Below are 144,179 nucleotides of genomic sequence, written 5' to 3' on the forward strand. Positions count from 1 at the left end.
ACTGTGTGGATCACAATAAACTGTGGAAAATTCTGAAGGAGATGGGAATACCAGACCACCTGACAGGCCTCTTGAGAAATCTATATGCAGGTCAGGAAGCAACAGTTAGAACTGGACATGGAACAACAGACTGGTTCCAAATAGGAAAAGGAGTATGTCAAGGCTGTATCTTGTCACCCTGCTTATTTAACTTATGTGCAGAGTACATCATGAGAAACGCTGGGCTGGAAGCACAAGCTAAAATCAAGATTCCCGGGAGAAATATCAATAACTTCAGATATGCAGATGACACTACCCTTATGGCAGAAAGTGAAGAGGAACTAAAAAGCCTCTTGATGAAAGTGAAAGAGGAGACTGAAAAAGTTGGCTTAAAGCTCAACATTCAGAAAACTAAGATCATGGCATCTGGTCCCATCACTTCATGGCAAATAGATGGGGAGACAGTGGAAACAGTGTGAGACTTTATTTTTTGGGGCTCCAAAATCACTGCAGATGGTGATTGCAGCCATGAAATTAAAAGAGGCTTACTCCTTGAAAGCAAAGTTATGACCAACCTAGATAGCATATTAAAAAGCAGAGAAATTACTTTGCCAACAAAGGTCCGTCTAGTCAAGGCTATGGTTTGTCCAGTGGTCATGTATGGATATGAGAGTTGAACTATGAAGAAAGCTGAGTGCCGAGAAATTGATGCTTTTGAACTGTGGTGTTGGAGAAGACTCTTGAGAGTCCCTTGGACTGCAAACAGATCCAACCAGTCCATCCTAAAGGAGATCAGTCCTGGGTGTTCATTGGAAGGACTGATGCTGAAGCTGAAACTCCAATACTTTGGCCACCTCATGGGAAGACTCGACTCATTGGAAAAGACCCTGATGCTGGGAGGGATTGGGGACAGGAGGAGAAGGGGAGGACAGAGGATGAGATGGCTGGATGGCATCATTGACTCGATGAACATGAGTTTGAGTAAACTCTGGGAGTGTGATGGACAGGGAGGTCTGGCGTGCTGTGATTCATGGGGTCGCAAAGAGTCAGACATGACTGAGCGACTGAACTGACGGACTGATAGTCTGGTAACTATAACTTTTAAATATTTGAAATGCATAAGATTTTATCTTAAATGGTTAGACATACTCAGTTCCTTCCACCATTACACATGTGGGCATTGTTTTCCCAGTTCCTCTACTCTTCTGTTGGTGCTTTTTGGTCAGAGTTTCCCTGAGAGTGTTGTGCCCAGAAGTGCACACACTGACCTGGACATGGCCTAACAGAAATCAATGTCAGGCTAAAGAGATTATTTTATATAAACTGCTACAAAGCAAGGTCTCTAATCTCCATTCCTCAAAACATACAAGCATCTTTAGTACATGCTTATGGTAAACAGTCCAAACAGTACAGAAAGGTGTGAGGTCTCTTGATTCACACCTCAGAGGTGGTCACTCAGCTTCTTTCCAGAAACTCTGTGGCCATAAAACATAAATATGCTCTTCACAAACACAAACTGCTTTACTTTACGTAATTTTCTGATTTCCACTTTTGTTACAGACATTGTTCTATACTGGTGTATAAAGACACTGATTTGAATTAATGCACCTTATTTAAACTTCCCCACACCCACTGAGAATTTTAGCCATTAAGTTTTGACCTGTCATGAACAAATCCAGGATGCACTGAGGCTAATCTGCAAAGTACTTCCAGTTCTCAAATGTAACCCTACTAGCCTTCAGCCTCCAGCCTTTTCCACTCTTTGGTTAACACTCTGCCTATGAACTATTCTAGTTAGCTACTTGTCAAAATCATGAAAAACAATGCAAAATAAAAATAAGCAGCTCACAATGCCAATAAAATATTTTTATGTAGATGCAGATGTACTAATTAGTAATTCAGCACTCTTCTAAGGGACTGAGTTGCTAAGCTAGAACTTTTCTAATATGCCCATCATTCTCTGGGGAAACTCTGACATACTCAAAGCTCATCACAGTGTTCACTTATTGTTGTAGCTAAGAAAAGGAGTGAAGAATCATGGAATTGAGAAGTATTCCAGGAAGAAATGGTCAGCAAAGTCCTCAAGGAGGAGCTATGAGGAAAATTATATTGTTGGCTTTGCTTAAGGAGTGAATGATGGGCAACAAAACAAGTGAACTGTATAGTCCATTTGAGAAGTTAAAAATGAGGTTGCAAGAAAACACTACTGAATCAAGAAAAGAACTTCTATAATTTTGGAAAGCAAAAGTAGGAAGTCAAGAAATACCTGGAGTAACAGGCAACTTTGGCCTTGGAGTACAGAATGAAGTAGGGCAAAGGCTAAGAGAGTTTTGCCAAGAGAACGCCCTGGTCATAGCAAACACCCTCTTCCAACAACACAAGAGAAGACTCTACACATGGACATCACCAGGTGGTCAATAACAAAATCAGATTGATTATATTCTTTGTAGCCAAAGATGGAGACGCTCTATACAGTCAGCAAAAGACTGTATAGGAGCCAACTGTGGCTCAGATCATGCACTCCTTATTGCCAAATTCAGACTTAAATTGAAGAAAGTAGAGAAAACCACTAGACCATTCAGGTATGACCTAAATCATATACCTTACGATTATACAGTGCAAGTGACAAATAGGTTCAAGAGATTAGATCTGATAGAGTGCCTGAAGAACTATGGACAGAGGTTTGTGACATTGTACAGGAGTCAGGATAAAGACCATCCCCAAGGAAAAGAAATGCAAAAAGGCAAAACGGTTGTCTGAGGAGGCCTTACAAATAGCTGTGAAAAGAAGAGAAGTGAAAGGCAAAGGAGAAAAGGAAAGATATACCCATTTGAATGCAGAGCTCCAAAGAATAGCAAGGAGATAAGAAAGCCTTCCTCAGCGATCAATGCAAAGAAATAGAAGAAAACAATAGAATGGGAAAGATAGAGATCTCTTCAAGAAAATTAGAGATACCAAGGGAACATTTCATGCAAAGACGGGCTCAATAAAGGACAGAAATGGTAGGGACCTAACAGAAGCAGAAGATATTAAGAAGACGTGGCAAGAATACACAGAAGACCTATACAAAAAAGATCTTCATGACCCAAATAATCACAATGGTGTGATCACTCACCTAGAGCCAGACATCCTGGAATGTGAAGTCAAGTGGGCCTTAGGAAGCATCACTACAAACAAAGCTAGTGGAGGTGGTGGAATTCCAGCTGAGCTATTTCAAATCCTAAAAGATGATGCTGTGAAAGTGTGAAAGTGCTACACTCAATATGCCAGCAAATTTGGAAAACTCAGCAGTGGCCACAGGACTGGAAAAGGTCAGTTTTCATTCCAATCTCAAAGAAAGGCAATACCAAAGAATGCTCAAACTACCACACAATTGTACTCATCTCACACACTAGCAAAGTAATGCTGAAAATTCTCCAAGCCAGGCTTCAATAGTACATGAACCATGAACTTCCAGATGTTCAAGCTGGATTTAGAAAAGTCAGAGGAACCAGATATCAAACTGCCAACATCCATTGGATCATCGAAAAAGCTAGAGAGTTCCAGAAATACTTATGCTTTTTGATGATGCCAAAGCCTTTGACTGTGTGGATCACAATAAACTATTGAGAATTCTGAAAGAGATGGGAATACCAGACCACTTGACCTGCCTCCTGAGAAATTTTATGCATGTCAAGAAGCAAGTTAGAACTGGACATGGAACAACAGACTGGTTCCAAATCAGGAAAGGAGTATGTCAAGGCTGTATATCATCACCCTGCTTATTTAACTTATATGCACAGTACATCATGAGAAATGCTGGACTGGATGAAGCACAAGTTGGAGTTAATATTGCTGGGAGAAATATCAACAACCTCGCATATGCAGATGACACCACCCTAATGGCAGAAAGCAAAGAACTGAAGAGCCTGTTGATGAAAGTGAAAGGGGAGAGTGAAAAATAAGTGTAAATTAAGTGAGGCCTGGTTTGAAACTTGGGTCTGGTAACTGCATTTTCTTGGATAATCCTATGACACTTTTTTTTTTCATGTTTTAACTATGATGTTAAAACCTACTTTCTTTCAATCTTTTGACTGGATTTTAAAAACAGTATTTCATAAAAAAAGTCATTCAGTACTTTCTGAATGACTCCATCTGTCTTCATGTACACATAGTCAATTGTTCATCAAAATGTCATTTATCTCCCCAACTTCCCCATTTACCTTTGACAACCTTCTTCCTAGGAATTAATCAGATCTGATTCATTGTCTATTCTATCACTGCAGGTATCTGTCCATCTCTCTGAAAATATAAGTAATCAATCACTCATCAAAAGGTGGTTATATACCAACCTTGTTCATTTCATTTATCACTGATGAGCAAGATCCTAAATATTTAATTAAGAGCAAAGCTTATTTCTCCCCTTTACAAAAACATATCCTTCAAAAGACAAACTAAAGGGGAATACAGCAAAAAAAAAAAAAAAGGCAGTTTTATCTGCTGCCAAATGTGTTCTATATGATTTAGTACAAGCGTTAAAAAACTGTTTCTCTACCAGATTGAGGACAAGATGGTTGGACGGCATCACCAACTCAACAGACATGAGTTTGAGCAAACTCTGAGAGATGGTGCAGGACAAGGAAGCCTGGCATGCTACAGGCCATGGGGTCACACAGAGTCAGACACGACTGAGTGACTCAACAACTAGCAGACTGAAGAAGAAAGATGAGTATGTGCAGTTATTGTAGATAAATCATAATTTCTCAGCCTCTCACATGCTTTATGAACACAGCCCTAATAAATAATCCCAAATGGAAAGTGGGATCTGCCTGTGGGTGGCTGTGAGCCTGGAGTCCCACTCCCTGTTAACTGTTCAATTCATGATAAGGAAAAGTCCACATTTTCCAAGAGAAGGAATGAATATACAGATCTTATGTTGGTGCCTAAATTAACATTAACAGAGTCCTTTTACCCATTCTCTCCTATTTTTCCCAACTAATGCCCCCTTGTTATCTTAGGGAGGTAGGGAATAATCAGAGTATAGTAGAGCTGAAAAATACTTCAGATGTAAAATTAGGAATTTTGGGTTTCGAATTTTTAGTTGGCAAAAAAAATCATGTAACATTTATTCTGTTGCTTTGGTGATTATTTGTATCTTTGGGGGGTTGTTCATCTTGTCATGTAGTACGTCTTCCCAAGGACACTGTTGTTGTTGTTGTTCAGTTGCTCAGTCGTATCTGACTCTTCGTGACCCCATGGACTGCAGCACATCAGGCTTTCCTGTCCTTCACCAACCCCGGGAGTTTGCTCAAATTCATGTCCATTAAGTCAGTGATGCCATCCAACCATCACATCCTCTGTTGCCCCCGTCTCCTCCTGCCCTCAATCTGTACCAGCATCAGAATCTTTTCCAATGAGTTGGCTCTTTGCATTAGGTGGTCAAAGTATTGGAGCTTCAGCTTCAGCATCAGTCGTTCCAATGCATATTCAGGATTGATTTCCTTTAGGATTGACTGGTTTGATTTCCGTGCTGTCCAAGGGACTCTCAAGAGTCTTTTCTAGCACCACAATTAGAAGGCATCAATTCTTCAGCACTCAGCCTTCTTTATGGACCAACTCTTACATCCATACACGACCTAGAAAAACCATAGCTTGACTAGATGCACCTTTGTCAGCAAAGCAATGTCTCTGCTTCTTAATATGCTGTCTAGGTTTGTCATAGCTTTTCTTCTAAGAAGCAAACATTTTTTAATTTCCTGGCTGCAGTCACCATTCACAGTGATTTTGAAGCTCAAGAAAACAAAATCTGCACACTGTAGCCTTCTATAAATTGTGGAGTGATTTAGTTACCACTCTCAAAAGCCTGGCGCATGCTTATACTTAATGAGCAACCAACAGACTGTTATTGGTTTTACCTCAATCAGTTGTTTAAACTGAACAACTAATCAATCAATAAGATACCGAAAAAGCGATTTCTAAAAAAGAACAAACCTTAAAACACAAAAGTATTTTAGAATTCAGCATATAACTGAAAAAGGGACATGGGCTTGATTTCATAGACATTTTATTGCAGAGCACATTTCTTCACCATGAAAAAAAAAAGCATTTGATGATTTCACTTAGGGAAATTGTCAGTATTTGCAAACCATGCCCTTAGTGTCATAGATGACTCAAATTTAGAAAGTCTACACATCAGAATGAGATTTGCACTCATTAATACTCTTTTTGACCTCACTTTAGTTTACAAATTCCACTCCCCCATAAGAATCAAGATTACCAGGCCTAAGTGGTAAGTAATATGAAAGCCAATTCCAAATATATGCAAAACTAAAAAAAAAAAAAGTAATGAATCTTATCCATCACCCATCTTCAAGAATTAAGATCTCATAGCCACAGCCACTTTGTTTCTTCTATACTCCCAGCCACTACTCTCCTCCCATGCTTTTTTGAAGCATTTCACGTATATCATACATCATATCACATATATCACATTATGGTGTTGGAGAAGACTCTTGAGAGTCCCTTGGACAGCAAGGAAGTCAAACCAGTTAATCCTAAAGGAAATCGTCCCTGAATATTCACTGGAAGGACTGATGCTAAAGCTGAAGCTCCAATACTTTGGCCACCTGATGCAAAGAGCCAACTCACTGGAAAAGGTCCTGATGCTGGGAAAGATTGAAGGCAGAAGGAGAAGGGGATGACGGAGGACTAGATTGCTGGATGGCATCACCGACTCAATGGACATGGCATCACCAACTCAATGGATATGAGTTTGAGCAAGCTCCAGGAGATGGTGAAGGACAGAGAAAGCTGGCATGCTGCAGCCCATGGGGTTACAAAATGTTAGACACAACAGAGCAACAACAACAACATATATCATATAATTTTACTGATGAATTTCAAATGACCATATCTCAATGTTACTTCTAAAGAATAAGTATTTTTAAGATAGCCAAAACACCATTAGTAGACATAAAAATAAAGTTCCTTAATGTCAAATATGCCCCAAATATTCAAAAGTTCAAATGTTTCATAAATGTCACTTTTTAAAACTTAAAATTATTTTTAATTGAAGGATAATTGCCTTACAATATTGTGTTGGTTTCAGCCATACAGCAACATGAATCAGCCACAGGTATACATATGTCCCCTCTCTCTTGAACCTCCCTACCGGGATCCCACCCACCCCAAAATGCCACATTTTTTTTTTTTTACACAAATTGTTTATTTGAATCAGGAAGCAGTTGAAGTCCACATGCTGCAATCAACTGATATGTATTTTCTTTTTCTTTTAATCTCTGTGCTCACTTGCCCTCTCTTGCTGGTTCTTCTACTCTCTCTTTCTCCCCTTCTCCATCTTTCATATGCACTCTTTCTCCTTACATTTTATTTGAAGAAACATAGTTGTTTGTCCTTGAGAACTTTATATAACCCAGATTTCTGTAAGTGCATCCCCATAGCATAGTTTAATCTAATCCTCTATCCTATGTACTTCCTCTAAATTGCTAAGCTGAATCTAGACAGATTTTTTTTCCAAAGCTACTTCACAGGAGGTAGCATGTTCTTCCATCAAGGGGCACATAATGTCTCATCTGTCTTGGATTTAACAGCAATCAGTTTTTAATGCCTCTATCCATCAATTTAATATGAGTTTCCCCCAAAGTGATATTCTAATTCACTGTCACCTCCATTTAAATACATGAAAAGTCATATGGCAGCCTTCCTGTTTTAATTAAGATCAAAACCATCTTAATTTACACCGAAAGAGTATTTCATAACATTTAAGTCATTCATGACAAACAGTAAGTTTAGTAAGCAAGAAATCAAATTTTCTTAGAATTTAAGAATGCATCAGATATATACCATAAAAATGCACTGGATAAACAATTAGGAACAAAGTTATAGGGAAAGATGACAAAAGAAGACGAAACTCTCCCCCGACATATTGGGAAGATTAAAAGAAAAAAAAAACTAAATAGTACCGAAGGTAATTTGCAATACAGTCAACAAAATTAGAAACTCAGAAGAAAGTTATATAGATAAGAGTTGGAGACATCATTGGCGAGCTAGATTATGAACTAAAGGAGAAACCCAGATGTACAGAGAAAGAGATGGAAGATAAGATAGAGAGCTTGAAACATAAAGTGCAGCAGAAGTTCTAACATAGATCTTAGTTAAAAGAATGTTTTTTTCCAGAAAGAAGAAATAAAGGGAGTGGGTGGTGTGGCTCTAATGAGGAACTCATCAGATTCACTTACTAGAGAAACTAGTGAAAATTACTTTAAAACAACCAGTTAAAATCCCTGGATATGGTTCAAGTACATACAGTAACTATAGAAACACACAGTTAAGAAACTTTTCTGCAATTTGTTTAGAATATTGAGAATCTGTGGTATTTGAACTGAGATCTGCTTCCTCTTCCTCCGTCCTAACTCAACAAGATGGAAATTTTACTCCAGACTGGTAGCCAAGAACACAGGGATCCAGCTTCCAGTTTGAGAGCTATAGTTGCAGACAAGTGGTATGTTAGTATTCCTCCCCCACCTATCTATTCAGTTCAGTTCAGTTACTAAGTCGTTTCTGACTCTTTGCGAGCCCATGGACTGCAGCACACCAGGCTTCCCTGTCATCACCAACTCCCAGAGCCTACTCAAACTCAGGTGTGTCGAGTCGGTGATGCCATCCAGCCATCTCAGCCTCTGTTGTCCCCTTCTCTTCTTGCCCCCAGTCCCTCCCAGCATCAGGGTCTTTTCCAATGAGTCAACTCTTCCCATGAGGTGGCCAAAGTATTGGAGTTTCAGCTTCAGCATCAGTCCTTCCAATGAACACCCAGGACTGATCTCCTTTAGGATGGACTGGTTGGATCTCCTTGCAGTCCAAGAGACTCTCAAGAGTCTTCTCCAACACCACAGTTCAAAAGCATCAATTCTTTGGCGCTCAGCCTTCTTCATAGTCCAACTCTCACATCCATACATGACCACTGGACAAACCATAGCCTTGACTAGACGGACCTTTGTTGGCAATATAATGTCTCTGCTTTTTATTATGCTGTCTAGGTTGGTCATAACTTTCCTTCCAAGGAGTAAGCCTCTTTTAATTTCATGGCTGCAATCACCATCTGCAGTGATTTTGGAGCCCAAAAGAATAAAGTCTCACACTGTTTCCACTGTCTTCCCATCTATTTCCCATGAAGTGATGAGACCAGATGCCATGATCTTAGTTTTCTGAATGTTGAGCTTTAAGCCAACTTTTTCACTCTCCTCTTTCACTTTCATCAAGAGGCTTTTTAGTTCTTCTTCACTTTCTGCCATAAGGGTGGTGTCATCTGCATATCTGAGGTTATTGATATCTCTCCCGGCAACCTTGAGTCCAGCTTGTGCTTCTTCCAGCCCAGCATTTTGCATGATGTACTCTGCACATAAGTTAAATAAGCAGGGTGACAAGATACAGCCTTGACGTACTCCTTTTCCTATTTGGAACCAGTCTGTTGTTCCATGTCCAGTTCTAACTGTTGCTTCCTGACCTGCATATAGATTTCTCAAGAGGCAGGTCAGGTGGTCTGGTATTCCCATCTCCTTCAGAATTTTCCACAGTTTATTGTGATCCACACAGTCAAAGGCTTTGGCACAGTCAATAAAGCAGAAATAGATGTTTTTCTGAAACTCCCTTGCTTTTTCAATGATCCAGCGGATGTTGGCATTTTGATCTCTGGTTCCTCTGCCTTTTCTAAATCCAGCTTGAACATGTGGAAGTTCACAGTTCATGTATTGCTGAAGCCTAGCTTGGAGAATTTTGAGCACTATTTTACTAGCGTGTGAGATGAGTGCAATTAGTTTGGTTTTCAGTTCAGTTCAGTTCAGTCACTCCGTTGTGTCCGACTCTTTGCGACCCAATGAATCGCAGCACACCAGGCCTCCCTGTCCATCACCAACTCCCGAAGTTTACTCAAACTTATGTCCATCGAGTAGGTGCTGCAAAAAATCAAATATCACAATAAAGCAAGTCGCAAGAATTTTTTGGTCCCCCATTACATACAAAAGTTATATTTACCCTATACTGTACTCCATTAAATGTGAAATGGCTTTATGTCTGAAAAAACAACGTACAACCTTAATTTTAAAATACTTTGTTGCCCACAACACTGTAAGTAAACTATAATCCACTAAAAATTTTTTAATTAAAAAAAAAAACACTTTATTGCTGAAAATATACTAACCACCATCTGAGCCTTCAACAAGTTATAGCAGTAACATCAAACAAAGGTCACTGATTTTAGATCACCATAAGAAATTCACTAATGAAAAAGTCTGAAATATTGCAAACATAACCAAAGTGTGACAGAGACATGAAGTGAGAAAATGCTGTTGGAAAAATGGATCCAAGAGATTTGCTAAACACAGGGTTACCATAAAGCTTCAATTTGTAAAAACCACGATATCTATGAAGTGCAAAAAAGTGAGGCACAATAAAACCACATATGGCTATACATCAATAATCATGTTAAATGTAACTACATTAAATAATTCAAAGGCAGACACTGTCAGTCTGAATTACAAACAACAAAATCCAACTATACGCTATCTACAGAAGATATTTTATATTCAAAATACAAACAAATTCAAAGTAAAGGGATGCTAAAAGATATATTATGCAAACAGTAACCACAAGAAACCTCGAGTGGCTATACTAATGTCAGAAAAAAACAGACATTAAAAAAGTGTTGCTAGACAAAAAGAGTGGCATTTTACAATGATTAAAGAGTCAACCCATGAGGAAGACCTAACAATTATAAGCATATGTGCACCTAATAGAACATAAAAATATATGAAGCAAAACTGAATAATGAAGGGAGAAATAGGTAAGTCAACATAATAGTTTAAGATTTCAACACTCTACTTTAAAAAAAAAAAAGAACAGTTAACTAGAAGATCAACAACAAAATAAAAGATTTGGACAACACTATACACCAACCATTTATTTATACAACATTCACAGACCACCCCACAAAATAGGAACAGAATATACATTCTTTCCAAGTGTACATGGCCAACCTCTGAGACAGACCATAGACAGACTAAGACAGAAAACCATAAAACAAACCACAGTGAATGTACAGAAAATAGAAATGGTTAAAAGATTAAGAGGATAGACATGATACAAAACTATGCTTTCCAACACTAGAAATCAGTAACAATAAAATGTGGAAAATTCAGAAACATATGGGAATTAAACTATACACTCCTAAATCATCAGTGGGTCAAAGAAATAAAAAAGGAACTTAAGAAGTATGTTGAAATGAGTAAAAATGAAGACATATACCAAAACTTAAAGGATACAGCAAAAAGCAGTGCTCACAAAGGCATTTATAGCAATAAGTACTTATTTTATGGAAAAAGTAAGATCTCCAATCAGTAACCTAACCTTCTACTTTAAGACATTGGAAAAAGACGAGCAAAATAAACCTAAAGCAAGGACTTCCCTGGAGGCACAGTGGATAAGAATCTGGCTGCCAACGTAGGGGATCCAGGAGATTCCACAAGCAACTAAATCCGTGCAGCACAAGAATTGAGCCTGAGCTCCAGAGACTGCAGGCCACCACTACTGCGTCCCGTACGCCTAGAGCCCATGTTCTAGGCACAATAAAACCACGTGTGCCGATACATCAATACAACAGTGAGGAACCCGCACGCTGCAACTAAGAGTAGCCCCTGCTCACCACAACTAGACAAAGTCCTTACAAAGCAATGAAGACCCAATGCAGCCAAAAATAAATAAATAATTAATTAAAAGAAAAAAAAACACCTAAAGTGAAAAGAAATGGTAGATTAGAATGGAAATTAATGAAATAGAGAATAGAAAAATTTAAAAAAATCAATTAAACAGAAAGCTGATTCTCTAAAAAAAGAAAGAAAGAAAGAAAATGAATAAAACTAGCTTTAGTAATCAAGGCAAAAAAGATGGGACTCACACTGCTAGAATTAGAAATGAAAGCAGGTACAGTCCTACTGATCTTATGGAAATAAAAGGACCATCAAAAAATACTATAAAAACTGTATGCTAACAAATTTGACAACTAGATAAAAGGGGGAAAGTCCTAGAAACACACAATTTCTAAAATTAACTCAAAAAGAAAAAGACAATCTGAATAGACCTACAACAAAGATATTAAACTGGCAACCAAAACACTACCCAGAATGATCATTTAAACAGATGCAGAAGCAACTTTGACAATATTCAATAACCTCTTATGATGAAATTCTCAACAAATTAGAAATAGAAAGAAATTATCTTAACATAATAAAGACCATACACAAAAACCCACAATTAACATCATACTGAACAACCTGAAAGCTTTCTCTGAAACTAAAAGATGAGGAATAAGGCAAGATGCCCATTCTTGCCACCTCTATACAACTCTGTCCTATGAGTCCTAGCCACAGCAATTACATGGGGGTGGAGGACAGGAGCAACCAAATTGGAGAGAAAGAAGTCAAGTTATTTCTGTTTGTAGATGAGACAATCTGATATAGAAAACCTTAAAGACTAAAAGGTACACACACATCAAAAACCGCAAAAAAATCTGCTAGAACAAATGAATTCAGAAAAGTTGTAGATACAAAATAAACATTAGAAAATCAATTGTATTTCTATATGCTAAACAGCAAACTACCCAAAAAATAAAATCTCATTTGTAATAGCATTAAAAAGAATAAATGACTTAGAAGTAAACTCAACTAATGAGGTGAAAGACACTTATACTGGAATCTTCAAACACTGATGAATGACATTAAAGAAGACACAAATTAATGAAAAGGTTTCCTGAGCTCACAGATGGGAAGAATTAATACTGTTAAGATATTCTTATTACCAGAAGTGATCTACCACTTTTGAGAAATGCTTATCAAAATCTTGATTTTTTTCATACTTAGAAAAAATATCCTAAAGTTCATATGAAACCACAAAGAACACAGAATGGCCAAAACAATCTTGAGAAAAAAAGAACAAAGCTGGAGGCATCACACTTCCTGAATTTAAATATATTATAGAGCTATAGTAATTAAAACAGCGTGTTACTGAAGACAGATCAACCAACCAACCAAAATTGAGAGCCCAGAAATAAACTCACACATATACAGTGAACTCATCTTCAATAGAGGTATCAAGAATTTTGTTATTGCTGTTGCTCAGTCACTAGGTTATGTCCGACTCTTTGTGACTCCATAGACTGCAGCACACGAGGCTCCCCATCCTTCACTATCTCCAAGAGTGTGTTCAGATTCATGTCCATTGAGTCAGTGATGCTATCCAACCATCTCCTCCTCTGCCTTCTCCTTTTGCCTTCAATCTTTCCCAGCATTAGGGTCTTTTCTAATGAGTTGGCTCTTCATACCAGGTAGCTAAAGTACTGGAGCTTCAGCTTCAGCATTAGTCATTCCAATGAATATTAGGGACTGATTTCCTTTATGACTGACTGGTTTGATCTCCTTGCAGTCCAAAGGACTCTTAAAGAGTCTTCTCCAACACCACAGTTCAAAAGCATCAATTCTTCAGAGTTCAGCTTTCTTTATGGGGCAACTCTCACATCCACACATGACTACTGGAAAAACTATAGCTTTGATGGACCTTTGTTGGCAAAGTAATGTCTCTGCTTCTTAATATGCTGTCTAGGTTTGTTATCACTTTCCTTCCAAGGAGCAAGCGTTTTCTAATTTCATGACTATAGTCACCATCTGTAGTGATTTTTTGGAGGCCAAGAAAATATAATCTGTCACTGCTTCCACTTTTTCCCCTTCTGTTTGCCGTGAAGTGGTGGGACTGGATGCCATGATCTTAGTGCTTAATGTTGAGTTCAAACCAGCTTATTCACTCTCCTCTTTCACCCTCATCAAGAGGCTCTTTAGTTCCTCTTCACTTCCTGCCATTAGAGGGATATCATCTGCATATCTGAGGCTGTTGATATTTCCCCTGCCAATCTTGATTCTAGCTTGTGATACATCCAGCTTGGCATTTCACATTATGTATTCTGTATATATGTTAAATAAGCAGGGTGACAACATACAGTCTTCCCTACTCCCTTCCCAATTTGGAACCAGTCAGTTGCTCCATGTCTGGATCTAACTGTTGCTTCTTGACCTGCATACAGGTTTCTCAGAAGACAAGTTAAAGTGGGCTGGTACTCCCCTCTCTTTAAGAATTTTCCACAGCTTGTTGTGATCCACACAGTCAACATCTTTCACATAGTCAGTAAATCAGAAGTAGATGTTTATCTGGAACTCTCTTGCTTTTTCTAAGATCCAACAGATGTTGGCAATTTGTTCTCTGGTTCCTCTGCCTTTTTCAATTCCAGCTTATACATCTGGAAGTTATTAGTTCATGTACTGCTGAAGCCTAGCTTGAAGGATTTTGAGTATACCTTTGCTAGCATATAAAATGAGCACAACTGTATGGTAGTTTGAACATTCTTTGGCATTGCCCTTCTTTGGGATTGGAATGAAAACTAACCTTTTCCAGTCCTATGGCCACTACTGAATCTTGGAGGACAAGGAAAGCAGGGCAAAGGCTAGTAGTTTTGTCAAGATAACACACTGGTCATAAACAAACACCCTTTTCCAACAACCCAAAAGATGACTGCACACATGGACGTCACCAGATAGTCAACGCAGAAATCAGATTATGTTCTTTGCAGCTGAAGATGAAGAAGCTCTATACAGTTAGCAAAAACAAGACCTGGAGCTAACAGTGGCTCAGATCATGAGCTCCTTATTGCAAAATTCAAGCTACAAATGAAGAAAGGGAAAACCACTAGGCCATTCAGGTATGACCTGGAGTGACAAATATATTCAAGGGATTAGATCTGATAGAGTGCCTGAAGAACTATGGATAGAAATTCGTAACATTGTACAGGAGGCAGAGACCAAAACCATTCCAAAGAAAAAGAAATGCAAGAAGACAAAGTGGTTGTCTGAAGAGAATTTATAAATAGCTGAAGAAAGAAGAGAAGTGAAAAGCAAAGGAGAAAGGGAAAGATATACCCAACTGAATGCAGAGTTCCAGAGAACAGCAAGGAAAGATAAGAAGGCCTGCTTCAATGAACAATGCAAAAGAAGTAGAGGAAAACAAAAGGGAAAGACTAGAGATCTCTTCAAGATAACTGGAGATACCAAGGGAGCATTTCATGTGAAGATGGGCATGATAAAAGACAAAAATGGTAAGGACCTAATAGAAGCAGAAGAGAATAAGAAGAGGTGGCAAGAATACATAGAAGAACTCTACAAAAAAAAAAGTCTTAATGACCTGGATAACCACAATGGTGTGGTCACTCACTTAGAGCCAGACATCCTGGAGTGTGAAGTCAAGAGGGACTTAGGAAGCATTACTAAAAACAAAGTCAGTGGAGGTGATGGAATTCCAGCTGAGTTACTTAAAATCCTAAAGGATGATGCTGTTAAAGTGCTGCACTCCATAAGTTCAGTTCGGTTCAGTCTCTCCGTTGTGTCCAACTCTTTGCGACCCCATGGACTGCAGCACACCAGGCTTCCCTGTCCATCACCAGCTCCCAGAGCTTGCTCAAACTCATGTCCATCCTGTTGGTAATGCCATCCAACCATCTCAGCCTCTGTCGTCCCCTTCTCCTCCTGCCTTCAATCTTTCCCAGCGTCAGGGTCTTCTCCACAGTGAGTCAGTTCTTCACATCAGGTGGCCAAAGGATTGGAGTTTCAGCTTTAGCATCAGAACTTCCAACGAACTCCATATGTTAGCACTCCATATGTCAGCAAATTTGGAAAACTCAGCATTGGCCACAGGACCAGAAAAGGTCAGCTTTCATTCCAATCACAAATAAGGGCAATGCCAAAGAATATTCAAACTATAACCAACAACATGACAATACAAATTGAATTAGTTTTTAAAATGGTGGAGAGGACTGCCCTGGGGGTCCAGTGGTTAAGAATCCACCTGAAAATGCAGGGGATACGGGTTTGATCCCTGGTCTGGCGAGATTCCACTTGCCTCAGGGAAACTAAGCCTGTGTGCCATCAATCTACTGAGCCCTTGCTCTAAAGAAGCCCCCGTTTGCCACAACTAGAGAAAGCTGGTGCACAGGAACCAAGACCCAGAGCAGCTAAAACTAAATACATAAAATTTTTTTAATTGTAGAGATGGGGAGAGCAAAGGAAAATGAGCTAATTATACTAATTTTAAGAGTTTCTCTCTGTACTATGGTCAAGATCCATATTTGATCTTGAGATTTTTTTTAGCTGCCAGGAATAGTAAAAACAAAAGTATGACAAGTGTTACAGTGCTCATTACCAGAAATGAGGCAACATGTTAAGTTCACAATAAATCCCTAAGTAAAGTGTATAAGAAATCACTGTCAGTCTGGATTCTTACATGCAAGAAACAGATGTCATCTCCAGCTAAGTCATTGAACAGAGAGTGGGACAGCTCACAGAATCTACTATGAAGAACTTATATACAGACTCAATATGAAACCACAACACGGAAAATGAATGCAAGCACGTTTCAGAATTGATATGGAGATAAAACTGCTCCAGCCAGTGCCACTGGGCACTGCCACTTCCACCTGCACGGCTAGTGCGGTTGTGCAGTGTATCTGGCGGCATCTGATTGGTAGAGCCGAGGTCACATATCTGTGCTCCAGATGCAAAAGAGAAAGGGAAAGTAAGCATCTGGCACTGTTCGCTCCTATAGCACACTCTACCCTATGAATCAAATAATCTGGGGGTTAGGAATTCCACCAAAATAGATGATATATTTCCTGGCAATAACCCTAGCTGTCTTATGAATTTGCTCTATAATAAATGAAGTCCACCCTGGGAGGGGCTTAACAAAGAGACAGCTAATTGTTCCTTGTTCCATACTGACTTACTGATCTAACTATTCTCAATCCAATGATGGATTATAATCCTGCATTTATTTACTGTTTTCAGTGGAGGCACTTAATACATACACGCTTGTAGTTTTAGTGAATCAATTTAACTTGATCAAAATGTAGAACCCAGAATGCCTGCAGGAGTGGCTACACTGGCAATCCTTTTTCTTATCTCAAAGGGCTCTTAATAAAACTGAATCCATCAGTTAAAACAGCAAATGATTAGGTTAAGAACAAAAGTATCAACATATAATAAACACTTGTTTACCTTAAAATGAAATTAGCCATTATCCAAATAGAAACTGAAATTCCCACCAAAATATAAATTTCAAAAGTGACAGAGATACATATAAAGAATTGAAAATTGAAGTAATAAAAAGCTACTGGGGAGAAGATTAATTCAACTACACGCTCGACCATCTCAAAAGACAAAGTGAGCTCTGCTGTCTTCTTCCTGAGTAGTGACTGAGTCCATAATGGCCTGTTTCTCTCCATGGCGCTGAGTGGAGCCTGCTTTGCTGCTGCTGCTGCTAAGTCGCTTCAGTCATGTCCGACTGTGTGACCCCATATGGCGGCCCACCAGGCTCCTCTGTCCCTGGGATTCTCCAGGCAAGGATACTGGAGTGGGTTGCCATTTCCTTCTCCAATGCATGCATGCACGCTAAATCTCTTCAGTCGTATCTGACTCTGTATGACCCCATGGACAGCAGCCCACCAGGCTCCTCTGTTCACAGAATTCTCTAGGCCAAGAGTACTGCTTTGCTAGATGACTTCAAATGCAGGCTACTTCAAAAGGGGGGTTCAAGAACAGCATGTTTTTTAGAGTATGAGTGCCAGTGGGCATGGGTGAGGCATGCTTAGGCTTGCTGCAGGATGATGATCCTTGGATTATACGGACAAATTAGCCTGAAACAAGTAACCTAAGACTGTCTCTCAAAAATCTCAAGGTCCAACTCTGAACCAGAATTTAAAATGTCCTCTACTGATAATATGTGGAAGTAGAAGGAAATGTTCCTGGAAAGAGAAGAGATGGAAGATATGAAGCTGAGTTTCTGGGAGAAGAAAGCCTTTTTCTGCTCGCAGAGCTGCTGTCTATTCCAGGGGCAGTTGGCCTTCTCTCTGTACCTTCATCAAAACTGCTTCTCTACTGCTCTTGCTTAACAAACCTAAATGCTGTGAGTCACTTTTACCAGCAATGTAGACAGGTCTTGGTAGCTGCTGAACATCCTGAGCAAACAATCCTGACTCACCAAAAAGAAAAAAATATATACATTAAACATCATAGTAAGGATGAAGCAGAGAAAAAAAATTCAGGGCACAAAGAGAATTATCTGCTAATGCATGAGATTGTTTTGGTTGATACTGTTGATTAATAAGGATTTATTTTTAATGCCAAATTTTCAACATACAATTTTCTCATTTCACTTAAAACAATGCTGGGTTTAGTACTATTCAGAGGTTGTTATTTAACTGGAAATGGAAAATCGCTTAGAGCCAATATGAAATTTTGATTTACTTATTATTTCTTAGTTAATAGAAACCAAAGTTAAAGTCAACATACCTTCAAAAAAAGTATTGGTTTAGGCTGCTATTTTTTCTCCAAATTTTCTGTTAGTATTCCTGATTATAATACACACACACACACACACACACACACACACACACTGCCTTTTCCAAGAATATGGAAGACTAAGTAAAAGATGTGAAAATTTTTTACCACAGAAAGTTAGAAATGCTGACAAAGGTAGCACTCTGTTGAGTGCATAGATGAGATGTCAATACAGTGAAAGAATTTCCAAGGGACCCAAAAAAGAAGGAACAGAAAAACAAAGCAGTAATAGAACGGGGAGGGGGAGTTTCTGACATTAGCAATCAAGATTTGGGTTTTTGTAATAGCCACTCACTGATGGAGATAAGACTTTGAGACTAAGAAAGCAAGACACTGGAATTGAAATTCTCACACAGAACTGGATCTCTTAACAGCTATAAACTGATGGCCAAAAGGTCCTAGGATATATATTTGAGAATGCATAAGATTGTGCCATTCGCTGCCATTAGTGGCTCTGAGTCGAAAGAAACATCTTGTGACGAAGTCTGCCTTCAAGTTGGTTTGGTACTTACTTAGTTGTGTGGTCTGGGTACCTCCATAAAAAGAAATTAACTAATTACAGACTAATCATTTTTGTGAGACCTGATAAAAACAGACAGAAGTTAGGAATTCCCTTGAGGTCCAGTGGTTGGGACTCCACACTTCCATTGCAGGGGGCATGTGAGTCAGGGAACTAGGATCCCACAGGTCACACAGCATGGCCAAAAGAATTCTTTTTAATAAATAAAAAGAAAGAAGCAACATGCTTTGGAAAGATTCACCTAAAACTCAGGCTCTGTAGGATTTTTATGGATAAAGCCCCATTTAAAATGAACTCATTATCCAAAATACAAAGCTTAAAAGGGAACAATATTCCATGAAGAAATGTCAGTAAAGAGAAGTGAAAGTCATCCAATCCTGTCCAACTCTTTGTGACCCCATGGACTGTATAGTCCATGGAATTCTCCAGGCCAGAATACGGGAGTGGGTAGCCTTTCCCTTCTCCAGGGGGTCTTCCCAACCCAGGGATCAAACCAAGGTTTCCCTCATTGCAGGAGGATTCTTTACCAGCTGAGCCACAAGGGAAGCCCAAGAATATTGGAGTGGGTAGCCTATCCCTTCTCCAGAGGATCTTCCTGACCCAGGAATAGAACCAGAGTCTTCTGTGTTGCAGGTGGATTCTTCACCAACTGAGCTATCAGGGAGGAAGAGAGCCAGATCATATTCCTAAGAATGTGAGATAATGGAGAACTTAATTACATAAATCCTATTATAAAAATATTTTTGAACATAATATAAAATATGCTAATGTATAAATATATAGAGAGAAAGAAAAAATTTTCTGGAGTTAAATTGTAAAGAAACTAGTTATATAGATCCAATTGCATAAAGGACTTTGAATAACAAAAAGAGCTGTATAACCAACAGTGGTTGGGCAGAAAATAAAGACTAGTGATGGAAAACAGATCAGTGAATTGCCAGGGGTTAGAAGTGAGGGAGAAGGCAATGGCACCCCACTCCAGTACTCTTGCCTGGAAAATCCCATGGATGGAGGAGCCTGGTAGGCTGCAATCCATAGGGTCGCTAAGAGTCGGACACAACTGAGCGACTTCACTTTCACTTTTCACTTTCATGCATTGGAGAAGGAAATGGCAACCCACTCCAGTGTTCTTGCCTGGAGAATCCCAGGAATGGGGGAGCCTGGTGGCCTGCCGTCTATGGGGTTGCACAGGGTCGGACACAACTGAAGCGACTTAGCAGCAGCAGAAGTGAGGGAAAGGTGTAACTACAAAGCAAGGTTTTGGGAGTGAAGGAATTGTTTTGTATCCTGATTGTGGTTGTCATACACCTGAATCTGTAGAAGTGAATGCACTGTGCACCCACAAAAAAATCAATTTTTCTGTATGATAATTTACAAATAAAAGATAAAGAAGAGTTTGAGGGTTCCCTGGTGGTTTGGTTGTAAAGAATTTACTTGCCAATGCAGGAGGCAAGGGTTTGATCCCTGGTCCAGGAAGATCCCACATGCCTTGGAGCAACTAAGCCTGTGCACCACAGCTACTGAACCTGTGCTCTAGAGCCCAGGAGCTGCAACTACTGAGCCCAGGTGCCACAACTAATGAAGCTCATGCGCCCTAGAGCCCGTGCTCCACAGCAAGTGAAGCCACTGCAATTGGAAGCCTGCATACTGCAACTAGAGAGTCGCCCCTGCTCTCAGCAACTAGAGAAAAGTCCTTGCAGCAGTGAAGACCCAGCACAGCCAAAAATAAATAAATAAATAAAGTAATCTTTAATTATTGAAAAAGAATTGTTTTAAAATATACTTTAGAAAAGTAGAATTTTTTTATATTTCTAAAATATACTTTAGAAAAATAGAAATGAAGGCTATAAAGATATAGTTATTAAAAATGAAAATCACTGGAAGGATTAAACAGCAGGTAAACACAATAGAAGAGAGTTGGTCAACTGTAAGACAGACTTAAAGAAATCACCAGAATGAGAGAAAGACAGTGAGCAAAAGAGCAAGAGAATGAATATGCAAGAGATGTTAAGAGTCCAGGAAGACTAACATAAAATCTAATAGAAGTCTAGGTGGAAAGAACAGAGAAAATGAGAGAATAGAGGACAGGCAATATCTGAGAAAGACAGAAAAGACTGAAATGTTGACCAAAATTATGGAGAAACATGAATATTTAGATTTAGGAAACAAGTTCCAAGATGGAGAAATTAAATTCATACTTAGACAAACAGTGGTGAAAATGTTGAAAAATTTTAAAAGCAATTAAAAGATTGCCTACATAAGAACACTCATCTGTATACTAGCATATCTGTGATCATCTGCAATATGTCAGAAATCAGTGGAAAAAAATTACCAGAATATACACTAAACTATGCCCTATGATTTAGAAAGTAAATTCTTTTTGAGAAGGAAAAAAGGTGAGTCATCTCTTTTCCTGTCAAAGATTGCTTAACAGTAATTCTGTAAATCAGAAGAAAAGCCTGGCAATTGAAAACTGAACCCAGCAATTGAAACAAATGTTAAATCAAAAGTATTTTCCACTAATTAAGGCTATGAAGGAATGTGGTTGGGTTAATGGACAAGTGGAAAAACTGAAGAAACAGCATATGATATCCAAGTACAATGCCAGACGCTGGGGTCAACTATCCTAGATTTTGACTATTTAGACAAGAGACGCAACAATGGTCAGCAGTGTTTAATTCACATAAGGTTCTAATGTACTGACTTGTAGAGGCTGTCAATAATCTTAATGCTTAATAGTTTGCATATAATAAAACAAAGCTATCAATGTATTTCAAATGGTTTGATTAAATTTTCAGGACTGCACACTTAAATTTTAAATTTTCTCATCAATGACAGTTTTTTTTAAACTACAAAAGTAAATTCTCTGTGCTGCAGAAAATTTTAAAGATATAAGCTGCAAGAAAAAACATTTGTATTTCCTTTCATCTTACCAAAGAAGACATTTATCAGTTTTTTAGAATATTTCAAGTATACCTTTATTTTATTATTTTTTAATTAAATTTTTTATTTTATCTTCTGTTTTTCAGCTCTTGTGGGTCTTCCTTGTTCTGTGGGCTTTTCTCTAGTTGCAGTGCACGGGATCCTCATCACAGTGGCTTCACTTGTTGCAGGGCACACAACACATGGGCTTTGGGAGTTGTGGTACCCGAGCTCAGTATTGTGGCTCCGGGGCTCAAGAGCACAAGCTTGCCAGTTGCACTGCAGGGGCCTAGTTGCTCCTCAGTATCTGGATCTTCCCTGATCAGGGGTAGAACCTGCATTGCCAGGCAGATTCTTTACCACTGAGACACCAAGGAAGCCCTAATTAAAATTTTCCTTTTAAGAGACTTATAGATTCACATGCAACTCTAGAAAATAATGCAGACAGATACTGAGAACCTTCCATCCAGTTTCCCCAAACATTAACATCTTGCAAAACTATAATACAATATCATAGCTAGGATATTTACATTAATACAGTCAAAACACAAACGTTTCCTTCACCACAAGAATCCTTCATATGGCCCTTTCAAGATGATTAAACCTCAATATTCCCAAGTTTTATACTTAATAGGAAAACCATCATAGAGTACCTCACTATAACATAAGCTTAATTCTACTATGGATTATTTTCAATCTCTCACACTCTCTCTAAACTGTGGACATCTCACTTATTCCTCAACATCAACAATATAAAAGGCTTCTTCTATACTTGTGAATAACTGATCAGTCTTCTCCCTTGTTACAAGGGGCAGAAGAATCTATAATAAGCATAAAAATACTAAGTGATAAGGATAAAAATAGCTAACATTCATTCTACCGTTTCCATGTGCCAGACAATATGCTATTCATTTAACAAGTATTAAATACTTTGATTCTTACAACACATCCATGAGGCAGATACTATTAAATTCCCCATTATGTACATGAGGAAACTAAGGCTCAAGGATATTGGGTAATTTGACCAAGTCACACATAGTTTAACAGTGGCATAACCAGGATCAAACCCATAAGGTCTATCTATAGATTCTGAAAGTGGAAGTACTAGACAAAAAGAAAAACTAGTGTTGGCTCAGCAGAGAAGGGTGAAGGTTGTAAACAATATTAAATAGAACAGTCAGCATACGGAAATGACATCTGATGATAAGAGAATTAGTCTCTGGGGAAGAGAAGCACAGAGAGAAGAGTTCTAAGACCCTAAATTGGGGAGGGCCTGGCATATTTGAAGAACGGCAAGGAGGCTGGTGCAGCTGAAGCAAAACGATCCAGTGGAACAATAGCAGTAGATAAGGTAAAAGAGACAGACATAGGAATGGAAATCACTAAAAAGTTCGGGGATTTTTTTTGAGGGATGGTGGTATCTTTGTGGGTTTTTTCTTTGTTTTTAGTAACAACTTTATTATATTACAATTCACATACCTTGAAGTTCACACTAATAAATTGTACAAGTCAGTGGTTAAATAACACATTCAGAACTGTGCTACCATCACCACAATCCAACTCCAGAGGATTTTCATCATCCCCTAAAGAATCCCCATATCCCAGCAGCTGTTTCTCATTCCACCTTTCCCCTTGCCTCTGGAAACCACTAATTCACTTCCTGTCTCTAAGGAATTGCCTATTCTGGACATTTCATATAAAAAGAATCATACGATATATGACCTTCTGTGCCTGGATTCTTCTGTTTGGCATAATAGTTTCAAGGTTCAGCCACACTGTAAGCATACATGTATCAGTACTTTGTTACATTTTAGGGTTGGATGATACCACATTTTGGTGTATCAATTTGGCACTGGGCTACACAAATGACAAATGTGTTTGCTGATATGTTATAAAGGATACAACTCAGGAATAACCAAGTGGAAAAGATGCATAGGGAAAGGTATTGACAGGTGGTGGTGGTAAATGAGGGTTTGCTGAAGTGTTGCATAAAGTTTCCACACCCTCTCCAGGCACACCACCTCCCAGGACCTCAATATGTTCACCAATTGAGCTCTCTGAACCCCACTGATTAGGAGTTTGTATGGAGGTTTCTTTGCATAGACACGATTAGTTCAATTATTGGCCACTGGTGAGTGAATTCAATCTATAGTTCCCCTCTCCTCTGAGGTGGGGACAGGGGACTGAAAGATCCAACCCTCTTATTCTGGCTTGATCTTTTCTAGCCCTGAATCTGAAGCTATGTAGGAGCCTCAGTCAAGAGTCATCTCATTAGCATACAAAAGACACTCTTCTCTCAGGAGATTCCTAGGGTTTTAGCAGCTCTGTGCCAAGAAGGAAGTGGGGCCAGCAAGGACCCAATATATTTCCTATTATACCACAATGTACAGTGCTGTGCTAAGTCACTTCAGTCACGTCCGACTCTTTGCAGCCCCATGGGCTACTGCCCGCCAAGTTCCTCTGTCCATGGGATTCTCCAGGCAAGAATACTGGAGTGGGTTGCCATCTTCTTATCCAGGGATCTTCCCAACCCAGTGATCCAACCAGCATCTCTTAAGTCTCCTGCACTGGCAAGTGTGTTCTTTACCACTAGCACCACCTGGGAACTAAAATTTTACAATGTACTAATTATGCAGCTAAATTCTGATATTTTTCCCTCTGATTTTGTCTAGTATTTTAATCCACCCTCATTTCTGAAACATCTACACAATACCTGCCACCCCACTCCAGCTGGGAAGAGACACCTATTTTTAAAAAACCAAGAAACACCTCAGAGATTGTCATTCTCCTGTATTATCTTGTCATTTTGTTGTTGTTCGGTCGCTCAGTCGTGTCCAACTTTTTGCGACCCCACGGACTGTAGCATGCCAGGCTTCCCTGTCCATTACCAACTCCCAGAGCTTGCTCAAACTCATGTTCATCGAGTTGGTGGTGCCATCCAACCATCTCATCCTTTGTCGTCCCCTTCTCCTTCTGCCTTCAATCTTTCCCAGCACCAGGGTCTTTTCCAATGAGTCAGTTCTTCGAATCAGGTGGCCAAAGGATTGCAGTTTCAGCTTCAGCATCAATCCTTCCAATGAATGCTCAGGACTGATTTCCTTTAGGATTGACTGGTTTGATCTCTTTGCTGTCCAAGGGACTCTCAAGAGTTTTCTCCAGCACCACAATTTGAAAGCACCAATTCTTTGGCACTCAGTCTTCTTTATATCACTGAGAACTAAGAGTATTTCCTGCCATATCAGTAAACAAGGATGTCATAATCATCAGCAATTCTGATCTGCCAAATGTGAATTTCTGAGCCCCAAGGGAACCCAGGAAGTACAGTACCTGCTATCTGGGCAGCTCCTTGATGTGAGCACTGAAGAAAAAACTGGTCCCAGATAGTTGAGATGCACATGAAAAGAATGATTTCAGTGAGCCCATATCCTTGCATCTTCTCACACACAGAAAAGCACTAAATTCCTTAATTTGAGATATCTGGTTTTCTTTAATTCACAAAGATACTTCTGATGTTTAGATTACTTGCCCTTTGTTGCAAATGTCTATATATCCTGACTCTTCCCCACACCTCCTCGGAGCAGTTCTCTCAGTTACTTGAGATACTGTCTCCCGGGCTTGAAGTCCTAAAAAATCCCCACCGAATAAAACCTAACTCTCAACTTCTGCGTTGTGACTATTTTTTTTTTAGTGGACATCACCAGGGCATTGTCTGCCCCAAGTTGCATAATGGTGCATCCTTGGCTAATTTCAAGATAGCACTAGCTATTGTTAGTACCATTTGAAAAAGAGCAAGTTCCCTACATCTGGGGCTAAAAATAATGGTAGGCTATCTAGCTCTTAATGTTCTAAAATCTTGACTAGAAGATAAACATGCCCAAATGTAGGAGTATGGCCAAGACACCATGTAATGGCTACAACAAATTAAAATGTGACAACAACTGCCTTGAAATCTAAAAGTATCTGAGGCAACTGCTGCTAAAAGATAATAAGATTTTGAAGACCACAGGGTTGTCAATAAAAAATTCAAATCAGCTAGAAAAAAGTCAATAAAACAGTCATCAAAGCAGACAAAAGCAAGAAATAGGACTCAAAAAGAAGCCAAGTGTCATTTAGGAAGCAATTATCTGATAACACAAAACTCAGAGTCCTTTTGGACCTAACCTTCATGTACATATTAAATATCAGTTAACTGATAAGGTTTGGTGGATTATATTTGCCAAAGGTTATTTGTATTTCAAAAAGGAATTAACTTCTAAAACAATGGACTGCTTTAATTCACTCAACAAATATTTGCTGAGCACCTACTCTGGGATATGATGGTGAGCACAACAGAAACTTTTCCTGGAGTCAGTTTTGGAGCAAGCGGTAAAGCCAAATACCAACCAAACAACACTAACATTTGCACAATTGCAAACTGAGGTAAATAAGTGTTCCAAAAAGAAAAATCATTCTGGGAGCGCTTATACCAAAGACCCTAATCAAGGAAGTAATCTGGAGGAAATAACCATTTAACTGAGATCTGAAGGATGAGCTGGATTGAATGGTCTGAGCCTTAAAGTGAAACAAGATTTTTACCAGAGAGTTGGTGTGTTAACTTGCTAGGGTTGCCATAACAAAGTATCACAAACTAGATGGCATAAACAACAGGAATGTATTGGCTCACAGTTCTAAAAAGCTAGAAGTCAAGGTGTCTGGAAAATTGGTTCCTTCTGAGAGTGATGAGGGAGGCTCTGTTCCATTCTTCTCCCCTAGATTATGGCAGTTTGCTGGCAATCTTTGGTGTCCCTTGGCTTGGTTTCTGCTTCATTTTCATATGGCATTCTCCTTGTGTTCATATCTGTGCCTAAATTTCCCTTTTTTATAAGGACATCAGTCATACTAAATTAGGGCTTCACCCTAATCCTCATCTTAATTAATTATATCTGCAATGACCCTATTTCCAAACAAGGTCACATTTTGAGGTACCAGAGGCTAGGACTTCAACATATGTATTTTTGCAGGTATAAAATTCAATCCACAACAGTTGGGAAAGAGACAATGTGAACAAAGAGGGGTCTCAAATTTACCTCCTGACTTCAAATGGGTTGCTAATGAGAATAAAAATTTTCATATCAGAGACCTTCAGGAAATTCCATGTCCTCAAGAGAGAGTTGGATTACATTTATGCTCTTCAAGAAGGAAGCAGAAACTAAGAAGAAATTGAGATTACATAGCATTAGCTGATTACAGAGTAGGAATACTAGGAACACAATGGAAAGCTTGGGAGGTGGGAGAGGTTTGGGTTAAGGACAAGGGATTATAGAGCATTATAAGCATGAAGGACAGAGAGAGGAAACTGGTCAGGAATGCTTACTTATACTGAGGTTTCTGACTGACGAAAACAGAAATAAGAAGCAAAGGTGGCTTTAATCCCAAATGCCTTTTTGAGAAAGGCCTAAAGACCTCCCAGTGTAGAGCAATATCAGGCTCAATGAGCATAGTCCATGTTCTCCTGGACAGAACTAGGATCAAATTCTGGCTCTACCATTCACTGGATATATATGGTTGGGCCAGGGTCAGCACCTCTTTGCTTCCTCATTTATAATATGGGGCTTCTCTCATGACTCAGTGGTAAAGAATCTGCCTGCCAATGCAAGAGACAGGAGACGCAAGTTCAATCCCTGAGTAAGATGCCCTGGAGAAGGAAACGGCAACCCACTCCAGAATTCCTGCCTGGGAAATCCCCATGGACAGAGGAGCCTGGTGGGCTACAGTCCATGGGGTCACAAAAAAGTTGGAAAAATTGAATGACTGAGCATACATGCATATATATATATATGTATGTATATATATACATACATGCAATACATATATATGTATACACATACATATATATATAACATCAGAACATCTAAATATATAAAGCAAACATTGAGAGTTTGAAGGGAGAGATAAGCAATACAAGACAAGATAATAACAGTAAAAGACTCTGCTCTCAATAATGGAGAGAACATTCAGACAGAAGATCAAAAAGGAAACAGAGAACTTGAACAAAACTATAGACTAAATGGACCTAAGAGACATATAAAGAACATTCCATACCATGTCAATAGAATACACATTCTTCTCAAGTGCACATGGAACATTCTCCAGGAAGCTCATATTTAGGTCACAAAACATGTCTTAACAAGTTTAAGAAGACTGAAATTATACCAAGTATATTTTCTGCCCATAATGGAATGAAACTAGCAGTCAACAGTAGATGATAAATGGGAAAATTAACAAATGTGGAAATTAAGCAATAATAATCCTCAACAACAAGGTTTAAAGGAAATTGGAATATACCTTGTGATAAACAAAAACACAACATATCAAAATACATGAGGTATGACAAAATATTCAGAAAATCAGTCCTGAATATTCATTGGAAGGACTGATGTTGAAGCTGAAGCTCCAACACTTTGGCCACCTGATGGAAAGAGTCGACTCATTGGAAAAGACTCTGATGCTGGGAAAAATTGAAGGCAGGAGGAGAAGGAGATGACAGAGGATGAGATGGCTGGATGGCATCACCAACTCAATGCACATGAGTTTGAGCAAGCTCCAGGAGTTGGTGATGGACAGGGAGGCCTGGTGTGCTACAGTACGTGGGGTCGCAAAGAGTCAGATGACTGAGCGACTGAACTGACTGACAATAAAAGCAGACCAAAGAGGGAAGTTTGTTGACATAAATGCTTATATTAAAAAAGAAAAAAATTCAAACAACCTAATTTTATACCCCAGGAAGCTATAAAAAGTAGAACAAATTAAGCTTAAAGTTATCAAAATGATGGGGGGAAAAAGATTAAAACATAAGTAAGTGAAATAGAGAATAGATTAACAATGTGAAAAAACCAACAAAACTAAGAGGTGATATCATGAAAAGATAAACAAAATTGACAAACTCTTAGACGACTTAGAAAAAAAAAAGAGATGACAAAATAAAAACATGAATGCCAATCTGTCTCAAACTCTTCCCAAAACTCAAAGAGAAGTATACATATCCAAATTCATTCACAAGGTCAGCGCCACCCTGATACCAAAGCCAGGTACCAGAATTACCCTGATAACAAACAAGAAAAGAAAACTACAGACCAATATCCCAGATGAATACAGATACAAAAATCCTAAACAAAATACCAGCAAACCAAATTCAACAGCTCTTTAAAAGGATCATAGATCATGACCAAGTGGGATTTATCCCTGGGATGCAAGGATGGTTCAACATATATAAATCAATGTGTCACACCATAAGGCCAGAATATAGAATAAAAATTATAGAATCATCTCAATAGATACACAAAAAGCATTTGACAAAATTCAAATATCCTTTCAGGATAAAAAAATCTCAGTATAAGAAAATTGCCTCAACATAACAGAAGCCATATATGATAAGCACACAGATAACATCACACTAAATGGTAAAAAAATTGAAAGCTTTTCCTCTAATATCCGTAACAGATAAAGATGACTGCTATGCTACTTCTATTTAGCATAGTACTAGAAGTTAGAGAGGTAGAGCACTTTAGGCAAGAAAAAGAAATAAAAGGCATCCAAATTGGAAAATAAGATATAAAATTATCCATGTTTGCAAATGACATGATCTTATATATATAGAAAATACTAAAGACTCCAGGTGTTATAACTAATAAATTTGGTAAAGTTGCAGGATACAAAATCAACATACAAAAATCAGTTGCATTTCTATATACTAACAGTGAACTATCTGAAAAGAAAATTAAAGAAACAATCTCATTCACAATAGCATGAAAACATATTTAGGAATTTAGGAATATAAATATACATATTTAGTATATTCAGGAATAAACTTAAACAAGGAGGTAAAAGACTTGTACACCAAAAACTACAAGACACTGATAAAGACACAAACAAATGGAAAGATATCCATGTCCATGAACTGAAGAATTAATATTGTTAAAATGTCCATACAACTCAAAGTGGTCTACAGATTCTATGTAACCACTACCAAAATTCTAGTGGTATTTTTCACAGAAGTAGAAAAAACAATCCTAAAACTCATATGGAAACACTGAAGGACATGAATAGAAAAAGCAATCCTGCAAAGCTGAAAACACCCCACTTCCTGATTTCAAAATATATTACAGAGCTACAGAAGTTAAAACAGTACTGTGCCTGCTTAAAGACAAACAGCTAACCAATGGAACAGATTAAAGAGCCCAGAAATAAACATATGCATATATGGTCAACCTGATCTTTAATGAAAGTGCCAAGAATACACAATAGGGCAAGGACAATTTCCCCAACAAATTGTGTTAAGAAAACTGGATACCCACATGCAAAAGAATGAAACCTTACCCTTATTTTATGCCATATACACAAATCAACTCAAAATGGATTAACATTTAAAGAAGAGATAAGAAAGTATAAAACTCCTAAAAGAAAATGTAGGGAAAAAGCTTTGTGACACTGGTCTTGACAATGACATTTTTTGTATATGACAATAATACCTCAGGCAAGAAAAGCAAAACAGTTAACTGGAACTATGTCAAACTAAAAAGCCTCTCTATAGCAACAGAAACAAAAAGTGAAAAGGTAATTTGTGAACTCAGAGAAAACATTTGCAAACTATATAACTGATTTTTATATATGTATATATATATATATATATATACACATACACACACAGAACTCCTAAAAGATGATGCTGCAAAAGTGCTGCACTCAATATGCCAGCAAATTTGGAAAACTCAGCAGTGGCCACAGGATTGGAAAAGGTCAGTTTTCATTCCAATCCCAAAGAAAGGCAATGCCAAAGAATGCTCAAACTACCACACAATTGCACTCATCTCACATGCTAGCAAAGTAATGCTCAAAGTTCTCCAAGCCAGGCTTCAATAGTATGTGAACTGTGAACTTCCAGATGTTCAAGCTGGATTTAGAAAAGGCAGAAGAACCAGAGATCAAATTGCAAACATCCACTGGATCATAGAAAAAGCAAGAGAATTCCAGAAAAACATCTACTTCTGCTTCACTGACCACGCTAAAGTCTTTGACTGTGCGGATCACAACAAACTGTGGAAAATTCTTAAAAGAGATGGGAATACCAGACCACCCTATCTGCCTCCTAAGAAATCTGTATGCAGGTCAAGAAGCAACAGTTAGAACCAGACATGGAACAATGGACTGGTTGCAAATTGGGAAATTTGAGTGTATCCAAAATTTGACTGGTTCCAAATTGAGTGTATCAAGGCTGTATATTGTCACCCTGCTTGTTTAGTTTATAAGCAGAGTACATCATGAGAAACGCTGGAGTGCATGAAGCACAAGCTGGAATCAAGATAGCCGGGAGAAATATCAATAACCTCAGATATGCAGATGGTACCACCCTTATGGCAAAAAGTGAAGAGGAACTAAAGTCCCTTGATGAAAGTGAAAGAGAAGAGTGAAAAAGCTGGCTTAAAACTCAACATTCAAAGAACTAAGATCATGGCATCTGGTCCTATCACTTCATGGCAAACAGATGGGGAAACATTAGAAATAGTGACTGACTTTATTTTCCTGGGCTTCAAAATCACTGCAAATGGTGACTGTAGCCCTGAAATTAAAAGATGCTTGCTCCTTGGGAAAAAAGCTATGACCAACCTACATAGCGTATTAAAAAGCAGAGACATTACTTGGCTGACAAAGGTCCATCTAGTCAAAGATATGGTTTTTCCAGTAGTCATGATGTGAGAGTTGGACCATTAAGAAAGCTGAGCACTGAAGAATTGATGCTCTTCAACTGTGATGTTGGAGAAGACTCTTGAGAGTCCCTTGGACTGCAAAGAGATCCAACCAGTCAATCCAAAGTGAAATGAATAGTCAGTCCTGAATATTCATTGGAAGTACTGATGCTGAAGCCAAAGCTCCAAACCTTTGGCCACCTGATGTGAAGAACTGACTCACTGGAAAAGATCCTGATGCTGGGAAAGACTGAAGGCAGGAGGAGAAGGGGATGACAGAGGATGAGATGGTTGGATGGCATCATTGGCTCGATGGAGATGAGCTTGAGCAAGCTCCAGGAGTTGGTGATGGACAGGGTAGCCTGGTGTGCTATAGTCCATGGGGTCACGAAGAATCAGACATGACTGAGCAACTGAACTGAACTGAGAACTCAATAGCCAAATACCAAAATCTGATTTTAAAATGAGCTAAGGACCTGAATAGGCATTTATCCAAAGAAGACATAAATGTCTATCAGGTACATGAAAAAATGTTCCACAGTCTATAAATGTAAAGGAAATACAAATCAAAGCCACAATGAAATATCATCTCATACCTGTAAGGATGGTTATTATTTAAAAAAAAAAAGATCACAAAAGTTGGTGAGGATGTAGAAAAATTGGAATCTTTGTGCACTATTGGTAGAAATGCAAAACAGTACAGCCACTATGGTAAACTGTATAGAGGTTCTTCAAAAAATTAAAAATAGAACTACCATATGACCAAGCAATCCCACTTTTAGGTATTTATCCAAAAGAACTGAAACCAAGATCTCAAAGAAATATTAGCACTTCCATGTTCATTACACCACCATTCACGATAGCCAAGATGTGAAAACAACATAAATGTCTATCAACAGATGAATGAAGAAACAATGCCATACACATACAATGGATTATTATTTAGCCTTTAAAAAGAAGGAAACTCTGCAATATGCAACAACATGGATGAACTTTGAAGATTTTATGCCAAGTGAAATAAACCAGTCACAGAAAGACAAATATTACATGACTTCACTTATATACGGTATCTAAAATAGTCAAAATCATAGAATCAAAATGTGCAATGGTGGTTGCCAAGGGGCAGAGGGGTGGTATGAATTATTAATCAACAGGCATAAAGTTTTAGTTAAACAAGATGAATAAGTTCTAAAGATCTGTTATATAATATACTGTTATCCTATGGTTAACAATACTGTATTGGACACTTAAAAATTATTAAGAGGGTAAATCTCATGCTAAGTGTTCATTCTAAAAATTAAATTTTAAAAAAGAACTCTGAAATGGGTCTGACTGGGTTAAATCAATTCATTTTTGAGGCTCTGAGGGATAATTTGTTTCTTACCTTTTCTACTCTCTAGAGGCTACCCACATTCCTAGGCTTACTTGCCCTCTTTATTTCATCTTTAGAGCCATCAACATCAGACTAAGACTCCCACTGCTAACTCTCTGGCTCTTTGCTATGCCTCTCTCTCCCATTTATAGAATTACATTGGGACCATCTGGATAATCTCCCTATACATGGGAAAGTGACTAACGTCCTCCGAAGATATCCAAGTCTGAATTCCTGGAACCTATGATTACTGCCATATAAGCAAAGAGGGACTTCTGTATATGTAATTAAATTAAGGATTTTGAAATAGGGAAATTATCCTAGATTATCTGGGTGAACTGCAATTACAAGTGTCCTTATCAGAGGGAGATTGAAGGAGATTTTATGAGAGAGATATGACCGAAGCAGAGATTAGAGAGATTTATGCTTCCAAGATAGAGGAAGGGGCCCCTAACCAAGGAATACAAGTGTCCACTAGAAGACAAGAAAAGGGACTTTCCATTCAGAGACTCCAGAAAAAATTAGCCCTACAAACATTTTTATTTTAGCCCAGTGAAACTGATTTTGGCCTTCTGAAATCCAAAACTGTAAGAAATTAAAAGTGTATTGTTTTAAGCTACTAAATTTTAGTAACAATAGGAAATTAATACACCATCTCAAGGTCTGCTGATGACCAAGCTTAATTCCACCTGAAACCTTCATTTCATTTGCCTTGTAACTTAATATACTCAGTTTCCAGGGATTAGGACATGGACATCCTGGGGGAAGGGCATTATACTGCCTATACCACAATTTCACATAAAGGGAAAATAAAGTACAGGTCAACAAAATAAGTAAATGTCAAGTATTAACAGCAAATGTAGGAGAATGAATTCACAATCTCGGGTGTGTCAAAGGTCTTAAGACAACAATATTGTTAAGACTACTTTTTAAAAAACTGATACATTTATTTCCATTAAAGTTTTAAAACTCTGTAATCTAAGTTACATAAAGCAAAAGTACAAGCAACAAGCTTGCAGAAAATATTTGCAGCATATATAACCAAGAATAGGACTTCCCTGGTGGCTCAGATGGTAAAAGCGTCTGCCTACAATGCAGGAGACCCGGGTTCAATCCCTGGGTCGGGAAGATCCCCCGGGAGAAGAAAATGGCAACCCACTTGAGTATTCTTGCCTTGAAAATCCCATGGACAGAGGAGCCTAGTAGGCTACAGTCCACGGAGTCACAAAGAGTTGGTCCAGAGTCGGATATGACTGAGCGACTTCACTTTCACTTGAACCAAGGATTAGTAGCCCATTTTATACTAGTAAGAATAGAAAATGACTTAAGTGTCTATCAGTAAGGGAATGATTAAATGGTGTACTTACCCATACAATAGAAAGTTAGTTGCACAGTCCGTCCAACTCTTTGTGATTCCATGGACTGCAGCCTGTCCCACTCCTCTGTCCAGGGTATTCTCCAGGCACAAGTACTGGAGTGGGTTGTCATTTCCTTCTTCAGGGGATCTGCCTGACCCGGGGATCGAATCCAAGTCTCCCATATTGCAGGCAGATTCTTTACCAGCTGGGCCACAGGGGAAGCATACAATAGGCTACCTACAACAATTTAAAAGAATAAGCAAGAATTTTTCTGATTCTTTGCAAAAATCTCAAAGACATTGATATTTTAGATAGTAACAGAACAGTATGTACTGTATAATGCTATTTTTAGGGGGGAAACAATATGCACCAAACAAAATCGTAAATCATGAAGCACTGTCCTCACTTTTATGAAGATATCAGCAGTTACCTTTGGGCAGAAGAGCAGCAGCAAAGAGAAACATTAATTTTGTTCTATATTATTTGAAGGCAGACACACTCATGTATAAACTGCATAATATTTTTTAAAGCACAATTCTGTCTTGTTCATCACTGTATCCAAGCAGCCAGCACAGTTTTTGACTGGTAATGTTTGTTTAGTGGATGAAATCCAAGGGGATGAGATTTACTGCTAATGATAAATCCTGTGCTGGTAAGAATATGCCTGAGTTATGCTTAAACTCTTTCTGCTTCAAGCCCAGCTTGGTCTTCATTTGGAAACTGCTTTGGGGAAATTGGAAGTCTGAGCCAAAAGTGAGTGAGTGAATATGTGTGTGCATGTGCTTTAGTATGTATAATAATTTATATTCTTTATGCTTCCAGACAACAACTCTGCAAAATAGTCATCCTCATACCCATTTTACAAATAAGGAAACTAAGGCTTAGATAAGAGGCTAACTGAAATGACTTACCCTAAGATTTTCTTTGTTCTCTTCCTGTAAATGCAATTTTGACAGTAACAGAAATCTTATAAAACAGAATGTGGTGAGTTCAACAGAAATACTTCCTTCTACCAGTACTTGATTTACTTCACTAGGTGTTTGTTTTACTTGTATTAGATAGTTCATACCCTTGTTTTTTAAACTGGCAGTAAACTGTTTGTACTGAAACAGTATTCAGTACAAAGTAAATCTCCCTCCACATAGCCTGTAGTCATCTACCTCCCTCCCTTGAGACAACAGTCAGCAACTTTTTCTGTGTCTTTTCAGAAATATTCCATGTATATACAAGCACACATACAAATATACCTAAAATCTAATTTGAAGTATTTTACACACATAGTCCTGTACTTTTCTTATTTCACTCAACAATGTACCTTGGAAATCATTTCATATTTGCTAGATCTGCTACATTCTGGTTAATAGCTGTACATTACTAATTTTAGGGAAAACTCATAATTTAAATAATCCCTCATTTATGGCGACTGCAGTTGTTTAATATCTTCTGTTATTACAAAGCTACAGTGGGTATTATTATACATAGGCCATTTTGCACACATGTAAATGTATCTGCAGAGTAATTTTTAGAGGAGCAATTGCTGAATACAAAAGATGTCCCTTAAATATTTCATGGATACTGGTAATTTTCCTCTGTAGATGTTATATAATTTTACTGCCCCCCCCAATGTTTATTTATACTCCTCTGCCAACACTTGGTAATATTTTCTTTTTTTGAAATTAATTTATTTTTTAATTGAAGAAAACTTGCTTTACAGAATTTTGTTGTTTTCTGTCAAACATAGTGTTTTCTTATACAAGGAAAAGAAAGAAAAAATTTATTTTATTTGCATTTGGCACTGAAAGGTAGCTCTTTCAACCTTTCCCAGGGGAAAGCTGCAGTTCCATCAACCCTCCATTTCCCACAATGGTACTACTTATCAACTAAAACTGTGAAACCTATTTCCCTCTCTTTTACTTTAAACATGATTGATCTACTTCATATAGGGCTGGGCATGGAAATTACTAATTCTGCTCTTCCATTTGAAAGATAACTCTCCTTTCAGGGTGATCAACCCCTCACTACCCTGGGTCACTTGCTGATTGAACTCTCCAGAAACATCCACATTTGGTTCTAGTGTGGACCCACTGCCCCTGCCTGGCAAGTATTTACATCAGGTACTGTTTCTGGCAAAAAAGAAACACACTGTTGCCATCTCCCTCCTCCTTCCTTTCATCAATCTCATCTCAATGGTCCTTAGGAAAACACTTTATTTCATTATTATTTCCTTTCAGTTCACTTCAGTCATTCAGTCCTGTCCAACTCTTTGCAACCCCATGAACCGCAGCAGGCCAGGCCTCCCTGTCCATCACCAACTCCCAGAGTTTACTCAAACTCATGTCCATTGAGTCAGTGATGTCATCCAACCATCTCATCCTCTGTCGTCCTCTTCTCCTGCCCTCAATCTTTCCCAGCATCAGAGTCTTTTCAAATGAGCCAGCTCTTCGCATCAGGTGGCCAAAGTATTGGAGCTTCAGCTTCAACGTCAGTCCTTCCAATGAACACCTAGGACTGATCTCCTTTAGGATGGACTGGTTGGATCTCCTTGCAGTCCAAGGGACTCTCAAGAGTCTTCTCCAACACCACAGTTCAAAAGCATCAATTCTTAGTCGCTCAGCTTTCTTTATAGTCCAACTCTCACATCCATACACGACCACTGGAAAAACCATAGCCTTGACTAGTCGGACCTTTGCTGGCAAAGTAATGTCTCCGCTTTTTAATATGCTGGACTTCCCTGGTAATATGCCGTCTAGGTTGGTCATAACTTTCCTTCAAAGGAGTAAGCGTCTTTTAATTTCAAGGCTGGAATCACCATCTGCAGTGATTTTGGAGCCCACAGAAATAAAGTCAGGCACTGTTTCCACTGTTTCCCCATCTATTTGCCATAAAGTGATAGGACTGGATGCCATGATCTTAGTTTTCTGAATGTTGAGCTTAAAGCCCACTTTTTCACTTTCCTCTTTTACTTTCATCAAGAGGCTCTTTAGTTCTTTTTTGCTTTCTGCCTTAAGGGTGGTGTCATCTGCATATCTGAGGTTATTGATATTTCTCCCAGCAATCTTGATTCCAGCTTGTGCTTCATCCAGCCCAGCATCTCTCATGATGTACTCTGCATATAAGTTAAACAAGCAGGGTGACAAGATACAGCCTTGACGTACTCCTTTTCCTATTTGGAACCAGTCAGTTGTTCCATGTCCAGTTCTAACTGTTGCTTCCTGAGCTGCATACAGGTTTCTCAAGAAGCAGGTCAGGTGGTCTGGTATTCCCATCTCCTTCAGAATTTTCCAATTTATTGTGATCCACACAGTCAAAAGCTTTGGCATAGTCAATAAAGCAGAAATAGATGTTTTTCTGAAACTCTCTTTTTCGATGATCCAGTGGATGTTGGCAATTTGATCTCTGGTTCCTCTGCCTTTTCTAAATCCAGCTTGAACATCTGGAAGTTCATGGTTCACATATTGCTGAAGCTTGGCTTGGAGAATTTTGAGCATTACTTTACTAGCATGTGAGATGAGTGTAACTGTGTGGTAGTTTGGGCATTCTTTGGCATTGCCTTTCTTTGGGATTGGAATGAAAACTTACCTTTCCCAGTCCTGTGGCCACTGCTGAGTTTTCCAAATTTGCTGGCATATTGACTGCATCACTTTCACAGGATCATCTCTTAGGATTTGAAAGAGCTCAACTGGAATTCCATCACCTCCACTAGCTTTGTTCATAGTGATGCTTCCTAAGGCCCACTTGACTTCACATTCCAGGATGTCTGGCTCTAGATGAGTGTGAGTGATCACACCATCGTGATTATCTGGGTCGTGAAGATCTTTTTTGTACAGTTCTTCTGTGTATTCTTGCCACCTCTTCTTAATATCTTCTGCTTCTGTTAGGTCCATACCATTTCTGTTTTATTGAGCCCATCTTTGTATGAAATGTTCCCTTGGTATCTCTCATTTTGTTGATAAGATCTCTAGTCTTTCCCATTCTATTGTTTTCCTCTATTTCTTTGCATTGATCATTGAGGAAGGTTTTCTTATCTCTTCTTGCTATTCTTTGGGACTCTGCATTCAAATGGGTATATCTTTCCTTTTCTCCTTTGCTTTTCCCTTCTCTTCCTTTCACAGCTATTTGTAAGGCCTCCTCAGACAGCCATTGTGCTTTTTTGGGTTTCCTTTTCTTGGGGATGGTCTTGATTCCTGTCTCCTGTACAACGTCACAAACCTCCGTCCATAGTTCATCAGGTACGCTGTCTATCAGATCTAGTCCCTTAAATTGATTTCTCACTTCCACTGTACAGTCATTATTATTTAGCTTTGTGCAAACTAGTTTCCCCAGTTCCCCACCCACAAAGATAGACTCCTTGATTTCTAAGGCCAAATTTATTTCTTCTTACTATTGGGCCATTAAAACTAGTTTACCCAGTTCCCCACCTACAAAGATAGACTCCTTGATTTCCAAGGCCAAATTTATTTCTTCTTACAACTGGGCCAATAGAAAATCTATTTATTCTTTCCTATACAAAGTTTGTGGAGAAGGAAATGGCAACCCACTCCAGTATTCTTGCCTGGAAAACCCTTTGAACAAAGGAGTTTGGTGGGCTACAGTCCACAGGGTCACGAAGAGTCGGACACGACTTAGCCTGTACACTCGCACAAAGTTTGTAAATATGGAAACTAAGAAAATCTTTTTATATGTTAAAATAGCTTTAAAAGTATATAGCACGTAATGGTGACTTAGACATTAGCAAGTAGAAGGATCCTGAGATTTGCTTCCTAGATTGCTAACTTCAAATTTCATCTGCAATAACAGTTTTCTCACTTGAGTTATTTACAATAAGAAGAATCATTTCATTATATGATTTATAATGAGGGTAGCACTATTTCTCTCTCTCTCCTCCAATAAAGAAATAATACTATCAGTAGCTTCTTCTGGGTAGAGTTAACATGTTGATTTGTTCTCTTATTCACTTAAAAAAACACCAAAACTTTGGGGCAATCTTTACCGAATCAAGGCTATTCGACTTGATTGGAAACAGTTACGATTTCAGTCTGTTAAGAAGTTTGTATAACAGGAAAGATTTTCTCAGAAGGTAGCCAGAACAGAATATTGGAAGACTTATGATCAACACCAGTACTTTGTTTTGTTTTTATCTGTCCTTAGAGATGGTGAGTCCTATATTCCCATGGCTTGGCACAGTGCCTGACATACAAAAGGTACTCAATAATTATTTCTTGCATAAATTAATGAAAGAGAAGACTACTTACAGAGGCAGAACTCCTCACATTCTTCCCCCTCAAATCTCACATCTTTTTTTTTTTTTCCAGTAAACTGGTAGGATCTGGCGCAGCTACATTGTCCACCTGAATGGAAGCAGAGTTTAGGGAATGATTATTCTGTTTGCTCAGAAATACCTTAAAGATATAAATAAACAGAGGAGATAAGTAATTTCAGGTGGCTGTACATGGGCAGAAAACATAAATGCAGACTTGTTCCTCGACTGTGATGCCTCAATAGAAACAATTCTCTGAGACCAAGCCGTCTACAGACAGAACTGGGGCAACTCCATTTAGTCAGCTATTTAGAGGAAAAGACTACTGAGAATTCAGAAAACGGTCTAAATTATGGTAAAACAATTCAAATAGAAAAAAACAGGAAAACTACATATATATATATGTGTGTGTGTGTGTATGTATGTATGTATGTACGTTTTGTTTATTGCTTGACCATTATTGCTTAAATTCCCCACGTGAGTTCTGCAGGAAGGTGTTGCTTGCTCCTTGGAAGTAAAGTTATGACCAACCTAGACAGAATATTAAAAAGCAGAGACATTACTTTGCCAACAAAGGTCCTACTAGTCAAAGCTATGGTTTTACCAGTAGTCATGTATGGATGTGAGAGTTGGCCTATAAAGAAAGCCGAGAGCTGAATAATTGACGCTTTTGAACTGTGGAGTTGGAGAGGATTCCTGAGAGTCCCTTGAACTGCAAAATCCAACCAGTCTATCCTAAAGGAGATCATTCCTGGGTGTTCATTGGAAGGACTGATGCTGAAGCTGAAACTCCAATCCTTTGGCCACCTGATACAAAGAACTGACTCATTTGAAAAGACCCTGATGCTGGGAAAGACTGATGGTAGGAGGAGAAGGGGACGACAGAGGATGAGATGGTTGGATGGCATCACCGACTCAGTGGACATGAGGCCGAGTAAACTCCAGGACGTGGCGATGGACAGGGAGGCCTGGCGTGCAGCAGTCCACAGGGTCGCCAACAGTCGGACACGACTGAACTGAGCTGAACTGGGCCCTCCCACCGGCCGCCAGGGCCATGCAGGCACCTGAGAGACGAGGCCGAACCCACGGCGCTCTGCTCTCCGGAAGCCTGGGGCTCCAGGTTCCCCGCACCCTGCGCGTTCCCCACTGACGCTAGAATATGCCTCAGTCGGGCAGTACCTTTTTTTCTTTTCTCCACAGCCTGTTGACTCCGAAGTTTCGTCCGTTATTACGGGGAAATCCCCAGCCGGCGTCCGAGCCGAGCGGCGGTCCCGCAGACCCCAGCCAGCCTCCGGGAGGGGGCCCGCCGTCTAGTTGAAAACCTCTCCCTTTCCTCTTCCTCGCTTCCTTTCTCTCACCTTCCTTCTCGCTCTCTTTCTTTTGTTTGTTTGTTTTTTAAATCTGAGCAAGCCGCCGATTTTTCCGGGCCGCTCGGAGGAGGCCGCCGCCCAGCCCCGCGTTTCACTTCCCAGTGGCGCTGGCGGCGCTGGCTGCCGGGCGGCGCTGTGAGCGCCCGGGAGACGCGCACGTGCACGCTCCGCTCCGCTCGGCCCGCGCGGGTTCCGTAAAGGGCCCCGGACCGGCTCGCGTTGGCCCGAGCCGCTTCGGGGCCTTGAGCGCGGTCGCTCCCAGCCTGCTGGGAATCGTGGAGAGAACAGGCTGTGCGTGCGTGTCTGTGTGTGTGTGTGTGTGTGTCTGTGAGACAGAGCGTTGAGGAAAGAAGAGCCTCCTTTTACAGTGCAAAAAAGAGGAAGGAGAGCTGGTGGAGAAAATTTTGGAAGGGGCTAACTGAATGTTCCTGGTGTAGGAAATGGCAACCCACTCCAGGATTCTTGCCTGGAAAATTCCATCGACAGATGAACCTGGCGGGCTACAGTCCATGGAGTCGCAAAGGGTGGGACACGACTGAGCTCGCAGATACAGCTGAGTGTTAGAGCTAAACGGGGCTTCAGAGACGTGGTGAGGGACAGAAAGTAGGAAGGTGGGGCAGGGAAGACTGAGTCCCAGTCACATAGGATGTGTAGAGAACGGAACCTGGCACATCAGAGTCATTTTGCCATTCGGCTGGAAAGCAAAACAAACAAACAAAAAAGAAGACAGAAGGGCTATCAGTGGAAATGGCAGAATAGGAAGCTCTATGGGCCGTCCCTACACAGAAACACCAAAATGGTGTCAGAAATGACTTTATGGGAGATCTGAGAAATAGCTGATCATTTGCAGCATTCAAGTGAATCCTCAATCAAGAAAAAGATGATTTAAACACAGCATAATGGAGACATTACCAGCGATTTTAAGGTAATAGAAAAGATTATAAGAGAAAACTATGAACAATGTATACTAACAAATTAGGTAACCTAGATAAAATGGACAAATTACTAGAAACATATAGACCATCAAAACTGATTCGAGAAAAAAAAAATCTGAACAGCCTTAATAACCAGAGATTGAATCAGCAGTTTAAAAAAAAACACACACACCACCACCACCACCTTCTGATGAAGAAAAGTCCAGGACCAGATCAGTGGTTCACTAGTGAATTGTACGAACTGCTAAGAACAATTAACACCAATCCTTTTCAAACTCTTCTAAGAATAGAAAAACAGTCAACACTTCTTAACTCATTTGATGGGACCAATATTATGTGATACCAAAACTAGAGACATCACAAAAGAAAAAAACTACAGACCAATATCCCCTATGAATATAGATGCAAAAAATTCTGAATAAAATCCTTGCAAACTGAATCCAGCAGAATGTTAAAATAATTACACACCATGACCAGGTGATATTTATCTCACAAGGGGTTCAACAAATAAGAACCAATCAATTATAATATACCATATTAAAAGAATGAAAGAAAATATAATAATCTTCAATTGATGCAGAAAAAACATTTTACAAAATCCAACACTTTTTTATGATAAAAACATTAAACAAGCTAGGAATAAAGAGAACTTCCTCAATCTGATTAAGAGCGTTTGTGGAAACAAACAAACCCTACAACTGACATCAATAGTGAAAGACTGAAAGAGTTACCCCTAAGATCAGGAACAACAACAATGCCTGCTTTCACTGCTTCTATTCAAAATTGTATAAGAAACATTGTCCTGTAAGTTACAACTTGAGCAATATGTCAAGAAAAAGGAAATAAGAGACATCCAAATTGGAAAGAAACAAGTAAAACTATCCCTCTTTGCAGATGACATGATTGTATATGGAAAATAAAGAATACACACACACACACACACACACACACACAAAAGAAAACTATTAGAGCTAATAAATTCAGTTGTATTTCTAAACACTAGCAATGAACAATCCAGATAAGGAATTAAAAAATTCAATTTTTAGTAGCATCAAAAAGAATAAACTATTTAGAAATAAATTTAACCAAATAGGTGCAATTAAAGAAGATGTAAATGAATGGAAAGACACCCTGTGTTCATAAATTAGAAGACTTAATAGTGTCAAGATGGCAGTAGTACCTAAGGTAATCTACATATCCAGTGTATGGATAAATCTACATATCCAGTGGGATGAAAATCCCATGTGCATCTTTCTTTTTTTGGTAAAAATGAAAAAGCTGATCCTGAAACATACATGGAATTGCAAGGGACCCCAGATACAAACTTGAAACAGATCAAGATACTTTTGAAAAGAAGAACAGAAATAGAATACTTACTGCTCAATTTCAAAACATACTGCAAAGCTAAAGTAATAAAAACAGTGTGGAGCAGATATTAAAAATACATATATATCTCAGTGGAATATAATTGAGAATCCAGAAATAAACCAATACACCTATACTCAGTTGATTTTTTAAATTTACTTAAAAATTTTTTTTATTGAACTGGGTCATCATTGTTGTGCACAGGCCTTCTCTAGTTGTGGTAAGCAGAGGCTTCTCTTCATTGCAGTGTGAAGTGTGAAGTGTGAAGACACCACTTCTTCAAAGTGGTGGAGAATGTTGCAGAGCACAAGTTCTAGGGGTACAGGCTTCAGTAGTTGCAGTCAATTGATTTTTGACAAGAATCCCAGACCATTCAATTGACAAATAACAGTCTCATTAACAAATGGTGTCAGACAATTGGATATCCGCTTGGAAGGGAAGATAGAATCCTACATTACATCACATGCCAAAAACAAACCACAGCAAAATGCATCAAAGACTTAAGTAAGAGATAGAAAACTCTAATAGTCATAGAAGAAAGTATAGAGGTAAGTCTTCAATAAGGACCTACTGTATAGTAAAGGGAACTCTGCTCAATATTATGCAGTAATCTAAATGGGAGAAGACTTTGAAAAAGAATAGATTTGTGTATATGTATAACTAAATCACTTTGGTGTACACCTGAAACTAATACAACACTGTAATCAACTATACTTCAATATGAAATAAAAAGTAAAAAAGAAAACATAGAGGTAAATCTTTGTGACCTTGGATTTGGTAATGGAATCTTAGATATGACACCAAAAGCATAAACAGCAAACATAAAGCAAAATTAATTAGACCTCATCAAAACTGTTTTGTGCATGGGAACACTATTAAGAAAGTCATATGACCGCAGATAGAATGAAAGAAAATTTTTATAAATCACATATTTGATAAGAATCTAGGATCTATAATATAGAGTTCTTACAACTTCACAGCAAAAAGAAAAGTAACCCAATTTTAAAATGGGCAAAGGACTTGAAAAGACATTTCTCCTTTGAAAACATACAAGTAATCAATAAACACATGAAAAGATACTCAACATCTGCACTCATTAAGGAAATATAAATCAAACACACAATGAGTAATACTTAATGCCCAATAGGATGCCTTCTTAAAACATACACAGACACACAGAGAGAGAAAATAAGGAGGATGTGGAGATGTTGGAATTCTTGTATATTGCTGGTAGGAATATTTAGTGGTGCAGCTGCAGATAACAGTTTGGCAGTTCCACAAAAGGTTAAGTGGTATAATTATAACCTAACAATTCCACTCCTAGGCATATACCCCAAAGAATTGAAAACAAGTATTCAAAGCAAATACTTGTATACAAATGATCACAGCACTATTCACAAAAGCCAAAAGGTGGAAACAACCCAAATGTTCATTACCATAGGACCAGATAAACAATGGACTATTATTCAACCATGAAAAGGAGTGAAGTACTGACACTTGCGGCAACTTGGATGAACCTCAAAAGCATTATGCTAAGTCAAAGACAGACACAAAGGATAGCATATTGTATGACCTCACTTATCACCAAGTGTCCAGAATAGGTAAATCCACAAAGACAACAAGAGGTTAGTGGTTGCTAGAGTCTGGGAACAGGGAGAGTCTAGGAACAGGGAGGGTCTAGTGAACTTGCTTATTGGGTATGGGGGTCTCCTATGGAGATGATGAAAATGTTTTGGAACTGGATAAATGGTGATGTTGCACAACATTATGAGTGCACTAATACTATGTTAGTGGATTATAAAATTTATAATTGTTGATCTATGTGAATTGCACCTCAATAAAAAATGAATAAGCCAGGGAGGCCAAGGCAGCCCTAGCTGAAGTTGGAGCCACGTTCCTGCAGCACCCTTGCTCTGGCACAGAATGCCGAGCCGGTTTTGGCTTGGGTGGCGCTCAGGGCAACAGATTCACGCCCCAGCCCCGCCAATCCCAGAGCACTGGGCGGGCCCTGAGGGCCCTCTCACGCAGGTCCCCAGCGCGCTGTGAGTCACCTTCCGCTGGCTTCTCCACCTATTGGCTGTAACACTTTGTGCAAAATATCCAAAACCTTACCGGCCTCGGATTCCGGGGCCGGGTAAGTAAGGGAAATCTCGATCTGAGGTCTCCCCTGGAGTTTCCATTTATCAATTTTTAACCCCATTTCATTAACCTAAATTTGCCGCTTTGGCGATTTCGTCATCTGAAATCCGGATTTCTTATTGATCTATGGTATCATGGCAACCCAATCCAGTATTCGGTGCCAGGAAAAATGCTACGGACAGAGGAGTCCATGGGGTGGCCAAGGGTCCGACTCGACTGAAGGGCCTGAGCGGTGCACACACACGTACACACTCACTATTAACTGCAGCGGTGCGTGAAACAATGGTGAGTGTCGGAAACAATGCTGTATCTACGATTCAATGAAATAGGCCTTAAAATTTCTAGTTATGTGTTGTGTGCTTATTATTTGATGTCTGTCTCGCCTCCCTTCCTATCTATACGCCTGGCAAGGTGCCATAACAGGTGCTTAATAAATGTTGACTGAACGGAAAGAACATATTTGTTTTTATTTTTTTTATCCTTGGCTCCACCCCTCACAGGCAGTTTGACACAAGTGGAGTCATGTAATCCATTTAAGCTTCGTTGTCCTAGTTCACAAAATGGCCGTAATAAACCTGGCCGGTGCGAGGTTTGAAAGAGGAAGTGTCATTTTTAGACGTATTCCCAGTGCACGAGTACTCGCTCCATAAAACTCCAACCCGATGAAAAGACAAGAACGGTGTCAATTTTTTTTTTAAAGAAAACTTTTATAGCAAAATGTATATGGGAAATTTAAGGGAAGGGAAAGGAAAATCGAAGCTGTTCCAATTTTTTTTTTTTTAAAAAAGCTTTATTTGATGCATGCCTGCTAAGTCGCTTCAGTCTTGTCCGACACTTTTCGACCCCATGGACCATACCCCGCGAGGCTACTCTGTCCATGGGGATTCTCTAGGCAAGCAAGGATACTGGAGTGGACTGCAATGCCCTCTTCCAGGGGATCTTCCCAACCGAGGGAACTGGCATTAAGACAGCTGGGAAGAATTGGGTGTGGGTGATTTCTTTCTCTTATTCCAATGATTTCAATGATTCTTTAGGTCCGAGCGAGCTGTCTGTAGATGGCAGAGAGAGAAAGAGAGAGAAAAGACATTAGAAAACGGAAGTCAAAGACTGTAACACCTCCCTCCTCCTCTCTGCCCCCACTCCCCACCCCCGGCAATGCTGACGCCTTATCCAACCCTCAGTACAGGGCCTGTCTAGGGCGTTTGGACGGGCCCAGCCGCCGCGGCACTCACTAGCCTCCGGAATTTCGCAGCGCGTCCGCTGCCAGGCTGGGCTGCTCCGGGCTCCCCAGCCGCTCCAGACGCGCCCCACGAGGGCAGGGAGACAGCGGTGGAACAGCCCGCGGGGCTGAGAGAACAAAGAGGGTCTACTACCAGTGCCAAGTTGTTTACCACTCCTAACTCCAGGCGACTGGAGGCGAAAGTGTCGCCGCCTTGCCCTTCGAACGTCCCTAGGTATCTCTTGTATCTAACTCAGAGCGATTCAGCCAACTGGCGTAACCAGAGAGGTCAGGGATTCTCGGGCTCAGGGGTGCTCCGCAGTATGAGAAACTTCGGTTCCAGTCCCATTGTCTTTTTTTCCCCAGACACCCCTTTCCCTAAGCGGCTAATCGCTTCCTAACGTTTCTAGAATAAAATCTGTGTGTGTGTGTGTTTTAATATTTATTTGGTGCCCAGGGTCTTAGCTGTGACGTGTGGGATCTTTCATCTTCACTGTGGCATGCGAACTCAGTTGTGGCATATGGAATATAGTTCCCTGACCAGGGATGGATCAAACTCTGGTGTCTTGCATTGGGAGTACGGAGTCTCAGCCAATGGAAGGCCAGGTTGATCTAATAACCTTTTTTGGACTTACTGGGCCACTACCTTATCTGGTCTCTACCCTTCTCTTTGATCTCTGTGTGCTTTCCCCACCTGGCCTTTCCATCTTCTTAACCAGCCACGTTCCTTTTGGAGTAAGTCTTCGCACTTGAGAGTTTCTCTGCCTCCAGTGGCTAATCTCTTCTCATAAGTCTGGTTCTCTGACCACTCTTAAGATAGCCTCGCCTCCTATTCACACTTCTCTCTTATCCACCACATGGGTTTTACAAACTCACTGTTCGAAATACCCTGTTAGGTTGCTTGAAAGTCTAGTTCCCCGGAATATAAGCTCAATGAGGGCAAGACTCTTGTTCATTTCTGTGTCCGACCTAGAATGGGGCTGATCACACAGTAGGAACTTTGAAAAAGAAAAGAAAGAAGGCTGGGAAGAAGGGGTCGTGGAAGGGAGAGAGGAAGGAAGGATCATCCGAACTTGGGTTAAATATCTTAGGTTTGATTATTCATTTGCCTGTGGCCAAATTTGATCGTCTAAACCCTTCTCCTCTTCAGCTCCTTCCAGTTCTTGCTCCGCCCAACAGCCCTCTGATTGACTCCTGATCCTATGCCTTCCCTGGACTTCCCTGGTGGCTCAGACGGTAAAGCGTCTGCCTACAATGCTGGAGACCCGGGTTCAATCCTCCAGATCTCCTGGAGAAGGAAATGGCAATCCACTTCCTGTTCTTGCTTGGAATGGAAATCCCATGAGCGGAGGAGCCTGGTAGGCTACAGTCCATGGGGTCGCAAAGAGTCAGACAAGACTGAGCGACTTCACTTTCTTTTCACTTTTCCTATGCCACCGCCTTCCGCAAGCTTCAACTCCAGGAGAGAGGGTGGCAGGCTAAAGATATGCGTGCCTCTCATACCCAAGGTGCAGCGCTCAAGACATCTCCCCCAAATCCAGAGCTAGACTCTCCACTCTGTCCTCCTAAGCTCCCCTAGTGCACGAGGAGCCTAGTACCCCAGTTCTGAGCCAGAACAGGATAGGTTTCGGTCTCTTTGAAGTTACGGTTTACCTTAAATTTTCGTGTAATTTCGTATTGGTATATGCTTTAGATAGATAAAACTATTCTGTCTTCAGAAAACTAAGAGTAAAGTTGATATTTTAGGCAGGTAGGAATGAGGCGGGGGAAAGGGGGCCAAGGGAAAAGAAGTTCTTGTGGTTGTAGAAAAAGGCAAGGAGGACCACATTCCCATCATAACAGAATGCTCAAGGGAGGGAAACGCTTAAGAGAGTGTTTCTCATAGAGTGCAGCAAATCCCAGTGTGCAGACTGCGAGAGTTGGGGAGGTCTCCGCTCCAGTTGCCCTGAGAACCCACTGGGGGAGCTCTGGAAAACTCCACCGCATTTTGCAACAGAGTCGGGAAGGACAGGTCTCTGCCAGATGATGCCACGCGAAGCTGACTTTGGAAATCCCAGGGTGGTTCAACCATCTTGGTAAACTAACGGGAAAACAGAGCCACTGAATGGATGCGGCTGCAGCTCATTTGCAGGAAGAGGGGCCACTAGACCTGTAGCCTCCGGAGTGTTCAGTTCTACTCAATCTAGTCTAGTTTTGCAGTGAGTGTTTAGGGGAAGGGAGGCACGGTTTCTGCGATGGGCGATGGGCTTTAACGTGCGGAAATCCATCTTGAGATATCCCCGTCCGCAACCCTAACGTGGTGGCGCGATCGGAGACTGGGGTTGTCCCACGGGTTGGCAGGGTGAGCTAACAACAAATAGCCTACTCTCCTGAGTCCAACTTTCTCTTCTGAAAAGTGAATACTCTGGGATGCGGAAGTTCTCTGAGTTCAAACTCGTGGATCCACCACCTCACCTGCCGGACCTTCCGCGGGGTCTGCGCGGGCCTAACTACCGCCTTCCGTGCCCTCTGCAGCCGCGCGCAGGTACCCGGCGACGTCGCGGTGGCCCCGCTCTTCGGCCAGGTCCACTGGCAGGCGGCCCCACGCATCGCGCACATCCAGCCGCCCCCCGGCTCGGTGCAGGGCCACCAGCGTGTCCAGGAAGCCCTCCCTGGCGGCGTCGTGCACCGGTCGGGTGAGCGTGGCGGGGTCCGCGCAGTTGGGGTCCGCGCCGTGGAGCAGCAGCAGCTCGGCTACGCGGGCGCTGCCCATCATCATCACCTGCCGGAGAGAGCAGAGTGGTCAGGACAGGTGGGGTCAGGGGCAGGATTAAAGAAACTACTTGTACAACCCCTACTTCCTGCAGATGCGCTTACAATCCGCAACTATATAGTTACTACTTTTTTTTCAGTTACCGACTCGCTTAGCCAGTTCTCCTACCTATTCCTTTTTTTTTTTTCCTTTTCTGTACACACTGTTATATTCTTCAACATTTTGCGGGGTTCCAGCCACGAACAGAACACTACCAGAGTCATCAGTTCAGTTCAGTACAGTCGCTCAGTTGTGTCCGACTCTTTGGGACCCCATGAACCTCAGCAGGCCAGGCCTCCCTGTCCATCACCAACTCCGGGAGTTTACTCAAACTCATGTCCATCGAGTCGGTGATGCCATCCAGCCATCTCATCCTCTGTCGTCCCCTTCTCCTCCTGCCCCCAATCCCTCCCAGCATCAGGGTCTTTTCCAATGAGTCAACTCTTCGCATGAGGTGGCCAGCAAAAGGGTGAGGAACAAACTGACTTCTACTACAGCCTAACCTCCTGTATTTTCTTATTTTGATATGAAATTATGCCAGGCCCAGAGACTGTATGGTTCACTGCTGTATGTCCAAGCCCAGAACGTGGTAATTGTTTAAAAGCAAAAATGAAAAAAACAAACACAAAAACAATTCTAGTAAAACTTTAAGCTACCCTTGATTTCCCTGAACGTTAAACTTCAATTTCTTGAAGAATAAAATGAGAAAATTTGTCTAACCAGTCCTAAAATTCCTTCTTCTGGTAAGCTAAATAATGTCCCCCAAAGATGTCCACTTCCTGATACTCAAAAGCTGTTAGCATATCACCTTTTATGAATAAAGGGACTTTGCAGATGTGATTAAATTAAGGATTTTGAGGGCAATTACCCTGTATTGTCAGGGTGGGCACAATTTAATTACAAGTTTCCTTATAAAAAGATCACAGTCAGAGAGAAGATATAAGAATGGAAGAGGAGGTTAGAGAGAAAATGCCAGGGCCAAGAGCCAAGGAATGTTGACTGTCACTAAATGTTGGGAGAGGCAAGGAAATGGATTCTTTCTTAGAACTCCCAAAGGGAATGCAACCCTGTGGACCCATTTTAGAATTCTGATTTACAGAACCATAAGATAATAAATTTATGTTGATACTAAATTTGTAGTAATTTGTTATAGCAGAAATAGGAAGACACTTTCCAAGATCACACTCTGAGACTTCATTAAAGAGGAACCTCATTTGGTTCCTAAATAATCTTTGATGATACAAGACCATTACCAAAGAGGAATTTTGAAATACTGTTCACAATCACAGCAACTTTACAATTTGAGTGTTATACAGTGGGTGGCGGTGATAGACCATTCTTTTTAGGGTAACCATTATTTGGTTACATTAGCTACACCATAATGAGGAATTATTTATTTTCAGTTGAATTCTGTATTAAACTCAAATTAATTTGTCCAAACCAAGGTATCTTAACAAGTTATACTATGCTTGTTGAGTTCTGTCCTGGAGAAAGTGAAACTGATTTAATTTTCATAAAAACAGAGAAAATTTAAGTGAACCAACTTGCAGCTACAAAAAGAAAGAAAAACTAACATAGTGCATTAGAAGAAAGAATTGTTTTAAAAGAAAAACTGGGGAAATTTACACTATTAGATTTCTAATGGATTATGAATTAATTTCCAAAACAAAGGGGCCACACCCAAGGATACCATAATCTTTTGGAAGCTCTACTACAAGTGCCAGAGCTCATAGTATGTCTACTTCCATGCTTGTATATAACACAGGTGAAAATATATTAGATGAGTTGGATAAATGAAGTCCTTGGTCTTAGTCATAAAATTGGTTAAAGGTTTTATTATATGCTACAGTATTAAAGTATGAAAAGTAACATAATATTTAAATATTTAAATCATAGTAGCAATCCAAAGCAAAAAGAAAATTAATCATTCAAATGAATATTTCTAGGGTACTTAAGTCAAATTGAAGATATAAATTTAATTTAGTAATTAAAATTTTTCTATAAGCTAAGTATTTTTAAACACAAATTTGCTTAGGGTTCAAAACTAAAATCACATCCCTTTTGTCGATGCCCTTATTCTATTTAAAAATAATTTAAAATTAATTCTCTAATTTTCTTTTTGTATTTAAATAAGGTCTACTATAACATCTTCCAGAACTAGAAGGCTGTAATGCCCAGTCTGCAAACTGCTGGCAAAACTTTAGAGATATCAAATTATGAATCATGCATGCATTTTTTTAAAAATAGAACTCATGCTTCTCTTCTACAACCATTCAACCTTTTTATCTCCAAATTTCTCCACATTTCAAAACCCAAATAATTTCAAATTTGAGGATATTTTATTTTTATTTTTGTATCTAAAAGTATATAAAATATATCTATTCTATGTAGCATAGTTTGAGGAAAGGACGATTCACTCGTGAAACTTATGAAGTTCCAAGTTGAGTTACTTTTCCTTTGTCTTTTTATGCTGGAGTTTTTGCAGTGTGCATTTCATATAAATTTTATTTTTCAGGATCAGAAATCATTGTCGAAACCTGGAATAAAACTGGAGTGACAGCCAGGAAGAAGTCATTTTTAGCCTCAGATTTAGGAAGTTAGTGAAGGCAAAAACAAAAAAACAACAGAAAAACGATCTCACAACGCATCCTCACACATAGAAAACTGGAGTGGGGAGAGGAGAAATGACATTTTTAAACTATGAGGAATTGAAAGCTCCCCAATAAATTAATCTATACCAAGTAAGTTTAAAATATCCCCAAAGGTAAGAGACACTCAAGTGGTAAGTAAATTGGCAGCATTATTTCAGGCATAACTGCACTAATTTTTTCCCCCATATATGTCTATTTCCTAAACAATCATATATGTTCCTTACTCGGTTAAAAAAATAATAAACACGATATGTAGTTGCTTCTGAATAATTTCAATAGACCTTTATTCCAATTTACACAGCAGTAGATTTCCACTGAAATCTCCCTCCCCACACCGCCGCCCCCCCCAACAAAGAATTGCATTCACAATTCTTTAAGTTCGGGGGTAAGAGGTCCAGCAAGTCTTACATGTCTTTATACTCGTAGTCCAGACGTTCGTCGATTTCTCATCTCGGTCTATATTAACACACATAGGTTCTCCCCTCTGGATCTTCACACCATTTTAGAGATCTGAACCCCACGCGCCTTCTCAGCCAACTCCGGGGGGGCTTAGTCCCCTGAGAGGTCTCCGATCCCGAACTCGGTCTGACAAGTCTCCCCTTTACCAAGAAACCCTTACCTGGTTCCGACTCACTGGCGGACCTCGTCCTCCAAAGCCTCTAGCCATCCACCGCCACCGCCCCCCCCCCACCGGCCCACCTTTCCGCCGCAGACCTGCTGACCCACCTGAATCGCGCTTCGACCGTAACGGTTCGGCGCGTTGGCCGACGCCCCCGCCTCGAGCAGCGCCCGCACCTCGTCAGCCCGGCCCCGCGCGGCGGCGGTGGCCAGCGAGTCGGCCAGCGAGTCGGCCGAGGTCTCCATGCTGCTCCCCAACGCGCGCCCCTCGCTCCCTCCCTTCCTCCCGCCTGCGTCGAGCGCGGGCGGCCCGCCCAGGCAGCTCGTGAGCAGCCCGCCCCTCCTCTCTCCTCCTCCCGGGCTGGCGGAAGCGGCCCCCAGACTCGGCCCCTCGACTCCTCCCGAAGAGTCTTTCCACCCAGGGAGCGCCCTCCACGCGCTCTTCCAGGAGGCGCCCTTTGCTCCCAACGAATGAGACATCTCTGAAGTCGCCCCGCGCCGGGCCTCCTCGGTCACCGGTCCGCCGCCCACGCGACCCGAGGCACCGGCCGGAAGCTGTCCGCTCCGGGAGCGTGGCGGGACCGCGAAAGGAGGGCGCCCTGGGCCCTCCTCCCTGCCCCCTCCCCGCGTCCTCGCGGCGGGTCTCCGCACGCAGCGGGCCCCGACTCCCATCAGAGGCGCACGCGCGGCTCCGAGCGAGTTCACTCCAGCCAAGTGAAAATTCCTCGCGTATACACCCTGCGTGGCAGGAGACAACTGCACAGGACTCCTAACTGCCAAGTTCGAACCACTGTGTTTGGTGTCATAGGCGAAGTGTTGCTTCCTCTTTTAATCAGAAGCAGCAGCCAGCTTGTCCTGGCGCTGAGAGCCCAGGATAGGTATCAGCCATTCCACCATGAGGCTTTCCTTCTCGGAGAGGACACATTTCCCCCTCCAATGCTCAGCACCTGGTTTTCGAGCGCGGGCTCAATTGTGCCAGAAATTCTAGCTCAAACGTCCCTTCTGGAGGGCTGGCTCACACGCCAGCCTGTGCCTCCCTCCCTCCACGCACATGTAAAACGGATGTCGGGGGAGAGCGTTTCCTAGGCTTGCACAATGCCTGGTACTAGTGCCCAGTATACGGGCTGGCTCCGAGCAGATGAGGTCAATTTAAAAGGGATGGTAGAGATTTCCACCTAAAAACAGATAGGAAAGTGGCAAGGGTGTCCCTGGGCTTAATAGGCTCTGTTCTCAATAATTCCTCCTACACCAGAAAACATGCTCATTGCGCTAGGGACAGGGCTTCATTCAGAGATGATTCAGAAAGCAGGCTCACACACTGTCTTGGTGCCGCTTCTGTCCACCTTTGCTTCCTATTAGAAAAACCTTACACTTTTATTAGTTATAAAATGGGGGGGGGGTAAGAGTCGTCCCTACTTCCTAGGACTGTTTTGAGTTTTAAATGAATTGATACACACATAAGCATTTAGAACAGTATCATACATCCTAAGTTAATGCCTGTTAGCTCTTAAATTATTCATTTTGGAGATTTTCTTGCAATCTAGGAGACAGAGAAGGAAATGGTTTGGGTAGAATTATCAATATTACATATAAAAGGACAGACAAGAAAACCTTAATCACTGGAACAATGATGGACATCTTCCAACAACTGACATATTTAATGAAAAGTTAATGCTTAATCTGTCTGCTAGATAACCCAGCTGTTTTAAAAGTTATATTTCAATTCCTACTTGACTCCTCTTGAAGATCCAGAATAATTGACTATACTTTCAGTGGCTGTTAGCTTAGGCAACACAAGGTTTTCAATAATACCAATTAAAACACTTATGGGATGTCAAATCCATTATAAAATCCACAATGCATCACTGTGTTATTTATATTTTCCTCCAGGCACCTCTCAATTACTAGAGCAACAATGATGTGGAAAATTCAAACTGTGGTAGAACATAATGTAAACGTCTTCTAATGTAGCTTAAGGTATTGTATGATGGGGGAGGGGAAAACAGCGGTTGTGGTAATGAGATGGAGGGGACAGATTTCCCCTGTAACATGTCTGGCTTTTTAGACTAATATCAAAATTAGTTCTCATCATTAAAATAGTGGTTCTTAATCTTAGGGCAGGGAGAATAGGCCCTTTGGAGAACCTGTTGAAAGCTATATACCCTCTCCTCCAAAAATAAAATATGCAAATTTATTTAAAAAGTGTGTTCACTGGGACATATAACTTTTAGGGAATTCAGAAATTCCTCTAAAATTCAACTATAGATTCCTACATCAGGAACTCTGTAAACTCTCATGCAATATATCGGACTGTTGATGAAGGAAATGGGCGATAGAACAGTATAAAAAACATCCACTGGATGCATTATATATAGACATAGAAGTTGATTTTCTTCAAGAGCAGGTTGTAGACATGGATGCACTAGCTTCAACACTTACAGTAGAGTTTGCTAAAGACTATGGCATCCTTGAGTGTGGCCCCTTTGTTCTAGAAATCCACCCCACACTCAGTCAGAAATCTTGTATAAATTGCTTAATCGTTTCCGGCTCTTTGCAACCCCATGGACTGTACCTACCAGGCTCCTCCAGCCATGGAATTCTCCAGGCAAGAATACTGGAGTGGGTTGCCATTTCCTTCTCCAGGAGATCTTCTTGACTCAGGGATCGAACCCGGGTCTCCCGCACTGCAGGCAAAGGCTTTAACTGCTGAGCCACCAGGGAAGCCCATAATAGTATGAAAGATTGCCTAATTTTTCTTTTAAAGAACCACCAAACTCTTAGTTTACTCATGTATATTAGATCAGACCTGAGGGGAAAAATCTCAGAAGAAATAAATATAAAACCCAGGGTCCTGGTGCTGGTTATGCTAGTCTCAGATTCCCCATGTGTAAAATGGAGTCATATTTTATGGATTGATAAAATAAGATGATACATGTCAAAGAGCTTTAGAAATTCTAAAGTTTGTTGGTTACTGTTATTACCCTTCTCAAACTTCCTTCTCTTCCCTAAGAATGACATGGCTTTCTTTAGGTTTGTGCTGTTGGCAGTTTTGAAAATCTACACTATGAAATAAAAATCTGTCTCAATTCTGATCATTTTTTTTTCTTCACGATTACTCATCTCTAAAAATGAATGCTCATTCAACAAGCTCAGAGGTTAAGGGTAGAGCAGTGAGTGTGGCAGGAGGGGGAAAGTTGTTAAATGTATGGGGCTTGAGTTAGAATACCTGGGTTCAAACCTAGACTTTTCACTTAATCGCTCTATAACAAAGTAACTTAATGTACTCGGAGCTCAGTTTTTTCATCTGTATAACTGGGATAATAGTACTTGCCTCAAACAGTTGTAGGGATTAAATGAGGTATTATATGTAATATGTGTAGAAGAGCAAAGAGAAGCAGAGGATGACACAAGAAAATGAAAACGGAACCAAGCTCATTCTGTGGCTTAGGCAAAGTCTCCATGGATGCTGAAAGCTCATCTTAGTCTTAAAACATGTGAGTATAAAGATATAAAAGTATAAAGATGTTCCAGGCAGAAGTGAATGCAAAGAGGTTTGGGAAAACTGAAAGTAATTTACTGGGGTGCATGTGGGAAGCTGGAAAAATAAACTCCTGAAAGAAAAGCCTGCAAAGGAAGTCTGCTAAGTGCTGCTTACAGGGATCAGAAGGAAAACCAAGAGTGAACGGGGTGTCAAGGAAGTGGGGACACTGTGTGTAGGCTACTCTGTCACAGGTTAGCTGCGAGAGTTCCAGGCAACATGTGGTAAGATGAGTCAGAAGGAAGGTGGGAAGAGACCTGTGCACAGGAAGAGGGCCAGGTGACAGGAAGAAGTGTTAGGAGAGGGGAAAAAGAGAGAGAGAGAGAACTTGAGGACACAGGCAAGACAGGGTATTTCTGAGGACCCGAGGCACCTAAAAAGTCAGGCAGAAATGGAGAACGAGGCACAGGGAGTGGTCATAAATTTGATGCAGGAGATTCAGCTAGATGTGGAAAGGGAGAAAAGGTCAGGGCAGGGAGGAAGTTGAAACACTTCCTTCTGTGAACAAAGAAGCCTGGCTTGTTTACAGTGGTGATAAGATGGTGGGTTAGGAAGTGAGAGTGGTGAAGATTTAGGATATCTGTTAGGAAGAAAAGAGGGATGGGCTAAGACAGACTTAGAAACTGAGAAGCCTTTCCTTCAGCCTGGAGAACCCAGCTGAGGGTAGGTGACACTCCTAGAGGAGTACGTGACTCTTTTAATTAAAGGAAGCCTTGTGATGATGGTGCTCCTGTGACCCTACAAATCAAAGAATAGTAATTCTAGATGTGAATATTAATTCCACACATCACCAGAAAGAGAAAGAAAGACATTTGAGAAGGTGTTAATAGTATTCTGAAATTAGGTTCTGGTTCTTACAAGCCACTGCAAGATTCACAGGGTATGATATGCATGATATGCAAACTCATCATTTGAAATCATTATTTTATCAGGAAAATAGAGGGTACTGGATACATAACTCTGACTTGGTGACAGGACTGTCTGACAACTGACAGTCTTGATTTCACTATCTGACATGTTTTTAAAAATTATTTTTAATTGGGGGATAATTGCTTTATAATATTGTATTGGTTTTTGCCATTTAACAACATGAATCAGCCATAGGTATACATATGTCCCCTCCCTCTTGAACTTACTCCCCACCTCCCACCCCAACCCACCCCTCTAGGTCGCAGAGCACCTGATCTGAGCTCCCTGTATCATATAGCAAATTTTCACTGGCTACCTAATTTTACATATGGTAATCTATGTTTCAATGCTCCTCTCTCAATTCATCCGACCGTCTCCTTCCCCTACTGTGTCCACAAGTCTGTTCTCTATGTCTGCGTAATAACATGCTTTTCCACTGTGAAATCTTTTGAAACTACTCTTGGCTTCAATGTCCACATCTTTAAAATGGACTCTATCTTGCTCTACCTTTCTATCTCATGAGATTGTTATATCAAGTGAGGCAATATACATGAAAGCATACATCTCTTTACTGTATTTAATATTAGTATTGTTATAAAAGAACCATTCAATATATAGCTTGAGGTTAAAAATTAAAAATATATAGAATGCCTTTGGACAGAAACAAAGAAGCCTGTTAACTGTGGGGAGAAGAAAAGGGGTATGAGGATAGGCATGTGATTTTCTTTTCATATTCTATGACTTATACTGTTGGAATTTTGTACTATATGCATATATTAACCATCTAATTGAGTAAACAGTATATTTTATTAGACAAATAAAAGTTGTTTTTCTGAAAGCCATCACTCATAATGTTATTTGACAAAGATTAACTGAGTTCATACTATATGCCAGGCACTTGGCTTTAAATTGTAGATACAAAAAAGAGAAGGGTCCTTAGTCAAGAGGGCAAATTGGTAACAACCATCAACATGTTTGATTCTCTGGAGGAGAAAGGTGGTCTGGAATTGGGATGTACCCTTTAAAGGAGCCTACATTAACAGTATAGAAGGAAGACGCACTCTGATCTGTGCACGTCGGGGTGCACACTTTAGCGTGGTAATACACTTCAGACCTGTGTCATCAGGAAAAAGACGTTGTGTTTCAGGGTCTGGAGAGGTTCCAGTAATTAAGGTGATCTCCTTAGGAAACAGCTTATCAGAGCAGGTATGCTCAGTTAACAGTGCTTCTAGACATATCTGGGTTGAGCCTGAATAAATGGGCTCTAGGGTTGAATGAATGCAGATGGTGACTGCAGCCATGAAACTAAAAGATGCTTACTCCTTGGAAGGAAAGTTATGACCAAACTAGACAGCATAGTAAAAAGCAAAGACATTACTTTGCCAACAAAGGTCCGTCTAGTCAAGGCTATAGTTTTTCCAGTAGTCATGTATGGATGTGAGAATTGGACTATAAAGAAAGCTGAGCACCAAAGAATTGATGCTTTTGAACTGTGGTATTGGAGAAGACTCTTGAGAGACCCTTGGAATGCATGGAAATCCAACTAGTCCATCCTAAAGGAGATCAGTCCTGAGTGTTCATTGGAACGACTAATGCTGAAGTTGAAACTCCAATACTTTGGCCACCTGATGCGAATAACTGACTCACTTGAAAAGACCCTGATGCTGGGAAAGATTGAAGGTAGGAGGAGAAGGGGACAACAGAGGATGAGATGGTTGGATGGCATCACCGACTCAATGGACATGAGTTTGAGTAAACTCCAGGAGTTGGTGATGGACAGGGAGGCCTGGCATGCTGCGATTCATGGGCTCACAAAGAGTCGGACACGGCTGAGTGACTGAACTGAACTGAACTGAAAGCAATGGAAGAATACTTTCAGGCACCCCTTTAAATATAGAAAGAGATCGTAAAGTAAAGAAGAGTCCAGGCCTAGCTCCACCACCAACTTTATCACCTTGAGAAGGTAATACTTTATTCTGGCTTCAATATCTTCAAAGTGGGCACAGTAACAGCTGTACCTCAAGAGACTTGTTCAGCCAAGAAAACTGCCCCTCAAAGTGCCCCTGAGTAAGAATTCTAAGAGCTTAGTGCCCAAGGTTGGCATTTTAAATGGGAAAGAAGAACTTTCTTGGGTAAAAAATGACAAAGAACACAAGGTTTTCCTTTAATTATTTATTTATTTTCCCACAGGGATAAAAGGTAACTTTAGTAGAAGGGGCAATCTCTGAGAAACAAAGCGGATCTCTGTAACAGGTTATTTAAAAAAGGGGACTGTGCCCCCAGAAATTATATCTTTGAAAAATTCAAGATGGAGGCATGTTTTCTCCCCCACCCCCGTTTTTTTAAACTATTCTCTAATTAAATTCAATACAGCACAATTACTGAGTATCTGTTATGAATAGGGCACTCTTTCAGGGACTCTATGATTTTTCACTTGCACCCCGAATTATTGTAAAATTTATCTTCCTGCTCAAACAGGATGTGGGCAAAGAGCACAAAACAAATTCTTTTTAACTTATTATAAACCCGATGCATAATTATAGATAAGTCCCAATTTCTCAGTCTTGGTTTTCAAAGTTTTAATTGGGTGTAGAATCTGCAGTACCTATCATCATCTTCCCAAGATGATTTTGAGGATAACTTGTAAGTATATGTTATACAGCAGCTGTTTTTTCCAAAGTGTGTGCAAAACATATGTGATTTAAAATCTATGTAAGGAGTTTACTATTAAAACTATTTCGAGTGGACTCTTGTGAAATGAGGACTCTATAAATCATGAAAATGATTAATCTCTAAATTGTTTTGTAAATGTCTGTTTTTGTTTGCTGATAAGTTTCTTTTGTTGAATTACTTATGCTTATCTGTGGCTACTTAGCAAGTTGAAAAAACTAAAAAGTAGCACTGTATGTGTGTGTATGTGTCTCTCTCTTTATATATATAGTATGTGTATATATAAATATGTAATATGTATTTGTGTGCATACATGAATAATTTGTTTATATGCACAGAATATGGAGAATTAGAATTAGCCTCATCCTGAGGGACAAAATAAGTAAAGCATATAATTAGAAGACAGAGAAAGACAGAAGGAAATAGAAACAAGAGAAAATTTGTTCCGAGTTGCCAAGAAAATCATAATGGCTACCATTATTGAACCCCAACTATGTGATAAGCATTAAGCATCTTTAGACACGTCATTTCTAATCCCACCACTATCCTGTGGGACAGAAAGTATTATCCTTCCTTCATAAATCAGAAAAAAATAAACCCAGAGTGCTTAAGTGACAATACACAAGGAGATGCAGTTCAAGCTCACAGTTCCCAGTCCCGTCTGAGAGGTGCACACTCTCCCCACTAGGTCTCCCTGCTGACTGATTTGTACCGGATGGAGAGGACAGCTCAGCAGAGTGTTTTCTCTTCTTTGAGAACTGTGCCATCAGGCAGGTTGTGAATTCTGGACCAAGGTGACAGGATCTCCACTTTTGGGAATTACCATGCTTCTGTGTGATTATTCCTGGCTAATAATACACATGGTGACAGAAATTTGAATCTTGAAGTCCCCTCAAAGTCACTTAACCCAGTCCTCTCATTTTTGAATGACTTTTTCACATATGCAAAAAAAGTAAGAAATGAGCCTTATAAAGAAAATGAAAAATTATACTACATAGAAACAAGAACACCATTTTGAAATATTTCCTTCCTGTCTTTTATTCTTGCTCAGTTCTTGTGGATATAACACAGTTTTGAAATGAGCTTTTCCTCTTACTCATCGTTAGAGCATTTTCCCAAATTCTCCAAAATCACTTTATAAACACTACTTTTAATTTGCTGCAACATACTCTACTTGGGGGGAAAATGTTTACCTACTGATGCCCCTGTTGTCAGATATTTAAGGTGTTTCAAATTTTTGCAATAAACAGTATTGCAGGTTTTCAAAAAGTATAAGTCTTGTGACACATATTAAAAAATTGTTTTTCAAAAAGTTACCCCTTTGATTTATAAGTGGAGGGGTAGTGCATTGCCATGGTTACTCAGCAAGCAAATGTTTCCTGCAGATCTTAAACCCAATCCTCCTTCATGTTCTTTCTTGGGCCACAGTAACTTACTCTGACCGTGACAAATGTGGTTGGTGAAGATGTGAACCACACCCTTAAATAATGATTTTGGAGAAGACACAAATGCAACATGGGTAATGGGACAATCTTAGTCTTTATACTCAGGTAGCTGTCATCTCTCATTGACCAGTTCTGTGGACTTGAATAAATGACATAAACTTTCTGAGCCTCTATTTCCTTACCTCCCAAAGTGGGGAATAAAACATATCTCATAGGGTTATTATAAAGAATATATAATGTCAGATATAGAAAAATCCAGGTACATAGTAGGTTCTCAAAAAATGGAACTTTTTTTTTTTTAAAAAAAGGATACATTTACTATCATCTTATTCATTTAGGCCATCTGTCATTTTTTTTTCTCATTACTGTACATTCTGGCAGGTATCTGGATTGAACAAGCAAACTCCTTTCCAAAAGGTGTGATTAATTCTGTCCTCTTTGAATTCTAATCCCATGAAAACAGAGCTTCTTTGTAATCATGTTGGCTGTATTATAACAAAAGTACTTCCACAAAATCTTTCATTAAATCATGGGAAGTAACACAGGAGTGTGTCACTATGTTCATTCAATGTTTTCTCTGCATTCATTGCCACCCACCACCATTCCTTGAATTGCGTTCAAGTAGAAAGTACAATGGACAAACTATAGGCAAAATTGTAAAGTTTACCTTCTCTAAGCTTCTATTCCCAACCTCCCTCTTTTTCCTCCTTAATGGGATAGATTTTCTCCTTTCAAACATGTGTTGCTGTCTTAATTGCTAACTTGAAGACATATAGTAGCTGATGCCTGTATGTGCTAGTATCAACTTGAGAAAGTGAAACTCACAGAGAAGTAACATTGTGTTTAGTTTTTACTCTTGGTGGAAGTTGAGTGTTCATGGTTGATTAATAGGGTTTAACGATGATTTAGGATACTCTAATTTCCGGTAGCCTAATACTCGAGTATTCTAATATATCTATATTGAAGCTTTCCTCTTCAAAGGGAGACCTAGTTACCACCCTCCACACAACTATCCTTTAAGAGCAGACTCTCTTCTTGGGGCTCTAGAGTCTAACTGTTATCTTCATTTTTTTTTTCCCCTTTGCTGGACTTCTGAAAATTCTGAAGCCAAACTATCCGCTGATATTGTAAAAGATCATAAGAAAATTTTCGGTGTTGGATCACTCTTCCTGGAGTCACATTCTTTACTGACTATGGGATTAAACTCCTCTGGAAGGAATCAACTTCATGATCACACACATCAATTCCGAATAAATCATAAAATGCTTTCTATTCATGTTTTAGCACCTTTAACTTACAGATTTAACATTCCCACTTATGTTTTTCCCTTGAGACTCTAGATTGAAGATATACTTTTATAGTTCTCTATCTTATGGTTAAGATGATAACTCTCAGACTTCATTTTTCAAAAAAATGATAACAGAATATTTTTTAAGTTTACTCTGCACTAATTTTATATACCTACATCAATTTTGCCCAAGGAAGTATATTCAATATATTTTGTCTCTTTGATATCCTACTAAATGTGAATAAGAATAGTTGGAGGTTATCTTCCAAGGCAGACATTTTGAAGGTTTTGAGGATGGCTTTAATGCTTCTTCCCCACTTTCCATCTAGCACACACACAACGCTCCCCCCCCACACTCACACACACAGACATGCTCAAATACACACATGCACTCACACACACAACCCTATGCATGCACATTTTTTACCAAAGAACTTCTAGAAAAATCTGTGCAAAAACTATTGATTCAGATACACTGCAGCAACCTTTCCGAAGGAATCAAGAACCTATTATGTGTGTTCCCTCCAAAAATTATTATTTGGGGTTATTAAATTTTTTGATAAGTTAAAGGCAAGTTATTAACTTTTTTCAATTTTCTAAAACCAATTTAATTTCTTATTTTAGAAAAAATAATTATGAATACTAGAAAAGTTTGGGATCACACTACAAAGGTCATCATGTAGGGCTTCTGTAAAACTTTATACTGATTTTCTGCACAAACTTACCTGACACCTTGGAATACATCAGGGATTTGAATAAATAAATATATGTTTATTATGATATGCATATTCTTTAAAATGGAGTTCAGGAATCCCTATCTACTCTAAATACTTATAGTTAAGAAGGCATTTACTGTAGAAGTAAACTAATGTGCTTTTAAGGATGTAGTTTAATTAGGCACTTTAATAATAACTGACAAATGTATGTGATGGACTGAAAGTTTACAATGCCTCTTTACAGATGCTGTGTGTGTATGTACTAGTTCTTACTAGATGGCTACTAGAAGGTACCACCTCAGGGTTACAGGTGAGAAAATGGAAGCACTGAGAGCTTTAAGTATTTAGTTCTAATACCACACAGCTAGTAAGTAAAAGAAATGGAAACTAATCACAGACCACATATTCCAAGAAAGTGACATTTCTACTTTGTGCTTCAAGTGATCCCTATGCTGTGTGCATAGGTTTCCTATTTATTGATCTTACACTGAAGTGTAAGTGAGTAATTTAATTTATAAGGAAGTTTTGAGTTAGTTTTATTCTGGGCAAGACACACATTTCTAAAACAAGTTAATCTTTTTGTTTTACTATGAGATTCAATGGCTTTTAGAGCCTAGAAGGGACTTCAGTTATTAAACTGCCTTATTTTTCAGAGCTTTTTCATTCACCTAATCAATATATATTTGCTAGAATATATGCAGCTGATGCTGAATAAAATGTAGATCCAAGAGAGTTAAGCAATTTACAAAATAACAACTAACTATAAGAGATGGAACTGAAACTATATGTATACATTTATATATAATTATAATATATAATTACATGTATTACAGTACTACATGTATTATATTACATGCATTACATGTATTACATTATAATTACATGTATTTTCTATATATATAATACATAATTATGTATAATACATATATATAGTTATATATAACATGTACATATACATAAAACATGTATTCACTAGTTACAAAGGGCTAAGTTAGGGCATTTGGGGCTAGAAGTACACCTAGTTGAATTTGGTATGTTACTAATCAATGACTTTTGACAGACCATTTGCAACCCAGTCTATGAAATGAGAGAATAAAACCCCCAAAACAAAAGGAAAATGTGACAATTAAATGAAATAATATAAGTTGATGTGCTCTATTACTGTTAATAATCTCCTTATAATTATTTTGAGGGAAAAGGGAAAGCAAACTTGACCATATACTTTTAGAAGAAAGTTTCAACAAGTTTCTTTTCAAAAATTACGATACATAATATAAATTCAGTTTCAACTATTCAGTATGTAAATTGAATGGAGTAAAATTCAAAGAGTCCATGTTGCATGTACATGTAGCAATTATTTCAGAGTTAAAATATACTGCCAGTTCCATAGGTTGGTAAAGATTTGCAACTGGGGGGATACACTGTTTTGGGATAGTTGCTGTTTCTTTAAATTGGGTGAAAGAGTTGTACAATTGCTGAGTCAGATGATCTGGCAGCCTGAGAGATTCAGAGCAAGAAAATGGTGGCACTCAAAAAAAGAAAGTAAAACGTAAGTTTCCCCCCCACCCCAATAAACCAGCAAACTAATAGGTGTAACATTAGAAAAATGTAGTTTAAAAGCAGAAAAATTATGACTACAATTGGGAAAGCATAATATTGTAGTTTTACTTATAATTGCTAATTCTTTTTAAGCTTATATTATTTATAAATATATTTTCTCCTCACCAATGTGTTTTTACAGACACAAAGACCCACCATTTTATCTATAAGTGCTTTATTCTGTTATGGGTACATTATACTGTAATTTGCCTTGATCATAAATAAATATAATTTAAACCTGTAAAATACTTCTATGTTTTCTTTTCCTTCTCTTACATAATTTTAGTGTGTTATGTTTACTGCTTGGTTTCTGATTTGGAAAATAAAATAAAATGAAAAAAAATCCCTTATTACTTATTACTCTATCTAGCACTATCCAACCTATGTAAACAACAGTAATGTATATAGTGCTTCAAAAAGATATCATTAATGTCTTTGGTGGAAATTTTCTGTCTGGTGGGTGCTACAAACTTTAATGCACAAGTATATCCTATTACATCCTTTGCCCTCAAATGTGTTCTGATTGTAGAAACCTGGCATCTAAGAGCAGATCTTTCCCAAGTCATATGAAGAATCACATAATACTAATAAAGGGTCCCCTTCATGTGGTGAAATAGCTCCTCCAATGATTTATTCAGATTCTCAGTGTCCTACCTGGGACCCAAAGTGTGATTCTAAAGTTTTAAATCTTATCTAAAAGCCTGAATCTCAATTTAAAAGTAAATAATAAAAAATAAGTTAAAAAAAAATGTTGGCCATATTTGTCCCAAGGAGCCATCTTTTAACAGAATCCCCTCTAAACAGTTTAAAATGCAGGTTCTTGGGACTCCACAGCAAATCTGCTCAGTTAGACATTCTGAGAGTGAGCTCCAGAAATATGTATTTTAAAGAGCAGTCCAGGTAATGATGCTGCTGATAACCTTTGCCTTACTTCTTTAACTTCTCTGATTATTCTCATGCTTAATTTAAGAAAAGGCATATTTATTTACACCACTCTGATGGCATAGCTTTGTTAGTTTCAATTTGTTTAAGAGATTACATATCTTCGTTCATACAGTTCTGAACCTCTACAATCTACAAAACTTTTCTTCGTTGAGAAAAAAACACCTACTGGCTTTGCAACCATTTAAATAAATTCTGAGATTTTCTTTTTAAAGGTAAAGGGGGAAACTGAGAGCTAGTTGAAGAAGAATTAAAAAGTCATTTGTAATAAAAAATTTTAAATCAACTTATTCTTTTCCAAAGGACCTCTGAGGCACTGTAATTTTAAATCTTGTAGTTGACACTTTAATTCTTCCCTTCTATTACTTCTTTCTGATTATGTAGTCCTGCCCAACTGCAATGATCACTCAGGTTTTATGAAATATAAAACTGCACTGAGAGGCAGAGATTATCTTCAATCCTTCTTTCTTTAAAAAGCAAATGTTATTGACATATAGTTAAATCCAACAATTGTCAATGCACATGGGATTGCTGAGCAAACATTGAAAGACCATGAATTAGGATTCGGAACCTCTGTAGAGGCCCCCAGTTGGTGGACATTTTCTAAGGTGGAGTAGTCTTTAAAAAGAACTCCCTTAAAAAAAAAAAAAAAAGAACTCCCTTTTCCTACTAAACAAAATATTTATTACTAAGGCTGTCTCCATCAGTTGGCTTGCTGACATAGAAGTTGACCTTATTTTCAAACTTACTTTTTTTTCATTCTGATAAATGATATCTTTCTAATGTTTTAACTGAAGGAGAAAAGTTTTCAAATATGAGGAAAACTTCAGTAGAAGAAGAAACCTATTGCGAGACCGTATCACTAGAAGAATATTACGGACCGTTCTTTATACTACCTTGCATCCCAGACAGAGAAACAAAGAAATCGAGGCCTGTCAACACCCTGGTCGCCCCCTAGCCTGGAAGGTAAAGGAGTCGTCGCCAAAACTTGGAAGCGCACCTCGGAGGGAACCTGTCCCACCCCGCTCCCACTCTCGGCGGTGGGGGGAGGCCTAGTCAGTTTCCAGCTGGAGAGGTGACCCAGAGATGTCCCGTGTCATACGTTCACCCCTCTGAAAGCCAGGCAGCCCACTCAGACGCCACCTGCCCCCCGCCTCTCTCACCCTTGTCAGCCCGCGTCCTGCTCTGCGTTTAACCCTTGCGCTGCTCTGTTTGATGAAATATCACCTGCGGAAATAGCTGCGGCGAGGAGAGCGAGGCCCAGGGAAGGCTGAAAGTAGAAAGGGTGCGTTCGCGGAGCTGGGTGATAAATGGGTCAGCGTCTAGCTCTGGCTGGAGGGTCCTACCCCAGCGGCCAATAAAACCTCCGGGCATCCGAAACATCTCTAAGAATTGATTCGGTGGGGATATGAGTCAAGGAGGGTGACTGGGGTTGAGAAGTGAAGGGGCCGGTTCAGAGTCTCACTTCCTTCTAGACCTCACCTTGAGATCCTGGCGACAACCGTGGCGACCCCAGCCCAGCTTTAGGAAGTGGCAAACCCCACCTTGAAGTCGTCTAGACAGGACTTGGGAGAAGGGATCCCGAGAAGGGGGCAAGTGCTAGAACCGGAGAGGCCTAACACCCAGGCGCCTTGAAAACAGGTAGAGCCACCCATTTGTCAATTATTTTAAAACGAACTACGCTGTGAACAGGGATAGCGTGCCCTAGAGTCAGAACCCTTGCAGACTCTCCCCAGACCTTAAAGTCACGTTCTTATATAGAATATTTGTGCAATTTCCTCATCCTTTCTAAGCAAGGTCTTAGTCCACTATACTGTAGGAAAATAAGGTTTTTTTTAATCTTTTTTTTCTTTTTTAACTGGTGATGGTCATAGCACTTTGGAAAACTCAAAAGTATAACGAAAAAATAAAAGACCACCAACCATCTTGAGGAAGCCACTATAAATATTTTGTTACTGGGTGTGTGTGTGTGTGTGTGTGTGTAGAGAGAGAGAAGCAAGAATAAGAATTGTTTACTGTTACTACTTTAAATCTTGCTTTTAAAAAATCACTTAACTTTATAATATAACAATTTTACATTCTATTAAATATTCTTCAAAAACATGATTGCCTATAATGATCCAGATATGAAATATTTCGGACCTAATTCCAGAGTGTAATTCAAAATAATTGAACAATGTGATTGCTAGAATTTTAGGCAATTTTCAATTTCTTGCTACTATTTATTTGTATCAATTTTTGTCATAATTTTTCTTTCCTTAAGATGATGCCTACTTATAGAAAAGCTAAATAGGAGTGTATGGATATTTAGAAGCTCTTGATATACAATGTAAAAAATGTTCTTGCCAGTGAGGTGTTTAGGAAAGTGCATTAATCTTCAGACAGTAAACAGACACAGTAGTAGTCATCAGGTATGTGAAAATCAGAATCTAGAGAGCTGTAGGGGTTTTTTTTTTTTAAGCTATTAAATATTAGAATTTTATGTTTAGAAAATGAAACTATACCCATATTTTACATAATTTAAACTACAGAAAGAAAACACCACTAAAACTTTTTATCAGGCTGGATTTTGGAGCAGAGAGGATTCTCTGGCCTAGAGTGTTTTATGATGGAGTAGGGCAAGTGAGGTTGTTATGCTTTTCAAAAAGGACTAACGGTTTTAGAAGCAAAAACACTGGGCCAAATGTTCAGCCTTCCTTTAAGAAAGTATTTTTTGAGATGATATAGATCACTTTATTATCAGGAGTCACTCACATGTTGGGAAAATGGTTTAACTTAACTCTATCATGGTAGTTACTAGTGATAAACTAATGCGTAATTAGCAGACCTGTAAAATATTGTGGACGCAGACAGCAATAGGCTGGGTTGAGAATGGACGTTTGAAAATTCGAGTCCCCAAAGAAGTAAATGAATATCGTCTTATTTCTGATAGCTAGAGATCATGTACACATTGGGAATAAAGGTTTAAGCTAACTGTATAGTGCTTACCGTGAGAGAACACTATGCCGTTAAAGGAGGGGAAAACCTCTAAGAGTTCCCAGATAGCAGTAAACAAATAAATATTTAATTTCAGAAAAGTATGACTATTTTATAAATACACCAAGGAAGAGGTAGCAAGGCAATTAGTGTAATTCATCAGGCATGTGTGGATAAGAAACTAGTAACATGAAATTTTATTATATACAATTTCCAGTCATATAAAAAAGTCATAATGAATATATTTGCAAAACTATAAAACTATGTTAAACTAACAACACCATACAGGTCAGCATTAATGTTAAATAATTCATACAAGTTATATTTTTAGCACTGTGGCTCTCAAGGAATTGTATGAGTCCCAACATAATTACCATCCACATATATTCTTAAATTAGCACAACCATAGACATAATATATATAATTGTGAAATATAGAATTACATGCCATTTATAATGAATACTTCCAGATGTTTATATATGTGTAAAATTTCATATATGAAGTTGGAGAATTGCACATATTTTCAAAATATTCTATTCTATCTAAGCCACGTGTTCTGACATCAGATATTTGCTGAAAATTGGGCTTTTCATATGATCAATGCATTTTTAAATAGCTTTCATTCCTGAAAATTGACTTATACCTAAATAGCAAGAAATAAATGGCTATTTTCAATGAACCTATCATTTTTATATTTTAACACTTTATACAACAAATATGTTATAAAATGAATATTTCTCTAACTTAAAATAATCACAATATTATCCTATATACTCCTAAAATAGAAATCAAGTAATTACAGTATTTACATAGGTTAAAAATTTCTACTTCATTACTATAGGTTTTGGATGCAACTTAATAATTTAAATAAAATAGCTTTATATAGAGAATAATGTTAAAAATGAAGATATTAAAAGACATATCATAGTGGCTAAATGCTTGCTGGTAGAGATAAAGCATCGTTTCAAAAATGGGATCCTGTTAGTGTTTTAAAATGAACTGAAATCAAATCCAGCAACACCCCTTGAAATTTTTTACAAGCTACTTCTACTAGTACTCAAAAATAACTGAACTTTAATAAAAATATGAAAAAGAAAATGTGTACTTTCCCTATCAATTGTTTGTAGATTTTCGCCAATAGAATTGAGGCACCTAATTAAACACGGATAGTGTTAACAGTTTTATATTTACATGTAAAAAAATATACTAACGTTAAAATAAAAAAATAATTCCCCCCTATGCTGGCCTTTGCTTTTTTCAAAACACATATTCCCAGGGAAATAACGCCACAAGGAAGGCCACAAAAATGAAGCCTCATTAAATTGTTTTTGGATTTTTCATCCTGGTTCTAATTAGGACTCTATATATTGTAACTATATATATATATTTCAACTATTCTGGTCATAGGAAATTACATCGACTGTGTAAAGAATTATCTGATGTGAGGACACAACTACCTAGATTTCTGTTTTTCAAGAAGTAGGCCTCATTTGGGGCCTTTTAGTTGGGGCCTGATGATTAAAATATGATCGGTGCCATCCTTGGGCTCCGCACTGCAGTTCTGGCTTCTTCTAAACGTATGGGCATTGTCCCGACTCCTTTAGATAACATCAGGCCGCTAAAGAAGAAATCTCCATCTCACTACGAAAGTCAATCTCTCCTTTGACTTGAAAAAGCAAGTGATTGCTCCTCTTAGAAGTTACTGATCCTGCGATCAATATTACTATTTCGAGAGTAATAGTAATATTTGAGGATGCGAGCCCCCACCCTCAAACCTCCTCCACTACCGCAAGGAGAGAGGGTTGACCCGGCAGGAAGAAAAAAAGGCGGCCTCTAGAAATCTAAGACCGTTAGTAATACTTTCCTTCAGGGCACAATAAAGTGCTTTTGAAATACACCTTGTGTGTGGATGTGTGTGTTTGTTTACTGATTCCCGGTAAGGAAATTCAGGAGTGACTGACTCTTAGAGTGGGTTTAGAATCTCCCGGTTTCCCCCAGAGTTTCAGGAACTTAAGGAGCTGTGTGAAGGGGGCTCCGGACTCAACAGGTTGGGAGAACTGCACCTCGGAGAAACTGTAAACCGTATGGGGTGAAAGTGGAAGGAGCCTCCAACCCCCGTAACAGCCTCCTCCAACCTCGTCCGGAGGTGACTTATCTGTGCACTAGATTACATCAAACAAAAATCACCCAAGGGCCGACTGCGCCCGGGGTTTTCGAGGCCTTTCCTACCTGGTCTAGGATGCGGTCGCTGCGCTCTGCGCTGTCTCCTCACTAGCATCAGCACGAGGGCCGCAGCGGCCCGCACACTCGGCGTTGCCCATTCACCCGCTGGCCGCACGATGTGCATCACGAAAGCCCTGACTCGCGGTGGGCCGTCCGCACGCCGAATCCTCACTGTAATCAAGAGCCGGCGCACCATGTTCTCGCTGCCTCGGAGCTCGGCGACCGCTGCGCCGCCTTTTGACTTCAGAGGTAGGCAGCTCGGCGCCCGCCCCCCGAGGATCACAAACGGAGACCCACGCGCAGCCGCCCGCCCATCCCCGCCCCGCAGGCGCGCCCCCGCCCGGGCCGGCGCGCGCTCGCTCGCCCCCAACCTCCTGGGAGCCCAGAACCGTTCTGCGCTCAGCGCGCGCGGGAAAGGCGGGCTGAGGCGCCCGGCGGCGCGCGCGCGGGAGGCTTAGCTTCCTAGGTTCCTCTCTCGCCCGCGCACCTCTCCTTTCCCGCCTTGTCCACGCTGCCCCCCTCCCCTGCCCCGCCACCTTCCCACACAGCGCGCGGGAGCGCCACGCGGTGACAGCTCCGGGTCCTGACGCCACAACGCATCTCCAGGCAGCCCGCCCCCCTCGCAACATCCGTCACCTGACCCGGCCATATCAGGAACCGCCACCGTCCGGCTCGCGTCCCTGCTTCCCTGTCCCCCTCCCTTTATTCCTCGCGCCCCTCGCTGGCGAGGGGGGTCCTCCCATTCTTCAAACCGGATTATTTAAAAAACAAAAAGAAAGGGGGGTAAAAAAACGCAAAGTCATCTCCTGGCTCTATCCGCCATTCAGGAGGCTGGATGTCAGTTTTTGAAAGAAATGGCGCTACGCTCCACTTCTAGATTTGGGAAAGGAGCGGAATTAAAGGAAACTGCTGCGACATCTGGACACTGCGTGGCGCTGGCGCCGCTGGAGCGGCGGGCCCCGCGCCGGACCAGGTAGGCGGAGCCGAACCCCAACTCCCGCTGGGTCGGGGCGCCCCTTCCCCTCCCAGCTCCACGCGCTGCGGAGGGTTCTGGGCTAGGCCAAGAGTCCATTCACCAGGCGATTTTTATTTTCGGTTTTGACATCCCGCTCAGCGAAGCATCTGAACGCTTCTTCCTCTTTCCTCCTCCCGCCGTGCTCCCCTCCCCCACGGCTGCTCCCCGCTCTCCGGGTGTCCCTGCGTCCTCTGGCCCGTCCTCCCGCAGCCTTACCCCCCTCCTCCTCCGGCCCCACGCTGGACGCGCTTCCCTCTCGCTGCCCGACTCCGCAGCATGGTCCCTCTTCTCTCTCCTCGCCTCCCTCCCTACCTCCCCCCTCTTTTCTTCCACATCGCTGATCCTTTCTTTCTGGACACCCCTACCCACTCCCTGTGCTGCTCTGGTCCACCCGGCACAGGAAAGCGGGGGAAGGAAAGGGAAGAGCCGCATAAAGGAGGTGGGGGGGGAGGTTGAGTCGAGGACACCGAGGCGGCCTGAGGACACTCAAGAGCCGGGTTCCGGAGCGCAGTCGGACTGGTCCCCGCTCCCAGGCTGGAAAGAGCTTTGACGCGGGCTCGCCGGCTCCCCGAAGGCGAGTGGTCCAGCCCAGGACGCCGCTTGCAGGCGGGCGGCGCTGACCCGATGTCCCCAGCTCCTCGGCTCCGAAGTCGGTCTCGATCGGCCCAGAGCCTTGCGGGCTGGAGGCGCGGCCTGGCCGCTCGGCGTGGAAGAGAGGGTGTGGGACTAGGCCCAGCCTTCGGAGCCTGAAAGGTGGACCACATTGAAGTGGCTTCTTTTGCTTGAGCCCGAGCCTAGTGGCCGAGCTGCAGAAGTGGATCCCTAGCGAGACAGCCGACAGGTCCTCTGGAGCGGACGCTGAGCTCCTCACTATCTGGAGGAGGCAAGTGGGACTCGGATGGTGCGAGCCACCGCGCTGTAACGGTGAGGCCAGGTCCAGCTGCACTCGGGCGGCTTCCACTCCCCATCCCTCACTTCCGCACAGGACTCAGCCTCCTGACTGGCCAGTTGAAGTAAGACTCAGGGGCCAGGCTTAAATGTTTTTGTTTAGTTGCTAAGTCCCCTCTGACACTTTGCTTGGACTGGTGTCTGCCAAGCTCTTCTGTCCATGGGATTTACGAGGCAAGAATACTGTAGAGGGTTACCATTTCCTTCTCCAGGGGATCTTCCCAACGCAGGGATCCAACCGGTGTCTCCTGCGTCTCCTGCATTGGCAGGAGGACTCTTTAGGATTGAGCCACCAGGGAAGCCCCAGGCTCGAATAGCCACTGTAAATAAATTACAAATGCACCTCTCCTCTCTCCTGTAGGACTCCCTCAGACTTTCCTGACCATCCAGGCTCCATGCTGAGGCTGCTTGCCACTCTTGTGTGACAGAATGAATGCGCTTTCTCGCTCTTCACAAGGTTAGCTCGTTCTTCTTCAGGTCTCTTGTCAGGTATCCGCCCTCAGAGACTTCTCTAGGCACTGTATTTCCACCCCCCCCCCCAACCCCTAAAGCGCTTACCCTGCAGAAGTTACTGTAAGTAATTATTTGTCTCTCAGTAGTTAGTATGTAACCTCCATGGAAGACGGATCTTGCTCTGGTTTGCGCCATGCCCATGATCCCCTCCTTCACCTCTCTCCTCCCCCACCCCACCCCCCAAAAAAACTTCATAGGAGAGATGGGCTTGTAAAAACTTACGATTATAATGAGGGAATTTCGTTTTCTGGCAAACAGAGGAAAGGTGTTTTAGGAGATGGGGGATAAGGGAAAGAATCCTGGATGAGAAATACTGCCCAATTGCAGCTTAGTATCATTTAAGCACCCTGGAGAAGTGGAAGAGTGAACCCAGGCAGTGTTATTCGCTGTGGCAGTAAACTATGATGGGTGAGGATGAGAAGACCTGTATTATACATTTCTGTATTATCATTTCTTGAAATTATTAGTCAGGGTTCTCTAGAGAGACAGAACCAAATGTGTGTGTTTCTATGATTTATTTTAAGGAATTGGCTTACCCCAGTTTTGGGGGCTGGCAAAACCTGAAGTCCGCATGACAAATAGGCAGGCTTGAGACCGAGAGAAGAGTTGATGTTGCAATTTTGAGTCAGAAGGCAGCAGCCTGGAGACTGAATTCTTTCTTCTTTGGGCAACCTCTCTTTCACCTAAGGCCTTCAACTAACTGGATGAGGCCCACACACATTATGGAGGATAATCTGCTTTACTTAAAGTCTGTGGATTTAAATGTTAATTATATATTAAAAATAGCTTTATAGCAATATCTTAACTGGTGTTTGACAAAACATTTGGATATCATAGCCTTGCCAAGCTGACATATAAAATTAAACCTCACATTATCCTATTATTCCTAAAAGGTCTGCTGAGCTTCAGTTTCCCAAATGAAGTTTTAAACTTCAGATCCCAAGTTTAAATTCGGGGATCTGTCTGTATTGATTTGGCCTGCATAGCTTCACCTGTAACCATTTCCTCTCCACCTAAACTTGTTCTGGGGATAAAGGGAGTTACCCACTTCAGAAGAATGCCATTTGAATGACAGCACAGAATAAAACGACTATGCAATAAGCTGTATATAGTAGTGGATGAACAGTTCAATGAATATAAAATTAAAGACTCGAACTTAAATTCCATCTTGGTTTTCCCTTGCTGCCCAGCACCTGTGTTTTTTTAGTTGTGGTATACAGGGGAATTCTATCTAATTTTAATATTAGACTAAGCAAAATATAATTATGAAGATGAATCTTTACCAACACAACTAACTTGTGGCATTCCAAAGCTGTTTGGAGTTTCACATGACTTGGGCTATGTGTTCTTCAAAAACAGTATGACCAAGAGCTGGGCAGTGTTATTTGTATGCACTTTGGCTTCTCTTACTTATTTTATCCTCACTGTGATAAAAGGGGGGATATTTTATCCCCCCTTTGAATTTGGGATTACTACCCTGTCTTACAGGTGAGAAGACTGAGGCCTAGACGGACTAAAATCTTGGATACTTTATGACCTGCAAGTGCCAAGGCTGGAATCATTAAGAAAGTCTTTGGATTAAAATCCTTGTGCCCTTTCTGTTGTTCTACAGGCTAGAGTCAACAGGAAGTGAGCTTTTGATGGGTCATTTTTGGCCTAAAAATGAACTTCGTAGATTTGAGTGTTTGAATGGAGGAAAATGATTTTTTATTTTTAAAAATGATTTCTATTTAGGATCAGCAAATTCATTCCACAGGCAGAGATAGGAGTGGGCATTTTACTAATGATTTGTCTGTACCATCCAACTCTACTACCCCCAGCCATGATGTCCTAGAGACAGCTAGCTTTTTCCGTCAGGTATCTCTTGATTATCAAAATTCTGTGAGAAATTTTCCTAATATCGCACATGCTCAAACTAAAAACCCCAAAGGTGTAAGATACAGGATACTATAAGCAAGATTTTAAAACTATTATTTGAACATATATACAAAAGATTAACTCTTAGAATATATGAATACATAAGTGAGTTAGAAAAATAACCCAGTAGGAATGGTAGCAAATAATATAATGGGCAGTTTAGAAGATATTGAAATAGTCAAATGGTAAAAAACTATGAAAATATATTCAACTTTACTGATTAGTAAAGAAATGTAACAAAAACACTGACATATACCTATAGGTATGGCAGAAATAAAAAGAGTGATAATATTGGGAAAGTTGTCAGAAAACAATCATCCTTACATACTATTTTAACTTGGTACATTCATTTTGGAAAGCAACTTTATAGTCTCTATTAAAACTGCATACATATACATACCCTTTGACAGCAATCCCACTGAGTTTATGTATGCACGTATACACATACATAAATATAGGTATGGAAATATTTATACTATTTGTGTAGAGTTTATATGTGTATGAAAGAAATGCATATTACATATATATGTATACATGTACTACCCTTTGACTTTGCAATTCTACTCCTATAACTCATCTAAGTATGAGAAGTATATATGTATATATATGTGTATATATTATTGAAGATATACACATACACATACACACATATATACAAACATAAGTATGGAAAGATTTTATACACACATATGTGCAGACATATACTGTATGCATGTGTGTGTGTGTGAGAGGAAAGAGATGTACCCTTAACCTTAGCAATATCACTTCTATAAATTGCTACAGATTGCTCATATAGGGATGAAAAAAAAGGTTCTTTATAGCATCATATGTAGTAGCAAAAAAAAAGGAAACAGTTTACATGTTTCTCAAATAAGAAACTGATTTAAAAAAATTTGGGTTTATCCATAAAATATAAACTATGCAACTATACAAAAAACGAAGTGCATCTTTATTTCCTAATGCAGGTTGTCAAAGATCTACTACCAAAGAAAACAAGTTGCAGAATGGTTTTCTAAATGTGTGTATTGGGAAGGGGTGTTTACAATTATATGTACTTATAGTTCTGGAAAGTTGATTAATTTAAAAAAAAAAGTAGTTACTCCTGAATAGTGAGAATGGTGGGTAGGGAAGTTTCAGGAGGTATTTACTTAATTTTGTTTATTTTCTGTACTGTTTGAAAGTTTACTATGAACCAGAATTTTAAAATAACAACTACAGAAATTTTCATCTTCAGAACTAGAGATTCTAATTTTGTAGTCCTGAAGTGGTCAGTGACTTCAAAATTTGAAACACAAATGATTGAGAGCCAGGGTTGAGAGTCACTTCCCTACATGTTGGTCTCAAATGACTGGTGGGGAAAGCACCATCATTTATACAGATGTAATAAATACCTGGGGCACATATAAAATGAAATGTCATGTAACTTTTCCCTAGAAAGGGGATGGCATATTCTTCTGTTCAAGATGGAATTTAAACAGATCAAAAGGCTCCTGAAGCTCTGAAATAGATCCATGTATAATATCTGTAACTATCAAAGGCAGTCCAGAGATTAGAGAGTAATAGAGAATGACAAAATATTTTAGGCAAGGTTATAGCTTATAATTCTAAATTGGCATGTTGGAAGCAGATACAGAAGACTGTACAGGGTGCTTACTTTTGTGTCCTAGGAAAGGTGATAGAGTTTAGTAACTCATAACCCACAGACAGAATGAGAAGCCAATTTCCCAGAATTCACAGAAGAAAACTGTGTGTTATTGATAATCTGTTGACCTACCTGTGGCTTTGTTAATAGAAAAAGTGCTTACTATTTTGTTTATATGTTATCTCTTATAAACATATTATTAAATATGTAATGACACATACTAAAATTATTTACAGCTTAATCTGATAAAGAAAACAAAATGCAATTATGTATATTAAGAGATGAGTGAAAACTGAAGAGCAGTGAATAATTTTTACCTATCTGGTTTAGGGCTATTTTGAAAACCACTCAAACAGACACTCATGACTGGTTCTGACTCCCACTCTTAGCCACACCTATTATCTTGTCAGAAGAAAGTGGAATTCTCAGTGAAATGCAGTTTTCAACTAAAGCAAAGGGATGAAGAAATTTGTGATGAGATAGGGAAGTGGAGTGGAGTTTGGTTGAAATGAAATGGAGACCCAGAAGTCACACAAGAAAAGAGTTCAAAGGCAGTAGCTCCAATCCTGCCAGAATATAGAGTATTCCAAAGAGAAAACAGATTCTGCATTTTGGGAGAAGGCCAAATTTGAAATGGAAACAAGACATGTTTTAATTACTGTAATTGGTCTTAAAGTTTTCACCTTAACTCTGTGATAAAACATTTTATGTGCCAGCACTGACTGTATAGATCTACTGGAGGTCTAATGTCAGGGGCTTCTGAATGGGAAGGGGATTAACAGGTGTTTGGGGTTCTTTGTAAACTTCAAAGAAAATGTAGATATCTGTGAGACGGTCATTGTATCATCTTCGTACTTCTCTCTCCGTTTTTTTTACCCCCAGAAAAACATTTGGTTTATATTGATTTAAAACTTCGAATTAGAAAATCAGAATTGGGTGCTCAGTTGGGAAATACATAATTTATATTACTGTGCTTAATATGTAATCCATGCCAGTTATGTGTTATTTCGTCAGTAGTACTGGCTTCAAAGCAAAAATTTTCTATATTACATAATTAACAAAGGGATGATACATACAAGTTATTTCCATAGAGTAAAAAGGACTCCTACCCTGGTGGCTTAGATGGTAAAGAATCCATCTACCAATGCAGGAGACCTGGGTTTGATTCCTGTGTCGGAAAGATATGCTGAAGAACGAAATGGCAACCCACTCCTTGGAGTGAGGAGCCTGGCAGGCTACAGCCCATGGGGTTGCAAGGAGTTGGACATGACTGAGGGACTAACACACGCGCACATACCATTTGTAAAAGCTGATCCTGAGAAAAGCTTTATAGAAAATCCAGACAGTAGGGAATGAGCAGACTCCCATTATTTTAGGCCTGGAGATATTTCACAAACCCTACCAGCATGTAGATCATATACAGTTTGTTTTGGTTTGATTTGATTAATTCTGTTGAGCTACTCACTGATCCATCTTCCACAAAACACATGCCTCTCCTCCTTCTATTCCTTTCTTTTCATCTCATTCTCCACCCTCCTGAAATGGCTGACTCATACATATTCAAAACTAAGATCATGGCATCTGGTCCCATCACTTCATGGCAAATAGATGGGAAAACAATGGAAACAGTGACAGACTTTATTTTCTTGGGGTCCAAAATGACTGCAGATGGTGACTGCAGCCATGAAATTAAAAGACGCTTGCTCCTTGGAAGAAAAGCTATGACCAACCTAGACAGCACATTAAAAAGCAGAGACATTACTTTGATGACAAAGGTCCGTCTAGTCAAAGTTATCATTTTTTCAGTAGTTATGTATGGATGTGAGAGTTGGACCACAAAGCAAGCTGAGCTCCTAAGAATGCTTTTGAACTGTGGTGTTGGAGAAGACTCTTGAGAGTCCGTTGGACTGCAAGGAGATCCAACCAGTCAATCCTAAAGGAGATCAGTCCTGAATATTCATTGGAAGGATTGATGCTGAAGCTCCAATACTTTGGCCACCTGATGTGAAGAACTGACTCACTGGCAAAGACCCTGATGCTGGGAAAGATTAAAGGCAGGAGGAGAAGGGGACAGAGGGTGGATATGAGTTTGAGCAAGCTCTGGGAGTTGGTGATGGACAGGGAAGCCTGGTGTGCTGCAGTCCATGAGGTCGAAAAGAGTGGGACAGGACTGAATGACGGAATGAACTGTCCTTATTCAGGTGATACTAAGCTCTTCCCTGACCAGCTGGTTCCTACTATCACCTAACACTTAGGGACCTAAAACTTCATAATCCAATGGAAACAAATGAGAAAGTGCAGACCTTTAGAAATGGGTCCTTAAAATCCATGACAGCTATTTACAGAGTTATTCATCTTCTAATGACATTTCTACATATTTTAGCATTCTCATGCTTCGCACTTTCTATTCCTTCCTTATACCAACTCCTTTTAGGTCAGAATCACTTGTAATAAGCGTACTTAAAAAACATCATTCCTTTCAGAGCATTTGGTTGGTAGATACCTACTTCAGCATTATTTTAATAAATTTATTGGGTTTACCTGCTTATCTTACTTAAAGAACTGAGTTCTGAGTGACATGAGATAAATGCAAAATGCGACAACAAAAAATCAGGTAAGATGGAGTAAGAAAGAGCTTAAAATTTATTTATTTATTTTACATATTTATTTTACAAAGCATCTTTTTTGTGCTAGTTCCCACAAACTTGTCTCTAACTTTTCAGTTAACTGGTAGAGGTGGTACTTATAAAGACCCCCCATTCCCCAGGGCTCCAGAGTTTTAAAATGTATCTCTTCTCTCTCTTCCTTTATATAGCTTTTCTTGGCTCAGAGAGACCATGGCAAAATAATTACTAATAAAATATAAGACCCCATTACAGTCATGTATATGACAAACTTATAAAGGGATAAAATGTTAGTGATAGTTGGGAGCTTAAAAATAATCTAGTACCACTCCCATTTTTTATAGATGAGGAAATTGGGGCGAATTATGTCATTTGATTGAGTAGATCATATATTGAATTAATTGAAGAACCAACACCAAATTCCAGGTCTCCTACCTTCCATTCAAGTCCTAATTTCTCTTTCCTTCATTCCCTCGTTCTTTCCTGGAATTTTAAATAGAACAGGAAAAGATGTTGAAAGTATTGTGATTTAACTCTTGTTGCTCTCTTCAAGTAATTTAAAAAATTAAAATGTTCTTATTTTCTTAGGAATTTACCCCTCCCCTCCCCATCTTTTTAAACCTGGTAATTGAATGCAATGAAATTACACCAACCTAGGTTTTCACAAGTAATGGGATAGTTTGTTAATAGTGAAACCCTAGTACTCATATCAGATTTTGGTTATGATTAGCTGCTGACATGATTATGTTATGATTATAATGGTTATGATTAGCTGTCGTCTGATACTGTAGATGACACCAGCTTTTCCATTTGTTTCAGAAAGTAGTCCACAAGAGTGTTTCTAAGGTTTTAGAATCACTAATTCTAATTGCTTTTTTTTTTTTGGCAGAGTGCCAACATCTTGAACTTTGGAAAAGAAAAGCATGTCTTGGTTTTTAAAATAATTGATAATTACGGAGGTAGTAAAAAAAAAATCCCTATTGACTATTACATATTAGCACACAAGTAATTTGTTTTTTAACATTTCCCATAAAGGAAGGGCAATATAGAATCTCAATGTGATTGGTGTAAGTTAAATTAGTTTTATTTATTTGCTGAAGGTCAGTTACCTAGCTTTATAAAATGAACTTATTTGGTCCTGGACACCATATTCATATTGTTTTTGTCATAACACAGAAATAAAATATTAATTTGATTCATTCCTATGAACACACTTTCCCAAAGCCGTTAGGAGCTGTATGGATCTTGAGCTCTCAGAATTTATTTCATACCTTATATTTGAAATTACTAATTTTAGCCATTAGAACATAGGAAATTTTAAATAGATTTTGCTTTCATAGTAAATCATCCTCATTTTCTCATCCATTCACTCAGCTGAAAAAAGAAATATAAAAATGAGGCCAAATGAATACATTATTGAATTATAAATTTATTTTACTTCCAGATCTTGCAGTGAAGGTCAGGTGATAAGATTTTTACAAACCTTGGTAATATTTTAGATTTAGATACAGAAATTAACATGTATATTTTTCTGTAATTGTAAAATGGAGCCAGACGCAGGGCTCATGTATATAGAGCTATGTTTATTTGCATGTATCCTTCAAAGTAAAATCTTAAACAGATTTAACATATGTATTTCTTGTGCAGCTGATAAAACACATTGGCCTTACCTGCCTACCAGGTGGATTTGAAATCTGAATTTACTTTTACATGCATCATAAATATTTCAGTGCAACCAGGTGGTACTTGATATCCCAATAATGTATGATATTTTGGCATATATATATATGTATATATATATATGAATCTCACAGTACACTGTAGTACCCAACCATATATTCTTGATTTACTTTCCATTAATATAAGGTTGTCACCAGATTCCACAACTCCCTTAAATTAGGAATGGAATTCACATGTTTTAAGCCAAAACCTTGATGTCCAATCTCAACTTTTCTTTTTAACATTAAAACAGTGACATATCAGTTATTCCAATGCTGTAATGAATCAAGCAACATTGGAAATTAAATCCCCAAACAGTACACCTTTAGTTTGTTCAGCAGATATTAAGACATTTCACGAGCCATCATTACGTAGTTTCAACAGTTTCACACAGTCTACTCTTTCAGCAACCCTTTGGGAGGTATCCTGAGATCATTTACTGGGTAAGTGCATGCATCTTCTAAAAAACGTTTGTAATATTTCATAGTTTGACCCTGGAGACACTCCAGTAAAGGAAACAAACTTTAACAAAGAAATAAATAGGTTAAGGACTGAAGTAACCTGGGAGGTGGCACGGTGCCATAGCTTCGCATAAAAGCTGTAGTTCTTCCTCACTTCCTTCCCAAGGGCCGCGAGTTACTTTGTTATTTAAAGTCTCCGAATTAAGACTGCTACTGAAGAACAACCCAGAAGTACAAAATATCACGAAATCTTTTCAAGTGGCAATTTACAGGGGGCTTTCTGAATCCTACCGTATAGAGATCAAACAAATCGTTACAGTTAACGGCCTACCTACAATCGCTCTCGCTACAACCCAGACCTGTCTGTCCGAGGACGGAACACCGCAGGAATCTCGCCGTAGCAACAGCAAATGAGCGCCCCTTTCGGAGAGCCGTTCAGCATCACCTGGACCTGGGGACTTTAGAATTAGCGGGCAAATCGAGGTGACTTCCGGGTCCTCTCTTCCCCATCGCTATCTGATGGGACTGGACAAGAGGCCCCAAGGCTTCCAGTCGGTAGCTTTTTGCTCGCGACCTGCCCCGCTCCGCAAGCCTGTAAAGAAAGCGTTGGTCGCCTACTGAGCCCATGTCGATCTTCGTCCTCGTCATTGTCTGGTCCTCCATCTCCAGATTTTCCCTCAGGGCCCGACGCCTGTCGTGGGGACTTACGGGGTGGTCCTTCAAGGTCAGTGGGGCTATCGTTATCACCCGCCTCCCACCTGAAGGCTAGTGGCCGCCGCCTCCCACTCCGCCCCAGCACCTTCTGTGTGAAGATTCACAGCACTTGGGTTTGTTCATGGACTTGCTCACATGCCGGTTTTCACCAGAAAACCCTGAAAAACAAACCTGGGAGTTCCACATTCGGCTCCTACTGGAAATCCATGTGCCCCACCTCTCTTCGTTTTGCTTCACGGTGAGTGCCCAGGGCGGTATCCAGAGGGGGTGGGGGGGGGCGGAGAAAAAATTATTTCCAGTCAGCTCCTCCTTCGATGCCGGGAATCCAGTCGCCCAGGAAGACTTCCGCTATTCTAGGTTTGCAGCCCTCTTTGAACTAAGTTGGGGTGGCGAACTGGAGAGAAAAAAAGTCGTTGTGGGCGGCTATGTACGCGCGCCCTCAGTCTCCCGCGGCCGCGCGCAGGTACCCGGCGACGTCGCGGTGGCCCCGCTCCTCGGCCAGGTCCACGGGCAGGCGGCCCCACGCATCGCGCACATCCAGCCGCCCCCCGGCTCGGTGCAGGGCCACCAGCGTGTCCAGGAAGCCCTCCCTGGCGGCGTCGTGCACCGGTCGGGTGAGCGTGGCGGGGTCCGCGCAGTTGGGGTCCGCGCCGTGGAGCAGCAGCAGCTCGGCTACGCGGGCGCTGCCCATCATCATCACCTGCCGGAGAGAGCAGAGTGGTCAGGACTGCTGGGGGCAAGTAGAGTCTTTTCAAAAACAGACATATTCATGATCCCCAGGCCCTTTCAAGCCTCGGAAGTCTAGTTAAGCTTAATTTACTGACGGAAATCCCCCCTCCCGCCCCCCACCCCACGGCTCCCCAACACCTAGCAGCCCCAGTTTATACTCTACTCAGACCTAATTAGTTCAGTTTTATTCTCCAAACGTGGGAAGACAAGGAAAGAGCTGATAACAAAGTGCTTATCGCCGTTGTGGGAAAAATTTTTAAAAATTTCCATTGAAACGGGAATCTATGTTGTTAAATGATGTTAAGTTTAAGGACTTAAAGGACTTAAGTTTAAGGCAGAGTTAAGTTTAAGGACTTTTACAGTCTTAAATTTATTTCCCTTGCTCTCCCCTCACCCGCAGCCATAATCCCCATCTAAAAAATTTACTAGGCAGTCAGCTGATATATTTATTTTAGACATTAGAGTAATGCTTTAGGAGAGAAAATAAGAAACAACTAAGTTTAAAACAAGGTTTACTTTGTTTATTTCTTGTAGTAAATCCCCTGTGGGAAGGCTTTTACTTTTCACTGTTATATGTCTCTGCTCATAAAGGGCGTATATATAGTCCCATAATTTGAGCCACAGTGGGAGATAGAGGGGGGGAAAGTAAAGTCGTGCATAGTTTTATAAGACGATGAAAACAAACTATTTGTTTTCAATCAATGATTCACCACTTTTAATATTTAACATTATAGATAAGGGCTAAAGTTTAGAGGATAATATACTTGATGTAACATAAAATAGACACTATATTTGCATTGTACAGGATTTTATAATGTGCTAGGATTTTATATTGTTAAAAGTAAACATTTTGCTATCTAAAAAGGAGCTTGGATTTTAGCAGTCAAATCAGAGCAATGCATAACTTAGAAAAACGATGTTTTGAAGCAGTAATCCTACAGTATCCCTTTGTGTACATGTACATTATGCCAGCGTTTACTTTCTTATTTTAACAATTTTTGATAATTAAATATTCAAAATGAAATTATATGTTCTTGTGAGTTTATGCTTTAATATGTACCATGGAATCAAAATATAGTATGCTAATATTTTTCGTTGTTCCATGGTTATTGAAAACATCCATCTCCTCCCTTAAAAACCATGATGTATTTTCTATTAGTGATGTAAAGTGCATTTCATATATAGAGGAGAAAAAGTGGCTCTTAATATCTCAGAATATGGTGAATTAAAATGACAAAAGCCCCCTTTTACAGTTACTAATATAATTTGAAGTCTTTAAGGACTACTTTAAAATATTTTTGCTGCTTTAAATAATCCCTCACTTATTCCAACATTTTCTATGAATTCAAAATGAATGAATACATATTTAAAAACTGCACGATTAACAAGATTTCTTACTAATGACTTGGTTCTGGAAGATGATTGTGAGGTGAATACTAATTTTTAGTACTTAATACTAATGACTACATGATCAACAGTAAAACACAAAGTACTACCTTAGATTTTAAAGAAATTAAAAAAATATATCAGCACTAATTAAAGTGGGATTAATAGTTAAACATATCGAATAAGTTAATTTTAACAATGAAGAGGCTAATTATTCATAAAGACCCTTTGCCATTTAACAAAGCTGCAGGGATGTTTATGTAATCCAAGCATTCAGTATGATAAAAATCTATAGAAGCATATTTTCTCTTATGTAACACTCAAGAAACACTGCTAACGTAAAATAAAAGGAATTAAGTACTGTGGCTGAGGAATCCTGACTTATTACTTTGTATTCAATTCGCCTTTGTATTCATTCAATTCAATGAGGAAAGAATATAACATTTCATATCACAGCTTAAAAATTCAGGATGATTTTTATGTGCTGTGATGTAGAATTCCTTAAATCCAATCCAAATTGCGTAACTTGTGATCTAATTATCTCTATCGTTGAAAGCTGATCGCTATTTGTTGAAAGACAAACAGATAAGACAAAGCAGTTCTCCCCAAATAGCCTCTCCTTTTTCCCTTTCCTGCCCAGTTGAATCTATCCCTTGCATCTCTTATGAGATGGGACAGGGAATACTGGCCTTCCCCCCCCCCCCCCCCCCCCCCGCCCATTAAAAAGAAAAGCAAACTGAAGTAGCGGGGTTTCCAGTCCCTTTCTTTAGAATTTCTGATGAGTGAAAACCTGCTTGACACCTGAGCTCCATACTCCAGCAGAGAGACACAGGTCTGTTGGTGGAGATCTCAGTTCCAGCCGCGTCCACGGAGGCGGCGGCCCCGTGTTCGTGCGCCCCCTGCCGGCGAGGCCCGGGGCCCCCAGCTACCTGGATCGGGCGTCTCCCGAAGCGGTTGAGTCTGTTGGGATCCACACCGGCTTCGAGGAGCTGCCGCACGGCCTCCACTTGGCCCCGCGCCGCGGCGTTGGCCAGGTCTGCATCACCGCCACCACCACTGAGCATGCCCTTGTCCTCTTCGCTGACTTCGCAGCCCCCAGGCGCAAACTGTCCCGAATAATCCACCGCTGGCCGTGAACTTCGCAACACCCTACCCTCCCTTCTCACCTCGCCCTGGAGGGCTCTCCCCACTCGGGAAGAGCTCAGCTCAGCTTCAGCCCCCCTTTGCCGTCCTTCTGCGGCTAGAGGGGTCGGTACAATGGCCGAACGGCCCGTAGTTAAAGCCGGGATTTCCCCGGATGGTTCCCAGGAAAATGCGCCTCGCGCAGCAGCAACCTTGCGCGAACCCGCTCTGGTTGCACTGTGCGGGCGCTTCACAGAGCCCGCACCGCAGAGCTTCCCTCCGGCAGAGCGGAGAGCCGGCCGGGACTGAACCCGTTCCCAGCTGGGCTGTTGGGAGGCGCTCTCCCACCTCCTTAGGCTCCGCCCGCTGCGGGTCCGGGCACGTCCCACCGTGTTGGCGCGGAGGCCAGGCCCGCGGCTGACGTTACAGCCTAAGAGGGTAGGGGCGGGGGAGAGAAGCCCAGAGGGTGCCCGGCCGCATGCGCCGGACAGCGCCGAGCGGAACCCGCTGTGCTGCTGCCTGTGGGGTATCCAGCAATTCTAGGTTAAGTTTTTTGGAGCAACTGAAGCAGTGTACTCAGCTCCTGATCTCCTCCTTCCAGCAGGCGGAGCAGAGGATTTCTAGTTCTTCAGTCCCCGCTCAGCCGCTCTCACTTGGAGATGTTAGTCGCTCCCTATGTGATCAAAAGCCCGGGCATTTGAAATAACCTTGTCTCAAGATGTCTTAAAGGGACAGCTCTGCCCCTTTCCGGCAGGTTAAATTCATCCCCAGGCTGTACTTGAATTTCACTTGCTTCACATCTTCCATCATATTTAGCAGTTGGGAAGGGGGTGTCTATTTGACTCAGCCAAAAATGGGTCTGACTGAAAAATCCCGCGAATCGTATTTTGAATGTGTTTTTTATTCTTTTCATCTTTAAATTATGGATGCAATACTACAAAGTAAAAACAACCCACAAAAACAAACAAAAAACTTAGCCAGCTGCCCCCCCCCACCCCCAACACACCTAGTTTGAGAGTTGCAGAGCTTGGTACGTCGGACGCTTAAAAAATATTAATATACATTTTAAGAACTTGAGATCTCAGTTTCATGATATTTGAACTGTCTATTTTTGTTTGCACTCTTACCTATTTAAACCCACCTCAGCAAGTATTTGATTTCCATTTATCATGGGTAGTAAAGGAAATTATGCAGTAATAATGAAACATAATAAAACGGGTGTGGTTCTGGGCCTGTCATTAAACAGGCTGAACCTGTCATTAAACCCGCTTCTGAAGATTTAAAGGCCAAGTGCTTTGCTTTTCTTCCTAATCTTCGTGAGTTTGTATTAACAGATGCATTGCTTTAAAGGTTAAAAAAACTACAGCTGATGCGCTATTGAAATAAGAGAACCACAAGTTATGTATTTGTATTTCCTCACAGAAAACTTTGGTGAGGAGCTTCATTATAATAGCCCTAACATTTACAGTTCTTATCTTGAGCATCCTTTTTGGTTTAGAGTACTGAGAAACACAAAGGGAGGACAATTGAAGTAAGAAACTTCACATGTTTCCTCTATAGTGTACCTTATTTTGGACTCTCTTGGTTCCAATCCACTCTAGAATAAAGAAGAGCTCTTTATGGACAGGGTGGGGTGGCCTGGAAGTGTGGTGGTTAGGGCTATAGATTTGCTGACTGAGTCTCAACAGGGTTGAAATTCACCTGGATGGGGAAGGGAAGGGGGCAACATCATAACATTTTTTTTTCTCTCTCACCACACCTTCATTTCTTAGTTTTCATAGTTTTAATTCCTCTTTCACTCTTATTTGAACCTCTACTCTTATCTAGGGGAAAAAAAAACCCACCTTGTCCTTTTATTTGTTGGTGATGATTCTATTCCTAGTCTGGCCAGAAGAACAGAAGTCTGCTGCTGGATGAAAAACACGAATAACTCTTTTTGTCTTAGAGGCCAGTTCTAATGCACAGTGTATTTGAGATTACAGGTGTGCAGGTTGAATGGGAGAAGGAAGAGAAAAGATGAACAGTAGGAAGCCAGAGACTTTGAAATGAATGGCATTGGGTCTCTCCAAGTTACCCTGAGGAGCTGAATCACTAGACTATTGGCAGATATGGTGGCAAATGGGCTCAGACAAATATATCTTCATTAGAGCAGCCTGATTACTCTGAAATTTAGTGCACAGCCAGATGCAACAAGGCATTAGAGGGAAGATTCTTGCATCTTCCCTCTAATGAATTCAGCAATTAAATTTAGTTCAAGAATACTTAGTTCAGCATATGTTATACTACATTTCACAGTTGAACAAGATATTGGTCCTAGATTTTAAACCAACAAATAGAGAGTTTGAGAATCAATGAAATCCCTTTCAAAATCCCAATGGCATTTTTCAAAGAAATAGAACAAATAATACTAAAATTTATATGGAGCCACAAAAATTCCAAATAGCCAAAGCCATCTTGAGAAAGAACAGCAAAGCAAGAGGCATCACACTTTCCTGATTTCAAACTACATGACAAAGCTACAGTTATTAAAATAGAATGGCATTGGCATAAATAAGGAAATAAAGATCAATGAGATAGAATTGGAAGCCCAGAAATAAATCCATAGTTATTTGGTCAATTAATTTATGACAAGGGAGCCAAGACTATACAATGTGGAAAACAAAGTTTCTTCAAAAAATGCTGTGCGGAAAACTGGAAAGCCACATGCATAATAATGAACCTTGACAGCTATCTTACACCATACCCCAAAATTGACTCAAGATAATTAAAGTCTTGAATGTAAGACCTTAAACCATAAAACTCCTAGAAGTGGTAAGAAGTGGTAAAACACATAAGTAGTAAGCTCCTTGACGTAGGACTTGGCAATGATTTTTTGACTCTGACAATGAAAGCAAAGACAACTAAGTGGGACTACATCATACTAAAAAACTTCTTCACAGAAAAGTAAATCATCAACAAAATGATAGGCACCCTATGATTGGGAGACAATATTTCTAAACTATATATCTGATAAGGGACTAACATCCAAAATATATAAAGATCTCATACAACTCAATAGCAAAACCCCAAGCAATCCAATTAGAAAATGGGCAGAAAGTCTGAATAGACATTTTCCCAAAGAAGACATACAGATGGCCAACAGGTACATGAAATGATGTATAACATCACTAATCGCCAGGAAAATGCAAATCAAAACCACAGTGAGATATCATCTCAAACTTGTTAAAATCACTATTATCAGAAAGACAAGAAATAACAAGTGTTGGCGAGGATGTGGAGAAAAGGCAACCCCAGTACACAGTCCATGGGATATAAGTTGATGCAGCCACTGTGAAAAACAGTATGGAGCTTCCTCAAAAAAGTGAAAATAGAACCACCATATGATCCAGCAATTCTACTTCTGTATATTTATCTGAAGAAAATGAAAATACTAACTCAAAAAGATACATAAATCCCCATGTTCACTGCAGGATTATTTACAACAGTCAAGATATGGAAACAACCTGTGTGTCCACTGACGGATATATGGATAAGCAACTTATCAAATATATATTTTAGCTACAAGGAGATTTAAATCTTGCCATTTGTGATAATATAAATGGAACTTGAGGGCATTATGGTAAGTGAAATAAGTCAGACAAAGACAAATACCATATGATCTCTTTTATATGTAGAGTCTAAAATGAAACAAAATCCCTCCCTCAAAAAACAAAATAAAAATAAACTCATTAATACAGAAGACAGATTGTTGGTTGCAAGAGACAGGTAGTGTGGGCTGTGTGAAAAATGGGTGAACTTTTTTTTTTTTTAGCTTGAATAAATTGTTTAAATAAATGTAAACATGTATTCCCACTTTTATTGTAACAGCAGTCTCATCTTTGTCAGCTCTACAATTTCTCCTTTGGCATAGTCTCTTGTTTGAAGTCTTGGTCACCCCTATAGCAAGTTAGAATACTTGTGAAGTTAGGGGGACGAAATCCAGCCCTTCTTGCTGCAGCTGTTTGCCCAGCCACTACTAATAATCCTTGTCTCCCTCTTCAAGTACCCATTCTAGATTCCCTCCCTCTTAGCACCTCTGGTGATCTAGGTGTCTAACTTAGCAAGTCAGGTAGACCCCCCATTCCTGAGAGCTGTGACCAGTCTGCATGCTCTTTTCAGATCATGGTTGGTATATTTGTATATTTACTGTCACAACTGGGCAGATAAATATCAAGAGATATTCCAATGGATCATCTGAATATCAAATGCTTTTTTCCTTTTCTTAGATTCAGAGGTCCCATCTTCTCCTGATAAACATGATCAATTATCCCCTGTAGTAAAGATAACTCCTTTACATCCTAACTGGTCTCTTAGCATGCAGGGTCTGAAGTGATTGGGCAGCATCTAGAGCTTAAATGGGACTCATCCAACATCTCATGGTGAAATTGTTCTCTCTCTATGAACCTAGATTTCCAGGCCACAGGTATTAGAATTGTAAGGGTGGAAAATATAAATTTCTCATGTGGGTTACAAAATGTGATAAGCCACTCCTGGCAATGGTCAAAGAGGTAGCAATGTCTAGGTTTCAGAGGAGGGCCATCCAGGATGAAATAGAATCCTAGTTCATGAATAGAACAATAGAGGAAACCAATGCAAAGTTTTGGGGTTCCCAATGAAAATGAGTTCAGGATAGAATTTATTCTTATGAGAGCTTGTCTTATGACACAGAACTGTGCAAGAAGCATTGGGATTGAGGAATTGAAGGAAATGCTACTAGTGATGGATATGATTATTCAGGTACTCAAGAACTCAGATGTAGAACAACAGATTGCTTGCAGATTTCCTTTTTGAAAAGGTAGATGTAGGGATGGATGAAAATAGTGCTTGAATATACTACTATGACTATCACTACTATTGTATAAGTATACAATTTTAACTCTATTCTAAAATGAATGCTAGTATGATTGCATGAAAACATGGTGCAAAATTACAAACCCAGGTGACCATGATAGCTAAGTTCATAAATTTTCCTTAAACTGGATAAACTTTCTTAGTCTAGTCTTCTGAAATTGCATGCTTCATCAGCATAGGTAGATATGACATGTGGAGAAGAGAGGAAGAGTGAAGTGGGTACAAGATGGCCAGAGCTTAAAAAAATTTAAAAAGGCTCCTAGATTTTAAGAAACTCTTTCTAATGACACTCAAAACTAACAAAGAGTTTCCATTTAATGTGATAACTTTACTGAGAGATGCATCTATAAGGTACCCTGGGAGTTAGGAATAGGGGAACTTAAGAAGTACAGGCAATTTTCTTAGAGATGTTGCAGCTGAAGAGAGTCTTTAAAAATGCATTGGAAGTTGATTGTTTCCTGCATTCTTGCTTCAAGCCTTGGATTTCTCTAAAACTTAACAAAAGGTTAGTAAAATATGGCCTGAGCCAATTTTTGAGCTATCTTCTTAAATGGTAAGGCACGGTCAAAGTGTCTAAAAAATAAAAACTATTTGAAGTTGATAAGATGGAAGAGAATTGTTGTTGTTGTTGAAGGAGATGTAGATAAAGAATGTTAAGACAGAAAAAGTCCAAAGGGCAGAATGACTGATAATCTTTTGATAAGCAGATATGTGCACTAAACAAATTGACTGGAAAAGAACTTTGGACAGGGAAGATATTGCCAGGGTTATGCGTGGTTACTAGCACCATGGACAGCACTTCTCTATTCAGCAAAATCTGGGTGGTCCTAACCCACTCCAGACTAAGAATTCCTGACGAAGCTGCAAACTTGGTTTTCCAAGTTTTCAAACTTGCTCCCCTGAAATTTAAAGGAAACCAATGGAAGCTCAATGGGCGTCTTTTACAAAACCAACCTGCTCAGCCTGGTTTCCAAGTATTATTGGATAATCTACACAGAGAATTCTAAGTAGACGATATTAAATATCCTCTATACTTGAGAGATGAGAGGAGAAATTACACTTATTGTGTACTATGTTGCAAATGTTTTATGAGTATTATTTTATTCAATCCTCATAAAATTCCTATGCAACATGCACTTGTATCTCACTTTTACAGGCAAGACAAAAGAGAAGTTAAGTCACTTGCATACTAGCTAATCATTGGAGGTATGGTCTAACCTGTGTGGCTTCAGAGCCTCTACCATTTACACTGCATAGGGTTTTTTGCAGCTGTCATGATAGGCTTAACTGGGAAGAAAGCACAACAAACTGGTTTATAATTATTTTTCAGTCTACACTGTGTTTTCCAGATGGCTCACCTCATAACACATCCTTAATAGACTTCAAAGATGATATTTCACACATAATACAGTAGCACATTTGTCTTGGGCAATAGAGGGAGATAATGAAACATTTTACCTCTTCCTGAAACCCAGCTGTCTCTAGGATGAAATATAACCTGTTGTTAATGCTTTGAACACATTTAAAGAGATAAAACGGATGGGAACAGAGTGGGCAACTGAAATTGGGAATTGAAATAGCTCTGCCTTTTAATAGAGTGGGTTATTCACAAGTGAGAAGGGAGAGAAAGTAAACAGTAAATTGGCATAGAATTTGGGAGGTAAATAGAAGGGAACATGTAGAATAGGAAGAGAGAGAAAGTAAATAGTAAATTGGCATAGAATTTTGGAAGTTAATAGAAGGGAAGGAGTAGAATCAGTTCCAATATTATAAATAATTCAGATCCCTAGTGAAGATGTTTGTATTCTAGTTTGTGAAACTACAGGGCTTCGCAGGTGGAGCTAGTGGTAAATTACCCGCCTCCAGTGCAAGTTAGACATAAGAGATGCAGGTTCGATCCCTGGGTGATAAGATCCTCTGGAGGAGGGCATGGCAACTCACTCCAGTATTCTTGCCTGGAGAATCCCACGGACAAAGGAGCCAGGCAGGCTGCAGTCCACAGGGTCCCACAGAGTTGGACATGACTGAAGCAACACTATATATGAACTCACTTTAGAAGTAGGAATAAAATCAGTTGAGTGACCAAGAGAAGCAGTGACATAATCATGCCCTCATGACTGTCTCTTTCTTTTTTTAATCTAAGACAGTGGTTCTAAGTTGGGAGAGAAAGAAATTCACAATCATATTCATGGCTTTTTCAAGCTACTGTGTATATGACCCACGTCTCACCAGGAGACTTAGTTCTCTGCATGTCACCAGTTGAGATTTATTGCCTTAGGATCCACAGTACAGCTCCTTCTATATCCCCATATATGGTTATAAGTTTAATTGAATGATGGATATATATATATATATATCATTTCAGCATCAGTATTAGTTTTCTGGGGCTGTGTGTGCATTCTAAGTTGCTTCAGTGGTGTCTGACTCTCTGTGACTCTATGGACTTACAGCCCACCAGGCTCCTCTGTCCATGGGATTCTCCAGGCAAGAATACAGAAATGGGCCGCCATGCCCTCCTCCAGGGGATATTCCTAACTCAGGGATCGAACCTGCATCTCTTATGTTTCCTGCATTGACAGACAAGTTCTTTACTGCTAGCACCACCACAGACAAGGTAGCTTTAACAACAGGATTTTAGTTTTTTAGTTTTGGTTCCCTCTTCTTGCCTTACAGATGGTCTCTTTCCTACTACTGCTTTACATAGTCACCCTGTGTGCATGCAAGTTCCTGGTATCTCTTGTGTGTGTCCAAAAAATCCTCTCCTTATAAAGATACTAGTCAGATTGGATTATAGCCCACCCCAGGAGCCTGGTTTTAACTTAATCACCTTAATGCCTAGCTGCTGCTATCTTCAAATACAGTCATTCTGAAATATTAGGGGTTAGAGATTTAACATATGAACAATTCAGTTCATATGGAGTCTCTTCCAAGTTTTACACATATCACTTTTCATTGCTTTTTAAAAAACTGTTGTCAGTAATTTATTTATTTGAATAAGGATGAAAATAAAATCAACACATTGAAATTGGTTGACGTTTTTACTAGTCTCTTTTGTCTCTTCTAATTTATCAGCTTCCCTCTTTCTTTCTTTCTTCTTTCTTTCCTCTTTCAATTTATTTATTGCAGGAATTGGGTTGCTAATTTTGTAGTTTTCTGAAGTCTGGACTTTGCAGAATGCTTCTTCATGATGACATTTAACATTTTTCTCTGTCACTTGTATTTATTATCATTTGTTATTGAGATCCAGAGTTTGGGTGTCATTCAGGCTTGATACTTTGGCAAAAATACGTCATAAGTAGAATTATAAACTTCCACCAAGAGGCAAATAATCTGATTGTCTCTTTTTCTACAACTTCGACAGTCATTAATAATTATTTCTTAGATCTGTCATTTCCTTAGGGGTTGCAAAATGGTGATCTTTTAATCCCTTCAATACTTCTTCATCTACTAGCTGGGCTACTTTTATAAAGAGACTTTTTTCTTTATTATCTACTTGGTTGCCCTCAGGTACATATAAGAGACAGAATGAATACTTTATTTGCAAGTTTTCAAAATGATGAGTTGAGTCCCTAACCTCTTTCAAAGGTGATTACTGATTTTTAAATTATTGTAGATGTAGGCATTTAAACATAATTGGTATGTTTCAGTTTATTATAATTATCATTCCTACTGATGCTCAAGCCCTATCTTTGGCTAATGGGAACTGAGAGTTGGCTCCTGAGTCTTTCTAACATGACTTCAGTAGTCTTTGACAGAATCCTTTATTTCTGGCATGATAATATATTCCACTTTTATCTTGTATGTTTCCCTCACTATACATGGTATCAACTATTTCTCAAAGGGGCACTGATTATTTTTTAGGGTAAATGGAATTTTAAAATCACAGTTTGAATGCTGGGGATTTTATTGCTACCCAGACAGTGATTATATTTTTAGGCCTTTGTGTTTATACATTAAACATAGTTTAATCAGAATATTTACATACATTTTCACCAACATGAATTTACAGAGGACTTACTGCCCAAGTTAGACATGATGAATAATACAGCAGTATAGGAGTCAGTAATTATTTGTGACATGAAGTTCTCTCTTTTTTTGGTATTGACTGTCTAGTTTTAATGTTAGTATCTAGTGAATTTCACAGCTCTTACTATTGTAGATGGAATATCAGGAAAGGGAATGAAAGGTTGAGTTACCCAAAAAACATTTTCTCAAAGTAGAGATAGTTGCTAAATTTCTTGAAATATGCTAAAAAAAAAAAATCAATGAACTGAGAATTTTACTTTATCTGCATTTTCTCTTGAATGTTGTTGTTTAGCATAAATTACATATTTAACTTTTTTTTCTCAGAAATGTGTTATTTCTGAGCTATGTGTAGTACTAATTTCATTAGGGATAATTATACATTTCTGATAAAGTGTATTTTTTCTTTATATATATTCGGCAGGTATATATAAAGGACTCTTTATAATGTAAAGGCATAAAACTTTATAGTGATTTTTTAAATCTTAAAATGTAGTGATTTTTTAGAACTTAAAAAAATTACAAAGCTTATTTGATTAAAAAATGCAAGTGCATATAAAAGCACATGTACACATATCTTAGCAGAATGAATTGGCTTGAAGATTTTATTAATCTGATATGTGCTGGATCCAGCTCTACATTCAAGTCTCCATCTTTATGAGTTATTGTAAAATGAAAAGTGGATCATCTTCTCATCTACAAGAGCAAGAAAATGTTGCTCTTGTAGATCTAGTACAGACACAGTCAAATCATTACACTTTACATTGCTAGATAAGCTACTTATTCAGAATGTAAGATCTTTGGAAGGGGAATGTTATTTCTCTTTCAATTCACTCTCAATCTTCTGCAATCTGGCTTTCATTCAGAATCTAGGTAACCATTTATGAAAGTAATCAATGATTTTCTTGTCACTTAATTCAATAATCTGACCATAATTTCTTATAATCTTCATTTGACTATACTTTCTTCCTACAGCGTTGTATCCAGATTAACTCTCTTTTCTTGTGGCTTTTAAATTTCTTGCCTCTCACAAAACCATCCTCTCATATATTTACAATATGTCATGTGTGTGATTAAATAATACCAACATGTTCACATCTTTCTACAAAATATATACACATATATTTTTGTTTGTTTGTGCCTTGTGGCATGTGGGATCTTAGGTCCCTGACAAGGGATCGAACATGGTCCCTGCATTGAGAGCATGGGGTCTTAACCATTGGACTGCTGGGGAAGTCCCCTAAAATATATTCTTATTTTATATTTAATCCACCCATATTTTTAGTGACAACGCCAAAATGAAATCTTGAATTTTTAGCTATCTGTAAAATATCTACTTATCCATTAAGAAATTTTATATTAAGTCCCTACTAAATATCAGATACTATGGGCTTGGTATAATTGATGAGCAAATCAGAGAGTATTAACTGCAAAACTTGGTAACTGTCATTATGTAAAAGTCCTGGATGCCATCTGAATGCATAATGAGGGAATTGATCTGGTCTGGTGGTCAAGAAAATTAAGGGATATTTGGGTTGAGATCTGTAGGATAATGTTGGTATTAATTAATCAAAGGAATGGAGCAGTAGTTGCAAGGAGGAACATTCCAGGCTGAAAGAACTGCATATGGCAAGCTCTGAGGTGAGGGTAAGTATGGACATACTGAATGAGTATGGTTAAGCACATAAGCATAGCATCATTAACTCAATAGACATAAATTTGAGCAAACTCCGGGGGATTGTAAAGGACTGTGTGCTGCAGTCCTTGGGGTCGCAGAGAAGGAGATGATTTAGCAACTAAACAATAACAATAGTTAAGCGTAGGGATGGAGGAGGAGAATATGGCTAACTGTGGTTGGAAAATTAAGTACAGCAAAATCTTGTAAGGGCAGTATAGACCATGTTAAGAATTTTTTCTTTATATTAAGAAAAGGAGAAACCATTGATGTGTTTAAGCAGAGAAGTGATGTGATCAGATTTTCAGTTAAATAAAAGAAGAAAAAAATTAGGTTCACAGTGGAGAATGGTTTGGAGAAGAAGCAAGAGTGGGTACCTGTGGGCTGGCAGTTCAGCAGATAGATTATGGTAGCTTGAACTAAAGTGTTGGTACCCAACATGGAAAGAAATGGAATGCTGTAAGGTATATTTAATATTTAAGGATTAACTTCAACAGAGTTTAGCAATAAATTTGAGATAGCAGATAAGAGAGAGGAGGATGTTATGCAGATTTGTACAACTGAAGAAGTTGGTAATCATGGTCATAGGAACACTGGAGGAGGATGCAGTTTGAGCTAAAGATCACAAGTTTGCATTCAGAGAGCTTGAACTTGAGACATGGTGATGTATCCAGAGTGAAGATGTCCAATATTAGAAAGATGGGTCTGGAGCTCAGAGAGGAGTGCAAATTTTAAATGCAAACTAATTTATACTGACAAATGTAGAAATGAAATTTTATGTCACAATTTTATCATGGAAGGTTTATTTTTCAGAAAAAAATAGGAAAAGTTACAGCAAATAATTCTGAAACATTTCCAGCAAAAAAGTTGATAAAATACATTGAAACTACCTCTTCCAACTTTAAATTTGCTGGATCATTCTGAAGACATTTTTTATAGTTCTTTACATTGATAATGTTTTTTGTTTATTTTTACAAATTTAGGCTTAACTTTTTTTTGATTGTTTGTATATAAGGACTAGTTCCCAAGATATGAATGCACAGGCATACTTTGGAAATGTCAGTTCAGTTCCAGACCATGGCAATAAAACAAATATCACAATAAAGCATTTGCACAATTTTTTTTGTTTCCTAGTGCATATAAAAGTTGTATTTATGCTATAGTCTGTGTGTGCATGCATGCTCAGTCTCTCGGTTGTGTCCTACTCTTTGCAACCCCATAGACTCTAATCCATCAGCTTCTCTGTCCATAGAATTTTCCAAGTAAGAATACTGGAGTGGGCTGCCATTTCCTACTCCTGGGGATCTTCCCTGACCCAGGGACCGAACTCATGTCTCCTGCATCTTCTGCATTGGCAGGAGGATTCTCTACTATTGTGCCACCTGGAAATCATACTTAGTCTGAAAGTGAAGTGAAAGTGTTAGTTGCTCAGTTGTGTCTGACCTTTGCGACCCTGTGTACTGTAGCCTGCTAGGCTCCTCTGTCCCTGAAATTATCCAGGCAAGAATACTAGAGTGGGCCGCCATTCCCTTCTCCAGGGGATCTTCCCTGACCTAGGGATTGAGCCCGGGTCTTCTGCATTGGAGGCAGGTTCTTTACCATCTGAGCCACCAGGGAAGCCCCATACTGTAGTCTATTAAGTGCTAAATTGCCTTACGTCTTAAAAAAAAAAAACAAAACAAAGTGCATACCTTAATTAAAAATATTTTATTACTAAAAAATGCTGAACATTGTCTGATTCTTCAACAAGTCATAATCTTTTTGCTCATGGAAGGTCTTAGCTCCATGTTGATGGCTTTTGACTAATCAGGGTGGTGGTTTCTGAAGATTGGTGAGAGTGTGGCGATTCTGTAAAATAAGATAAAATGAAGTTTGCTGCATTCATTAACTCTTCCTTTCATGGAAGATCTTTCTGTAGATGCAGTGCAGTTTGATAACATTTTACCCACTATAGAATTTTTTTTTTCAAAATTGGAGTCAATCCTCTCAAATCCTCATGCTGCTTTATTAACTGCTGCTGCTGCTAAGTCACTTCAGTCGTGTCCGACTCTGTGCGACCCCATAGACGGCAGCCCATCAGGCTTTATTAACTAAGTTTATATAATACTCCAAATTCTTTGTTGTCTTTTTAACAGTGTTCACAGCATCTTCATCAGGAGTAGATTCCATTTCAAGAAACTGTTTCTTTGCTCATCCATAAAAAGTGACTCCTCATTTGTTAAAGCTTTATCATGAGACTGCAGCAATTCAGTTACATCTTCAGGCTGCACTTCTAATTCTAATTCTCTTGCTCTTTCTACCACATCTGCAGTTACTTCCATCACTGAAGTCTCAAATCCCTCAAAGTCATCTATGAGGATTGAAATCAATTTCTTTCAAACTCTTGTTAATGTTGATATTTTGCCCTCTTTCATAAACCATGGATGCTCTTAATGGCATCTAGAATACTGAATCCTTTCCAGAAGATTTTCAGTTGACTTTGCCCTGAAGAATGACTATCTATGGTAGCTGTAGCCTTATGAAATGTATTTCTTAAATAATAAGACTTGAAAGTCAAAATTACTCCTTGATGCATGAGCTGCAGAATAAATGTTGTGTTAGCAGGCATGAAAACAATATTAATCACATTGTACATCTCTATCAGAGCTCTTGGGTGACCAGGTGCATTGTCAGTGAGCAGCCATATTTTGACACGAATCTTTTTTTTTCCCCCTGAGCAGTAGGTCTCAGTAACAGGCTTAAAATATTTAGTAAACCATGTGTAGACAGATGTACTGTCATACAGATTCTGTTGTTTCATTTATATAGCTGAGACAGAGTAGATGTAGCATGATTTTTAAGGCCATGCCGTATGGGGCCACCCAAGACGGACCAGTCATGGTGGAGAGGTCTGGCAGAATGTGATCCACTGGAGAAGAGAATGACAAACCACTTCAATATTCTTGCCTTGAGAACTGCATGAACAGTATGAAAAGGCAAAAAGATAGGACACCAAAAGATGAACTCCCCAGGTTGGTAGGTGCCCAATATGCTACTGGAGATCAGTGGAGAAATAATTCCAGAGAGAATGAAGGGATGGAGCCAAAGCAAAAACAACACCCAGTTGTGGATGGGACTGGTGATAGAAGCAAGGTTCGATGCTGTAAAGAGCAATATTGCATAGGATCCTGGAATGTTAGGTCCATGAATCAAGGCAAATTGGAAGTGGTCAAACAGGAGACGACAAGAGTGAACATCGACATTTTAGGAATCGGTGAACTAAGATGGACTGGAATGGGTGAATTTAACTCAGATGACTTGTATATCTACTACTGTGGGCAGGAATCCCTTAGAAGAAATGGAGTAGCCATCATAGTCAACAAAAGAGTCTGAAATGCAGTACTTGGATGCAATCTCAAAAATGACAGAATGATCTCTGTTCATTTCCAAAGCAAACCATTCAATATCATGGTAATTCAAGTCTATGCCCCGACCAGTAACGCCAAAGAAGCTGAAGTTGAACAGTTCTATGAAGATGTACAAGACCTTCAGAATTAACACCCAAAAAGGATGTCCTTCTCATTTTAGGGGACTGGAATGCAAAAGTAGGAAGTCAAGAAACACCTGGAGTAACAGGCAAATTTGGCCTTGGAGTACAGAATGAAGCAGGGCAAAGGCTAATAGAGTTCTGCCAAGAGAATGCACTGATCATAGCAAACACCCTGTTCCAACAACACGAGAGAAGACTCTACACACGGACATCACCAGATGGTTGACACCGAAATCAGATTGACTGTATTCTTTGCAGCCAAAGATGGAGAAGCTCTATACAGTCAGCAAAAATAAGACCGGGAGCTGACTGTGGCTCAGATCATGAACTCCTTATTGCCAAATTCAGACTGAAATTGAAGAAAGTAGAGAAAACCACTAGACCATTCAGGTATGACCTAAATCAAATCCCTTATGATTATACAGTGGAAGTGAGAAATAGGTTTAAGGGGCTGGATATGATAGAGTGCCTGATGAACTATGGACGGAGGTTTGTGACATTGTACAGGAGATAGGAATCAAGACCATCCCCGTGAAAAAGAAATGCAAAAAAGCAAAATGGCTGTCTGAGGAGGTCTTACAAATAGCTGTGAAAAGAAGGGAAGTGAAAGGCAAAGGAGAATAGGAAAGATACACCCATTTGAATGCAGAGCTCCAAAGAATAGCAAGGAGAGATAAGAAAGCCTTCCTCAGTGATCAATGCAAAGAAATAGAGGAAAACAATAGAATGGGAAAGACTAGAGATCTCTTCAAGAAAATTAGTGATATCAAGGGAACATTTCATGCAAAGATGGGATCGATAAAGGACAGAAATTGTATGGACCTAACAGAAGCAGAAGATATTAAGAAGAGGTGGCAAGAATACACAGAAGAACTGTACAAAAAAGATCTTCATGACCCAGGTAATCACGATGGTGTGATCGCTCACCTAGAGCCAGATGTCCTGGAATGTGAAGTCAAGTGGGCCTTAGGAAGCATCACTATGAACAAAGCTAGTGGAGGTGATGGAATCCTAGTTGAGCTATTTCAAATCCTAAAAGACAATGCTGTGAAAGTGCTGCACTCAATATGCCAGCAAATTTGGAAAAGTCAGCAGTGGCCACAGGACTGGAAAAGGTCAGTTTTCATTCCAATCCCAAAGAAAGGAATGCCAAAGAATGCTCAAACTACCACACAATTGCACTCATCTCACATGCTAGTAAAGTAATGCTCAAAATTCTCCAAGCCAGGCTTCAGCAATCTGTGAACCGTGAACTTCCAGATGTTCAAGCTGGATTGAGAAAAGGCAGAGGAACCAGAGATCAAATTGCCAACATCTGCTGGATCATCGAAAAAGCAAGAGAGTTCCCAAGAAACATCTATTTCTGCTTTATTGACTATGCCAAAGACTTTGACTGTGTGGATCACAATAAACTGTGGAAAATTCTTCAAGGGATGGGAATACAGACCACCTGACCTGCCTTTTGAGAAACCTGTATGCAGGTAAAGAAGCAACAGTTAGAACTGGACATGGACCAACAGACTGGTTCCAAATAGAAAAGGAGTACATCAAGGCTGTATATTGTCACCCTGCTTATTTAACTTATATGCAGAATACATCATGAGAAATGCTGGGCTGGATGAAGCACAAGCTGGAATCAAGATTGCCGGGAGAAATATCAATAACCTCAGATATGCAGATGACACCATCCTTATGGCAGAAAGTGACGAGGAACTAAAAAGCCTCTTGATGAAAGTAAAAGAGGAGAGTGAAAAAGTTGGCTTAAAGCTCAGCATTCAGAAAACTAAGATCATGGCATCCGGTCCCATCACTTCATGGCAAATAGATGGGGAAACAGTGGGAACAGTGGCTGACTTTATTTTTCTGGGCTCCAAAGTCACTGCAGATGGTGATTGCAGCAATTAAATTAAAAGACGCTTACTCCTTGGAAGGAAAGTTATGACCAACCTAGACAGCATAATAAAAAGCAGAGACATTACTTTGTCAACAAAGGTCTGTCTAGTCAAGGCTATGATTTTTCCGGTAGTCATGTACAGATGTGAGAGTTGGACTATAAAGAAAGCTGAGCACTGAAGAATTGATGCTTTTGAACTGTGATGTTGGAGACAACTCTTGAGAGTCCCTTGGACTGCAAGGAGACTCAACCAGTCCATCCTGAAGGAGATCAGTCCTGGGTGTTCATTGGAAGTACTGATGTTGAAGCTGAAACTCCAATACTTTGGCCACCTGATGTGAAGTCATTGGAAAAGACCCTGATGCTGGGAAAGATTGAGGCAGGAGGAGAAGGGGACGACAGAGGATGAGATGGTTGGATGGCATCACCTACTAGATGGACATGAGTTTGGGTAAACTCCGGGAGTTGGTGATGGATAGGGAGGCCTGGCGTGCTGCGATTCATGTGGTCGCAAAAAGTCAGACATGACTGAGCGACTGAGCTGTCTGAACTGAAGATTTCTGGAATGGTGATGAGCACTGGACTCAATTTAAAAGTCATCACTGCATTAGCCCCAGGCTTTGAATTTTGACTTCTGCTCTCTAGCTGTGAAAGTCCAGGATGGTATCTTGGTATCTTCTTCTAATACAAGGCTTTATGTATAAATGAAAATCTGCACTTAATAGAGTCATCTTTGTTAATTATCTTAGCCAGATCTCTGGATATCTGGCTGTAGCTCCCACATCAGTACTTGATGCTTCATCTTGCACTTTTACGTTACGGAGACGTAAACCTCATGAACCAACTTCTGCTACCTTCAAGGTTTTTTCCTCACCTCTCTCAGCCACAAAATTGCAGACAGTTAGGGCTTTCTTTTGGTTAGGCGTCTTAAGGGAATGTTGTACTTGGTTTGATCTTACATTCAGACCGCTGAAACTTTCCATATGAGCAATGAGCCTCTTTTACTTTCTTATCACTCATGTGTTCAGTGGAGTAGCAATTTTAATTTCAAGAACTTTCCCTTTTCATCCAAAAATTAACTGTTTGTTGCACAAGGCTTCCCTGGTGGCTCAGATGGTAAAGAATCTGCCTGCAATGTGGGAGACCCAGGTTTGATCCCTGTGTTGGGAAGATCTCCTGGAGAAGGGAATGGCTACCCATTCCAGTATTCTTGCCTGGAGAATCCCATGGACAGAGGAGCCTGGTGGGCTGCCATCCATACGGTTGCAAAGAGTAGGACATGACTGAACGATTTCATTTTTTTTCTTTTGGTGGGGAAGGCCTAACTTTTGACCTATCCAGGCTTTCAATGTACCTTCCTCGCTAAGCTTAATCGTTTCTGGCTTTGATTTAAAGTGAGAGACCTGCAACTCTTCCTTCCACTTGAATGCTCAGAGGCTATTGTAAAGTGATTAATTGGCCTAGTTTTAATTTGTCTTATCTCAGTGAATAGGAAGGCCTGAGGAGAGGGAGAGAGACAGGAAAAGGCAGGTCAGAGGAGAAGTCATACACATCCATTAAGTCTGCCATCTTTATGTTGTTACAGTTCGTGGTGGCCTCAAACAATTACAACAGTAATATCAGAGATCACTGATCACATATCATCATAACAAATATAATAATAACCCCAAAGTTTGAAATATCATGAGAATGATTAAAATATGACACACAGACATGAAAGGAATAAATGCTGTTGGAAAAATAGTGTAGATTTGCTTGCTGCAGGGTTGCCAAAAATCTTCAGTCTGTAAAAAGCACAAGATCTGTGAAGCACAATTAAATGAAGTGCAGTGAAACAAGGTATGCCTGTAATTCAAATTGGAATAATCTATTGAATTCAACCTTGGAATAATCCATTGAAACAAATCAGAGAACGACATAAAAAACACTCAGAAACAATGCCAGGAGAAGGCATTTACCACATAATATCCCTGATAAGAGTTTCTTCTGAAGTTTCTCTTTATACGTGCATTCTTACTAAGTGAAAAAAAAAGGAAGCAAGACAATAGCATTAGAAAATTATCTAAAAGTAAGGCCCTTTCTGAATGAGGAATACTTTTCTTCATGGTTGCTCATTTCTTTGTGTGTCTGTTTTGATTATTCAGTTCCTCTAATAGTCACTCAACAAATATTTAATGAGTGTCTGATATGTGACAGGCACTCTTTTAAGTTCTCTAGATGTATTGGTGACAAAATAGTAAAAGATTCCCATCCTCATGGCTTTTATATTCTAGGGAGAGTAGCAACTTTTGTTGTAAAGTTAATCATATTATAGAAATAACATGTAAAAGAAGTTATTTTAAAATTGAATATATTTCGTATTTTATACTACACCCTCAAACATACAAGGTTTGTTGTTCAGTCGCTCAGTTGTGTCCAACTCTCCTGCAACCCCATGGAGTATAGCCTGCCAGGCTCCTCTGTCCATTGGATTCTCTAGGCAAGAATACTGGAGTGGGTTGCCATTTCCTTCTCCAAACACAAGATTTAGCTTATGATAAATCAATACCCCATCATATAAAGACTTCTAAAAAAATTTTTGTTACATTAATGAGTCAATAATAGGACTGTTTCCTCAAAAATAGTAAACAATGCAGAGTTATTTTCATCTTAAAGAAAGGTTGGTAGATTTAAAGTGAAAGTTTCAAGAAACAGACCTAGACACCAGAATAAGGCAAGTCAGGTTTGGGTTACTAATTTTGCTATTCCCATACTAAATGAGTACCCCTAATTCAGAGCTGAAGAACTAGATGTGGTTATACACCAAGGCATAGTTGAAATGAAAGTTTTATAAAAGTATCATAAGCAAAATTCGGTATCGTTATGATGGCAGTTTTAGGATTTTATTTTTGACACTCTAGTCTCAAATTGTGTTTGATGTGGTTATAACCAAGGCAGTATTGAAGTGAAAGTTTCAAAACAAATTCAAAGAGTTATCAGAAATATAATCAATATAAAGGCAATGTTAGGATTTTAAAATTTGGCACCTAATCTTCAATTAGCACTTGAAATTTTACAGTGAAGTATTAGACATGCTTATAAAACAGTGTTACTGATTTTGATGTATACTTTGTGAGTATGGTTTGAGGTTCATCTACGTGGAGTTCCTGATGGAACCTTTGATATGAATCCAGTCATAGAGGGGATGGTCTCACCAATTCAGATTGTTGGATATTCTCCAGGAATACTGGCCAGGACTCTTTAAAGGATCCAGAGAAGAGAGAATGTAGGTGGCCACCCTCAGATGGCGCCTCCCATTTGGTCTCTGACCCAACCCACAAGACTGCGGTAGTCAGGGTGATGTGTGCCCACGAGGCACACCTGTACTGCTGTTCGGGGTCATCTTCCAGGGCTATGTTGGAAGAGAAGACTAATGGGAAGACATTTCTTCTAAGTTTAATCTGAACATTCTTAGAGAATATCACAATGGCTTGCTTTCAGAATTTTAAAAATAATTTTCCATTTTCATGTATTCTGACTTTGTATATTTACAAGTTAATTTTATCTTGTTTGTAGTTACTAGGGTCTGAATCTTGTGGTATTAATACTCCATGATTCAAATGAGCAAAAACTTGCTTCCTGTTACAAAATGGGGAATGAATAATATAGAAAAGTAGTATCTTCCTCATAGGACCATTCCATTTTGTACAATCTCCTGAATTCTAATTCCCACTGGTTCATGGGCTATAACTTTAGTAATATTTTCTCAAAGTAGATTTTGCAAGTCTATTTTTCTTGATCTAAAGACATAAAGCTCAAAGTTCTTCTTGGAAAGAGAATTAAAAACATTTTAGTTACCCTTATCACTTAGAAAATCAGATGTCAGTCAAAACTTACATGTCATACTGAAAAAGCAAAACTCAGATGCTGTCTGCTCTTGAGGAGAGATTTCTTTGCAGTTACACAACCCACCAGGTATTTGGAGCCCATGAGTAATGTGCTTCTTCTTTGTTTGTAGAGTTGTTCTTGGTTGGAAGTACATGCAGAGGAAGTGGTGAGTGGTAACATCCCTGCCTGGAAGGAGCCCTAAGAAGTGCCTAAACTGCTTTTCTGTTTGCTCCTCTTCCCTTCGGAGTAAGTGGGGCGAAAGAGTTTGGGCCAGGAAGCAATTGCTTCTTTTATTCTGCTTAATGTGTATGTCCTGTCTGGGGATTTGGCAAAAAAAAAAAAAGACTCATTCTCTAACCTTGTTTTGAATCCCCCGGTGTTGATATATTTTCCCACATTCCAGAGAAAGAACATTAGAATGCTAAAAAGTAAAAGTGTAAGAAGTCAAAAAAGATGAGGTGTGGGCATACAAAGTGGCGGTCCAGTCCTCTAAAACATTACTGGCAGAAGTAGACTTAAAACAGGGTTTAAAGTTAGATAGACCTGAGTTTAAATTCTACTTGTCAATGTATGGCAAAACCACTACAGTATTATAAAGTAATTAGCCTCCAATTAAAAAAAATAAATTCTACTTGTCTTATTATTTTGCTGAGTTACTTTGGCCAAGTTATTTAACCTCTTTAATGTTCTGTTTTCTCATTCAAATGAATGATAATATTAATACATCCTTCCTCAAGGATAAATATTAGTTGAAATTGTATATGCACATTTTAACATAGTGAGCTCCTAATAAGTGGAAGTTATTATTAATACATCCTAGGATGAGAAAAAAGGCATAGAGAATGAATAATGTTTTATTAATAAAATATTAATAGATGGATTATTTGTGGGCAAACAATTTAGGACTGGATTTTCAAGGAGTCATCTCTTTTACCAGGTGTAGTTAGGTTTGCTCTGCTAGTAATAAGGATATATCTAGTTACCTTCTTCAACCAGAGTCATGGGGCAAAAGTTAATGAATAAGATTCAATATATTTACTGAGCATTCTAAATTTTATGCAGTCGTTTGTATACCACTTTCACAATGTGTGTCCTATTCTTACTATCTAGTATATTCTTTTCTTGATAGTTTTCTTCAGTTTGACTCACACTTTCCTCAACTTCATTTAAATCTCATTTAAGCAACATTAGCTATAAAGTCATGGGTTTGCTATACACATTATATTTTTATAATACACTCTAAAAACATATACTTGAGAAAAGTTCCTCCTATCATCCATGGGCCACTTAAAATCATCTCACACAAGTTACTGTAGTTTGGAAAATATTGCCACATGTGATCTTTCTTAGTCCTTGTAACAATTATATGAGGCAAAAAGAGAAGGCATAATTATTCCCATTTCTAAGATGAGAAAATCAGGTTCATGGATAAAATTTTACAGCCAGTAAATTTCCAGAAATGGGCCTGGTACTCATGCTTTCTCCATATCAACCCAGTGCTTCTACTGTACTATGAATGCTTCTAAGGAACACAACTTAGAACTAAAAGTAAAGTTTTTTTCCATTTAGATATGACTATTTTGGAATTTGGTGGTAATCTGAATGGCAACCAGACAGAAAATAATTAGCAAACAGAAATACTGAGAATAGATTGCCAAGTGATGGTCGGCAGCATCTCAGATAGTTCCAGATTAGCTCAGCCTCCTAGGAGTCATGGCTGTGTAATCCCCTCCACTTGAATAACTTACTTTGAACCAATAGAATGTGGCAATTTAGAGAAGGTATCATATCCCTGAATACAAAAGTTTGCAAAGGACTGTCACTTCTATCTTGCTAGAAGACTCTCTCCTGCTGACTCTGATGAAGAAAAGTTGCCATAGGAGAGAGGACCTGAGGGCAGTCTCCAGCTAAAGCTGGCAGGGAACTGAAGCCCTTTGTTCACCTTCTCTCAAGGAAATTAATCCTGCCAACAATCAGGTGTATTAACTTGGAAGCAGCACCTTCCCTAGGTGAGCCTTCAGATGAGACCCCAGCCCTGCGGGACACTTTGACTGCAGCCTGGTGAGGAACTGTGAAGAGGAGGACCTGTCACACCATCCTCAGAATCCTGGCCCACAGGCATTTTAAGCCATTCATTTTGGGGAAGGGGTGATTTAATTTACTATTCAGCAACATGTAACATGAGTCCATAGGGGTCCTTCTAAGAAGTGACTCAATGAGGTGGGATCAAGTGAAATGGTTGTGTGTGGGCCCCAAGTGTTTGCAGTTCTAATGGATTGTGATACCTAACACTGGACACCTTTTCTATCTCTTTTATTCTCCCATTCTTTCCTCCTTTCCCTCTCTCTTTCCCTCCTCTTCATTTCTTCTACTCTTTCCTATGTTTTTAATTAATAGAGCAGTTGGAAGTTTAAAGAGAAAAGTAACACTAAAGAGAACTTCCATCTGTAAAACATTATCATGTAACCTTTCTACAATGCCTTGCCCTGGGCTTCATATGCAGGTTTCATGTGCATATGTGGGAAGTACTTGACAAAGGTTCAACTCTTGCTATTATTTAATCATCATGGAGTTGCTTCATTACTGTCCATTCCCTTTTGTTTTCAGTTTTCTATTTGTGAGAGTATCTTTATTCCTTGCGGATTTTGTATAATCATCTTTTCCCTTTTCCTCTGTGTGAGATTTATAGCACTGATCTATCAGTATCATTTGCTGACTTTGATGTGAAGATGGTTTTTTCTGTACGTATCCTTTCTACAAAATTAACAACATTGAGAATGAGGAAATGACATGCCTGCTTTACATCATAAAGAGTCCCCTTGGATTTTCTATTCACCACATTACCTAAAAGATTTTCACTTTTTTTTTTCTTGGCCCTACTGTGCATGTGTGGGTTCTTAGTTCCCCCATGATGGATCAAACCCATGCCCTCTGCAGTGAAAGAGTGAAGTCTTAACCACTGAACCACCAGGGAAGTCCCCTTCTCCTCCTTTTTCTATTTTGAAAGATTTTTACTTTTAAGCAGTGTTTACTTCTATCTCACATGAGCAAGTAGCCAGAGAGAATTAGGCAAGGACCATTCCAAGTGATTCTATCTGTGTACATCCTTGAAAATAATCTGAAACTAGTCCTTGATAAATGGGGGAGAGGTGAGTTGTGTGAAGGGCCAAAGTGGGTGGTGAGGAAGGTATATATACAGACAAATTTGAATCACAGATTCCTCACTGTATGTCAGCAAAATTTAATAATAGCACTACTCCTAAACACACACACACACATGTAAATGAATCACATAAAAACTTCCAACAAGTGCTGGCAAGTCAGATGGCAGACTCATCCCGAAACCTGTTTCTCTAATAAAAACCTTGTAATTAAAAACAAGGTTGTCCATAAATTATAACATATAATAACAATTATATGCACTGGTACCAGACTTGATTAGAAAGCTAAAAGTTAGCTTTCTCAGGTGAATTCTTCAACTCGACCATAGGCAACTAGCAGGTTATCATCTATACTTGAACAGTGAGATGCTGCCTGGTCCAAATGCTAATAGCTATGGACCCTGTTCCAAAAAGAGACTGAGGTGATATAGTTTTACTCATCTTGTAAGAACAATACTAGTGTTTGCCATATATTGATAAAGTTCTTACTATGTGCCAGATACACAGTTAGACATTGAATGTGCTGTCTCAGTTTATCTTCTTTAAAGTCAGAGAACAGTTTATCATGTTTTATTTATATAAAACTGAGGTTTAAAGTGGTTTACTGATTTTCCCAAGTTTACACAAGTAATGAGTGACCAAGTCAGGGTTTGGATCTAAGTCTGCCTGATTCCTCAAAGGTGCTCTTTCCATCAGAGTTGTGGCCTTGATAAAGGACATGGAATTAGTGAATATATTAGTGAAAAAAAAATATATAGCATATGGCTGTGGCCTTACACCATACCCTATTGAATGCGTGGTAGATTGGATGTGCGTGCTAAATCACTTCAGTCACATCTGATTCTTTGCGACCCTATGGACTATAGCCTGCCAAGCTCCTCTGTCTATGGGATTCTCTGGGAAAGAATGATGGAGTAAAAGAGGCCTTTTCTCTGTTGCAACCTTTTAAATCTCGGACAAGTCACCCAGGTTTGCTGAGTTTTTGTTCTTGTGTGTATTTTTTTTTTTTTTTGCAAATTGATGAACACTATCATATCAATTAATTATTAGCTAATATGCCTTCCATATTAAAATACTATTCTTCTAGTCTATAAATTCATCTACTCAGGTGCACCAAGCTAACAAGCCTAAGGCAAGTGAACCCTATAATGTGGCATGCTGTTCCTTTGGAGTTCCCCCATGGCAGGGGGTCAGTGTCTGAGAATGGATGGAAGTTCCCTGAAACGATAGTACTATTTTTTCATTGTGTTTCTCCCTCTCTTTCTCTCTTGGTTTGGTAAGCCCAGTTTGGTAAGATGTCTGTGAGAAACTGAAGTGTGAAGGAGCTGAAAGCCCTGAAACTAGAGTACTATTTTTTCCTTGTGTTTCTCCCTCTCTTTCTCTCTTGGTTTGGTAAGCCCAGTTTGGTAAGATGTCTGTGAGAAACTGAAGTGTGAAGGAGCTGAAAGCCCTGAAACTAGAGTACTATGTTTTCCTTGTGTTTCTCCCTCTCTTTCTCTCTTGGTTTGGTAAGCCCAGTTTGGTAAGATGTCTGTGAGAAACTGAAGTGTGAAGGAGCTGAAAGCCCTGAAACTAGAGTACTATTTTTTCCTTGTGTTTCTCCCTCTCTTTCTCTCTTGGTTTGGTAAGCCCAGTTTGGTAAGATGTCTGTGAGAAACTGAAGTGTGAAGGAGCTGAAAGCAGGTCTGGGAAGGATGTGAAAGAACTCCTTGATAAAATTCAGGTTCTAAATTTTGGAAACACAAATATGCTTTCCCCAGCTGAGTTTTTAAGGAGTGGAAGAACGATCAATGCACAGGCAGAATGCCCTAAATTGATTGCAGTGTACTCCCATTTCTTAGAATTTCATAATTCTCTAAAAGTATTTATTATACTCAACCTTTTAAAAATACTTAATGGCATACTGCATTGCAGAAGTTGGCCAAATTGTTCTCTAAAAGGCCAGATAGTAAACTCTTTACCTTTTGTGGGCCAGATACTCAATTCTGCTGTTACAGCACCAAAGCAACCATAGATAATACAGAAATGAATGAGAATCTCTGCATTTCAGTATAGTTTTATCTACAAAAACAGACAGCAGGACAGATTGGACACAAGGGTCACAAGATGCTGACTCCTGGTATAGGGGAGACAGTTCAGGGGGAATCTGAGTATGGTTCTTTCACTCTAACTAGTATTCTTGGGAAAGATATTTAATTTAGATTTGATGTAGCTTTCTTATCTGTAAAATTGGAAAAATAAAACCTACTTCACAGACTATTATGAAGATTAAGCCACGTAGCCAAATACAGCAAACTGGCACCTAATAACTGCTTAATAAATGGTAACTATAATTATTATCATCATCACAGTATTATTATTTTAATTTCTCTTAGTTTTTTTTTTTTTTTTCCACTTGTTCCAGCAGTCTAGCTAATGTATTTACAGCAAACCAATAAATGCTGTTGAGGGCAGGCGGAACTGTGTTTTTTGCTTGTTTACCATTGAAAATCCTTCTACTGGAATTGGAATGTTGCTTAAGAAAGTGTTGGTACTTATTTCATACTTACTGAGCTAATACCATTCTCTCTTAGTTCTAATTTCTCTGCCTCAAGATCTTTGAAAACCATTGTGTAGGAATGGGTGTAGGTGTGCCTTTCCCCTTTATTTTCCTTGTTGGGTAATCACGTATATGTCCATTGGCACCAAACATAGCTCTCACCTCTCCTCTGCTGCAGGCTTCTAGTGACTGAACTCGGACCAGCCCTGCTGCTGTGAGTGGGAGAGTCTGGGTGTGTCTGCTTGGGCTGTGGCACCAAGGGAGGGTGGGTATGCCTGTTCCACTTCTGTAACGTGGACGCTAACCAAGTGGCTGCCACGCTGTGTATTTGCCTTTGTCTTCTCCGTGGAGCGTCATTGGCTGATTTGAGCTGCTGGGCTGGATCCCACATCCTGTACATATGCGTACTGGCTTTCTCTCTGTGGCCTGCAGCCTCATTTCTAGAGGTGAATTTGGCTCATAAAAGTGAGACTCTAGCTTTTTATCTTTGTGAATTTCCCTAGAAGGAGAAAAGGTGATGATCACAACTGAGGGTCTTGAGTCATCGCAATACTCAAAGAGAATTTTTTTGTCAAAGGAGAAAATTGTACAGTAAGGCAGAAGCCATAGAATGGAGCCTGGGATTTTGACTCACCATGAACGGAGGGGCTACATTTAACAGATGACTTTCAATTTCCATTATTGAAAGGATAATCAGTTCTTTTCCCTTTTTTTCTTGACCTTTCCCCCATTCTCTCTTTTTCATTCACCTTTCTTGTAATGAAGAGTAAAGACAAATGATAACAAGTAGGCTGTGGGCTGGTATGGAGGCTAGATATACACTTAGCATCTGAAATTGGGTCAAAGTTCACTTTTCTTTTTGAATTAAAATTATAGTGTGCACGGGTTAATTAGATTGAAGGCTTTAAACATTAATAGAGATAAAGCTTGCAAAAGTGACTCCAGAGAAAGTGTCTAAAACAACCTAGTAATACTTAAGGATAATACTAAAAGTTTTCACACACTGTACCTTAAAACAAAATTATTTTTGGTAGGTAAAATAATCCAAACACTCAAAACATTTCTTTATTAAAAATTCATTCTAAATCATTGTAATTTTGGAGGTAAAAAATAATAGTGATAAGTAAAGAATGCATAATATTTCATATTTTATTTACATATTTGTGCCTTTTGCTTAATTTGTGCTTTTGCTTAATCTTTAGAAAAAGTGTTTAAGTTGAATCAAATAACAAAGAAAGTTTTAGCCTCGACTGTTTCCTCCTGATTGTTTTCTTTCACTTCTATACACAGGGACATGTCTGTATGCTAAGCTGCCTCATTCTTTTAACATCACTGTATGAGATATTCTTTTTTTTTTTTTGAGATATTCTATAATTTATTTACACTCCCTTATTAATGGGTTCTTAGCTTATTTCCTATTTGACTCAGAAAGGTTTACACTTGTGGGCTCATGCACAGTTAGAAATTGTATGCTAATTTCATGGTGGTGTTTTCTTCCATAGCTCCTGGTTTCTTGCATGCCTTTGAGAATGATCTTATGAAAAAAGCCCAAATTGCTTTTGGAAAGATGTTTTATATATATCTATTTCCAGGTCTATTCTATGATTTAGCTGCATCAGAGACCCAGCAGTATAGGTTTAATTCGAACTCCAGCAAAACCTAATACTATGGTTGGACTCTGGTCAGGCAACTTGCCACTAACTCATCTGTGGGATGGAATTTAAAGGTGACTCTTCCACATTTTCACATCAACATACTGATTTGGCCTTAGTGCCTACTTGCTGTTCCTTTCTCTTGATAGAGCTCATAAAACTATTTGTGTACATGTCCCTGTCTTCTTCATTCCTCTAAGGGTAGGGACCATACCTCATCATTTTTGTCGTTTTGAAAGTTTTGATCACAAGGCCTGGCCCAGAGTGGTTACTCAAGAAATGTGTGTTAGAGAAATGCTAATAGTGGTTTAGTCGCTAAGTCATGTCTGACTCTTGCGACCCCATGTACTGTAGTCTGCCAGGCCTCTATGTCCATGAGATTTCCCAGGCAAGACTACTGGAGTGGGTTGCCATTTTCCTTCTCCAGGGGATCTTCCAAATCCAGGAATTGAACCCCGGTCTCCTGCATTGCAGGAGGATTCTTTACCACTTGAGTCATCAGGGAAGCCCCAGAGAAATAATTATACTCAGCTAGAAATTCTCATTCAGATTTCCATATCTGAACAACCGGCTTTCAGGTGTTTGGGTGGGATAAAGAAGAAATATGGCTTTTAGGTACATACTACACTTTAATGTAGAATTTAAGAGCTGCCACATATAGTTCAGAATCCTCTGTGGCTTTCCAGAATTAACCTCACTTCTGTACTAGCCATGTCTCAATGCTTGGTGACTCTTATCCTGGCATGTTTTGGCAGGAAAGAACTCTTCACCTGGTTTGCCTAATCTACATTGGCTTCTAGTTTCAACAGGAATTGTTTACATGCATTTAATTTTAGCTCTTGGGCTATAACATATCATTGTTCTTTTTACTTATCCCCTCCCCTTGTACTTGAAACAGACAGGCATCTTCAGTTCCTGCTGTTCCTGTTTGGTATGCTCTCAGGTGACTTTTAGCTTTGCCTTTTAGATTTCCTGGCACTCCGACATATTTTCCAGTTGTATTTCTTGTGTAAGAAAATATAGACTATGTCATTATAAAGGGGAGTGGAATTTGGGAGACAGTATTTAAATCATTCAGGGAACTAATATCCTGGATTTAAGAAAAAGTAAAGTATTTGCATGACCTTATCTAATTGTTCTGTATTCAATTTACAGGATACTGTATCCAGCTCTTAATTTTATCTATTCCTGTCACAATGAATCTAGAAGAAAAATATATATTTGGAGCTTAGTTTTAAATAAGTCATTTTTAGTAGAATTACTTTTATTAATTTTTTCTTATTTAGGGGAAAAAAGCATTCCCTAGAAAAATAATAATGAACTTTGGACAAAACAATGTTTTCCTAAGCTTGAGTACTCCATGAAAATTGAAAGTACCCAAAACAATCTTGTACAAGTGCTTTGAAAAGTCTCTTGCACAACTCAATTTCTTTATAGTACTTACACAATCATATTTCTGAATGATTTTCTATAAACAATTTTTTTAGGACAAAAAGCTTAAAGATGTACAAAGAGATAGCTTTAGAAGGAAATAGATTTATGATTGTGTACTTCTACACGAGGACAGACATAAAATTATGTATTTTTTTAAGTACAAGTTTCATGTCAATTGTTGAGACAAGGAAATGCAACACACTGTAGGAGGTAATAGTTTGCCACCTAGAGGAGAGATATGAAACAACATTCCTTCAAACAACTTCAGTAGAATTCATTCCTTAATTATTTACTCATTTAATTATCAAAAAAATAAGTATCTACTAGGCTTAATTATTGTGCCAGTACATATTTGATAATCTAAAGATTTATGAGCTCAAAGAAACCACAAAGTGTATCTTACTTTAATTGCACGGCTGCTTCTTTTTAAAATCTTATATTTTTAAGACTATAACTCAAACATCTGGACAACCCTAAATATCATATTTGTGATATGTTACTTTTAGCTGTTGGGATATATTTATTGGTTTTTACTCATCCCACTGTAATATCTACAGTGTAGATATTAGTGGCTTCTCTGTACAAATTAGGAAATGTAGCCTGAGAGAAATTAAATAACAAGTTTAAAGTGTTACAGCTGTTTCATTATAGTGCCAGTGTGACTCCAGAGTGACATCACCCTGCTCAATTCTAGTCTAATCCAGATGCTTACAAACTATCAGATTGTATCTGGGGTGTGGGCAGTGCTTATGGGTTGAAAAGGAGATCATGGCCAGCATTGGACTATCAAGAAAGCAAGCTGGGAGAAGCTTGATGAAGTCAACCAACTAGTCAGAATATAGTTGGTAGGATTGCTCATATATATTGGTCATATATATAGGTTCCTTGTTCATTCCATATAATCAACTCCTAAATATCCCTGAGTTAGTCCATTGTAGGCCAAAATAAATAGAAGGCTGTGACAGTCAGTGTGCACGATCCCCCACTTTGCAGCTGGGTGTCTAATATCGTTAAAAACCACATCTCATGCAATACAGAGATATACAATTTATAAATGAATACATCAAACTCTTTTGCCATCTGATTCAATGTTTTGTCATTTCTGTCAAGTAGACAGGCCATGCTGATTATGTAGATGTGGAAACTGAAATACAAGAGGTTCCCCGAATTCAGTTCTGGTTCCAGGTAATCCTTGGTGCTGGAACTAGTCCCTAGGTTTTCTGAGGTCAACTCAGCATTTTTTCTGTCATTTCTCATCACCAGTAGAACTGGCTTTGCTTTCTCTGACTTTTCTTAGTCACTTCTGTGGTTTTATACCATTCCCTCCTTGTCATTAAATAACTCTCAAGGCAAGGCAGAAATTCTCATGAAAATAGAAAACAAATGTACTAGAGAGGCTGGCCTCTCTAGAGATAAAACAGAGATAAGGAGAAGGCCTGTTGTGAAGTGGTGTTCATTGCTGCAAAGGAGAAAATGGATATATTGGGAGGAAAGGAAAAGAGAGAAAATGAGAACCTCTGAATTAGTTCTGAAGTAGTGAGGAGAACAAATGTTATTTGTATACCTGAAAACAGGTCTCATCTGGAGGAGTTGCATCTAAGGTGAACAAAAGTGTAATTGTAGAAACTGTCTAGCTGTTGAGGTTCTACTGGCAACCATTTTTCAAAGTAAAGAAAACTGATCAACCTCTAGTTTGTTTATGGAGAGGACTTTGCCCAGCTATACCCAGAAAGCTTGAAAATATCACACCAGCACAACCCTGAGACAAACTGTGTTTACCAAGGGGATTTTCTTAAAGAGAAACATTAAGAAACATTAAACAAAATTTGTTTAATTCTGCTGCAGGGACATGTGATAAGTACATGATGACTTTCTATTGTAGAGTGGAAAGACTTAACCTTTCTGCATCTATTCCTGAGGGAGGAAGGAGAGCATTTTCTTAGGGTTTTGAACTTACTTCAGTTGAAATCTAACTGAAAAAGACAGCACCAGAGACTATAGCTTACTTATTTTGTATCTTTCTCTGCACTTAATAACAAGTTTTGTTTTTTTTTTGATGATGATTAATAAAGGGTGCTATATTTTATTTAGTTATTTATATTTAGAAATAATATCCAGATATTCTTATCCAATAAATTTGAATGATTTTAATAAAGACATCTGAGGACAATTTACATTCAAAAAGTAGTTCAATTTGACTTACATTTCCTTCTAGTTGAAAACTCACAGGCTCCAAACCAACTGTTTTCTGTTTGAAAAAAAATTAAAAATCACCCAGAAGCAATGACCCTGATCCCCATGCTTTTATTTATATGTGGTTAAAGTTCAAATTTCTCAACATACCATAATCTCAGTGTAACTGGCCAAATTCCATGGTGGATAATTAGATCTAGCCTAGCAGGGCAGATTTGGAGGAAGAGAGCAGTCACATTGTACTTCTGGTAATCTATGAGCCAAGTTTACTGTGTTTGACATGAGTGGTTGGACTCTCCTCACTTGCTGACTAAACTAGCCCATCAGGTTCTGCAGGTGAGATCACTGCTTGGCTCTTTCATTGCCAGGCCTGGTAGGCGGAAGAAGACATGAAATAAATGGACTGACTTTGGATTTCAGAAATTCTCTTTCCTATTTCCTCTCCCAATCCCTTTCTTCTGCCAACTGTCTAGGGACTGAAGCACTCATTTACAAATGCATGCATGCATTCATCCAACAAATGTTTACTAAGAATCCATAATGTGTCAGACACTGACCTAGGCTCTAGAAATACAATATATATATATGTAAGTACATATATATATATATAATCAGACATTTCCTGCCTTTAAGGACTTATAAATGAATAATTGCAATACTCAGTGAAAAAAAAAATAATAATAATCCAAGTCTCTTAAAAAGCAGAAAGTGCACAAAGGCATGGCATGGAAGTGTATTTATAGATGGGAACATATTAAGTTTATGGATATGTGAACCTGTTTTTCCTTTCCACTGTGCATTCAGAATAAGCCCTACCCTCCCTTCTGCACTCAGAGGCTGTCTTGGCTAAGGCCACCAAAAGCGCTGCTGGAAGCACCGATCTCAAGGGGCTCCACCCACACTGTTTTTGAGTGTCTTCCATGTGTTATCCCACAAGTACTCAGACCCATTAGTAAGATTAATGAATTTTACCATGACATTCACTTTGACCTTATCATGTTAAAGAAAAGAAAAGAGGTATGATTGAACTTCTCAAAAAGCCCTTATGTTTCAGCAAGAGTCTCTGAAGTCTCTTTTGTTGCATAATCATATAAGGATTGATGTTAAATGATATGTTTAAACTCCCCTGATCAATTGAATTATAGTCTTTATGGTTAGGTAATGTGTTGCCTTGCTTATGACATGTATACATGCTTTGAAAATCTATTTACAGCAGAGTTTTTATGCTATTCCTATTAATAGGCTGTCATTGTAACACTATTAAAACACTCTTTATATAGGGGTTTTAATTCAGCCTGTTTCTTTCAGTTTTAGCTTCCTCCCTGACCAATTGTGCTGGGCTATCAGGTCTGCATTATGATTATGAAGCTTTAGGTTATTTGTTGGTATAATATCCACACTAATCATTCATTCAGCAAAAAATTATTGAATGCTACTATGTGCTTAGACTTTTCAAACCAGTCAGTCCTAAAGGAAATCAGTCCTGAATATTCATTGGAAGGACTGATGCTGAAGCTGAAGCTCCAATGCTTTGGCCACCTGATGCAAAGAACTGACTCATTTAAAAAGACCCTGATGCTGGGAAAGGTTGAAGGCAGGAGGAGTAGGGGACGACAGAGGATAAGATGGTTGGATGGCACCACCGACTCGATGGACATGAGTTTGAGCAAGTTTTCTGGGAGTTGGAGATGGACAGGGAAGCCTGGTGTGCTGCAGTCCATGGGGTTGCAAAGAGTTGGACATGACTGAGCAACTGAACTGAACTGAATGTGCTTAGACTTTTCCAATGTTGTGAAGAGTGAGTGGTTAAAAGTTTCCCTATATGTATTAGAAATTTAAGATTTTTTTAACCCATACATTTTAAACATTGGTAAAGTGAAAAGTAAAGTCGCTTAGTCATGTCTGACTCTTTGCAACCGCATGGACTATACAGTCCATGGAATTTTCTAGGCCAGAATACTGGAGTGAGTAGCCTTTCCCTTCCCCAGGGGATCTTCCCAATCCAGGGATTGAGCCCAGGTCTCCCACATTGCAGTTGAGCCACAAGGGAAATAATGGTAAAGACTGTCTTCTATTCATAGGTTTTCTCAATAGTAAGAAATCCCCTTGGTGTTGAGGTATGACTCACAGTTTAAGCCCTTTCCATATTCAATGCCTTTATATTTTTCTCCAGTAAGAGCTATCTGAATAAGCAGAATGTTCTGATTAAAGACACACACACAGAGTTTTTTTTTTTCTTTTTAATTTATTTATTTTTTTATTTTTTCAGTGGGTTTTGTCATACATTGACACGAACCAGCAATAGATTTACAAGTATTCCCCATCCCTATCCCCCCTCCCACCTCCCTCTGCACCCGATTCCTCTGGGTCTTCCCAGTGCACCAGGCCAGAGCACTTGTCTCATGCATCCCACCTGGGCTGGTGACCTGTTTCACCATAGATAATATACATGCTGTTCTTTCGCAACATCCCATCCTCATCTTCTCCCACAGAGTTCAAAAGTCTGTTCTGTACTTCTGTGTCTCTTTTTCTGTTTTGCATATAGGGTTGTTGTTACCATCTTTCTAAATTCCATATATATGTGTTAGTATGCTGTAATGTTCTTTATCTTTCTGGCTTACTTCACTCTGTATAATGGGCTCCAGTTTCATCCATCTCATTAGAACTGATTCAAATGAATTCTTTTTAATGGCTGAGTAATATTCCATGGTGTATATGTACCACAGCTTCCTTATCCATTCATCTGCTGATGGGCATCTAGGTTGCTTCCATGTCCTGGCTATTATAAACAGTGCTGCGATGAACATTGGGGTGCACGTGTCTCTTTCAGATCTGGTTTCCTCAGTGTGTATGCCCAGAAGTGGGATTGCTGGGTCATATGGCAGTTCTATTTCCAGTTTTTTAAGAAATCTCCACACTGTTTTCCATAGTGGCTGTACTAGTTTGCATTCCCACCAACAGTGTAAGAGGGTTCCCTTTTCTCCACAGCCTCTCCAGCATTTATTGCTTGTAGACTTTTGGATAGCAGCCATCCTGACTGGAGTGTAATGGTACCTCATTGTGGTTTTGATTTGCATTTCTCTGATAATGAGTGATGTTGAGCATCTTTTCACACACACAGAGTTTTAATTATCTTTAAATTTAGGTAGCTTTCAGTCATTGAGCACATATTAATATACTGACATAGATGAAGACTGAATTTTCCCTTAAGAGGTTTGTAATCTAGGATATGAGAGATTTGTTTCTTTCAAAATGTGACACTCCTTCCTCACTCCTCAGATTGTGAAAGTGGTTGTTTATGCATTGTTTCCCAAACTTCAGTTGTTGCTCATAATTTTCATAATTTTGCTGTATTCACATACCACATACCACCTGTACAATTGTGCTTCTGAAAATACCACTGTTTTTTTACTTAATGAAATTTATTTAATAATAATAATTGTTAAATCACTAGGTTAATGTGCTAGCTGTAAAATTTTCAAATGTACTTTAATATATATCAAGTTAAGTTGCTTCAGTTGTGTCTGACTCTTTGTGACCTTGTGAACTGTAGCCCGTCAGGCTCTTCTGTCCACGGGATTCTCCAGGCAGGGATACTAGCGTGGGCTGCCACACTCCCCTCCAGAGTATCTTCCTGACCTAGGGATCGAACCCGTGTCTCTTATGCCTTTTGCATTGGCAGGCAAGTTCTTTACCATTAGCACCACCTGGGAAGCCCTAATATGACTTCTAAGTTAAGCGTGACTTCTAAATTAAATTTGTGTGTGTGTGTGTGTGTGTGTGTTTGTGTGTGTCCCCAAATCTTCCCAAGGGCTCCTAGTACTAGATGTGTCATACCTGGGGAAGCTTTGTGAGGAATGGCAGAAAAAAATAAAATGCATAAATAATGATAATAGCCATAGCAGCCGTAACAAGAGCTATTGTTTATTGAAGGTTTCACATGGTCATTTAATTTTATCTTACTTAATCTCTGCAACTCTCACAGCCATGCCTATCACAGAGTGAAACAAAAAGGCAGGAAAAAGAGAAGAGTGGAAGTGAAGCTTCATTTTGTCTAGAGTGGCTCTAGCTAATAATATGCATCACAATATTTTAGTATTTATTCTTTATTTAGATGAGATTTCATACCCAGAATTATTTTATGAAAATTGGAGTGTGATGCTGGCAGATTAAAACACTTTTAATCAAATATATTTGCTCTATTTGTTAGCCAAACAGAATAACAATCACAGAAAAAGGATGTTAGTGTCAATTAAACCCATTCTATGAATGCAGAGAGAAATCAGATTAAAACAGTTTTATTTATATATATTTTTTGGCTAATAGTATTTTGTTTCTCTAGTTGCTCATCAGTGAGAATATCTTTGTCCTACTGAACCAAGGCATTTGTTCAAAAACCTCTGCATTATCTGGTACAGTGCCTAACTTATTAAAGGCAAAATTCTCCTATCTCTCTGCTAAAAAATAGTGAAATAAATATTTTTTATAAACATATTACAAAATGTTAAATTTGGAGGAGACCTGAGGAGACTAAGACAACTCCTTCACTTTATGGAAGGAAAAAAAGTTCAAACCTGGCAATAATTAGAAAAAATTTCCCCGTGTCTGCATAATTGGCATTTCCATCCTTTTATGACATACCCATGTTCTATTTGCATACCTGAATTTTGATTTCTAATATACTGTGAATTCCCAGCACAAACCATGCCTTGTTTCTTACAGCAGAATTCCTTGTATTTAGTGGGTCTGAAAGAATTGTTTTTTGGTTAGCTAAATTGGATAATATACCCCATAAAGCTTGCTTTTTAATTCTTCTTTGACATAAGCTTTCTAGATACTTAAGCCTCATTCAATTATTTATCTTCCCTATAAAAGTGTAAAAGATGTGTATTTGAGAGATACTTTGGTGTGAAATGTACTATAAGAAGTACTGTATTTCCAGAGCTCTGTTTTAACCTGTGAAGTTCAATGCATCTTCCTTTTTAATCCTCAAGACTGCTTTTTTAAAAAAAATAACTTGATGGAATATAACGTACTTCTGCTATCTCCCCCTTCTTCCTGTGCCCTTTTCTCTACCAGGTTTTTTTTTCTCCTAGCCTTCTTGGCACTTGGAAGACTTTTTCTGCCAGATGAGTCATTTAGAGTGGAAAATTTTAACCCGAATTTCCTTTATTGGCTGAGAAAAGAGGCTTGAAGGCAAAGATGCTTGAATTTGCTTCATTAAGGTCTTCATACCTCGCTCCTGACCCTCTCCTGAGAATACCACTTTATATTCAAGTTAGAAAACATCAAATCATCTGCTACTGTGCAGAAAAATCACCTGATCTTGAAATCACACGATCAATACTCAATTTAGAAAGTTTTTTTTGAAGAACAAGAAAAATGTTATTGATTTACTTGTGTGTGCACATTTTTCTTAATACCCAGTCTAATTCCACGAAGGATTTAAGGAGATTTTACAAACACAGATAATACTGTAGGATCAAGAGTGGAAAGGAAAAAATATGTATATTTTGCAAAAAGAGAAAAGGAAAATAGGAGAATTGTTAAGTTGAAAATAAATTGTATTCTAGCACAGAGTAGCTATCAGCTGTCGAGTGTTTATTATAGGTAGAACACAACACTATTTAATCAAAATATGTAGTCTAATATAATATGTAGCCACTGTATTGAATCTGTTTAGATTTGGTAGATGTAGAAATTGAGGCTTGAGCTGGTTAATTTATTGAACTCCTCACTGCTAATTAATGGTGGAAACAGGCTTTTGAATCCAAAGCAATCTATGGCTTGCTTTTTGCAGAGGTATTTATTATTAGTAATGGTAATACACCATACTATCTTAGCAAATATATAAATAAATTAGCTGCATTAAATCAGTCAATTTTTTCCCCTAACTGTCAATGCTTAAGAAGTACAATAGGTTGGAGAATCAGTCATTGTTGGGTACTGGTGGGAGTTGTGGTTTTGATGGAGGATGTAGTAAAATACACAGGTTGTCCCTGCTCTTTCCTACAGTTCAGGTCAAAAGTAGATCATTTAAAGACTAATGTTATCCTTGGATAACCAAGGATATTGGTGTTAAATAAACCATATAGACTCAGCCATCAAGAATCTCCCTGCAATGCGGGAGACTGGGGTTTGATCCCTGAATTGGGAAGATCCCTTGGAGAAGGGAATGCAGCCCACTCCAGTATTCTTGCCTGGAGAATCCCGTGGACAGAGGAGCCTGGCAGGCTACAGTCCATGGGGTCGCAAAGAGTTAGACATGACTGAGCGACTAACACGTTCACCTTCATATGCTGTAAATGTGAAGATAAAACACTAAAAATTTCTACTATGATGTAAATTGCTCAAAATTGTGGTTAAAGCTCTTTACAATCTCATAAATCACCATGCACATTCATCAAATACTATATATTATATATATACACACACACAGACACACACACACACACACAAATATAATACCATACTGCAATATCACAAAACCAGACCTAAAATTAATTTGTTGGCTATATTAAATACTAAATATTTAATAGGATGCAATTTTGTTTGCACTAAAGACATAGGAAAAAAAATTGGGACAATCTAAATATTTCAGGTCTCTTAAGAAAAGTCTCTTGAGAAAGTATTTTGAACAGCTTCTTTTCCTCCAGATAAATTTCCCTGTGGCAAATGGAAGCCATCAGAATAATTCCCTACACCTTAAAGCTACTTCAAAGTACTATAATTTGTCTCCTTGACAGCTTACTGAGTTAGATCAGAGTAATGATTCAAGAAAAATATGCTGACTGTCTATGTCTTAGGCACCATGCTAAGAACATTGTGCACATCATTTAAAAATTTTAATAGCAACTCCATGAGATGTTATTATCCCTATTTTAGAGATTGAGAAACCACAGAAAGATCAAAGAAGTAAAAACGATTTGCCCCAGGGCCACATCCATGATGGAGCCTGAATTTAAACCTAGACATGATCCCAAACCCCATGGACTTAACCACTGGACTGTCCCCCTATCCTCTAAAAGAACGGCTAAGGTTGTGATAAAGACTTGACTATGTATAGACAATTGCTTCAAGAGAGGAAAAAGGCAAGAGGATTTGGAGCATAGGTTTAAGTTCAGTTCAGTTCAGTTGCTCAGTTGTGTCTGACTCTTTGCGACCCCACGGACTGCAGCATGCTAGGCCACCCTGTCCATCACCAGTTTCCAGAGCTTGCTCAAACTCATGTCCATTGAATCAGTGATGCCATCCAACCAGCTCATCCTCTGTCATCCCCTTCTCCTCCTGCCTCAATCCTTCTCAGAATCAGGGTCTTTTCAAATGAGTCAGTTCTTTGCATGAGGTGGCCAAAGTATTGGAGTTTCAGCTTCAGCATCAGTCCTTCCAATGAATATTCAGGACTGATTTCCTTTAGGATGGACTTGTTGGATCTCCTTGCAGTCCAAGGGACTCTCAAGAATCTTCTCCAACACCACAGTTCAAAAGCATCCATTCTTCAGTGCTCAGTTTTCTTTCTAGTCCAACTCTCACATCCATACATGACTACTGGAAAAACCATAGCTTTGACTAGATGGACCTTTGTTGGTAAAGTAATGTCTCTGCTTTCTAATGTGCTGTCTAGGTTGGTCATAACTCTTCTTCCAAGGAGCAAGCATCTTTTAATTTCATGGCCATAGTCACTATCTGCAGTGATTTTGGAGTGCCAAAAATAAAGTCTGTCACTGTTTCCATTGTTTCCCCATCTATTAGCCATGAAGTGATGGGACCAGATGCCATGATCTTAGTTTTCTGAATGTTGAGTTTTAAGGTGACTTTTTCACTCTCCTCTTTTACTTTCATCAAGAGGCTCTTTAGTTCTTTTTTGCTTTCTGCCATAAGGGTGGTGTCATCTGCATATTTGAGGTTATTGATATTTCTCCCGGCAATCTTGATTCCAGCTTGTGCTTCATCCAGCCCAGCGTTTCTCATGACGTACTCTGCATATGTGTTAAATAAGCAGGGTGACAAGATACAGTCTTGACGTACTCCTTTCCTGATTTGGAACCAGTCTGTTGTTCCATGTACAGTTCTAACTGTTGCTTCTTTACCTGCATACAGATTTCTCAGGAGGCAGATCAGGTTGTCTGGTATTCCCATCTCTTGAAGAATTTTCCACAGTTTATTGTGATCCACATAGTCAAAGGCTTTGGCATAGTCAATAAAGCAGAAGTAGATGTTTTTCTGGAACTCTCTTGTCTTTTCAATGATCCAACAGATGTTGGCAATTTGATTTCTGGTTCTTCTGCATTTTCTAAATCCAGCTTGAACATCTGGAATTTCACAGTTCACGTACTGTTGAAGCCTGGCTTGGAGAATTTACTTTACTAGCGTGTGAGGTGAGTGCATTTGTGCGGTAGTTTGAACATTCTTTGGCATTGTCTTTCTTTGGGATTGGAATGAAAACTGACCTTTTCCAGTCCTGTGGCCACTGCTGAGTTTTCCAAATTTGCTAGCATATTGAGTGCAGCACTTTCACAGCATCATCTTTCAGAATTTGAAATAGCTCAACTGGAATTCCATCACATCCACTAGTTTTCTTCGTAGTGATGCTTCCTAAGGGCCACTTGACTTCACATTCCAGGATGTCTGGCTCTAGGTGAGTAATCACACCATTGTGATTATCTGGGTCCTAAAGATCTTTTTTGTATAGTTCTTCTGTGTATTCTTGCCACCTCTTCTTAATATCTTCTGCTTCTGTTAGGTCCATATGATTTCTGTCCTTTATTGTGCCCATCTTTGCATGAAATGTTCCCTTGGTATCCCTAATTTTCTTGAAGAGATCTCTAGTCTTTCCCATTCTGTTGTTTTCCTCTATTTCTTTGCATTGATCACTGAGGAAGATATTCTTGCTATTCTTTGGAGCTCTGCATTCAAATGGGTATATCTTTCCTTTTCTCCTCTGCCTTTTGCTTCTCTTCTTTTCACAGCTGTTTGTAAGGCCTCCTCAAACAACCGTTTTGCCTTTTTGCATATCTTTTTCTTGGGGATGGTCTTGATCCTGCCTCATGTACAATGTCACAAACCTCTGTCCATAGTTCTTCAGGCACTCTATCTGATCTAATCTCTTGAATCTACTAGTCACTTGCACTTTATAATCGTAAGGTATTTTATTTAGGTCATACCTGAATGGTCTAGTGGTTTTCCCTACTTTCTTCAATTTCAGTCTGAATTTGGCAATAAGGAATTCATGATCTGAGCCACAGTCAACTCCCGGTCTTGTTTTTGCTGACTGTATAGAGCTTCTCCATCTTTGGCTGCAAAGAATATAGTCAATCTGATTTCAGTGTTGACGATCTGGTGATGTCCATGTGTAGAGTCTTCTCTTGTGTTGTTGGAAGAGGGTGTTTGCTATGACCAGAACGTACTCTTGGCAAAACTCTATTAGCCTTTGCCCTGCTTCATTCTGTACTCCAAGGCCAAATTTGCCTGTTACTCCAGGTGTTTCTTGACTTCCTACTTTTGCATTCCAGTCCCCTATAATGAAAAAGACATCTTTTTTGTGTGTGAGTTCTGGAAGGTCTTCTAGGTCTTCATAGACCCGTTCAACTTCAGCTTATTCAGTATTACTGGTCGGGGCATAGACTTGGATTACTGTGATATTGAATGGTTTGCCTTGGAAATGAACAGAGATCATTCTGTTGTTTTTGAGATTGCATCCAAGTACTGCATTTTGGACTCTTTTGTTGAGTATGATGACTATTCCATTTCTTCTAAGGGATTCTCACCCACAGTAGTAGATAAATGGTCATCTGAGTTAAATTCACCCATTCCAGTTCATTTTAGTTCCCTGATTCCTAAAATGTCGACGTTCACTCTTGCCATCTCCTGTTTGACCGCTTCCAATTTGCCTTGATTCATGGACCTAACATTCTAGGTTCCTATGCAATATTGCTCTTCACAGCATCGGACCTTGCTTCTATCACCAGTCACATCCACAGCTGGGTGTTGTTTTTCCTTTGGCTCTGTCTCTTCATTCTTTCCAGAGTTATTTCTCCACTGATCTGGAGCATATTGAGCACCTACTGACCTGGGGAGTTCATCTTTCAGTGTCCTATCTTTTTGCCTTTTCATGCTGTTCATGGGTTTAAACTAGCTGAAATTGCTGAAATTGGAAGATGGAATTCTTGCATTCTAGTTATCGAGTGGAAGTATACCATATTCAATGTATTTCTCTATGGTGCACACTGTCCAGGTGATAAAGGGGCTTAGGAAGTGGGGATTAGGAAATATCTCCTGTGTTTAGGCCAAATCACAAGATTTATGAACACTTGCCTCTTCTTTCTCCTACATTCAGTCTCTCTTTTGATGAGAGGAAGAATAGCCTCATTCTGAATCAATGAAAAGACTTCTGTCTTCTTGCCAGCAGATATATGCTATCTGCACTGACAGAATTGAAAGTGTACCTCAAAGGAGCATTCTCTTGGGAAGAAAGGTAATGAGATAAAATAAAAGAGAATGAATATTTTTAAAACCATGGAAACCTAGGATCAAATCCTGGGGTTGATGCTTTTTAGTAGCATAACCTACTTTACTTCTTTGAGCACTGCTTTCTTTTTCTGAAACTTGAGGGTGATTCAAATTACCTCCAGGGTTATAATAAAGATATAATGCATATAATACAGATAAGTTCATGATCCTAAAAGACATAAAACAAATGAAGTCTTTTCATCTCTTGTATGTATCTAAGAGCTCTTCCCTTCCCTTCTCCTCTGCTCTCCCTCTTCTCCCTTTTCTTTTCTTTCTCTTATTTTTTCTGTAGCACTGTTTCACAAGCCCAAGAGTTTTGTCTATGTATATTGTTACTACAACTATGTATAAAAGGAGACCCTGATTCTTTGCATTTGTTTTTGTATTAATATAAGTGTCTCATCTTCACAGGTTTTAGAGGGGAACTCTGGATGCTGGTGGATCAGTGAGAAAAAGCACTTATTTTACCCTGACCTGAGCACTGAAGAGATACCCTTTCACCACTGTTGCAAATTCATGCTTCCAAGAACTGGTGAGTTGAAGAACTTATCCATTGTGTCTCCATTAAAGAAGATATATTGTAAAACATAACTAATAACATCAATGGCAACAACAACAGAAGTAGAAACAAGGGCCTACTATGTAATGCCTTCCTAAGTATTTTCCCTTTAAGGAGATTTTGAGATCCAGTTTTTCTGTGGTTAGACTCTGGATAAGAAAATATTAAGTTGGAAACTCCAAAGATGATGTAAGTCATTGAGTATATTTTAGAGCTGGATTTGTTCAACAACCACTTGTCACTGTCATCCTATAAATGTCTCTCTGTACTAACTCCATTGCCCCAGGCAGTCTTGTGCATCCATAAGACATCTCTCAGCTGTGACCTTCTCTTGGAGGGAGGGAGCTGGCCAAAGGTTGTATACCAACCAAAGCTCCTCATTATATTGGCCTAACTCTCCTGATCCTACATTTCTCAACATGTATCTTTTTCTCCTCTTCTATTGCATAAGTCCAGTGGAACCATTTCCATTGAATTACATGGAAGAGTCTGTTCATGGGGCTAGTCTGGCAGTTCTCCATTGGATATTTAACTTTCACAATTTCACAATTTGCATATACTGTTTTCTTGAAGTCATAGTTAATTCTCAGTTCCTTTAAACAGTTAAATGTCTTTAATTGCCTCTTTATGGTTTTACTGTTCCCCCACCCCAGCCGGGTAATTTTTGGGGATATATCTAGCAACCAATCCATGTCAGGGAAGCAGTAGGACAAATAAAATGATTTTGAACCACCTTGGTTGACTGTTAAGGTGTTTGCAAGAACACTGGAGAAGTGGGGAGGTTGCAGGCAATATGCTAAAATGTTCTGTTACTCTTGTCCCAACTTTGCCGCTTTGTCATTTGGGTGGCCATTTGGATCCTAAGAAATATTAATGACAAACCTAGTCTTGTTTGAAGATGAAAATCCTAACAGTGTTTACCTCATCGGGATATTGTAAGGTTTAGATGAAATAATCTGTATAAGAGGTATGGCACTATGCTTTCCATTCTATAAGAACTCAATATCAGCTGTATAGCTATTCCTACTCTCAATTCTGAAATTCTATTGGCCAACCTTTCTCCATTGGAGTTTTAAAATAAACTGATAATCAGGCTAATATGTTATATGGTTCTTCCAGGGTTCAAGCATTATTGTGAAAGACAGAAACCTTTCCTGAGTCAATACTACTTTTGAAGATAAAATTGGGATACATATTTGCAATGTATTTAACTCCAAAGAAACTATCTGAGGTAACTGGTGGGATATGGGACACAAAAACCTATTAGACATGCAAACTGAATTAATCTTAGTTGAATAAAATTCCTGAACAGCTCATTGCCACATCTGAGGGACAGTTTTGGTCTAAATGAGAATGACCAGAGATGATAGAAAAAGTTCCTTCCTGCTCTTTTAAAAAATATTAGTTAATTATATATTGACATATAGATGATGTACAATATAATGCTAGTTTCAGGTGTACAACATAGTGATGCTACGTTTTAGATGATTATGAAATAGTCAGCATGGTAGTTCTAGTAACCATCTGTATCCATACAAGGTTATCATAGTACTATTGACAATATTCCCCATCCTGTATATTACATCCCTGTGGCTTATTTATAAGTAGAAATTTGTACCTCTTAATTCTCTTCACCTATGCTTATTTTGCCCAACCTCTATTCCTTCCCCCCTGACAACTACCCATTTGTTCTCTGAATCTATGTGTCTGTTTTCATTTCATTTGGTTTGTTAGATTTCACATATAACTGAGATCATTGGGTATTTGTCTTTCTCTAACATTTCTCCTACCATAATACCTTATAGATCAATCCTCATCGTTGTAAATGGCAAGATTTCTTTTTTCATAGCTGAGTAATATTTCTCTCTGTGTATATGTATATAAGTATATATATACATATAGATCCACATCTTCTTTATCCATTCATCTATTGGTAAATAATGCTGTGGTAGCTCAGATGGTAAAGAATCCACCTGTAATGCAGGAGACCCTGGTTTGATTCCTGGGTTGGGAAGATCTGCTGGAGAAGGGACAGGCTACCCACTCCAGTATTCTTGGGCTTCCCTGGTGGCTCAGAAGGTAAAGAATCTGCCTGCAATGCAGGAGACCTGGGTTCTATCCTTGGGTTGTGAAGATCCCCTGGAGAAGCGAACAGCTACCCACTCCAGTACTCTGGCCTGGAGGATACCATGGACTATACAGTCCATGGGGTTACGAAGAGCCAGATACGATTGAGCAACTTTCACTTTCACATTGGTGGGTAATGCTGTAATGAACACAGGGGTGCATATATCTTTTTGAATTAGTGTTTTTGTTTTCTTTAGGTAAATACCCAGGAGTGAAATTGCTGGGTCATGTGGTAGTTCTAGTTTTAATTTCTTGAAGAACCTCCATACTGTTTTCCATAGAGGCTGTACCAATTAACAATCCTACCAACAGTGTTGAAGATTTCCCTTTTTTTCACATCCTCATCAACACTTGTTATCTTTTGTCTTTTTGATAACAGCTGTTCTGAGAGACGTGAGATGATATCTCAAAGTGGATTTGATTTGCATTTCCCTGATGTTCATGATGCTGAGAATATCTTCATGTGTCTGTTGGCCATCTGTATGTTTTCTTTGGAAAAATGTTTATTTAGATAACCTGCCCATGTTTTATCAGGTTATTCTTTTGCTATTGAGTTGTATCAATTATATATATATATCCCCATATTGGACACAATTGTTTCCAAATATCTTCTCCCACTCAGTAGGAGGCTTTTTCATTTTGCTGATGCTTTCCTTTACTAAGCAACAGATTTTTTTAGTTTGATGTAATACTATTTGTTTATTTTGGCTTTTGTTTCCCCCTTGTCTGAAGAGACAGATCCAAAAAAAATATTGCTAAGTCCAGTGTCAAAGGGTATACTGCCTATGTTTTCTCCTTGGAGGTTTATAGTCAATTCTTATAATTGTCTGTAATCCATTTTGAATTCATTTTGGTATATGCTGTGAAAAAGTAGTCCAGTTTCATTCTTTTGCATGTAACTGTCCGGTTTTTCCAACACCACTTATTAAAGAGGTTGTCTTTCCCCCACGCTATAGTCTTGCCTCCTTTGGTGCAGGTTAATTGTGTGTGTGTGTTTCTGGGACTCTTTCCTGTTCTGCCTAAATGCAAACCTGTGTGGCATTTACCCAAGAAATGCAGCCTTTTAGATATGAGTGTGAACTCCACAGGTCCTTTCTTGTGAAGCTTCTCTGCCCTTTCTTTTTAGAGCATTTGCTCACACCACCCCCTCTCTATGGGCCTCCATGTGGGCCTCCAGAACCTTCAGCTCTAATACAAAGGGCGTTCCAACCAGCCAGATCACGTGGCCCAACTTTTAATAGCAACTGCAAAAAGCTGGGGCAAAAGAGAAACTTGATTTCCTTCACAGAACTGAAATGGCTCTGACTAAAACCAAGGGCCCTGAAGTCAGACAGACCTGAATTTAAATACTAGTTCTAACAATGAATTTCTTCCTAAACTTAGGCATAATGTATAATATTATTAAATGATATATATTTCATGGGATCATAATGAAGAGGAAGTGAAGTCATATTTGTAAAGAGCTTCATAGATTGGCCAGCATATAGTAAACATTTAGTAATTAGTAGCTATTATTATTTTTTCCCCAAAATATTTTGTTTGCCAGCAATCATGAAAGTCAGTCTTTGTATAGATCCCATGGCTAGGACTTGGAGAAGAAAAATGGTCTGAAAAATTTGGACAATTATCTTTCTCCTTAGGATCAAGGAAGGCATTTTTTTTCTTAAATATCCAAATGGTCCATGTCCAGGGACTTGCCACATCTATACCTCAGTTGTATGCATTTAAAAACATGTATATACACACATATACTTAGGTATTAATATAATATATGAATATACTTTCTGTAACATTTTGCTCATCTGTTCTCTCCAATGACTGTAACCCTGTGAGGTAGGTTTTATATTATTCTATTTTATGATTAAAGGGAAAAAAAAGCAACTTGGCCAAGCCACAGACCTTGCAGCTGATTAGGGATAGAGCTGGGGTGTCCTGACCCCTTTCCAGTTTTTCTTCCTTTGTACTGCTCCAATGACCATGGAAACGAAATGCACTGGAGCTTGGCTGCCAGAGAAGTTTCAGCTGATAGGTAACCAAAGGAAACAGCATGGCTGAAATCCAGTTAAAAGTTAAAATCCCGTTGGGCAGTTCCTTCTTAAATGACGACAGGAATTGCTGTCACATCCCTGTCTAGCCACTTTGCAAACAGCGGGGATGTTAGCAAGAGCTAGCGGTGAATGGTGAATGCTTCCTAAGGGAGCTGTGATTGCTTTGGCTGGGTTCTGCCGTAGCCGTTTCCTGGTGATGAAGAGACTGTAGGCAGACAATCAGAGGCGGTTACCATTTTCTAATAACCACCTCAGGCTTTTGGCACGGTCTAGGGAGCTCTTTATGTTATTTTATGCTACTTGTCAAGTCCAACTGCTTGTCTAATTTCGCTGGGGAATATGACACTGTCCATCAAATCGCTCACCACAGTGGGATCCAGTGTGTGCTTTACACAAGTGAAAAAGTGAGTTAGTCACTCAGTCGTGTCTGACTCTTTGCAACCCCGTGGACTGCAGCCTGCCAGGCTCCTCTGTCCACGGAATTCCTCAGGCAAGGGTACTGGAGTGGGTCGCCATTTCCTCCTCCAGGGGATCTTCCCAACCCAGGGATCTAACCCAGCTCTCTCACATTGCTGGTGGACCCTTTACCGTCTGAGCCACCAGAGAAGTGTGTTTTACACATGGGGTTGTCAAAGGGGTTCTGGTCGTCTCTGACAAGCAAACAGCAGAGAGAGAAATTTTTTTAAATGGCCCCATTTTACCCAGTTTTCCCATCTGTGGTCCCATGGTGTTTTGAAATCGGGTTGTGGTCCTGAGTGAATGACACGAGGAAACACTTTGCTGCTTGTATTGCCTACTTGGTTTTCATGAACCTCACATGGACTGGCTTCATCCTGTCCCCAAGTCCATAAGCCTCTATCTTCCTCTCTGCTTCCTGTGCAGGCTTCCTCTGGTTTGTGGGCTGTGTACTTCATCTTGTTCCTTCAAGGCAAGGCCTGAGCTGCTGGTCAAACAGTTTCTGTGGTGGCTTCTGCCATCTGCTTATCATCCAATCCCAGGCTCAGGTTTTCCTTCCTTGTTGTTTATACCTGAAATAGCTCTTTTCCCAGATTTTTCTATAGCTTTCTCTTTCCACTTTCTTTCCCCTCTTCATAGTAATTAAGCAGAAGTTATACTCCCTTTCACCCTTCGACTTTGTAATACATTTTTCCCTAAAGAGTTATGTTCATGAAATTAACCAAAACATGTTAAACTTGGTATTGATTCTATGACTTCATAAACTCTACTCCTTGACAGCTTTTTTTTTTGTGAATGAGCTGGCTTGAATCTCTGCTAATCTACCTGAATTTCCTTCTTAAGGCAGTTACATATAATGCCTCTTAAAAGGAGTTATCTATATAAATTTGCAGTTTGGCAGGCAGGCTCCTCCTGTGACTCTGGAGGATTAATAATAATAAGTCATGGAGATTACACATTCATGTGGGAAATAGGAAGGCCCCAATGTGGTAAATACTACTTAAGAAGACCCCACATCACAAGGAAGGTTGGAGGTATTTTGGAGACTCTTAAAACACTCCCTTTGTATCACTTACCACAGTGAACAGTCTCCCTTTAGTGTATGTTATATTCACATTGAATCATTCCAACGATTTTGCTTTTACCCTGCATATACCATGTACAGTCTGATCTGGGTAGATAAGCCAGCCTTATAGGTTTAAAGGAGATTGCATGAGCTGCTTCTGGGAAGTTTTTCTTGAGTTAGTTAGGAACCTGTGAAACTTAGTCCTTGATATTTCAGTAGCTGTCATTGGTAATAAAATCTGGTCCTCATACATGGTGAAGGACCCTGGTGGGCAAATAGAGGGAAACCCATTACTCTTTTTCTCTGACGTCCCCACAAACTTATGCTGTGACCTTAATTTAAGAGCTTATTACTTCTCTCACTAAAAAATGACAAATTTTAATACTTTCTGCTAAACAAAAGTAAAATTATAAGAATGTAATACTCTTCCAGTGCCCTGGAAATTGTCAAAGACTTCCCAAGGACTCCCTAAGAGCTGGACTGGGTCTGACTCAGAGACTGTTTCATCCATAGAAACTTAAATTGTTTCTATATGCTGGGAGTATACAATGAATGAATGAAGGCACTCAGTGAATAAAATGAATGAATGAAGAGAAAGATAGAACCAGAGTCATATTTTAGTAGCCTAATTATATATTTTCAGACTAATGTATTAAAAAAGGCACTGTGATAGCACATTTCTAAAAGGAGCTAAATGGAATATTTGACACTTTGCGAGGAGGGATTCAGCTTCTATCACTTGATCTAGGCTTTCAATTTCGGAAGCATTGAGAATTCCCTGTGGATGAATACTAGTGAATTTTTAAGGCAAGCTGAAGACCCAGGCTGCCCTTGGGGACATTAATACTCCCATGGAGCACTTTCCACGAAGAAGAAAAGTGTGGGTTTGCTGTCTTTGCTGTCTTTGCTTCAAAACTCCTACGATTTGGCTGACTGCCTGGTTTATCCCAGGACATTAGTCAGCCCACAAATTCCACATTTGTTTATTCAGACCAGAGCAAGTGAATACTGCCATTCTCCCATCTCCTTTGTTGGCAAATGCTTTGTTAACCTGCATTGAGTTCTGCAACACAAAATGAAGTGACTAATCTTTTGGGGGTTCCCCCTCCCAGGTTCTTGTATGAGCAACTGAATCTAGAGACCACAAAGTCCCCACAGTCACTTTTCCTCACGCTGTTCTTTTATTCTGATGGTTCCACGTTGTACTTTAGGAAACCAATACCTTCCAGAGTGTGGTTGAACTGGTGCCACCAGGAGGTTACTGGACCATTTAGTGTTGCAGCAAAGGGCAGCTAGGTTGATTATTCTCATACTCTTTTTAAACATCAGCTTATATATTTGGCTGCATTGGGTCTTAGTTGTGGTGCCAGCTCTCTAGCTGTGGTGTGCAGGCTTAACTGCCCGGTGGCATGTGGGATCGTGGTTCTCTGACCAAGGATTAAACCAGCATCCCCTGCATTGGAAGATGGATTCTTAATCACTGGACCACTGGAGTAGTCCCTAGGTTGATTATTTACTCTTATGTAGTCTACTGCTGAGCGTCTGCAAATCATCACCTTGTACTCCCCCCAAAAAAGTTTTCTCCCTCTGAATATGTGGGTTTGAAGGTACAAGAAGTAGAAATATTAGCAAAAAACAACCAGTTTGGATGATCACCGATATGTGGTAGACCTGGCATATGCAACTAAAAAGAATGTGTACTCTTAATCACCAGGCTATTTGTGTATCTTCGAATATCTGTAAAGGCCTAAATTTTTTAGGAGAGGTCTGAGGGTCTAATTTGTAAATCACCATTGGCCACAAAAGAGTGATTAGTTTCAAGAGACAGCTGTTTTGCAACATGGTACAAAACAGAAGAGATGATAAAGGAAATCATAAAAATTAACATTTTTGCCATTGAGTCCCAGTTATTTTTATAGCAGGTTGCACATGGCAGCTTGGCAAATGATTCTCCCTTGTTAGGGCTGTAGAAATTCTGTTTGGTATATCAAGTTTTGACTGTGACCATGTTTACCATGGATAACCTGTTTTTCTCTCTCCTCTTCCTCCAGCTCTTAGCCAGAACTACCTTCCAGATGCCCTTTTTCTACCACACTCCTCTTCCTTAGAGTAAGAGGACAAGCGCATGATGTTGTTTGAAGCAAGAAGATTAAAGAACGGCTGCCTGCTAACCCAACGCTTGGATTAGAACAATCTTTTTAGCTCTTTAGTGTGAAGCTCAGGGATCACAATTTGATTTTTCATTCACGAAACTTTCGCAACTTGTCATTTTCATACCTGAGATCTGGAGGAAAGCTTACTCTAAATAGTTTCTAAAATAGCCATTAGCTCAGGAGATATGCAGCCAAGAGGTGCTATGTAACAGGAGATATGCGTGTGACAGGAACTTTGCCTACACTACACTTTTTGGTCACATGTTTTTTTTTAAGGTGTCATTTAAAAAGTTTGTTTTTTGGAAATGATTCTTCCCACTATTCTTCTATAGAGGGTCAGGGAGATGTATAAATAATTTCTGGGTTAGGTGCAGAAGATACATATGCTGGCAAACAACTCTACAGTGTTAAAGCAGATTGTCCTTTGGAGATACTTTTTCAGGCTTGAGTTCTGTATTTCTGGATTTGACTCAGTGAAAATCTTTATTGAGTACCTAGCAGATGCACAGCAGTCTGCTGAAATAATAGGGGTTGGGGGACTGCAGTCTAATTGGAAGACAAGAAGGATAAAGAGAGAACACCTATACATATAGCACAAAGCAGAATAAATTATAGTATACAACAGGCTATGGAATATTGTGGAGCAAGAGAGCACTTTTTAATAGTGGAGATAGGAAATGCATTACCAAGGTGATGGCATTCTTGCTGGGTCACAAAAGACAGATAGGATTTTGGCAGGTTAGGAGCCATTCTAATGCAAGAGAATAATAATAGAAAAAGCACAGTGGTCCATTAAGGGCAGAAGCAGGGAAATAAGGGGTGGCTGGGATTATAGTGTGATTTCTGAGCTGCATGCACACAGCTGTCCATGCACTCCTCCTTTTTTTTAAAAAATTTAATTAATTTATTTTAATTGTAGGCTAATTACTTTACAATATTGTGGTGGTTTTTGCCATACATTGACATGAATCAGCCACAGGTGTACCTGTGTCTCCTCCATCCCAAACTTCCCTCCAGCCTCCCTCCCCATTCCATCCCTTTGGGTTGTCCCAATGCACCAACTTTGAGTGCCCTGTTTGACGCATTGAACTTAGACTGGTCATCTATTTCACATGTGGTAATATACATGTTTCAGTGATATTCTCTCAAATCATCCCACCCTTGCCTTCTCCCACAGAGTCCAAAAGTCTGTTCTTCATATCTGTGTCTCTTTTGCTGTCTCGCATATAGGGTCATCATTACCATATTTCTAAATTCCATATATATGCATTAATATGCTGTATTGGTGTTTTTCTTTCTGACTTACTTCACTCTGTATAATCGGCTCCAGTTTTATCCACCTCATTAGAACTGACTCAAATGCATTCTTTTTAATAGCTGAGTAATATTCCATTGTGTATATGAACCACAACTTATCCATTCGTCTGCCAATGGATGTCTAGGTTGCTTCCATGTCCTAGCTGTTGTAAACAGTGCTGTGATGAACACTGGGGTACACCTGTCTCTTTCACTTCTGGTTTCCTTGGTGTGTATGCCCAGCAGTGGGATTGCTGGGTTATATGGCAGTTCTATTTCCAGTTTTTTAAGGAATCTCCACACTGTTCTCCATAGTGGCTGTACTAGTTTGCATTCCCACCAACAGTGTAAGAGGGTTCCCTTTTCTCCACACCCTCTCTAGCATTTATTGTTTGTAGACTTTTTGATAGCAGCCATTATTCTGACTGGCGGGAGGTGGTACTTCATTGTGGTTTTGATTTGCAGTTCTCTGATAGTGAGTGATGTTGAGCATCTTTTCATGAGTTTGTTAGCCATCTGTATGTCTTCTTAGGAGAAATGTCTGTTTAGTTCTTTGGCCCAGTTTCTGATCGGGTATTTTAAGCCCTCCTCCTTGAACCATTATTTGCTCCAGAGTCACAGTGCCCCTGACCCTTTGACAGTCTTACCAGCCATTGCTTCTCAGTCACCCTTCCTGGCTGTCCTTCCTTAGCCTGAGCTCTACATGTTGAAAGCTTTCAGTATTAGTTATTTTTAACTTTCTTTGCCTAGGTCAGTAATACTGAAAGTGTTAGTCCCTCAGTCGTGTCTGACTCTTTGCAACCCCATGGACTGTAGCCAGCCAGGCTCCTTTGTCCTCCAGGCAAGAATACAGGAGTGGGTATTCATTCCCTTCTCCAGGTGGGAGAAGGGGATCTTCCCAGCCCAGGGATCGAACCAGGGTCTCCCGCATTAGAGGCAGATGCTTTAACCTCTGAGCCACCAGGGAAGCCCAGCTTGCTATCATTTAAGTGTTAACATCTACATGCCAGTAACCTGCAATTCATTAACTTTCCCCATGATCCATGCCCTGACCTCTAGGCTGTATATCAAATTGTCTATTCAGCATCTTCACTTTTGAGGCTAAATATCAGGTCTCTTGGTTCTTTGCCTGCCCCCTCTGTGGAAATCCTGCTTGTCTACTAGTCTTCCCCATCTTAGTTAATGGGCCTGCCATCCACCTAGCTGCTTAGCTCCTCCCCACCCCCAAATGAAGACTTATTCTAGAGATAGCCTTTTATCTCACTCTCACCATATACTAACAAGTATTTTGAGTCCACTTCTACCCCACACCAAACAAGTGACTGTTGTTTTTTTGTCATGTTTTATGTTAGTAAGATTTGCCTCTAAATACACATGAATTACCTTGATAAAAATAAGCATTAAATTAAAATATTACTTTTGTAGAGATTTTCTCTTGATTCCTTTCTAGAAATTAGCTCCTAAATTACCCAGAAGACCCATGTGTTCTTAAGTTTGCACATGCACTGGAATTTATTTTTCCCAACTTCTTTAAGGGCCTTCACATTTTCTTGCCCTTCGGACCTAGCTGCTGTGGATTAGATACAGAACTATATGTCCTTTTTTTAAATTTGTTTCATAGTAAAATAACAATAATGATGACAACAATAGTATTACAAATACTATTAATGATTAGCACCTATTAAGACCTGTGGGTATTGCAGAAAGCACTGTAGATTCATTGATGGTTTAGCCCTCACAGTGACACTGGGATGGATACTATTACTGTCCTCATCTTAGACCTGCCCAAGGTTACACAGCTGGAAAGTGGCAGAGAAACTGGATACAGACTTATTTCTGCCAGACTCCAAAGCCCATGTTGTTTTTTTTCTTTTCAAAGCCCATGTTTTTAACCAAAAATAATTTAAAATTCTGAACCACTGAATCTTCTTGTGTAAAGAATATTTTGTCTGCCACACTCAGTAAGATATAAAGATTAGCTCTAGAAAGATCATATAATATAATAAAATAGACCTTTGTACATCACTTTTCCATAGGCCTCATGGTCTATTTTTACATAATTTTCAAGGTAATTTCACTTTGTGGATGCTGAAAAATTGCCATTCATTTATTTTTTCCCTCTAACATTCATCTCTTCTCAGTCTCTCTAATGGACAACTTCACTGACATCAAAACTGTGAAGAGAGAAACCAGGGAGAAACATGAACCTCATGAGAGGATGAAATGAATTATTAGAAAAGTTTTTCAGAGGAAGAACATTCCTTGCAGCCATTTCAATCTTTATTTCTTTCTGTACTTGACAGTGAGAGTACCACATAAGCCTGAATGAAAACAAAACGAGATTGACTCAGGATAAACCAGGTTATGCTATGGTAACAACCACAAAATCTCAGCACCTTAAAGAGTACTCACTCACTCATGACATATGCATATCAATGGCCACATTTTATGATATATTCTCCATCTATCCAGCATCTGTTTGTACCCCCTATGTCTTCATTCTGGGCATAAGGGCCATATTTGAGCTTCATGTAGAAACTGCCTCAGGAGAAACCCCTGCACACAGAAGTTCTTTGATTGATTTTGTTTGAGGCTTTAAATGCTTCCTTGGAAGAATGGTTACCCCCAGTACCTTTTTTCCCTTGGTTTTGGGCCATTCTGCAGTTGGAATAGTCTAATTTGTGCTTCTTTGGCTCTGAGAGCCCCTTGCAAAATTTTTCTCCAATTTCTATCATGGGCTTTGGAGGCAGGTGAGTAGACTTGGTCACTTACTAGTTGTGTGGCATTGTACAATATCTTCTCTCAGCTTTAGTTTCCTTGTTTGAACAGGGCTGTTGTTCATTATTTGAACAGGGAAAAGTGGCTGAATTTGAGAAAAAGCCAGGAGATAATATTAGTAGCAGTTGTTGATGACTTGGGTGAGGCAGAGGGAAGAGGCAAGGATGTCTACCAGGTTTCTATCTTGACAAATGGGTGGTGATGCATTTTATTGAGGAGGAGATAAGAGAAGCAATTTGTGTGTGTGTGTGTGTGTGTGTGTGTGTGTGACAGGGGGAGATCAATTTTGACATAAGGATTTGAGATATTTTCTAGATATATAAATTGAAATGTTGAGTTTAAGCTTTAATGACACACAGGAGTGTGACCTGAACTGATAATAGAGGTTTCAAAGTCCTTTGCATAAAGAAGATAATTGAAACTGTAGAAGTAGATGACAGATACTTCTCAAAATGAGTAGAGAAGAGAGCTCAGGGTGAGCCCTAAGAATTTCTTTATTTAAGAAATAAATAAATAGAGTAGAGGATTCTTCCCTCAAAAGTTAGCTTTTATGTCACCATATCCCCTCCTTTTCCTCATCTGTCTCTGTACATCTTTTTTTTGGGGGGGGGTGAAGAAAAAGATTACAGTCTCAATAGAGATGTATAGGAGAGTAGGGAGGAATGTTAATCAAGTGAAAAGATTGAGATGTATGAAAGTTTTAAGATCAGAGACCATATGTTTGTTATGACAATAATCTGAATGGCTTAACATTTTACTTAGGAGTGTTCAACCTTCTAGGTACCAAGATGTCATTGATCCTGTGTTGGGAATTTGCCAGGTAAATGCAGTATAGGAAGAGACATCTATCTGAAGCTGTTGGTGATGAGTAGTTCAGATAGCCAACTACTTAGAGTCCTTTTAGGGGAATGCTCATGGACTCTGAGGAAATGAAGACCCAGCAGCTGGAGGACTCAATGAATTTGAAGAGCAGATATGTTCAAGTGAGGGTCCTGAGAGCTTTTGGGGAAAGATGGCTGGGTTAGAGAATTACAGTGGTTGTAGTTAATGGTATGGAACAATTCTGGTTGAAGACAAGTCTCAGGGTGTATGCTGGCAGTGTGGGGAAGTCTAATTGGAGTGGAGGTGAGAATTGTTATTATGTATTTGAGGCCAAGGAACAGCAGATTGAAGGTACTAGGTGGATTGCTCCCAAAGACACTGAAGTTTTCTGGAACACTGGCAGATGTTGGGTTTGAGAGGAGGAGTGTTCTGTTTTAAAGCATATGACCAGGAGGTCAGTAGATGATAGAAACATGTAAGTGTACATAGTGGTATTGTCAGATGTCAGATACCAGGATGGAGCTGTGGTGGTGCTAAAGTGGCACTAATGGGTTAATAAATTATAACCCCTATTCTTAGTTCTATGGTAGGTGAAATGTACAGCTTAATGTGGGGAGATGTTGCGTTTATTGGTTCTTTTTCTTTTACAGAAAGGATGAAGATTCCAGAGGGTTTAGTGGTTTGAGGAGAGAAGCCAGGGAGAAGAGGAACAGAGCATGAAGGGGTTAAGAACAGGGGATGGAAACTGACTTCCTTTTGGCATATGAGGATTAGAGGGATGGAAGCCTTAATTGGAATTAATTGACCACAGACATTCCAAAGGCGGAATTAGTCATAACAAAGATGTCTTGGGGTCTGAGGTGGGGTCTGACCCAGTCATGTGTGGATGAACTCACTGTGTGGGGACTGGGGTCATCAAGCATCTGAACATGGACCCCCTCCTGTGTGCAGGATGGAGGATCCAGCCTCTTTTCCCTGGGGTGGTCTCAAGATGCACCAAGTGGCCACATGCAGGGTAGTTGTCATTTAACATCTCATTTCCAGACTCACAATAAACCTGTATCCCTGGAGTTGTGAAGATTCAACACAATCATTTGTGGGAAAGCACTTTAACAACTATAATCACAATAAGTTTGCTGAGTTCTAGTGTTCCCCACACCTTTGATGTATTTCCTTCTATGCTTTTCCATGTAACTGTAACATATTCCTTAAGATAATAAGGACTTCCCTCTAATAAGGACAAAGCCAAGATACTTTATTTACAGTGTTAGCCTGGCACCTGGGCTGATTCTCTGTACTGTTTATGTAGTCTTGATGTGGACTGGCATCTTTCCCTGGACCTTTGAGTATCTTCCTCAGCAGCTTCTCATGGCCAGAAGTGCCATCTCTGTGGCTTTTTATTACAAAGCCCAGACTCTCTTCTAGGCCACCCACCAAGTTCTTCACTCCAGTCTTAAGGGTGCCTACAGCTCCAGGTTCATTTGTAGAACAGAGCTGACTGACACACCCTAAGCAAGGGATGCCAACCTCGTCTAGTTTTCCAGGTACCCCTTGATGATTTGATAGAAAGGCATCCACAGGAAAGTGGTACTAGATTCTGAGAACTGCAGTTTTACAATGTTCAATGTCTTCCAGACTTTCTTGAGAGAGGCAGATATGATCCTAGCCAAGAAAAAGTCCTTCCTTTATTAAACCCCCTATCTCCCTTTGAAATTTAACTGAGACTGCACTTGATTTTTTAGATGTTAAATTTTCTTGGAAGGGGAAAGAAGCTCTTGTGATTGCATAGGCTTTATTTTTTTTAGGCAGGGAGGTGTTAATTCCTAAGTAATTCATTAGCTTTGTTCTATCATCATTTTTTTGTTCAGTGCAGTATCACACACTTGGTCAACTATCAAGAGGCATACAAATTATTTTTAGTAAACTGTGAGTCAGTCTTGGGAGAAAAAACTAAGCTATCTGTTTCCTTTACTCAGTTTACAACATTCCAGAGAATTGCATAGAAGGAGAAGATACTTTTTTCTTCAGTGTCTGTTTGTACTCCATCCCTTCATACTGGGCAAAAGTGCCATTTTATTGACTTATGTAGAAACTGCCTTAGGATTATACCCTGTATGCAGAAGTTCTCTGAACTGTCACTGATATTTTTTTAGGCTTTAAATGCTTCCCTGGAAGGCTGATAAATCCCACTGCCTTCTTTCTCTGATGAGTGAGTGTTAATCTTTCAGTTGTGTCCAACTCTTTGCGACCCCACGGATTATGGTCTGCCAGTCTTCTCTGTCCATGGAATTCTCCAGATAAGAATACTACAGTGGGTAGTCATTCTCTTCTCCAGGGGATTTTCCCAAACCAGGGATCAAACCCAGGTTTCCTGCAGCATTCTTATTTATTATTTTTTTTTTATCATATCACTCCAGGCTCCATGGGGTATACCCATCAACGCATAGGGAAGAGATGATTTTCTTTCTTTTTTTTTTTTTTTTTATTTACAGTTGCCCTCTGCAGAGCCATCTTCTGGAAGAAAACCTCAATTGCCAAGGATAAACACATTTTTGATCGTCTTCCTTTTTTATAAGTCTGTGGAAATTTAATATGTGAACATTCTTTGCATAATTTTATGGGCTCTAACATTCAGATGGAGACTAGCATTATTTTTTTTTTTTTTACTGTAAGAAGAAAATCTGTACTGTATCTTCTGTTTAGGAGATGGGACTTAATCACTGTCATCTTTTGTACTTAGTGGTGCTGCCAAGGCAGTGTGGTCAGAATAAGGATGGAATTTCAAAAAAAAGAAACTTGGGAGAACATGAGCTTGGTTGAGTCATACAGACAACTATCTTAGCTTCCTCACCTAACACAGCACTAAAATGTGTTACTGCAATTACAGAGTGCTGATTTAAAGGGAAAATGAAAAGGATAAATGCACAAATGTAAACAGTTATACATCTTGGAAGGATGTGGAGAGCTGAGATATGAAGGAAGGATAAGGCATCTCTTTTAAAGCATAAAGCCCACAGCAGGAAGCAGTGCTAGCCCCATAGCAATGGTTCTGTAATGTTTGTTGATTGAGCTGTTTTTTGAAATAATCTGTAGCATACAAAGCAAAGAGCCTTCAAATATCTTTATAAAGCGTAAGATACAGACTTTAGCATTTCCATATTCTGTTACAAAACACAAGTCTGAATTCAGAGTATTTGTTGGGTTCCAGGTGAAGAAGGTAAAAGGAATCAATGAAATTTGAAAATGTTCAAAGCCTACTTTCCCCCCACCTCCCAATTCTTCTTTCTCTCATTTTCTTCTTATTTCAGGAATCCAACAAATTTTCTTTTGGTTCATCAACCTCTTGTATTTTGACTCAGACAAGACAACTGTAATTCATTGAGCAGACACCATGACTTATTGGACTTTGTAGCCCCCATGCACATCATAATCTAGTGCCTGGTACATAAGAGGGAATTACTATATAGTGGAATGTTAGTTCGGTTTTTACTTTCTCTTCCTTTCCCAGATATTCCCCCTTTTGCGTTTGTATAAACATAAAAAGAACTTTTTCTTCATTTCCCCCAAATCTGATAAGACTACTCCACACTCCCATTTTCTTGTTCACATCTGTGAACATGACAGAAGGGATCCTGGCCGAGGACTTTACATGCTTCAACCAAAGGAGGCAGCACTGAACTCCAGGGAAGGAAAGTTCTAGACGTGAGGAGCTATG

General features: G+C 39.4%; 2 protein-coding genes, 1 long non-coding RNA gene and 1 pseudogene across 4 annotated transcripts; all 4 read right to left on the reverse strand.

Moving 5' to 3' along the window:
* Positions 1 to 34,457: 34,457 nt before the first annotated feature.
* LOC122452812 lies at positions 34,458 to 41,047 on the reverse strand. Its single transcript, XR_006272861.1, has 3 exons — positions 40,789 to 41,047; positions 39,605 to 39,700; positions 34,458 to 34,589 (listed from the first exon to the last, which is right to left on the reverse strand). It is a non-coding gene; the product is annotated as an uncharacterized LOC122452812 (long non-coding RNA).
* Positions 41,048 to 46,099: 5,052 nt separating this feature from the next.
* Positions 46,100 to 71,141, reverse strand: LOC122452871 (cyclin-dependent kinase 4 inhibitor B-like). Of its 2 annotated transcripts, none has more exons than XM_043486628.1 (3): positions 52,806 to 52,958; positions 49,092 to 49,398; positions 46,100 to 46,467 (listed from the first exon to the last, which is right to left on the reverse strand). In XM_043486628.1, the coding sequence occupies exons 1-2, from the start codon at positions 52,941 to 52,943 to the stop codon at positions 49,123 to 49,125; spliced, it is 414 nt and encodes a 137-aa protein (XP_043342563.1). In that variant the 5' UTR covers positions 52,944 to 52,958; the 3' UTR covers positions 46,100 to 46,467; positions 49,092 to 49,122. The 2 variants fall into 2 exon arrangements, with proteins under 2 accessions (XP_043342563.1, XP_043342564.1); XM_043486629.1 differs by lacking the exon at positions 52,806 to 52,958 and adding an exon at positions 71,010 to 71,141 and having other exon boundaries at positions 46,111 to 46,467.
* Positions 71,142 to 81,071: 9,930 nt separating this feature from the next.
* On the reverse strand, positions 81,072 to 86,154 carry CDKN2B (cyclin dependent kinase inhibitor 2B). The gene is made up of 2 exons (XM_043486630.1): positions 85,601 to 86,154; positions 81,072 to 83,256 (listed from the first exon to the last, which is right to left on the reverse strand). Exons 1-2 carry the CDS (start codon positions 85,733 to 85,735, stop codon positions 82,996 to 82,998), a joined length of 396 nt encoding a protein of 131 aa, XP_043342565.1. The 5' UTR covers positions 85,736 to 86,154; the 3' UTR covers positions 81,072 to 82,995.
* A 12,303-nt stretch (positions 86,155 to 98,457) lies between these two features.
* LOC122452959 lies at positions 98,458 to 111,771 on the reverse strand (annotated as a pseudogene).
* Positions 111,772 to 144,179: the final 32,408 nt, after the last annotated feature.

This window comes from Cervus canadensis, chromosome 14 (assembly GCF_019320065.1).
Source record: "Cervus canadensis isolate Bull #8, Minnesota chromosome 14, ASM1932006v1, whole genome shotgun sequence".
In the NCBI taxonomy this organism is placed as follows: domain Eukaryota; kingdom Metazoa; phylum Chordata; class Mammalia; order Artiodactyla; family Cervidae; genus Cervus; species Cervus canadensis.

Coding starts and splice junctions, on each gene's coding strand:
- LOC122452871 (XM_043486628.1), bottom strand. CDS start 52,943: ATGGAGACCTCGGCCGACTCGCTGGCCGACTCGCTGGCCACCGCCGCC. Junction 49,399..52,805: donor ACGGTCGAAGCGCGATTCAG/GTGGGTCAGCAG, acceptor TCTCTCCGGCAG/GTGATGATGATGGGCAGCGC.
- CDKN2B (XM_043486630.1), bottom strand. CDS start 85,735: ATGCTCAGTGGTGGTGGCGGTGATGCAGACCTGGCCAACGCCGCGGCG. Junction 83,257..85,600: donor TCGGGAGACGCCCGATCCAG/GTAGCTGGGGGC, acceptor TCTCTCCGGCAG/GTGATGATGATGGGCAGCGC.